The 144,179-nt window shown below is 27.5% G+C and overlaps 8 protein-coding genes across 10 annotated transcripts; 3 read left to right on the forward strand and 5 right to left on the reverse strand.

Moving 5' to 3' along the window:
* Positions 1-6,750: 6,750 nt before the first annotated feature.
* On the forward strand, positions 6,751-7,314 carry LOC123299821 (selenoprotein S-like). The gene has a single exon (XM_044882196.1). It carries the CDS (start codon positions 6,812-6,814, stop codon positions 7,253-7,255), a length of 444 nt encoding a protein of 147 aa, XP_044738131.1. The 5' UTR covers positions 6,751-6,811; the 3' UTR covers positions 7,256-7,314.
* Positions 7,315-8,523: 1,209 nt separating this feature from the next.
* LOC123299822 (selenoprotein S-like) lies at positions 8,524-9,605 on the forward strand. Its single transcript, XM_044882197.1, has 2 exons — positions 8,524-8,683; positions 9,242-9,605. The coding sequence occupies exons 1-2, from the start codon at positions 8,583-8,585 to the stop codon at positions 9,489-9,491; spliced, it is 351 nt and encodes a 116-aa protein (XP_044738132.1). The 5' UTR covers positions 8,524-8,582; the 3' UTR covers positions 9,492-9,605.
* A 5,122-nt stretch (positions 9,606-14,727) lies between these two features.
* On the reverse strand, positions 14,728-31,142 carry LOC123301042 (dnaJ homolog subfamily C member 13). The gene is made up of 20 exons (XM_044883769.1): positions 31,010-31,142; positions 28,238-28,315; positions 27,239-27,367; positions 26,692-27,109; positions 25,859-26,180; positions 24,975-25,485; positions 23,984-24,387; positions 23,249-23,743; positions 21,532-22,648; positions 20,775-21,242; positions 19,134-20,086; positions 18,951-19,024; positions 18,470-18,625; positions 17,852-18,370; positions 17,782-17,806; positions 17,431-17,706; positions 16,316-16,854; positions 15,613-15,813; positions 15,122-15,518; positions 14,728-14,879 (listed from the first exon to the last, which is right to left on the reverse strand). Exons 2-20 carry the CDS (start codon positions 28,303-28,305, stop codon positions 14,743-14,745), a joined length of 7,209 nt encoding a protein of 2,402 aa, XP_044739704.1. The 5' UTR covers positions 28,306-28,315; positions 31,010-31,142; the 3' UTR covers positions 14,728-14,742.
* Positions 31,143-32,047: 905 nt separating this feature from the next.
* LOC123301043 (trypsin-1-like) lies at positions 32,048-34,753 on the reverse strand. The gene is made up of 4 exons (XM_044883770.1): positions 34,619-34,753; positions 34,246-34,524; positions 33,716-33,832; positions 32,048-32,215 (listed from the first exon to the last, which is right to left on the reverse strand). Exons 1-4 carry the CDS (start codon positions 34,751-34,753, stop codon positions 32,048-32,050), a joined length of 699 nt encoding a protein of 232 aa, XP_044739705.1.
* Positions 34,754-35,388: 635 nt separating this feature from the next.
* Positions 35,389-41,700, reverse strand: LOC123301044 (protein inturned). Its single transcript, XM_044883771.1, has 9 exons — positions 41,644-41,700; positions 41,197-41,524; positions 39,211-39,997; positions 38,548-38,637; positions 37,608-37,950; positions 36,858-37,302; positions 36,327-36,756; positions 35,860-36,020; positions 35,389-35,500 (listed from the first exon to the last, which is right to left on the reverse strand). Exons 2-9 carry the CDS (start codon positions 41,508-41,510, stop codon positions 35,389-35,391), a joined length of 2,682 nt encoding a protein of 893 aa, XP_044739706.1. The 5' UTR covers positions 41,511-41,524; positions 41,644-41,700.
* Positions 41,701-45,832: 4,132 nt separating this feature from the next.
* On the reverse strand, positions 45,833-49,329 carry LOC123300015 (cell division cycle protein 20 homolog). 3 transcript variants are annotated; one of them, XM_044882468.1, is made up of 5 exons: positions 49,069-49,329; positions 48,972-49,032; positions 47,901-48,007; positions 47,499-47,799; positions 45,833-46,899 (listed from the first exon to the last, which is right to left on the reverse strand). In XM_044882468.1, exons 1-5 carry the CDS (start codon positions 49,285-49,287, stop codon positions 45,902-45,904), a joined length of 1,686 nt encoding a protein of 561 aa, XP_044738403.1. In that variant the 5' UTR covers positions 49,288-49,329; the 3' UTR covers positions 45,833-45,901. The 3 variants fall into 3 exon arrangements, with proteins under 3 accessions (XP_044738403.1, XP_044738404.1, XP_044738402.1); XM_044882469.1 differs by having other exon boundaries at positions 48,972-49,028; positions 49,161-49,328; XM_044882467.1 differs by having other exon boundaries at positions 48,972-49,327.
* A 4,407-nt stretch (positions 49,330-53,736) lies between these two features.
* On the reverse strand, positions 53,737-65,151 carry LOC123301045 (apoptotic protease-activating factor 1-like). The gene is made up of 14 exons (XM_044883773.1): positions 65,077-65,151; positions 64,649-64,804; positions 62,911-63,502; positions 61,907-61,960; positions 61,674-61,750; positions 59,801-60,586; positions 58,531-58,537; positions 57,874-58,074; positions 56,015-56,110; positions 55,620-55,723; positions 54,788-54,870; positions 54,183-54,250; positions 54,052-54,122; positions 53,737-53,796 (listed from the first exon to the last, which is right to left on the reverse strand). Exons 1-14 carry the CDS (start codon positions 65,149-65,151, stop codon positions 53,737-53,739), a joined length of 2,430 nt encoding a protein of 809 aa, XP_044739708.1.
* An 8,522-nt stretch (positions 65,152-73,673) lies between these two features.
* On the forward strand, positions 73,674-107,678 carry LOC123301047 (homeobox protein SIX6). The gene is made up of 4 exons (XM_044883774.1): positions 73,674-74,249; positions 106,641-107,264; positions 107,316-107,431; positions 107,620-107,678. Exons 1-4 carry the CDS (start codon positions 73,678-73,680, stop codon positions 107,676-107,678), a joined length of 1,371 nt encoding a protein of 456 aa, XP_044739709.1. The 5' UTR covers positions 73,674-73,677.
* Positions 107,679-144,179: the final 36,501 nt, after the last annotated feature.

Raw genomic sequence — 144,179 nt, forward strand, 5'->3', positions numbered from 1 at the left:
AACAATTTTCGATTTTTTTGAATTTTTCCAAAGGGGTCCCAATATTTCTCAAACCATGGGTCGTACGTTTAAATGAATACGATTTTCGTTAGTTTTGGGTCAAAATGACCTTAAAAGATAACTTTCACTCCTATTGGAAACAAACAAATTTTTTGATTTTTTCGAATTTTTCCAAAGGGGTACCCCTTAAAAAAATCGTAAAATTTCGAAATAAATTATTTGTCTCCTATTTATATAAAAATCTGTTTTTAAGCTAATCTGAACCCAGCGAAAACGATCCCGCCTTTAAAAATCGATTAAATTTATCGTTTTCAAGATAACAGCCCCACGGTTATAAAATTCAAAATTATAAGAATTGGAGGCCCAATATTTCTCAAACCGTTGATCGAAAGTGTAAATGAAGACGATTTTCGTTAATTTTGGGTCAAAATGACCTAAAAAAATAACTTTCACTCCTATTGGAAACCAAAACCCATTTTCGATTTTTTCGAATTTTACCAAAGGGGTACCCCTTAAAAAAATCGCAAAAATTCGAAATAAATTATTTGTCTCCTATTTATATAAAAATCTGTTTTTAAGCTAATCTGAACCCAGCGAAAACGATCCCGCCTTTAAAAATGCGATTTGATTTATCGTTTTCAAGATAATAGCCCCACGGTTATGAAATTCAAAATTATAAGAATTGGAGTCCCAATATTTCTCAAACCATGGGTCGTACGTTTAAATGAATACGATTTTCGTTAGTTTTGGGTCAAAATGACCTTAAAAGATAACTTTCACTCTTATTGGAAACAAACAAATTTTTTGATTTTTTCGAATTTTTCCAAAGGGGTACCCCTTAAAAAAATCGTAAAATTTCGAAATAAATTATTTGTCTCCTATTTATATAAAAATCTGTTTTTAAGCTAATCTGAACCCAGCGAAAACGATCCCGCCTTTAAAAATGCGATTTGATTTATCGTTTTCAAGATAATAGCCCCACGGTTATGCAATTCAAAATTATAAGAATTGGAAGCCCAATATTTCTCAAACCGTTGGTCGAACGTTTAAATGAATACGATTTTTGTTAATTTTGGGTCAAAATGACCTTAAAAGATAACTTTCACTCCTATTGGAAACAAACAAATTTTTTGATTTTTTCGAATTTTTCCAAAGGGGTAGTACCCCTTAAAAAAATCGTAAAAATTCGAAATAAATTATTTGTCTCTTATTGAGATAAAAATTTGTTTTTAAGCTAATCTGAACCCAGCGAAAACGATCCCGCCATTTAAAATGCGATTAGATTTATCGTTTTCAAGATAACAGCCCCACGGTTATGAAATTAAAAACTATAAGAATTGTAGGCCCAATATTTCTCAAACCGTTGGTCGAACGTGTAAATGAATACGATTTTCGTTAATTTTGGGTCAAAATGACAACAAAATAAAAATTAAAAATGATAACTTCATAGATATGAAGAAAGAAACATAAATTGAATATAAGAAGATTGGCTTCCATTCGTTTATAGTTAAAATACATAATACACACAGGTATATTGATGACATGTATCAATCATTTTCAGTTTTACCTACAGCATTCATCATGTCATGATCTTGACTGATACAATGTCATGTCATATCAGTCATGTCATTATATGTCCGTATTATCTTCTTTAAAATATCAACTAATTTTCATTTTAATTGAATATTAAATTGTATACGTAATTAATATACACAACTATTTTGTAATAATTATTATCATTTATTATAATTATATAAATTTTCAAAGGTTTTTAACTAATACGTCATGTATTCTTCTGCCGATTTCGATTTCGAAGTCTTTTGCATACTATTCCTACTATGACCTTCTTATAGACCTAAAACTACAAATTTCACAAAAAGTAAATACAAGAAATAACAGATTTGTTTTTGTAGTTCATAGAGATAATATCATAGAGCATTAAAGTCGCCGTCAAACGTTCAAGTAGAGAGAGTTACAGGTAAATTAGGTGCGTATAGCTGTAAAGAGACAGATAAAGTAGACGCGTATAGCTGTTTTCGTCTCTCTTATGCGCCTACAATTTCTGTATACAGCTCCATGAATTCTATATACAGTTCCTTGGTATTATCTCTATGGTGTAATTTGAGATCCTTAGAGTTGATATGCCCAGAGCCATAATTCGTAATTTTTACTACTTTCCAAGCCAGAGCAATCTCTTTAAGGATGTTTGGGACTTTGGAAAATATATCAAAATGCTACAAAACGAATGAAAATTTTTTTAGATGCTCATAAATACCAAAATTAGTATAAAAATATACAAATTTTAAAGCGATTCACTAAGCCATTTAAAAGTTATTAAAATTTAAAAAAAAAAAGAAAAAAAAAAAGAAAGTATTTTTGAATTTTTTCTAATGTTGATTTCTTCACTAAACGGATTAAATTCATTTCAATTACCATAAAAAAAGCTACGAACAGTTTCAAATTTTCAAATTACATAATTAACTCTTATTTAGTTCAACATTTCTTCCGTTTTTAATTTGAAATTTTATATCCATTTTTTTTATTTTTAAATTTATTTAATTAATTTGTACCATACTATAAAAATGCAGATATTCACGGAATGCTATTTTTCAGTACTTTTACCTCCGATTGTACGTCCCAAACATCCTTAATAAGAAATGAAATTAAAATTGATAAATCAAATATTATGAATAAAAATATTAAATATTTATACATGTTAGTTTTAGTTAAAGAATGTACTTATATATTAATAATAATTAATTAAATAATACTGTATGTAATAAGTAAAGTAATAAGTAAGCTTAACGTTCTTAAAGTTTAGTTTTAAAGATGATGATTTGTGTACTTAAAAAATAATAAAATAAATATCATATTTTAAATGATTTTAATGATCGTGTGAAATTATTATTTTTATATAAATATAAATACTTACATAAAAAATACCATACCTTATAAATATTAGATAAATAATATCTTTTTCTATCAATTTATCTAGGTATCATATGTATCTCTATGGTCTCTAGATATGTAAATATTTGGGTACCTACTTACAAAAAAAATACATATACTTACTTTTTATTTTAAGAGAAAATATATTTATTTAAACATTTACAATGATTTTTACATACTTTTTAGGACTACGTATCCGAAGGGTAACCAGCGGGACCCTATTTCTCCTCTGTCTGTCTGTCTGTCATCGAACTATATCTAATAAACTGCAAAAAAAAAATATTGTGAATTAATAATAGAAAACGGGATAAATATATAGATTGCCCTCTATGATTATCGGCAAAAACTATTTTTGGAATGTCATCTATTTTTATAAACTAAAAGCTACCCTTATATTTTGATTTTATATCATTTGCTGTTATAGCGGCGTTAGTACTTAGGTATATATATTTATATATGATGTACATAAATACTAAATTTAAGAAGGAAAAATAAATACTAAATTTAAGAAAACAAGTTTATTGAAAAAAAGGTGAATAAAAGGTATTTATATTACAATATTGATAAGTATAGTATGTCAAAGGTGGAGTAGTAGCTAGCTCAGTCGCCTCCGGTTGCAGAGTGCCTCGGTTCGTATCTAGCATTGTCCGGATTAATTTTTAATTAAATAAATTATTATGCCAAGATAATGTTAAATTTTTAGATAATTGTAATGAGAACCAAAGTGGCAAATGAGTAAGAAAGCGAGTTTTATTTTAATTTTTTTTGTATTCCCACCCCCTGACAGAAGAGTGATTTATGATATAAGTAAGAAAATGGGACTAACACAGTTAATTGTTTTTATGAAATAATATGTTATCCTATTACAAAATCTTATTAAATTTCATTTAACAAGAATAAATTTTAGCATATACACAAAAAAACAAGAAAAATAAGTATTTATTTAATAATAGGAGAATATGTTATAAAAAAGTGGGATAAAATACATAACATATTCTCCTATTACAAAATTTCAAATTTTAGTCTTTACGAGCGATTTTTTAATTTTATAAATACAAATTTTAATATTTTGTAATAGGAGAATATGAGTGAGATCAACTATATGACATGTTCTCCTATTAAAAAGTTTGAAATTTTATCATTTTTGTACATATTTGTAACAGAAGAACATGATTTTAAAGATGATATTGATTTATGATTATTTAAGTTCCCACCCCCTGACAGAATAGTGATTTATGACATATCTATAACTGACGTTATTTATAGCAAGAGGGCGGGTCATATAGATAATTTAAACTATAAAAAGAATGGAAAATTTTTAACATTAGGAAAAATGCATTTAATTTAAAACTAAAATGTTTACACACCAGGATGCGAACCAGCATACCTTGGTTTCACAGGCAAGTGCCATACCCACACAGCCACCGACTTTATTTATTATCATATCATTAACTTAATACTTACCTTTCCTAAATAATTAATTAATTGATAATTTTGTTCTGAAAGAAAAAATAGGATAGAAAATTTAAAAAATAAAACAAAATTTAAAATATATAATGATTTTTATTTATTTATAACAACAACAAAAATGTACATTTTCATAAAACAAAATTCTAGAGGTTCTTCTTTTCTTATTAAAGTTTTTATACAAAATAAGTAAAATTCTATCACTTTTATATAATATTAATACTAATATTAATAAAGAGTGTACCAAGATTAAGGTCTGATTCGAACTTCTTGCGTTAATTTTGGAACATTCCTTTATAAAACACAATATACCTATACTTCAATGGTACGGAGCCCTTTGAGTGAATAGTGCAAGTCTAACTCGCACTTAGCCAAATTATTGATATCTTATTTTTAATTTTGTACACAAATAAATTTACATGTAAAAGAGTTTGTCAATTTTTTTCTCTTCCCGTTAATTTTGATTAAATCTTTTATAGAAACTTACTTAACTTCCTGTTAGAAAGTTATTGTTTTCACTATGAAAAACAAAGATCATACTTTGAAATTTTCTAAAATTTTTTAAAGCATAAATCGAGTTTTTTTATCAGAAATTTCTGTAAAAAATTTAATTAGTTTTATTTTTCCAAAAAAATACATGTCACTTTCGGATTTTGTTTTCCTTAAATTTTTAGCCCATTCCATTAAAAACTTATTATTTATATTTAATTAAAAAAATATGGAAAGTCGAATAGTTTTGGTTCGGAATCATATAATTGAAATTTTCTAAGTGGATCATCTTTTGCTCTTTACGTCACATAGCATATAACCAGCGAACGATCAAGACGCTCGTAACGATATCTAATTTGTCAAAGTAACACCGTGGTAAAAAAGCCTTGTAATAATAAAAAATCGCAGTTTTATATTTTTAATTAAGACTTTTTACAATTATTGATAAATTATATTATTATTATTATTGAATTATTGATTAATTAAGCTGGAACTACTGCTGCATATAGTTTATTAGTTGTTACAATGTAAGTAAAGTTGACGCGTTTACTTTATCTGCAATATTATCATCTGTGAATAGACAACTTTACAGCTAATCATTACAAGCATATTCAAACCAGTTTTTAAAAAAATTTTATTTTCATTTTCAAAATGTTCATTATTTCCATTATACAAAGGTAGGTATGTGCCTATCAGATTCAAAGATCTTTAAAAACGGAATTTCATTCACAATTTGTATTAAAATCTTAATATTAAAAATCTGTTAAAATAATTTAATATAGCCTATATACAGGGCCTAAAAAATCATCAAGTGGTAGGGTATGCTGAAATATGTCGAAATTCGAGACAAGCTTTGTGAAGAGGCTCTTTGTAAAAAGTGGAATATTGATACAACAATACGTGTAAGAAGACGCCGTAAAATGCCTGGAGAATTGGCTAGAGATATTTAATAGGTATCTTTTTAGCTAATTCTAGATGATCATATACATTTAAAAGTCGAGTCTTGTATTCTCAACTCCATTTTTTGTCTCAAATTTAAAGCCTAGCTTGAGAATATGACTTCATTTATTTATTAATTTGCGAGTTAATTTTACATATAATATTATATGGTTTTCGTTTGGGGGAGAGAGGGGCTAAGAAGGTATTGTGCACCGGGCGCGAGTTAAGCTCGCTACGCCGCTGATCGAGTGAGAAATGGATTTACGGTTTTATCTCTATGACTAAGTCCCATTAAAATATATTAACTACACAATCTATTCATATATTCCAAATCACAATAACCTAATTCAATTTAAAAATGAGTTATAGGCCTTGAAAAACAATTGAGCCACTGTTGACCACTTGTCCCAAAATAATCATAATTCATTAATGGGCTTCTTTTATAGGCTTTTAAACATTTAAGTTACTTGTCGATTACAACCAATGATTTTTAAAACATAAATATTTCCAAGTTATCTAAGAGTAATTATACCTTAAGTTATTAAGTTTTCGACAATTTTCATATGGAGCTGTATAGCTCATATTTTAATTTATGATCTTTCTTTATTGTATGCATGCTGCCATCTATTTGGAAATAAAAAATTTTACCCATGTGAATACATTTTTGCCTTTTACTGCCATCTATGTGGTTTTCATTAAACTGTAAGTGTAGCAATCAAGAACGCGCGTGCTGCCATCTATATTTGGAAATAAAAAACTTTACCCGTGTGAATACTTGTTTACCTTTTACTGCCATCTATGTTGTTTTCATTAAACTGTAAGTGTAGCAATCAAGAACGCGCATGTTTTAATTTTGACGTATGAAATATCAAAATAAACATGACGTGTTATATTTTGATAAACTGTTAAAATAATAAATTGTTCTCATTACAATTAAATTTATTACTTAAATAAATTAATATATAAAATGGATTTTATATTTGATGTTGTCGATGGTGTCATCGATTTCATAGCGAATAATGGTTGGTACATATTTATATCATCTGTACTACTAATTTACATTTATGTAAATTATGTGAAAGATACACTTGATAAATATTTACAACAAAGGGCTGAAACGCAATACCTAAATGAAGTTAAAAAGAATCCAGACCTATTTCGTGAGAAAGCTTTGGCCATGGAAGAAGCACGATTAAAAATGCAAGATAAGTATTTACAAGCAGCTGAAAAGCATAAAGAGAAACAAGAATTACTTCAACAACAAAAACAAGCTGAAAAAATAGAACGTACAAGTCATGTAAATGTTGGACAAAAATTGGGTTTCAAACCTAATGAATATAATCCTTTAATGGGAGCTGGTACTTCTGGTGGATATCGAGCACCAAAAAGATCTTGTTGTGGTAAAAAATAATGATTGATGAAGATGATCTACGTACTAATCTGTGATTTGAATAAAGTTTACAATTTATAAAATAAAAAAGTTATAATTTAATTCAAATTTTTTAAATAAATATTATTAAAATTAACGTGTATTTTATTTTATTTTCAGCCCTTGTGTGTAAATTACCCAAAATGGCTGATTATTTATACATTAATATAACAGACTCCCAGCCTCCATTGGAAACAATAGACGTTATTGCTAAAAAACAGTTTTTTGAAGTAATTAGGCAGGCATCTAAGTATTATTAGCCCAGGTTCCCAAAAATTTCAAAAGTTTATTCCCAGCGAGTAATTGTTCGTGTCAGTTCACTTGGCTGGGTTTTCGTTTAATCGTTACGCGCAGTTGTTAGGTCGAGCACTTCACCGAGTGTAAAATACATGCAAATTGTATCATATTTACTTACTTATATCCAAGTACTATCTTGGAGTAAATAAAGCAGAAGTCAATGAACATATCCAAAATAATTAATTATTGGGCCTGTTTAGAACAAGGTAACCTTAATTCGCGATCGCAAGATACGGTGGCGCCGCGCAGCGAGGATTAGTGAAACTATTATAGAGGATTTTGAGTTTTGACAGCTACACAAAGTGCTGAATGTTTTTGTTGTTGAGATGGAAATTATCAAAAATGAAAAACGTTGTGGTGTTCCCCAGTGTGGGAAAACAAGATCTACAGGCGTCAGTTGTCGCACAATGTCGCAAAAACATGCTTGCACTTGCTTCCCGCGCCCGCTTTGCAAGAACAATAGCATTCGATTTTTTTGTTGTCATTGGCTACAAACACTTTGATTTAGATCTCATGAGGTTTCTCGGTGATGTTCGACGTTTGCAAACATGAAGATTTGATTAATAAACAATTATTTTGCTTCGATTGGATACCACAGAAAAACAAGTTTTTGGAACGAGAAAGCGCCTCTCGTTCCATCAACGGCCTTACTGATCCACCAAGTAGATAAAATATATCACCAATATTAATATCCAGGGCTTTCTCCATGTTAAAAAAACAAATAAACAACAAAAAAATGCAAAAATTTATTTTGACAACTTGAACGAAAATCCTCTATATCGGCCATATTGCATTCACACCAGAGCCATCTCTAGGTAATTTCGTTCGCCATCAGCTCATAGATAAAATCTTGATTTTTTTGTGTTTTGTCTATGGTGTCAAATATTTCAAAAAATGTGACGTGTTCTTTTTTGACAAATAGTTAATCCAACCTAACTATTTTATGGAAATAATTAATTACTTTTGATATACTTAAAACTGATTTAATTTATTAAATAATTTTACACAAAAAATGAACTTTATATTTTATATTTGCTATTTCATAGCAAGTAATGGTTGGTACATATTAATAACATCAGTACTTCTAATTTACGTTTATGTAAATTATTTAAGGTAGTACCTACACGAAAGTGATATTCCAAGAATTTCTCAAAACTCAGAATATAAAATATTTAATTCATAATACACTTGCTGTTAAAATTAGAAGATGATTTACCATGCCATACATGAGATATTAGCAATTAAAAGTGACGCAATTTGTACGTGTACATGGGAGAAGTGTATAAAAATACACAAATTTACAAATATTATATTTATTTACCAATGAATGACGTCCACCATCTCTATGAAAAACTAATATAATGTAGAATACTATATTTAGAAAATATATAAATAAAAATAAAAATTATTTACCATATAGTTTCGATAAAAAACTTAAATAAATAACTCGTTTTAGCGATGATTTTTGTGGAAAGCATATAAAAACTAATGTTAAAGATAGATATCAAAGTATGTGTGTGTATACGTATAGAATATATAATTGTGAGTAACTACAGTCTTTTGAAAACAATATATGGTATATGTATAATAGTCATAGCACAGATAATGCACTGAATGATAGTATTAGTCCAAAACTTTTTGACTGGACGGTCGCGGAGGAACTACCTTAAGAGATGCACTTGATAATTATTCACAACATCGAGCTGAAAACCAATACTTAAATAAAGTTAAAAATAATCCAGATCTATTTCGTGAGAAAGCGTTAGCTATGGAGGAAGCAAGATTAAAAATGCAAGATAAGTATGCACTTGAAGCAGAAAAGTATAAAGAAAAACAACAATTACTTGAACAACTAAAACAAGATAAAAAAAGGCGAACATACGTGTGTGAATGTGAGACAAAAATTGGATATTTAAACTAATGATTATAAATAATACTGTAATGGGAGCTGGTTCATCGAATGAATATCGACACCCAAAAAGATCTTTATAATTAATAAAATAATGAGTATTGATAGAGATGATTTGCTTACTAATCTGTGAATTGAATAAAATTAATTGAATTAATTACGATTTATAGAACAAATTTTTAAGCTATAATTCCATTTAAATTTGTATATAAATTTTTTAGATATATTTTCAAACTCCTTTTTTTATTTCAATCCATTTTTTAACATTATTATTTTTTCATTTAAGCTGCTGAGCATATTTTCATTTATATATAATGATTAATTCTCTTATTTCTCGATTGGTAGGTATTATTGTCTATGAGATAACAATAATATGAAAACAAAATTTAGATAGGTAATAGAAGGCAAGCAATACGAAGAAAGATATTGTTTTCTAATAAAGTGGAGATAGTATTTTTTAAGTGTTTTAAAGTAGAAAAATTGGCTAATTGTATTGAGCTTTGATTTATGCAAATCCATAATGATGAATAGTGAAACGCAATTTTATTATTCATCACGAAAATTTTGCTTTTACAATTCATTTATTTACAAATTATTATTTTCAAGAAAGAAGAAAATCATGTTTTGACTATGCATACTTTTAATCTGTGCTTCTTAGTGCGGTGCATGTGCACGATAGTGTCTCATAATAGAAAGCACTGATCTTATCTATGTTATTATACAAAGATAAAATAAAGTTTTTTTCTTATTTTATCTATGGTTTCCTTGATAAGACGTGTTCTTTTTTGTTTGACAAATAGCCGAACCCAACTCTGTTACTAAGCTAGCTCTGTTACTACGCAAATTGTTTAAATAATAATTGTTCGTAATATACTTAATTTACTTCATTAAACAAATTACTGGATTAAGTATGGAAAAAGCACGATTAAAAATGCTAGATAGATATTTAAATGACGCGGAAAAGTATAAAGAAAAACAAAAATTACTTGAACAAAAAAGACTTGCTGAAAAACTTAAACGTTATAGTCATGTTAGTGATGGAAAAAAATTAGGTTCCAAAGCTAATGAAAATAATAATTTAACGGGAGCTGCTGGTAGTTCTACTAGATTGGCAATGGAAGAAGCAAGATTAAAAATGCAAAATATGCATCTACTTCAAGTAGAAAAATATAAAGAGAAGCAAGAATTACTTGAACAACAAAACCAAGCTGCAAAATCATTATACTTAAAAGGTAATGAAAATAATTCTTTAACGGCAGTTAGCACTTCTGGTGAATTGTCAATGGAAGAGGCTCGATTGAAAATGCAAGAAAGATATTTACGTGAAACAAAAAGGTATAAAGAGAAGCAAGAATTAGTTGAACAAAAAAACCAAGCCGGAAAAATCGAACGTTCTAGTTATGTTAACGTTAGACAAAAATTGTAATTCTTTAATGAAAATTCTTAAATAATCCTATTGTTCTTGTTGAAGTAATAAAATAATAGTTTTTAAGAAATATCGAATATTTTGAAATAATATTATTTTAATATTTTTTATAAACATATCTAATATGCATGTTATAACATTTTATAATTATAAAATACTAATTACCTAAAGAAAATTAAAATCATTACAAAAAAAATAATCTTGTCTTTTATTTAGTATAAATAGGAAAATTGCAAAAATGTGTGTCTAAAATTCATCACCCTTTCCATTTTCCTCTATCTCTTATGAGTTGCGAACATTTAGCTCCGCTATTTTTTAGCCCCGTGGGTTATGATGAAACACGAATTCCGTGTTAGAAAGTTTCTATATTTTGAGTATTCATAAAGGGTAGATTGAATTCTACTTTTTAATTTTTTTGTTAAAATTCCCTGATCTATTTCGAAATTTCATCAATTTTGAAAGATTAATTTTTATAATTAATCCGACATTATTTTCTTCAGGTTCATCTAGTATGGCTAAAATAATACAGTAAGAAAAGATATTAAGATTTGAAATTCATTAGGGACTAGGAACTCATTGTTAGGATTCAATACCGATGAAGACACACTATTAAGTGTTGTGAACGGTATTTAGTGATATTTATAGAAATAAAACAATATATAATATTTTTGAATTATTTATAAATATTATATTATATATATATATATATTTTTTTTATATACAAAGTTGAATAAAAAATCAAATTTATATTCTTTATAGAATGCATTCACACATTTCATTAATTAAATCCATTCGATTCACAAGTTGGTACTGTTTTTAAATTCTTTCAATACATTTATTAGTTAACTCATACAAAATAACGGAATCATTTAATAAATAAAAACAAAAATACCACTTATACAGGGTGTATCTTTATTACTACATAAACAAATTTACGGAGTAATTCTATGCATAAAAATTTAAAAAAAAAGTTCTTTAAAAACTTTGAAGTTCTTGACTATGCGTTTATATGAACTTTCTTTATTTTCTACAAAGGATCTCGTCTTAATTTTTTTTTTTTTTTTTGCAATTTTAATGATACACCCTTTATAGCCAGATCAGTTTTAAACGATATTAAAATAGCATGATCGAACATTAACTTACATTTACCAAGTTGATGGATCTGCAAGGGCCTCAAACTAAATTTGCGAGTTGAGAATACAAATTACTCAAATAAAATTTATAGTAAAACAGAGCTATTTATTTCAATTAACCGTAAATATTTGACTATTAGAAAACCAGACTTATGCAGAATTTAATACCATGTCAACATTCAAAAAAGTAAACGCAGGTAGCAAAAATACTATTTAATACACGATCTTGCCACATAAATCGTTTATTTTTCGCTCTAATGAATGAAGTATTATTTATTTAACTTTTGATTTCATGATGATTTGCTTCCTTAATTACGAAATATCACAGATATAAAGCGATGCAAGAGTTAAAATATTTGTCTATGTAATAATTTTATGTCAGTTTTATCTACTGTTTCATCAACGAAGTGTGATGTTGAATTCACATCGCACGCGACGAACGACGCGCGATAAGCGAATTGTCCACTGAATTGTATGAAATTATGATTAAGATTGAAAAATTGGTTAAATAAAACGATCATTTCATAGTGTTCAATGGATAATCTGTCAATATTCGCTTGCCGTTCGTCTCGTGCGATGTGAATTCACCATTAGAGGTAATGACAATGGGCGGATAATAAAAACGTGTTTCTTATCTCACACAAAACGTGACTTGAACGAAAACGTTCGTTACTTTCTAAGATTAAAATTAAATTAACTGGCATTGCATTAATTGCATTATAGGCACGTCGTGTTTTGTTTTAGAATACTCTTTAGACGAATTATGGATCACCTTACTCCTTAAGAACGCAAAATAATCGTCATTTTATATTCTGTTTTACAAATTTGACTCGAATTTTCTCCTTGTTATTCGAAATAGCAATTCTTATAGATTTTGGGATGTTCAATCCGAAATTAACTTCAGAATGGCTTCATTAACCCAAATTTTCGAAGGGTATTATATGCAAAACAAAGAAAAATTCACTTTTTTTTTGTTTCGTGGTGGAATCTACATCCGAATGTATTATTATTTCCAACATAGAGGAAACGAGTGTGAAAACTAACGATAAAATTTTAATGATTCCTTTACCTAACGTGATTCCAACTGTCGCGTTATTTTGAAATAAAATCAGATCCCGAATTCCGCCTAACATATTATACTATTACTAATACTCTAATAGTATTTTGTACTTGAACGGATTATTTGACGTGTTTGCATACAGCAGGTGAAACAGTAGCCGAAAATGTAAATGAAAAAGAGATTTATTATATCGGGCGATTTTAACAGAAAAAATAGAATGATCGAATACAGTTTGCTCTTTAATACTGAAAAACGAGATCGTTATTAATGCAGAATGCGAAATTTTATGCGATTGTAGTTGTTATACAAAGCCCAGGCCTACGTAATAGCTCTTGTTCGTAACTGATAAGATTTTAAATTAGACTGCTGTTCTTTATAATAAAACAAACAACAGTTATCCTCTCTGTCTCTTCTTCCCTTTCATTTTTCTGTTAAAATATCCTGATCTATGTTGGATGGGAACGAATAACAGTATAGTATTTGAATTTATGAACGATAAAAATATGAAAGAAGCACATAGACATAGCCACGGCGTTTTAATGTATATATAATCCGTGGTTACGTCTCTGAAGAAGCATACCAACATGAAAAAAAAAGTTAAATTTAGATGTAGGTGCATCGGTTAATTTCACTATAATGTAAAAAATGTTTACTCTTAGCCTCTTTTACATCCTTTTTTAGAGGTATTAGATACGGGCAAACTTGCCAGACCTAAGCTTATAGTCAAGGTTAAAAACACAGATAGACTGTCATCTATAATGCACAAAGGTTGTTAAAACATAGATTGGTAGTAAACTTGCTGCTATCAGATTCGTTCTATTCTACTGTTAGTCAAATAAAAAATTAAATTCTTCATTTTATTTATAAATTTGAAGCTTTGGTGACTAAAGTCTCAAATTCATTATGGGCGGTTATATGAATTTTCATTTATTATGAAGAGTAGAGCTTACGGATCTTGTATGGGGGACAAATTGAAAAAGTGTCCAGCGGTAAGAAGAAAATTATAACTAAAAAAAAAATCAAAATAGCGCTAGCGTAGCAAAAAGTGTTTGATGTGAACTTCTCTATCCTTCCCTAGATCTTTATTTTACTCTTATTATTTTGTGTAGATGGTTCTCTTCTGCTCTACCCTCCATATCATCTATGTTGAAAATATATATAAATGAAATAAATGATTTCATGACTAAATAAAAATTTATACATCTAAACAAACAGAAATATTTTATACAAATTACCACATTTTTTAAATTTGATTTGACGCCAAATTGTAGTTTTGAGATTCACTATCAAAATATGTTGTCTTGAAAAAATTGATTCAAAGCATCGAATACGAAAACTAGTAAAACTCAGTGTCTCCGTGTATGAGATACCAATCTTGTTAAGGAGGTTACGAATTGTGCTTCTCTACGTCAGAAATTTTGAGTGCTATTTTCCTAATTTAGCTTTTTTTTTCATAAAAAATTGGATTATCAAATCCTAACAAATGATGCTACATACCTCTAATTGAGAATGTAAAATTAAAGCTAATTGTAAACAAAAAAAAAAAAAAAAAAAAAATAAGAAAGTGAAAATGAAAGAATACATTAAAAAAATATATTAAATAATTATTAAATTGAATGAATATTTTTAAAAGAATAAAGTAAATCAAATAAAATCATTTTTACTAGTATTTATAGGATCGTTATCATCGTCATCCTCTAATGGCGGTGGTACTGTAGATAATGATTGTGTTGTATCTGTACCTTGTGTTAAATAACCAGCATTTGATGGTGTTGTATTACCTAAAATCAAATTCAATATAATACAAATTTACTTTTTGACTTTTAAACTCTTGTCCAAAGTCGATTTCAAGTCGATAATGGTTTTTTTGTAAGCATGTACAAACCTATCCTGAGTACGGCGTTTACGGTGGATTGAAGCAACCGACAAATAATCCACATTTTTTAAGTACTTTTCAAACATAGTATAGTAAAATACCCTATTCCCTATTTTCGTTAAAAAAATTTATAAACAATGTACTTACCAGTTAAATAGTTATAAGTATTATTCGAACAATGATTCGATATAAATAAATCATGTCTCTGTTCTTTATATTGTGACCATGTTGTATTTGAATTTAAGAATGTTGTCTGTATCCTCTGACCATACATTGAATTCACTTCAATAATTTTAATAATTTTAACAATATATGCTTTGGTTGTATTATCAACTGTATTGATTGATAATAATTTTAATAGATATGTAATCATATCAATTGATAATAATTGTTTAATTAGTGCATGTTCATTCATTGTATTATTATTTGTAAATATTCTATTTAATGTTTCACATCCAACACCAATTAGATCACTATTTAATTGCATTACTTGTTTTATAATAAACATACAATTATCTATTTTACTTAATGTTGTTACACATAACTGAAAAATTTAATGCAAAAATAATTAGTTTTTATTTCGAGTTGCCTTTCGAAAGTTCTTTATATTCATTAAGGTAATACGAGCGAAGACTTACCTCATTTAATGATACTTGATGTAATATTAAAATAAATGACTTATAAATTAATAGTTTATGTTCAGTGGTATTTGTTTTAATTGTTGTAATTAATTGTAATAACCGTTGTAAATGTCCGAATGATGGTATATTATCACATAATGTTGGCTGTGCTAGTAATAATGCACATATGGATTGAGTTATTAAATTTATGTGGTCAATCTGTAAATCAAAATAAATCAATTACTCAATAACCACGTCAGAAATGATGAAGAAAAGAAAATTCACAGAATATTATTAATCAGATTAAATCTATAAAGACGGTTCTGAGCTCAAATTGTAGCAAACTGCTTAATCGTTTAGGGTTAAAATTGTCAAAAACTTATTATAGAAAGATACTATTAATTGTCTGTTTGTATGCTTGTATTGTGTTACTATTGTGCTACTACTGTTCATAAGCATGCAAAAGCAGACATTTAATAATATCTTTCTTATACATATTGCTTAAGTTATATGTAGAAATGATTTACAAAACACACAATATACCTATAGTAAATAAGAAACGTAGGTTACGTAGAACTCCAATGTCATGTGAAAATGGGTATAAATGGTTGGATAACCACTGGGTAACATGGAGTGCGAGTGAATGTATTTCGTATGAATGCAAGTGAGACACATGTAAGAGTAACGCATGAATCTTATGATTATAAGATGATATACTTACATTTAAAACATCCTTATTAATATTCTGTATATACGCATCCATTAACTCCGACAAAAACTCTTTAGGTTTACGTAACGTCCATGATGGATTCTTAATAAATATATTTAAATACACCCCACTAATAATTAATTGATCACTATTAAATTGTTCAATTGTTCCATCACCACCAGTCATACCACTCAAGTACAATGGTGTTTTATTATCAGGTTGTATCCACTGTTGTTGTATATTATTAATTTGTAATTGTTGAAATTCTTTACGTAATTTATTAATAATTGATTGTATATTAGTTTTAAATTTAAGATTCCATATTAATTCAGGATGTTCATGTTCTGAATCAAACATTGTTATTGATTCTTTAACATTATTATCTAATAGTGCATCAATAAATATTAATGGTATAAATTTATTAATCATTAATTTAATACGTGGTCCGATTAATTTATCGTTGATCATACGTGCTATTATGATACCACATTGTTCACGAATATCTAGTATTGTTGAATTACAATATAAATCTAATAAATATAATAAGATACCTAAAAAAAATAAAATTCAGAATCAATTATTTATTATAATATCTGCCATGAAAAGCAACGCTTGGATGAACTAAAATGACTCTTAAACAGACGGGTAGAGGATATTATGGATATTAGAAGTAAGGATCACAATCTCACATGGCTGTTTGACTCAAAAAGTGTCCACAAAATAGCATTAAATAAAGGGGCTAGAATAGCGCTCGTGTAGCGCAGGGTATGATTTGAACTAAACTGTATGTATATTAATGAGTGTATGTATGGTTCACTCAAGGATCTAGTAATTATAATAGAGATGTAGTTACAAACGAATCAAAAACACTTAAAGAAGGCTTTGAGCATACTTTCGGCATGCGCCTAGTTAACAGCCAATAGAAAGTAGGCACAATGATACCCTGCCTTTTCCCCCTGAGTGAGACTCATCCCCCGCGGTTAGATTCCATCCCTTTTAAACTATTCCTATATCCATGGGTCCACTGGTTCAACAACGCCATCTTAATTTAAAGCTATTCGGGGACCACTTATCGTTCACCGAGAGTCCACCTTAGAAAATTATCCTATAACTAAAAGTATATTTACCTTTATTTAAAAACTCTTGTATAGATCTTGTATTCGATATTAACAAATATACAATTTGTAATATATACAATTGTTGATCACATTGTTGATACAACAATAACAACAAATATGTATATATATGATCCTTATTCTGTGATATAATTTGTACACATTCTTGTGATCTTGTTATTATATTAATAATATCCAATGTTAATTTCTTAATCACATCATTATTTATATGATATAAAATATTAAATAATAATGTTACATTCGATTGATTATTACATACAATTAATTCTAATTTATTATCATTATTATTTAATAATACACTCTTTAAACTTAATAAACATTCAATAATATTATTAATTTTACCATCCATTGTTATCGATAACGTAATATTTGGTAATTGTTCAATAATATATTTATGTTCATCATGTATATATTTTAATAAATCCGTTACAAAATTTTGACTTTGTTGTATAATTGTTGTAGTTGATTGTTGATTATAAACACGTATATATATATTTGATATAACTAATTCATTAGAGAGCGTTTTATATTTAAAGTCAACCGATGATTTAATTAATTCATCTGTGATATTTAATTGTTCATTATTATTGGCTCTTGAATTTAATTTTTTATCTAAAATAAATTCATTTAATTCTGTTCGTGTTAAATGATTCCAAATAAAATATGGTGTCTCACAACTTGTATTTAATAATTTTAATATCGTATTTAACGATTCATTTTTATTAATTAATGATTGATTATCAATTATTAAATCATCTTTATTAATTAATTTAAATTGTTCACATATATATGTTGTTAATAACGATTGTAAGATTGTTTGTATAACATTATTATTCGGTGTATCGTCTGGTATAAATCCACCTAATTTTATTAAGGCTATTATTGAATATTTTGATAATAAATTATTTAATTGTTGTTCACTCATATCGTTCTTATTTTGTTGTTCTAATTCATTGATTTTATGTTCATCGTCATCTTTAGTATCTTTAGTATTATCATTATTTTTATCGTTATTATCATCATTATCGGCGGTAGTTGTTTCTGATTTTTTATCCAATGTATAATCGTAAATAAATATATATTGTAATAAATACCATAAAACACCCGATTTTAATAATTGCATTTGTAATATTGAATCGTAGGATAATGCACAAATACATTTTATTACATTTATACATAATTTATTTAAATGCTGCAAAAAAATTATGAAAAATTTAATTTAATATATTTATTAATTTTAAATTTCATGCATTTTAATAGAAAATTGTTGATTTTACTAAAACTTTCGAAAAAATAAATCGAAAATAGATTTAGAATTAAAAGTAGAAGGCTATATGGATTAAATCTGCAAAATAAAGCACAAGAGTTTGTTTTCAGAATGTAATTCAACGAAACGTGGGATTGGCATGACGATATGCAGTTAAAATTGAATACACTTGCAAGTGAAGGGAAGAAATTCAGATTCTACATTAATTTCAGCCAGAAATTTATTATAATAAAAGCAATGAAACATCACTAGAGAAGGAACAAATGCAATTGAAACGTTCAAAGAACTTTTGTTCACTTGAGTCCATCATTCCTGACACTGAAGATTGACAATATTGCCGGAATAACGATTCACTTATCGGATTGGATACCTGTTTATAATAAATAAAATATAACCAAATTACTTACTTTAAAATTCAACAAAAAACATATATCATAAATAAATTGTTGTTTCGTAATAAAATGATCCCGACACAATGTAAATTGCGACGCAATATAAAAACATTTACATGTATACTTTAAAATTAGTATATTTAAATCGGTCGGTTTCGATGATTTCGTTATAATTGATATTGATCGATTAAACGTTAACAATAAAATATCTAAACCATGTTGATTACGATGTAACTCTTCAATATTTAATTTTGAATATTTCACTGTTGAATAACATAATTCAATCGCATTGATCAACAATTGTTGCGATTGTTGTGAGTCTAAATTAAATAACTCATTATTATTCGTTTCATATTTAATTGTTTTGATTAATTGATCATAGCCAGCATATTTATATTCTTTTAAATCGTTATAATAACGTTTATATAAAATAATTTGTGTTTTTAAAATTAATATAATGTTATTTATATTAATATTACTGTTTTTATTTGATTGATTCTGTATATCATACCATACTTTACGTGAACATAGATATTCATACGCTTGTCGAATCTGTTCGAATTGTTCTCGTCCTTGTGGATTCTTATCTGGATGATATTTTTGTGCTAACTTATAATACGCTTTACGTACAATATCATCGGTAATTTGTGTCTTAATTTTATTGGTTTGTAGATCAATATAATCATCAAGTTGTAATATTTTATAAGCATCGATTACATTAATAGTTGATGGTTTTTTATCGACTTCTGATCGCCATAAATCTAATACATCGATTAATAGTTTGATTGGTTGTTTTATTGGCCAATTTAAATATTTGTTTGTATCACATAAATGTTTTAAATAATAAATGTTACAAAATAGTTCATTTTCAAGTTGTGGATAACGTATCGCTGGTATTGGGATGTATTGATAACGGATTTGAATGTTACAATGTAAACGTTCGGTAAATTCACTGATGTGTCCAGCTATTTTATTTATTAATAATCGTCTGTAAATATTAAAAATAATTTAAATTAATAGAATTTATGATTTCAAAGTAATCATAAGCTTATAAACAAATAAGATTTTCTAAGGAAACAATTTTTTAGTTTTTTGACTACTGTTAGAAAATCTTTGCATCTGAAATCAGGAGTTGGTAATATTACGGAGTAATCGATACTGATATATAAATACCAAAATGTGTTTGAATGTTTGTTTATCAACTTTTCTTGGTAAAATTGATTTATGATATGTAAAATAGAAATAGTTTGCATTCAGTAAAGAGGGATAAGCTAATTTTTACGACGAAAAACTATAGTATTCCAATGTCAACATTTTATACGGGAGCGAAATCGCGGGAACAATTTTTTATTAAATTCTAAGAATGTCCTTTAAACACCCGTTTGTGTACTTCATAATTTCCTGTAAAATTTCTATATTTAACTAAACTTGTAAGCTCTTTGTACCGCCCTGGAGTAAAACTTCTACTGAAGGCAAGAATATCATATAACATATAGGCCTGGGATTCTGTTCCTTTACAAATACATTAAGGGGTTATGTCCAGTTAGAATTTTCAAAGAATCGATTTTGAAAGAATTTATGTACGTAAATAAAAGTAATTAAATTAAATTATGAACCATTAATTAAAGTCACGGGGGATATCTTAAGTTAAAAATAAAATAATTAAAAATAAATACCTCATATCACTGTTCCATATTGATTCAGGTGTATCGTATTCACCTAAAAATATTTGTGAAAACTTATCAGGACCATGATTCTCTAAATAATTGATCATTGCCTCTGGTAATAATTGTCCTAAAATACTTCGCTGTACAATATCACTAATACTTGTTGCATTGCTCGAATCGGAATCCGTCGTTGTGGATGTATTAAACGCTTGCTTTAAATGTGTTAACTTTAAAAATGTTGCAATTGGTTTAATATTTGATCCAGTATACATTAATATAAAATAAAAGACACCAGTTAAATAGATTTTTGATATATCTGGATTATCGTACATAATTAAATACAATAGTGTTGATACTTTTTCAACTATCACAGGATCAAATGTTAATAATAATTGTACAATATGTGATAAACATTGTTGATCACTTAATATACGTTTGATTTTTGGTAATGGTCGAATTATTGCATTATCACTATCACTAAAAAAAAACAAAACAATTCAAATAAAATAAAAAGGATTGAGTTTAGTTCCATCAGTTCTGATTAAAGAAATTACTTTGTCTATTGATTAATTTCCAAACAAGGATAAACGCGTAAGGTTTAATTTTTTTAATTAAAATTACTTCAAATTAATAAACGGAATGAAACATATTAACTATTAATACTTCACATTTTCATGGAATGTCCCTGTGTCAAAATAATAGATTTAATCAGAGTTGATAGAAAAGCAAGCTTCAAAAAAATAGAATAAAAATTAAAAATACATACCGACTTGGATAATAATCACACATTTTAATGAATATATTTAATATTAATATCGTTAAATCAATATCATTCAACAAAGTGCTTGTACCAGTATTATTTGTAATATTATACATGATATACCATTTAAGTTGTGGTATCTGATAAAATAACTTCCATGAATCCATACCCTGTGCCCAACATTTTGTTCGTGTTGTAATCACATTCGTTTGAAACAATTGTTTTAACTTATTAAACGTACAAGGTCCATCACGTTCCTTATTATTTGTATTCGTATAATACCATTCTTTAATCTTATTCAATGGATTATTATCGTTTAATAACGCATCATTAGCTTCAATAGTTGTTGCAGATTGATTACCAAATTCATCATCATCTTTATTTAGCTTCATAAAATTATTATTCTTATTTAAATTAAAACTTAAATGTGATAATAATGATAAATCTAATAAAATTCGGCACATATTTGTCGTATGAATCAATGAATGAACATTTTTTTTATTTAATATTAATTTTTGGATAAACATAATCAATCGATCACGTTCCACATGATCTGTACATTTTTCTAACATTAAAATCATATATTTGATATCATTAAATGGTCCAATGTCCTCGTAATATTCATTATAAACAATTGTCATTGCATGTAAACAATAACACTTTAACTCTAATTTATTTGTTAATAAAAATCGATGATATAAATCATTAAAGAATTCATACGATTTACGAATATTTAATAAATTAATACGATTTGTATCACTTTGCTCTAATAATATCCGTAAATAATAATCACCAATTTTTATTTCATCAGATAAACATTGATAATGGACCTCGAATTCTTGATAGTTCCATGCAATTAAAATACCATTTGATAGATCTTTATCCAATTGATATGAACGGATTTCATATTCTAATGCCAGTTTTAATTCTTCACGTGTTTTATGATTCCATATTAAGTTTGGTAATTCAATGTTTTCGTTGAATTTTAAATAAAATAATCTCCAATTTGATTCACTTTTAATTTGTTGTCTACGTTTACGTAAAACAATTGGTTTATCTTTTAATTGTTGTAATTGTTGTTGTTTTAATTTGTTTATATTGATATTTGTTGGAGTACTGGTTCCTAAATTACAATAAAATTAAATTAAAAAATGTTCACTTGAGACTTTCTGTATACTACTAAACCATATCTGTGGACCGTGGATTTGTGGGAAGGTGTAGAGCTGAAGACTAACTAGAAATAGAAATAAGAAAGAATTCTACTTGCTTTTTAGCAATCGATCGGCTTCTCGGACTTCTAAGATTGAAAGAGTCCGGTTTAAGATTATCTGAGAATTTAAGAGTGCGTAGAAGATACATTGGTCTAGGTGCTTGGGCCTCGATAGCCACCACCTATGAATTTAAAAAGTATACAGAAAGTTAAGTGAAAAATACGCATCCAATAGGTGCACAAATTATTGTTTTTTTGCCTTCAAGAATAAAATTTTGTATGTGAAAATGAAATTATTGAATTACTTTTCAAAAATGAGACGGTACCATTTATGCATCTGACAGGGTGGTGATCAAATGCGGTCTCATATTGTTCGCTTCATCTTTTATATGAACAATTTTAAAATTATTTATAACAGAGAGTGCATTCCTATGAAGCCTCTTAGTAAAAAAAAGCAAAAACTAAACAATTTTGTAAGAACTCCAATTTTGTATGCATCAAAATATCGGTTACCTGATGTCGCCCGCAAATTACTCCAATGCTGTATCGCTAACTCCGTATAATGTTCCAAATGTTTTTCAACATTTTTAATTTGCCGTTCGATTGTTAACCATTGTTGTGATTTTTGTTTCAATTTAAAATCATCTTGTGCTAATTTTAAATTATCACGTACATTTAACAATTTATCATCTGCATTATCATTTGTCACTTGTTCATTTGAATCCAAATAGTGTAGCAGACCAATAGGTAGTATACGTTTTAATACACCCATGGCAATAGGATTACCAGTCACCCATAAACCAATTAAATGGCGGGATAATTGTCTATGCGTTAGTAATCTTGTAGTACAGTAAGTGGTATTATCAGTAGTTGTTGTGGGAGCACTTGTATATAGCGCAGTTAATAAATGTCTAGGTAATATACCTTCTGCTAATGCCAAATGTTGCATACGTAGGGCTATTTCATCGTCACCTTCTTCAATGATAGCACGCATTATTAACCCCGCACCTGTAATATCAAATTTAACTTGTTATTTTTTTACTAAATTCGCTAGCTTGAGCTCTAGCGACTTTTTGATGAAGACATTTCTAAACAGAGGTTTTTTTTTCCAATTTCGAGCCTTAAGAACTTAAGAAGATATTCTTCAGGAATTTGATAAAGAAAATATTCAAATTTCTGTAAATAAATAAGGCTAGCGGAAACAAATCGTAGAATTTTTTTATTTCTCTAGATTTGATACAAACATACCTTTAATAATAGCCATTGATGGATGCTGAAATAATTTAAATAAACTTCTTCCTCGTGCTGCAACCATTTCTAATAAATTATCAAAATGTTTTGAATCCGTTGTTTCACAATATGGTACACATAATGCATACGTTAAAAAATCCAACATAGCATTAATAATTAATGCTCCAGTATTATAATTAATATGATCAATCCACATGTTCAACAATTGGTCTAAGAACTTATTCGATTGTAGCAATGATGATTTATTTAATTGTTCTTGTCTTAAATCATGTTGCTCATCGATACTGTTTATTGATGAGTAATGCATTAATGAGCAAAGCATATCAATAGATGCATATGTTACACTTGGATCTTGTTTACGTAATGCAAATATTATTTTATTGCCAATTGATTCACGGAAACTAAAAATAATATGTAATTGTAATAAACTCAACGTATGAAGCTAACGATAATCGATTTTTTTGGATAAGTTATCCAAAAAATCTCACACAAATTACATTGGAAAACACCGATTGCAAAAGGGCACACGGTCTTCTATTCCTTTCGTAATCCTCTACAAGAGTCTATATAAATAAAATAGTGGTAGTTTTTTTTCAATGTAATTTATGCGTACTTATTTAAATCAAATTTTAGTGGAACCTTTTTTTAATGTACTTTGTGCGTCGTCCTTTGAACTGATATGTAGGGGAGATGGACTACAGTGAAACAAAAAAATGTTTTTGGACTTTTAAAAACAAAATATTTATTCCATTTAGGTCACCTCTATTAATAACGAATTTGAGCGAACTGTATATGATAGGCACACATTCAAACAATGATAAGAATTCATTTATACAACAGACAAGTAATGAACAAGAAGAAAACAACTCAAAAATGATTGTTGATTTGACTAAACTGTTTCCCGTCTTACTATCTTAAATGAAACAATAAACATCGCATAGTGGAAAACAAGAATTATAAATAAACTGTTTGATAACTTAGTACATACCCATTTAAATGTGTAAAAGATGTAAAACCAATTTTGGTCGCACATAAACGTCTTAACGCATGAAACTGTAACTCCAATTGTTGTATAGTCAATTGTTCATTATTATTATTATTCGCCAACAATAACAACACATTCGTTAACAATTTATCCTTATTCTCACTAAATAAACCTTCATTATGTATATACGTATACAACAATCCTGTATACGGTATATTTGTATTAAATCGTTCTAACATATCATAAAATGTATATGTTGTATTAATATTATTAAACTTGTTCGTATTATTTGTTTCATTATTTGTAAGACTTAAACCACTTTGTATTAAATATTTTATATGTAATAATTCAATATCATCATCCAATTGATACTTAAATGGTATGTAACGTTTACCACGTACAGTTAAATATGATTTTATATGGATGTTATAATTACCACTACTTCGTATTGAATCTAATAGTGTTGATAAGAGTGTATCACGATCAATTGAACATGTATATACACGTTTTATACCTATAACAAAATTTAACAAGTGAAGATAGAATCATATGAGTTAATTATTTAAATATCCTGCATATGTTTGTATGCTTGAAAATCAATGTTTGAACCCTTAATTAAAGAAAAATTTCTTTTCAGAAAATTGTGATTAGGAATCGGCGAAAGAAAGTATTTGGTATTTGTCATACGTGAGGTACTTTGAATCCATTGGATACACTCCCACGGTCAGACAGCGCCAAGCACCGCCCAACAACACCCACTTTCAATGGTACAGGTCACTGGGATACGCCCAGTTAGCGCGCCAAAATCGACGGAAGCAATAGTTTTCAAAACGAAACACAAGAAACTCAAATTAACCTAGATGATTTATGATCAAAGGTGCACATACCTGTTATATATTCAACATAAAATAATTGTGGATTATTAATATCACGTATCAATGCATAAATATATGTATATGGTTGTAGTGTACATATTGAGTATGTTTGTATATCACGTTCAATTAAACATGTTTCTGTTAAACATAAAATACGTTTAACAGGCTCTTTATGTCTCTCATTATTCACTTTATAAATGATGAATTCATTGATTGATTGTAAGTTTAATAATATTAAATCGTCAGAACCATTTGACGTCGGTGTTGAATATTTACCAAAACGTTGTATTTGACATTCATCTAATGTTATAGAATAATTTTTTAATATTTTTATTTGTAAACCTGCAAGCATAAAATATTTTTTATTAGAAATATTTATTTATCTATTTATAGTTTTAGTGACGCTGTATATTGAAAATAGTCGTTCACACTATTCGTCGTTTGGTATCAAATTTTGTTGAGCGCGGTTGGTTGAACCGCGTTTATTTAATGGTTGAAACTAAACCTAATTTTTTTAAACAATTTTGATAACCAACGAGACTTATTTCACACTCAAAGGCGGCGAATCCTCACAATAAATATGAAACGCCATTGCATGGCCAAAAAGTGACTGTTTAAGCCCAAACGAAGCAAAAAAAGGCTCAATTTGTTTTAAGTAATAGAAGCGGCAACTTTACTAATGTTTTATTCAAAAACTAGTCCAAATAAATTGTTAATAAGAACCAAATTGAATAAAAATACCGTAATACCGTTATATCTTGCATACTAGTAAAGTTTTTTAAAAACCAATTTCACTTTTCTGCACGTTCAGTGAGAATTCTTCACCTGAAGTGAAGATAGTTCACAGCTAGTTTCTGATGATACATACCTAAATGTTGTTGTGACTGTTCAATCATTTTATTAATAATCTCTTGTCTATTAGCTGATATAAACAAATGTAAACGTCCATAGCCTCCATACACAATCACAAAACCATTCTCCACATCTGATATAAATGCAATACCTTCTAAATCTTTATAATAATATGACGTTAACACTACATTAGTCGTTGGATCCAATTGATTCAACGAATACGATGTTATTTCAAACATACAAGGTAATTTTGTTTGTGACCAATGTAACTTATATCCATTATATTTATTCGTCTGTATTGATTTATTAATTAATAATGCTTTTAGTGTATCCGTTAATAATTCTGTACGATAATCACATGAGAAACGCATTGTATCAACTTTTTTATCTTTACGCATTGTTAATATAAATTCATTGTTAGCACTGTTATTTGTATTTGTTGTATTGATATTTGTTGTTATGTTATTGCCACTTGTACCAGTTGAACTTGTACCAGTACTACTGGTATTGGTATTGTTGCTTGTATTTGTAACATTACTGCCACTGGAGTTTGTTGTAATTGGTTCTATTTTAATAATATCATTGTAGATCCAACGATTTGTTACTTCTAAGTTTGTTGGATTATATGTTGTTATCCCTAAGGTACCAATTGAAAATATTCGTTTGTATCTAAAACAAATTAAAAACGATTTTAAGTTTATTATTTTGTAAATTTAGTACATGTATCACCAATTCAAAAAATGCGTCACTTTAAAATAAATTAGCATATATAAATATTGTTCCTTTTTTTAACGCCACATGCTTTTCACATAAAATGTGTAGATAGTGAAGACACGGCCGTAGCAAGGGGGGGTAATGCCCTTGAAATCACAATGCCCTCCCTTAAAAATATCAAAAACTAAGATAAATTATTATAATTAAATTGTTTGGTCATAGTTTGAGATAGCAAAAATTGTAACGATATTTATCTAAACTTTTCCGAACATTCCACAGTTTGTTCTGTTTGTTCACTTTAGCTTGAAATTGATTGTTTTAAATATTTTTATTATTATAATAAGTTTGCAGGAACAATACGATCTAAATGGTATTTTTGAACTAGCTATTTGCTCGTATCACCCCACCTAACAATTAATTATTACCTCACTCTCACTCATATGTTGATCTCTACATCTAAATTTGGAAGTTCAATCATCTTGATCTTCATCATTGAGGATTTAATAGTTCTTAGATTCATGCTTATGTTCTATCACAGAAATTATTTGTCTACGAATAGCTATTGAATAGAGATCAGTGATATAAATGGTGATTGATTTAAGAGCCCCTGCTTCGCAGGTCAATTATGGTAAATTTTTTAGTTCCGCCCTACCTGTAACCAATACTGCCCTATCTCAAATTCGAAACTAGCTACAGCTATGTGTGTAGAGCGATATATTAAAAAGAAAAAATAAAAGAGTAGATATTAGTAGTACGATTTGAATAAATTTTATGTCGTAATAAAATTTCATTTAGAAAATAGTTAAAATATTGAAGGCAACTTACTTTCCTTTCCATGAATGTTTAGTGACATAAAAACATGCCACATCTTCATTATCTTTGATTGGCATCATTTTTCATCACCTGGAATAGAGCAATAAAATATTAAAATACTGTAATATAGAACTTGTAAATTCTGTCTGTTGGCGGACAATTGCAGAAAAAACTTTTGTAATATATCACATTACAATTTGAAGAAAAAAAAAACAAGTGAAAATAAACAATTGATTGAGTTAATTGTTGAAATACCCTGTAAAGACAGTGTTGAATGTCAGTGCTTGCATTATATTTAAAAGTTTATAGCAGATTTTCGCCCTCAATTTGTCCTAGTTTCGAAAATTTCGATATTTTTTAAAGTATTTTCTAGAAAACTGTTTTTTTTTCGAAAATCTTTTACAAGACTCGCTCTGGTGGACCATTTTAATCTATACACCTAAATATCTCGTTTTGTAGTTACTCAATCAAAAAATGACTTAAACAAAAGTTGCAGCATTTGATGAGGGACATCATGTTCTGACATCAGATTGGACCTAGTTTTTCGGGTTTCTTTAATAGCTGTTTTATATCCTAAACGGTTAGAGACAGAATAAAGCTTTAAATTAGAAAGTTGATCCTCATAAAAAAATTAATATTTTTCATCTAAACAATTTTTTAACTACAAAACGAGATATTTAAAAGTATGAATTAAAATGACCCATCCTGCATATCAAGTAAAAGTCATTACAGTCAGAATTAAAAGTCATTACAGAACCTCTTTTCCGTTCTGTGGAAAACTTTTTAATCTTAGAGGTCCCCCTCACAGTAATGACGTTTTTAGTTATCATAATTTAACTTTAGATGAAAATATTTTCTTGTTTTCATCCTTTTTAGAGCGTCAAAACTGTTTTTTTCTTTGTCGTAAAAAATAAATATATCGATTGTGGTTTTCCTGGAAGTGAACCTAATTTGCTTGTACCGCAAATTAAAAAGAAATTAAATGAATCATTTTTGATATAGGTATCTGAATGTTATTTTTTTAAATAAATAAACAGTTCAGTCAATAAGATTATTTAATTAAATGATATTTTTATAACGTCATCATTTTTTAACTCTTTATTTATGATTGACCAATTTTAAATTAAAAAACGAATTGAAAGCTGCCATTGAAAACAAATGTGCACAAATACACAATTATAACGATTACAAAATCTTTTGATCAATGCCTGATTTCTATATATTATCTATGCTCATTATTTTAAATTTTTTTTCCGGATCATACTCAGGAATAAAAATAGTGTATACATTTTTTGGAGCACTCTGTACATTCAGTACAATGTAAACAATGTCTAGTGAATCTGTTATACCCAGTGTATATTTAATATTTTTTATACCATGCATATATGTAATATGCAAAGTATAGTAAGTTTAGTACCAAGTTTGTAAAGCTTAAAAATATTGATGCTACGAACAAAATTTTGGTATAGGTGTTCATAAAATCACCTAATTAGTCCATTTCCGGCTGTCTGTCCTCCATCCGTCCGTCTGTGGGCACGATAACTCAAAAACGAAAAAAGATATCAAGCTGAAATTCTTACAGCGTACTCAAGACGTAAAAAGTGAGGTCGAAACATAGGCCATTGGGTTTTGGGTCCTACGGACCCATTTTGTAAACCGTTAGAGATAAAACAAAAGTTTAAATGTAAAAAATGTTCCTTATCAAAAAATAAACAACTTTTGTTTGAAACATTTTTTTGTAAACATCACTGTTTACCCGTGAGGGCGCAAATTAGTCGTAAATTGTAAAGTATGTATTATATGGGAATATCAGTTATGTATGTGTGACATGTATGTATGTGTAATGTGATAGAGTAATAAACACTGTCTTTGCTTGGTATTTCAACAATTAACTCAGCCAATTGTTTGTTTTCACTTGTTGGTATTATTTTTAATCACTTTGTATTTACTAAAATAATAATAATAATAATAAGGGGGCGTTTTAAATAATTATTTTTCAGCGAACAGAAACAGGGCGTTCAAGCAACGCTATCTAGTCTTACATTTTCTCATGTAGGTTTCCTAAAAATTATCGGATTTCATGATTTTTCTATAGCGGTTGTTTCTGAATATTGTTTACTTTGAGTCGCACATGTATGGAAAAAAAATAAGAATCTGCTGTTAATTAAATATAAATTTCATTCAAAAATTTTCCATTGCTTGACTTTTCCTATATTCACATACTAATTCAACTAATATAAAGCCCAATTTATTTAATATATATTAAAATTCATTAAATTTATGGTATTTCTATATATCAGGAATTAAAAAATGGGGATTCCGGCTGTTGAGGAATTTCGCCCTTCAAATTTTTTAATATGTATAGTTAATTCGTATTTTTCTAAGTTGAATTTGAAAAACTCACGGGACCTTGAAGGTTTAAATCTAGGCCTATTGATGCGGAAAACAGCCGATAAAAATTCTCCAAATATTCACATGATAATTTTACATTGATATGAGATAATTGGTTAAAAACCATAGAATTATGGCAACAGCTAGCTGTTTGATGAGTATTATTTACAATTGATAATTATTATAAATCATTGACGAGATATTGATGATGAATTTAGTAAATAATTAAATAAATTACATGCATATACATACATACATATACGTACAATTACATTTAAACACGTTACACTGACACATATGTGTAATAACAATGTATATGTATTGAAGATTTTGTACAAATGTTTTTCTGTTGTTATTACAGTTTTTTAATTTGATTTAATTTGAAATACTTACTAATTATAATAAAATTTAAAATACTGTACGATGTAATGTATGATGTAATTCATTTATAAATGAATCCCTATCGTTGTATTTATTGATATGTTATTACTTGTATTGAATTGTTTTGAATTACATTTGATTCGGCACTCACAAATGTCACTTGCTTACATTTATTAATATATTTTAATATATCTGTCACTTCTCGCTACACTCATTTATTTCTATTATCTTATCCGTCATTAAGTACCAACTTATTTATTTATCAACTAACTTTTTTTTTAATAATATAAAGGCGTGCTAATTTATCTACATGTTCAAATTATTAAAGACGTACACCTCTCAATCTCGACTCAATATTGTATCTTTAAAATACGATCCATTAGCTGTTTTAATAAAAAAAATTCGATTTAGAATAGAAATTTTCAATTTTCTATTATGCGGCTGTGCGGCCAAAATTCGAAAAAAGTTACTAGATTAGTCTTTTTCATCATTAAGTTTGCTACAGGGATGTCTAAGCAAAAAAAAAAAAAACCGTTCACAAGTGAAATACATAAAAAATTTTATGAATATCAATATTGCAACAGAAAATTTGTAGAAATAGAAATATAAAGTCCTTTTTTTAACAAAATTAAAGTTGTTTCAGTTTTTAAAATGAAAAGGTCTATTGAAACAGTAATAACACGCTGTTGGATGCTGCCTTTAAACTTATTGGAGGATACTAGGAAAAGTATTAGCTATTGAATAAAACAAAATTCATCCGTTACTTGAATTTGATTTGTTACCCCAGGGAATGGTCGATAAGGGGTGAAGGAGATAAAAATCGGGACGCCTCAAATAGCTCATTTTTAAGAGCAATTGAATTCAGAGCTCTTAATGGACCCATAAATGCCAAATATGTTCCGGAACTAACCGCCACGGAACCAAATCTAACGCTAATAGGAACCAATGGTGGCCTTGAAAAATATAAACCAATTATTATTTATCAAAACTATTTATTTTCGTAGGTTACATACAATCAACAATAACAAATGTATATTAAAACAAAAGTGCTTAGAATGCATCATTATATAGGATCCAATTTCTATAAAAATATGCATCCGAATATAAATTTATTCCACCTGGAATACAAATTACAACTCCGTCCACATATAACATGGAAACAACTGATGCAATACCAGCTAATTTACCATTTACAGCAGCCGGACCACCTGAATCACCCTGTATTAGTAAAATATTATAAAATAATAATTAAAATACTAAATTTTTGATGATTTTACTAAGAAATTGATCCACCATTATATTATTCTATCGACCGGAAGACGGAGAAAAGTTTTAATAAACGGAGTCGTAGACGCTTATTTTTGTTTTTGAACACTCCAAAGAGTCTTTTCCACTAAACATATAGCCCATAGAATAATATAACCTGTAACATACATAGCCACAGTGATTTGATCAAAATACTTGTTTACTGAATATTTCAAAATCGAATACATACGGGACAAATTGGCATTTTTAGATTCTGTAAACACATTTTACCATTTGAATCTATTTCAAATTTTTTAAGCTTTTGTTTGCATATTCGTGGTGGTATTAATTGTAAATTTACAGAATGGAATTCATCTGATATATTTCTGAACTAGAACAGAATAAAAAAAATGTTATTATGGTCTACTACTCATACCTCTAATAATAACATTAGGCCTAATGTTATTATTAATTATTATTAGGGATGCCCTCGGGGGCATCCATTAATTACGTGAACTCAAAATGTTGAAGGTGGTGTACTATAAAATCTTCTGCCTACTATTAATTCCTTATAGCACACCTAAACTTTATATTAATTTTCCCGATTTATAAAAATAAATTTAGTCCTTAAACAACTTTGGGGGGTCCAACCAAATTTCACCAAAGAGGGAGGAATCTAAATTGAATAAAAAACAAGTGAAAAGAAACAATTGACTGAGTTAATTGTTGAAATACCATGCATAGTCAGTGTTGATTTCTTTATCACATAACACATACAAAAATGTATAGACAGTGTTGATGCGCAGTCGTTTGTTTTTTGACGTCACGTAAATAACAAAAGATATTCACTTTTAATTAGACACGCCCACAACTGATATTCCTATATTATAATACATACTATAAAATTTGCACCTAATTAACGCCCTCGTGGGTAAACAGTGATGTTTACAAAAAAAAGTTTCAAACAAAAGTTTTTTATTTTTTTATAAGGAACATTTTTTACATTTAAACTTTTGTTCTATCTCTAACGGTTTAAAAAATGGGTCCTACGGACCCAAGACCCAATTGACCCATGATGCTCATTTACGAACTTGACCTCACTTTTTACGTCCTGAGTACGCTGTAAAAATTTCAGCTCGATATCTTTTTTCGTTCTTGAGTTATCGTGTCCACAGACGGACGGACGGACGGACGGACGGACGGACGGACAACCGGAAATGGACTAATTGGGTGATTTTATGAACAGCTATGACAAAATTTTTTTCCTAGCATCATTATTTTCAAGCGTTACAAACTTGGGACTAAACTTAATATACTATGTATATTTCATATATGCATGGTATAACAACTCACGTAATTAATAAAGACCCCTTACCTTTGTTTAAAACCTAAAGATCTGCTTTTATACGATCATTATTATAGTTTTATTTCACCGCGTGGCTAATCAATCATTACAACTTTTTCTTTAATTACCTCTGTGTATCCCCAACCAGAAACATTAAATATAGTGTTTCCTCTAACTTCATGATCAATAATACCAATTGGCGTAATGGAAGTTGTAAACTCTCCTGCCCAGAATTTTCCTTGTATCTAAAAAACATTTAAATGTTTTTATTTATTAATAATCACTAAAGATAATTATATATGACCAGGAAAATGACCCTATTGTCGGTCATTTGTATGCCTTGGACTTTTCGACACATGACATTCCACCAACAAAGATATACCAATATGTTTTTAAAAGTATATTTTTTACTTACTTTACAATCTAACGATTCAATCTTTAACATATCGTATTTCGGCAAAAAAGTATTTACATATTTCGTTGCATCTAGCTTTTACTCATTGCAATTTGCACAACATATTTGCACTTTTTACAACATGACCAAACTGACTGAGAGACCAAAATCCCACGTATCGTGTGCTGTGTAGTGTCTTTTGCAAGTTTTCGAAATAGTCAACTTTTTCTATCAAGTCTTAAGGTATCGATAACTACAACTTACCTTTATTAAAGCAATATCATGTGTCAAAGAACTTTCATTCCAACCGTTATGGACTATAAATTTATCCACTAAAAATATAGATTTTCCAATTTCATGCTCAAAAGTGTTACTTTTAATTGAATTTATTTGTAGCGTCAAATTGAATTCACCTGCAAATACGTAATGGGTCCAATCGGCACCCAGATAACAATTAGCCGCTGTTACTACAAAACTATTATTTAAAATTGAGCCACCACAAAATTGATCTTTTTCCTTATCTGCAGTACTATATATGAATACCTGAAGAGCGCACAATTTTATTCATAATTTTCCTTATAAAATAAATTACCCAAGTTATTGTTCCGTCAAATTTTATTTCGTTTAGTAGATTTACCTGATATGGAAAATTGCTTTTAGAAACTAGTTCTCCATCTCTAACAAAAGTAGGTTTTATTGTTGTGCATAATTTTATATTTTTCGTAAATATCAAAAATAAAAGGAAATTGCAAACTTTAAAAAGCCAAACCATTTTACTTCGCAAAAAGTTTGATATTTTATGAATTGTAAATATGTACTTGTCAAAATATTAAAATAATATATCATTCAAAGAGTCAAGAGCTTAATAAAAGATCAAGTGCCAAATGATAAAATGAAAATTTATACAAAGAATCTGTATTCTGTATTTTTATACCATGTTTATATGAAATATACATAGTATATTAAGTTGAGTCCCAAGTTTGTAACGCCTAAAAACATTACTCCTGCTTACCCACGAGGGCGCTAATTAGGTGCAAATTTTATAGTATGTGTTAATATGGGAAAATCAGTTGTGTGTGTGACTATTTAAAAGTGGATATCTTTTCTTATTTACGTGACGTCAAAAAACACGCTTGCATCATCATCACTGTCTATACATGGTATTTCAACAATTAACTCAGTCAATTGTTTATTTTCACTTGTTTTGGTTAAAGCTTGTCACGAAGTTGTGACCATATTGGGATTGGGGTTTAACTCTAAAAAAAAAAGAGAGGAATATTGGGTATATTTACCTAGCCCATATCAGCAAACAGGGATATTTGAAATAAGTTTTTTTATTAAAATAAATAATTTTCTATAAAAAAAATAAATTTATATAATACATTTAAATGGATTTAATTGAATTGATTAACCAGCTTCTAAAATACCCAATTTAAATGCAATTTCAACAATATTCTGTGGAATCGATTCATCGTAACAAACATATAATTCTCTTGGATGTGGTTCACTAAATAGTCGTCTAAAAATTATAAAATAAATTTATTTTTTTAGGAAAAATTATTTTAGTTATCATTCAGAAATTATTTACTAACTCTCTTGCAAGAAGTAAGAAAAAAACATAAAAATAGACTACGTACAAGCATAAATTCGCCATGTTTAATCAAATTATTTGGTTAACAAAATACTAGAAGATGCTCTTGCTTTCGTGTAAATTCGCCATTATAAGATATCGAAAAGCGTGCATTTTTTGAATCCTAATTATCGATCGAATAGTATTTTTGAATTCTAACTATCGATCGATAGTTACTAAACATCAGTTAGTCTCACTTCTTACAATTTTACATGAAATCGATACTCATAAAAAGCAGTTTTACTTACCCAACCACCCAATATTTGATAATATTTTTACTGGTATTCTTTTTATTCATCGTCGTTGCATGCTTATTAAAATTTAATTCAAACAGAATTGCGTGTTCTTTAATTGCAACCAATGATTTATTTATAATTGGTTTATCGTTGCTGTTATGATTCAATAAATTCTGTAAAATTGAAATAATTGTTTTAAAAACTCGATGTTTCGTTCATAAACATCGATATTGAAATATCGGTTAACATTAATAAAATGAAATATTTATTATAAATTGTAGAAAATAAATTTTACGACAATTTTTGTTCTGATCATTTATTCTCTGCAAGTCTAACATTTAAAAAAATGCTAGCGACGTATAGTGAAAAAGTAAAATGCTTAATAGAAGGCAAGTTTAAAAACTTAAAATTTTAAAATCTCATTATTATCATCAGAGAGTGTCTACTAGAGCCAGTTTTGTACCAAAAGTAATACCTACTTTATATCGAACAGTCTTTTTAAATAATTGATGTATAATTTGGCATGATCGTCTAAATTGATTTAATAATCGATCATGATGTTGATCATTCGGTAAATTATGACTTGACGATGGTGGACATAACATGATTCCTTCAAATTCATCCAATTGCACATAATAATACAACGTATTTAAATCAACATCACTTGTTACCAATTTATATGGTTTCATTGTATCGATTTCATTCAATAATAAATTACTACTTGTACTATCCGCTGATGAAGCAGATGATGCACCATCATCACTTATATTATCATTAAATACATTATCATAATCATCATCATCTCCATCGATAATATATAGACCTCGTTGTCGTGCTTCACGACGTCCAATTATCTGTTTATCTGTTGTTGGTTCAGCTGTAGGTGTATTGTATTCAGTACTTTGATAACTGAAAGAATAAAAAATAATTTGTAAATATTATATTAGAGTTGAAAATACGATAATTAATTCGAATGTGTGTCCTCTATCCGGGGACACACTATATATTACCTTATTGTATCGGTATCATTATCATTATCATCATTATCACTGATCGTAATCACTTGTTGTTGTTGCTGTACATTATTATTACGTCTCTTTAATATTGATGTGATCTCATACGGTTTACGTATAAATGTCGCCGTCGTCGTATTCTGTTGTTGTTTCTCATCAATTAATGTTATATTACTTGTACTTGTACTCGTTGTAGCCACATTATCATTGATCACTACAGGCACTTGTTGTAACAATATTGTTTGTTGTTGTTGTAATTGTTGTAATTGTAATTTATTAAATAATGATGTGGTTGTATTCAGTAGATTGTTTGTTGTTTTAAAATTTATTTGTGGATATAAATTGGAATGAATCCATTTTGTTGCAATTTGAATAGAGCCCATTGATTGGATATCGTTTAACGTATATTGAACTTCTTCTACATAAAATGGATCTGGTGTACCTGGTAAAGTAAAATATAGAATTTTAATCCGTAGTTAATAGATCCAATTTAATTTCGATTGAATCTAAATAAATCAACTCTTATTCAACCTCGAGTTTACGGTACTCAAGCGTGACAACATGTCTATGATGACTAAGTATTTCGTTGCGTTCCGAAACATTACTTTATTTTATTAAAGCATTGGAAATAATATAATCAGCCTATCTACCTCAATAAATCATGAATGTTTGACGCCACAAATCTATTACGGTTGTGAGCACGCCTATCGTACCCACATCGATGAATCCGTGCTTGACGGTACTTACCTATCTGTTGCTGTTGATCTCCAATAGACTCTGCTTGCTGTATCGTTAAAGTACATCCACCAGATTCAAATAGAACACACAATATATCGTGTTGTGAACCAATAATTAATAAATAATATTGATCATTTGTATTTAATGATGATTTTGGATAAACTTGTTTCCATAATATAAACGTACGTAATGTTTCATTCATAAATAAATTAAATACATGATTGGTATGTAAATAAATATTGATGTTCATGAGATCCGTATGATTTAAATGTGATGATAATAAATATTTATTGGTGTATAAACAGCTACCAATTATTGTATATAAACGTTGACAATCTAATGGATCTTCATTCTATAAATAAAAAATAGAATTATTCATCGAGTGATGGACTAGAATCCTAAGTCCATTACTTCAGAACCTTTTCGAAGACGTTCAATGCTCCTTTCAACTGAGCCTGTCATTCCCATAGCAAGATGCTCCGTAATTTAGTCAAGGTCTTTGTGCAGCACATGGGACAGGCTAAACTGTGTATAGCCACAACTAGACTATTCAACTGTTTTATCTGCTTAAAATAGCTTCTATTACCAGGAGACGTCTTGCTTCGGGTGACAGGTTTTCCTCAAAGATGGCATAGAGAAGACTCCTTGGTCTAGGTGCTAGGGACCTATTATTACCATATTTTGTTTTATGCTAGATTCATATAAAAAATGAAAATGTGCAGTGGTTTTCAAGATTTTCATAAAAAACTGTTTTTTAAGGTAAAAACCTATTCCTCTACCTCTGCAAAGAAAGCCATCGAGGCAGCACTCTTAAAATAAATTTTAAATTATGTAAATTTAGCTCAAGAGATCTTTGCCCGTCAGGTTGCGTTTAAAGATTTGTACAATACCAACCGCTAGCTTCCCTGTCCAAATTACGCAATTAAAAATATTAAAATAAAAAGCTTACCCATTCTCTATAATCACATGATTCCATCTGATTCAAACAATCATCAATATCCAATTGTAAATCTCGCGGTAATAAAATTTGTTGTGCCATATTAACAAATATATCATCAAAATAATATTGATATTTATTATACTGAATATTATTAAATAAATTAATAAATTTATTAATATTTAAATGATAATCATCATCATTATCCGTATCTAATCCAGTTTTATTTAATAATATATTTAAAAAATATTGTGATAATAAATGATTTAACGTATTTAAATAATTCACATTATTAAATGTATCATATAATTGTTTAAATGTAAATTTTAACAAATTAATTAAATTACAATTTAATTGTAATGTCTCTTGTAAATTATAAATATGATCAGGTAATATAAATAATAATAAATTTAATTGATCGTATGTGTAAATTATATTATATTTAATTTTATTAAATTTTATTTGACTATATTGAACATTATTTATATTTGTATTATTATTATTATTAAAAAGATGTTGTAACGTTATGTAAATCCCATACGTTTTCGTTAAATCGTTATTATTAGGATAACAATAAATAATATCGTTATCATTATTTAAATTAATATAAATTAAACCACAATATAAATTTAATTTTATTAATAAATTTGTTATAAATTCATCATCATCCGTGTATTCATTTAAATTATTTATTAATTTTAAATATTTCGATTGTTTTGGTATAATATTTGGTGGTGGTTGTAACGTTACCTCTGTACCAGCTATTCGTTGTAATTTTAACTTAATTATTTGTGGTTTTTGTAAGTTATCTAATATTTGTTGAATATTATTAATATTTACTTGAATGTTATTGATTTGTTTTAACCAATCGCCGATTTTAATTGAGCGTCGATGTTTTAAAGCTACTTCACTATCTGGTATAATTCCCGCGATCATTATACGTTGATCATTTGGATCTGATTCGGATTCCGTTTTATTAAATGTACTTAGCGTTAAACCTAATATTGATTCACTGATTGTATATACATGTCGACCATATTTGATTTTATTTTTTGGATCGACATATAAATGTACGTCCCGTTGTTCACCCTCCTCACAATCGTTAAATGTTACTTTTACCTTGTTAGCACCTTTACTTTTATTTGTTGTATTATTATTAATTGTTGTATTATTATGTTTATTTGTATGTTTGATTAAACGTAATAATTTATTGTTACTTTTATCAGTACTGTCTGTTGTATTATTAATAGAATTGCTGTTAGTACCACGTCTAGAACTATTTCGAGTTTTACTGCCACGTTTAAATAATTTATTTGTTTTACTCGTACTTGTATTTGAATCTGAAGTACTTGTATTTGTTGTTTGTGGTTGATTTAATTTTTTTATGCATTTTGGATAACAATCAATGTATATTAATTCACCGTTTTTGTCTATGTAGCTTTCCCATTCAGGTGCTTCGGAACTGTAATTAAAATATTGTTAAAGTTTACATATTAATTATAACATTTATTTAACAAGGAGTGACCTTTAGCTAATTTGATCAGTTTTGAGTTCAAAATGAACAAATAACCCCCCCCCCCACCGTAGGCTCAGGCAGAGTTTAGTTTCACCCATTTGAATAAAGATGTGTCTAAAGAAAGCTCTTTGAGCAGCAAGCAATCAATTCATGCAAAATTAAATGAAAGTGTTTTTAGAGGCGATAAAGATAATGCGTTTTTGGTCTCATATGCAATTTGGCGCTTTTTGGTAATTTTTTATGGAGAAATGTACACTCTGTGTCACAAAAAACTTACGGATATACATAGAGTGCATGCAAATCAGTGCATTTTTTTGACACAGAGAAAAGAAAAACAAACGTCGGAGCTATTTACTAAATCATTTGAAAATATTCAATGATGTAGTTTTAAGGTGTATTTTTATGCTGACGCTTGATCCTGAGTTTGAGCCATAGAGATAATATCATAGAGTTGTAAAGACACAGGATTCGCAATAAGTGAATTCTTCACTGCAGTGAGAAAGGTAGAAAGAAGCAGAAAATGTTACTACTTTATCTGTCTCTCTCTACTGTGATGAACCGTTTGGCGGCGATTTTGCAGCTCTGTGGTCAAAGAGATTATATATATAGAGGGAGCATTCGAAGTAATTCATATTCCAAAATTAGGAAGAGATAAAAAGGAAGTTTCGGTAGAGTTATACGTCATACGTCTATAATCACCACCCAGTGGAACAAAGCTAGCTTTATGAGGCTGCCTCTTTCTTAAATTGGCACAACTTTTCAGCACAGAAAGTATATGCATCGCACCGTCTAGTACTACTATGCCCATGTCTGTGGTATTATCTCTATGGTTTGAGCGTCAAAATAACTCTAAGTGTAAAGTTATTTTCAAGCTTTTAATCCCCGACGAAAAAAGATGGGTGTTATAAGTTTGACCACTATGTGTGTGTGTCTTTCTGTGGCATCGTAGCTTCTAAATGGATGAACCGATTTTGATTTTTTTAAATAATTGATTCGAGAGTGCTCTTGGCTACGTTACAAGAAAATCTGTTCAGTTTGGGAAGAGTTACAAGGAAAAACTCCATGTGTCGGAGGTTTTTAAATTTTGTAAATTTCACAAAAAAAAACAAAAACTATTTTCATATTTTATAATATTTAAAATTTACCTCTGATCATTTGAATACTGTGACAATTGCTCATCATCGTGTTCATTTAAATATAATTCATGTTGATGTTGGCCATCATCCTCATCTTCACTTGTACTCGAATCATAATCTGAATAAATAATATCGTTTTGTTGTTGTTGACGATATGTTGAATACATTTTTAAATGATTTATATTTCTTGTTAAACTAATATCATCTGTAATAATATTATGTGTTTGAGTTTTACAATTAATAAAGTTTGTTGTTGTTGTTGTTATTGTGGGTATAGGTATTGCAATACGTCCTGATGCTATCTCTCTTTCAATTCTTTCCATTACTATCTGTAAACCTATAAATAAATAAATATAAAAAGAATAAATACCCGTTTTTTATTTAATATTTATTATAATATAATAAAATATTTAATAAATAAATATAACTAAGGTATATTATATATAACATGTTCACCTTGAACTGTTTAACCTACACACAAAATAAATATATTCAAAGATATTTATCTCTTTATTAATATATACTTTTTTAGAGAACTCTTTTGTGTTGGTGTTACCTATACCTGTTCATAATATGATACAACGTGTCCGTGTCTGTTTTTTAATGTCTACATTCTTTTAATTTGAGGATTTATTACAATATTACGCATACATACCTACATAAAAATAGTATGTATGTATGTAGTTAGGTAGGTAGTAGGTATGTCTTCTTTGATTCATATCATTCATTCACCTGTGTTCATCTGGTTTACCTGTTCAATGTTTTAGCTTGAACTTTAATTAACCATCAAACTGACCAAATAGTACAGTCAAAGATGTAACAAATTAAGGAAAATGAAATAAACCGTTCACTTTTTTGCTAAAAGCCGATGAAATGTGTTTCTTAGGTGTCAAATATAATTCGTAAACCATGAATAAGTTGCGAAAATGTTTCTATTTGTAAATAAACAATAAATTGTTAATTAAATGAAACGGTTCATGTACTAGTTGACTTAAAAATTAATGAATAGGCAACTTGTATTACATACATGTGAGTATGTTTGTCAAATCATCGAAAAACTATTATATATGTATATCATATTCGTAATAGAAGTTGGGAAATTATTAATGTTTTTTAAGTCAACTTTTACATTGACCGTTTCATTTTATTAACAATTTATTACTTATGAACAAATAGAAACATTTGAGCAACTAGCTCATGGTTATTACGAATGATATTTGACACCTTCATATGTTTACCTGTTCAATGTCTTAGCTTGAACTTTAATTAACCATCAAACTGACCAAATAGTACAGTCAAAGATGTAACAAATAAAGGAAAACGTGTTTTCCTTTTTTGCTAAAAGCCAATGAAAAGTGTTTCTAAGGTGTCAAATATAATTCGTAAACCATGAATAAGTTGCGAAAATGTTTCTATTTGTAAATAAACAATAAATTGTTAATTAAATGAAACGGTTAATGTACTAGTTGACTTAAAAATTAATGAATAGGCAACTTGTATTACATACATGTGAGTATGTTTGTCAAATCATCGAAAAACTATTATATATGTAGGTATAACATATTCGTAATGGAAGTTGGGAATTTATTAGTTTTTTAAGTAAACTTTTACATTGACCGTTTCATTTAATTAACAATTTATTGTTTATTAACAAATAGAAACATTTGCGCAACTAGCTCATGGTTTACGAATGATATTTGATACCTAATAAACACATTCCACCAGCTTTTAGTAAAAAGTGAGCATTTTTACTGGACTAAAATCAAAAGGGTAGAATTTAGTACCAGTTTCTGAATACTATACATTTCTGTTGATAATTTAAATATTAAACAACTAACGATTAAAACGCGCGATCCATGGTACACGATCATAATATACTATAGACCAAGTAATATAATATGGAATAAGCTAATAAGCAGTAGAATACATGGAATTTTATACAAAATGTCACTGAACGCCACTTGTCAGTTTAATTTAATATAACCTCTATTATTTGGTGCTCACTGCTTAAAAAATTAATGAAAGAAGAAAAATCGAAAGAAAATAATAAAATGGAACATGAACTAATTACAGCTACATATGAAAACGATGAATTAGATGTTAAAACTGCTTCACAATCTGCACAAATCAAACCATATTTATGTGATTATTGTGATAAAAGCTTCGACGTTCGAAGAGATTTAACTGTGCATCAACGGACTCACACTGGGGAAACACCATTTTCATGTGAAATTTGTGATAAAAAATTTTCTCAACGAAGTAGTTTAAACAGACATAAAATAATTCACACTGGTGAAAAACCATTAAAATGTGAAATTTGTGATAAAACATTTTCTCTACCACAAGGCTTAGTGCAACATAAAAGGACTCATACTGGTGAAAAACTATTTTCGTGTAAAATTTGTGATAAAAAATTTTCTCAAAAAAGTAGTTTAAACAGGCATAACAAAATAATTCATTTTCATTTAAAGGAAAACATCGATGAAACAAGTGCAAAAAGCATTCAGTTTAAAGAAGAATTAACGGAAAAAAATGAAAATTCTACAATCGAAAGTTTACAAACGAAAGAAGAAATAGGTTTGGAGCAAGTTTTAGTTAAAGAGGAAATATTAGAAGAAAATTATGCATTCCAAGAGGAATTTATTCCTCAAATACTTATGAACGAAGTATTTGAAGGAAATATCGGTTTGGTTAAAGAAGAACAACTCGAAACAACTGCAAAAAACATTAAATCTGAAGAAGAATTTTCGAAGAAAAATGAATCTACAATAGAAAATTTACAAAATAATGAAGAAATAGGTTTAGAGCAAGTATTTATCAAAGAGGAAATTTTAGAAGAAAATCATACAAGTATAGCTTCAAAACCACAAGAAAACAAACCATATTTTTCGGATAAAAGAGTTAATGAGCAAAGAAATTTAACTTTACAACAACGAATTCATACTAGAGAAAAACGTTTTTCGTGTGAAATTTGTAATAAAAAGTTCGCGCTAAAAACCGTTTTAAATAGACATAAAATAATCCACACTGGAGAAAAACCATTTTCATGTGAAATTTGTGATAAAAAATTCGCTCACAAATCGATTTTGAATATTCATAAAAGAATTCATACCGGTGAAAAACAATTTTCATGTGAAGATTGTGATAAAAAATTTACTGATCGAAGTAATTTAATTAAACATCAAATGTCCCACACTGGAGAAAAACGTTTTTCATGCGATGAATGTGATAAAACATTTTTTCATTCGTATCGATTAACAGAACATAAAAGAATTCATACTGGTGAAAAACCATTTTCATGTGAAATTTGTGATAAAAAATTTATTCTTAAAACTATTTTATTTAGACATAAAATAACTCATACAGGAGAAAAACCATTTTCATGTGATGATTGTGGTAAAAAATTTACATTACAAATTAACTTAAATACACATAAACAAATTCACACGGGAGAAAAACCATTTTCATGTGAAATTTGTGATAAAAGATTTTCACTACAAACTTATTTAAATAATCATAAAATAATTCATACTGGTGAAAAACCATTTTCATGTGATAGTTGTGATCAAAAATTTAATAAGAAAAGTAGTTTAAAACGACATAAAATGGTTCATTCTGGAGAAAAACCATTTTCTTGTGAGATTTGTGATCAAAAATTTTCACAGTTTCAAGGTTTAGTTCAACATAAAAGGATCCATACTGGTGAAAAACCATTTTCTTGCGAAGTTTGTGATAAAAAGTTTAATAATCGCGGTAGTTTAAGAAGACATAAAAATACTCACATCCAAAAGAATCGTATTGATGAAGTATTAGAAGGTGAAAAGGTCGATTCGATTAAAGAAGAACTTCTAGACATTGATGAAAAACCTATTTTATCTGACTAAGCTAATAAAATTGTTGCAATAGGGAATATTAATGTATTTTTTATTAATTTTTAATTCATTGTTTACACCGTTATAACAAAGTAAAAAATATAAATACTGTTTAAAAATGCTGTATTTAAGTGTAAAAAAATATTAAAAATACATATAATTTTGAGATATTTAAACGCAGTTTTTTTGGCGCTCTCTGTTAATGACGTATAAGTACGTGATCTGTCAATTGGTGACAGTTCAATGTATAATTTCTGTGACACCTACTGTATAAAATCAATATCTTCTCGAAATTTCAAACTTTTATCGTTAGAAATTTAGACTGGGCGTCGATATATTAATCGCGACATTTCTTCCCCCCCCCCCCTGAAATGTTTCTGATTTTAAATAATATACAAAAAGAATCATTTTGAAAAAAAAAATCATCAATATCGGAGCTGTTATTGAGAACTCCTCAAGAATGGCTATTTTATGTATTCCTTTATCCGATTATACAGCCACATTTGAATTTATTTATTTCTGAATAAAAATAAATTCTGGAATTTTCTATATTTCTTATTCAGATAAAAGCTCACAAAAAAGTAGTTATTTTCATCTGGGAAGTTGAACGTGTGGATCATTAGGATCGCACTCACAGGAACAGCTTTTTCATCAATGACGTACACTGACGGGCATTTAAATTATGCCAACCAATGTTAATTAAAATAAACTTTATTGAATACATTTTTTAAAATTACACACAAAATTATAAAAAATCTAAAAAAAAACGCTGTCAAAATAAAAAAATACGAAAAAATTATTTAAAAAAAAAAAAACATAAAAAATACAAAATGTCTATCTATCTAACGAATACTTTGTTTAAATAAACTAAGATGTTTATTTTTATTTGAATTAAATTCATGTATTGCCGATGCTTTTTTCGATTTATTTGGATCATTTTGAAAACATTTCCACAATCGTAGTGTTTCATCTGCACCAGCTGATAATACAGTTTGTCCATCTGGTGACATTGCTAAATGTAACACGCGTGCAGTATGTCCCGTTAATTCGGTGATCTTCGTCATTGATGGATATTTCCATATAATTAGTTGATTATTCGCAAAACCATGGCCGGATATTAATTCTTTGTAATTCGTCGAGAATAATATCGAACATACTTGAGATTTAGTATCAACACTATTTAATAACGCTCCTGTATTACAATTCCAAAATTTGATTGTACGATCTGCTGTACCACCACCAGAAGCTAAGACATTTGGTTGATACGGACACCAGGCTAAAGCTTTTACAGCGGCAGTATGTGAGTTATTGTAAGAATACAATGGTTCTCCATTAGTATACTTTAAATTAATTCCAGCTAAAGACCATATATTTAAAATATTATCGTTTCCACCGGATGCTAAATATTTTCCATCAGGTGACCATTTTAGACCACACACATCTTGAGTATGATGTCCACCATTTAATTCTTTAACAAGATGGTCACGTTGACGAACATCATTATGATTAATTTCACCAGTACGACATCCACTTGTTAAAACGTACGAGTTCCATGATAATGATGAGACCCGTGAACGGTGTCCAAACATTGTACGTAGTTTTTTATTTTGCACACAATCCCATAGTTCAACTGATCCATTTGTAAGACCCACAGCTAAATGATCACCATCTTGGATCCAATTTAATGAACACACGTGGTCGTTTAATGTGTAGTTTGTGGTTGATTGTTGCATGTCCATCAATTGTTGTATGTTACCAGTGTCGGCGTTCCATAGATAAACTTGTGCACCAAGCGCTACAGCTAAGATGTTGTTGCTACTCCAATCAATTAAATTTAAATCTATCAAAATAATAAATTAAATTAAATTAACATAATTGCTCGTTTGTCTAAGAAATGTTTTAAAAATATGATACAACCCTGGAAGAAAAAATATTTCAAGAAAGAATTATTCTTAAAAAGTCTTAGAAACTCTGAAAAAAGTCAAAGGATCTCTGAATTTCTAAACGTTTTTGGACTGTCTAATTCAGAGTTATTCAGTCTGAATTAGACAGTCCAAAAACGTTTAAAAATTCCAAAGACTTTTTCAGAGTTTCTAAAACATTTTAAGACTTATTCTTTCTTCAAATATTTTTTCCCCTAGGGAAGTTATATCAATCTAGTGCTCTTTGTCCTAAAGAAAAAATTTTACGAGATACAAAATACTAAAGCCATTATTATTAATGTCTCTACACTTTTTTCGTTGGTAATTTTCATGAAATATGGCAACCCCTTCCTCACGGGGGGCTGCATGCGCTGGAAGAGTGCATCATCATTCTACATGCGCACTTTATTCGCCTCCTAGCCATTACCCTGTGATAGCTCCTAGGAAACTTAAGCATTTTGCATCTCGCTTTCGAAAAATGACACTCATCAAGGCTTCTTTACTGAATTCAACTTACAATAATCATCAATTATATCTGGTGCATCCAAGATTCGATCAGGTTGCTGCGGTATATACCTAGTGTTCGATTTAACTGATGTAGAAGCTGGTGTTCTGGTTTGTGTATACACTACACGTAAATGATTCTGATAACCTTCAGGTGCCAGTGGTGCTTTATTCTTGTATTCTAATATACGCTGTTTTGATATATCGTTGCCATGTAAATTCTCACACATGATTCGTTGTTTTTCTTGTAATGTTGGACTGATTACGCCATTTACATTGCCACTGTTTTCATCATTTTGTTGTAATTGTGATATCTAAAAAATATACCAAATTTTTTAACGTTTCGTTTCTCCGCTTTTTGTATGTGCGTTTTGGTATTTTAAAAATGAGAACTCTTATTACATAAATATTTTACCTTATAATGTGCTAAATCAAAATTGGTTGTGCTACGTAATGGTATAAATCGATCACCGGTTGTGGGAGTTTTTGATTTATCACCAGTGTTTGGAGTCTTCGATCGACCTAAAATAAAGTAAATATTCAATTTAAACATACCTTTTCGCGGAAGCTAGAAACAAACCTTTTTTCGGAAGCTTAGAAAACTCTAAAAAAAGTCTTAGGAACTCCTCAACATTTTTGGAGAATTGTGCCTAATTCTAATTTGGAAAGTTATTCAGAGCACGTAAGACTTTTTCAGAGTTTTCTAAGACTTATTCTTTCTTCAAATATTTTTTCTAATTAATTATTTGAAAATTAGAAACCTTAATGACCCAGAGGGCGAGGTTTAGGAGGTTTCAAATAATTTTTATACCATGCATATATGTAATATGCAAGGTATACTAAGTGTAGTCCCAAGTTTGTAACGCTTAAAAATATTAATGCTATGAACAAAATTTTGGTATAGGTGTTTATAAAATCACCTAATTAGTCCATTTTCGGTTGTCTGCCCGTCTGTCTGCCAACACGATAACTCAAAAACGAAAAAAGATATCAAGCTGAAATTTTTATAGCGTACTCAGGACGTTAAAAGTGAGGTCAAGTTCGTAAATGAGCAACATAGATCAATTGAGTCTTTACTTATGGGTCCGTAGAACCCATCTTGTAAACCGTTAGAGATAGAACAAAAGTTTAAATGTAAAAAATCTTAAAAAATAAACAACTTTTGTTTGAAACATTTTTTCGTAAACATCACTATTTACGGTATACCCTATTTACCCGTGAGGAAGCAAATTAGGCATAAATTGTATAGTATGTACCTATTATATGGGAATATCAGTTATGTATGTGTGACATATGTATGTATGTGTAATGCGATAGAATAATCAACACTGTCTATGCATGGTATTTAAACAATTAACTCAGTTAATTGTTTGTTTTTATTAAACTTCCATAATGTTATTACAAAAAAAAAAATTATGAATACTGATTTAATTTATTCTAAAATTTGTGAATCAACTATATTTAATAAACAATCTTAAAATATTACCTGGTGATTTATTATTTTTAGAAGGTGTTTTTGAAGGAGTTTTTTTATTTTTCATTCCTGCCTCACCATTAATATTATTACTATTTGTTGTAATTGCATTCTTCTTAGGTGTTTTATTTAAATTGTTACTAGTTGAATTAAATGAACTTGATGATAATTTTAAATTAGTTGATGTATTCGATGTATTACTGGACGTATTCGAATCACTATTACTATTAGCTCCTTTACGTTGCCATCGAGCTACCGGTCCTTTACTTATTGGACCATCCATACTAATTACATTCGATAGTTCATTCATATATTTAAATTGAGCCATCTTTACTTAATTATATAACAAACATACACATGTATTCATTTACTTATTTATGTTATATAATAATCTTTAAAAAAAAATTATTAAAATATTAAAATAAATAAAAATATTTAATAAAGATGACATAAACTCACGGAATGTCAAATTAACTGAATAATAAAATATTTGTATAATATATTTTGAAACTTATTAATAATTATTAAACACTTTTTATTTCATAAAAGTATGTAGAATGTAAATAAATTAAAATAATAAAATGCCACGAACAAATAAATATATGTTAATGGTTCTTATGCCATTCAAATAATCATAAAATGACCGTTATTTTTAAGTTCTATTCAACTTTTTTATCCACCAATCATATGGTCAGGAATAATATCTATTTTGTGAATTTATACCTATGAATAATAAACACTACATATAACTAACGTATAGTTTCATTTCATAGACTCAAATTTACTAATACTTCAATGATTTAAGAGAAAAAGAGGCATAAGTACCTTTTAAAAATAATAAACGTTATACCGGGTGATCAGAATAAATGGTCAGTAGTCTGTAAAGTTGTTAAAGTAACCGCCGTTTCAGAACTACTGGTGTTAGAAGCTTTTCATAACGTATCGAATTTCTATCAAATTCTTTGAGCTTTCGAAAGGTTTCGAACAAAAGTAGTTAATATTTTTACGAAAAACATATCTTAGAAAAATTTTTTGTTCTATATCTTTAACATATTGTGGTAGATACACCAATACTAAAGAAATGCTGAGGAAACAGCAAAACTTACCTCCAGATGTAATAAATCCTTAAAGATGGAGGAAAACTAGATTAAATAGATTATAACCCTTTTAATCTAATGCACCCGGTATATATTTAGCTTAGTATTTCCGAAATTCCTACGTTACAAGAAAAAGAACTAAGTACCATCTCAATTAAAGCAGTTTTCCAATAAAAAGATCGTAGCAGACAGATAGACAACAAAACTGTCTTTTGTTAATTGGTAATATTTTGCTTTTTTCATATTTAATCATTCATAACTTTGAATCCATTGATTGAAAAACCTGTTGCTTGATTATTCAGTTTCGTTAAATTCATAGTATATTTCTGTCCTGCAAATCTGATTTGTCTGCAATAATTTGCACTTAATCTCTAGCCTTATTTCGGAGTGCAATATCAGTATGACGTAGGTTGATGACATAGCCGGTATAATGTTTTTATTCAAAAACTTCTGAAAGAAAGTTCTGTATGAACATTTGATAAATAAGTGTAGCCTCCTAGCTACACATCTTTGTTATAATAAATTAATATTTATTATCTGAGAAGTTGATGATGTGGAGGTACTAAATAAATAAAACTCTTAATAATTATAATAAAAAAAAAATTCTATTTAAAATAAATTTATAAAATTTGAGCAAAATACGAAGATCATCAGATATTATATAGATAAAATATAGAACATAATTATATACATATTATATTCAAACTATATTTTAATACTAAAATTCTTTGTAACGTCATGTAATTTTATACGCCTGATAAACCGACCGCAGCGCTGTTATCTTACCAATGACAAATTAAAATTATTGAAGAACAACAATTAATTTAATTTGCTGCATTATAAATTGTGAAAATAAGAAACGAAATTGCATAAATAATATTTTTTAAATGTAAAATATATATAAATCCATACACTTATATGTCCATCCATTCAATTATCTTAATAGTGTGTCGTTACTATGATAACTTCCTGAAAGAAAACTCATGCATGGAGCAATCAACTGGGACATATTGAAAATCCCGATAATTTGATTTCTTCAATCGTATATATGAAATTCTTAAATTTTTATGGCAGTATTGTTGTTTGGCCTTCGTCTCAAAATATCAGTCGCAGAATACTCTTAAATTAACGCCCTCAGGATATTAAAAATAGTTTGAACATAATACAGTAGATAGATTCATGGTAAAGTGTATTGAATATGGCAGTATATAGTAGGTATTTATAAAAAAAATTAAAAAATTGAAAACAATTATTGAGGTATTCATTAAAAAATTAAAAAACTATATCGATGTATGTGAATAAAATATGATCTATTGGCTGCGTTTGGCCGATAAGAGAGCACGACAGGGTAAAATGGTCTTGGCCGATAATTTACTAAACGCTCGTATCGGTAAAACACATCCATTGTATAAAATATTTAAAATATAAATATATGTTTGATTGAATGAATCATTAATTATGTATATATTTGACACATTTATTACTGATTGTACGTATTTATATAAAAAAAACAAGGCACAATTACAATTTATTTATCACAATTATAGAATCACGATCACTGATTTATCAGTCATCAGTTATTTTAGACCAGTATATACCTCGAAAAAATGTCTTGTGATCCCAATCTGAACGCTATTGTCATAATTCTTTCGAACAACAACTCCAGCCTAGTCCGATAATTTCTATTTAAATTACTTTGAAAAGACACGATAAATAATAAAAATTTGTTACATATTCACAGCAAATTTACTTGATCAAGCGCTTCCAAGTTTTGTATTAAAAATGACGATTAGATGAAAAAAAATCCAATTGTTATATCTCGCAGATAAAAGAGAATGAAAATTATCAGACTAGGATTATATCGGGGTTTTTTTTTTTTGAAAGATTCGCAACAATTGCATGAATAGCGTTTAGATCGGAATCATGATCCATTTTTCGGACTAGACACCGTTCTTTTTGTTTAAGTATTATTTTATTTTATTTTGAATATAATTAGGCTGTCCATTTTTGCATTTAAATTTTACGCTTATAAAAAGTTTTTAGTGTTTGAAATCAAATAATTTTTAAAATAACAAAAAAATAAAATTTAATATAAATATCGCCTTTAATAATAATGAAAAATAAGAGGGAGAACGCCAGAAAACTTCTTTCTTCATCAAATTTCTTATTTTAATATAAAAATATCGAAAAAAAATCATTTTTGTAAGTAAAAATAAAATTTTGTGGACGGACTTCATTAAATTCAAATTAAATAAAATACTAATTGCACCATTTATAAGACATTGCAAACAGGTTCCGAAGTTCTAACTTCTATATTCGTATTTCTTCTACGCATAGTTATTATGGATTAATATTATTATAATATTAAAAAAATTATATTTTTAATTTTATTAACATTTTTTAAAAAGTATTATTTTTTTATAGTTTGTAATTTGAATCTATTTATAATCGGAGGATCATATCGGAGGACTTTGATATAAATAAAAATGTGGTAAGTACTTCACAGACAATGTTTCTACATTCTTTGAAGTAAATTATTCACGCGCGAAGTATTAAACGATAAAAATACTAAGTTTGGTACTTTGAATTTGATATTGGTCTACAATGCATTATTTAGGGTGATCAAATTCGGTTTATGTATTTTTAATTTGAAATAAAATCAAACAGGATGAGATATCAATATGATTTCTTTTTAATTTTGTAAATATAAATGTTTGTGGTATGGATGTGTAAGTGGATGTTATATTTAAAAATGAAATTAACCTTGTTTTTACTTCGAAGAGGCGTTCATTTACATGAAATTATTTTTAAGTATAAATATAAAAAATATTGATATCTCATATCGTTTTGTTTTTAATACAATTTAAAAATGTATAACTCTTACGTGACCACCCTTTATTAATTATTTAAATAAATAATTTTTTAATAAATTTACAAGATGGTACAAAGTAATCATCTTATTGGCAGTTTCTCTGGTTATATTTCTAAGTGGTTATGTTTATCTATTTATTTATCTGTTAATGTGAGTCTGTTTTAAAATTAGCTTGAATAAAAATCTATAGAACCCTCAAAAAAGAATGAGATAATCGAGTCTTTATTTTTGAGAAATAGAGATCATGTGTGCAAAAGCTATGGCTTTGAACGGCTCACCTAGTAACGATAGACTCAGCCTGAGACGGTAACAGAATGAGATCGGTTCCAGACCATTTACTCGATTAAGTATATTAATGCTGTACATATCAAATAACGTTTACAACGATCGTTGATCCCGATTCGTTTTCAGCGATTCGAAAAAGATTATATATATCAAAATAAAAGAATCCGAATCAAAGAATATAAACTTATTTGTGGTCCGTTTTGTTTAAATTTTATTCCCCTGTGCAATAGGACGGAACTAATTTTCAGTTGAATGAAAGAAAGTGAAATAATTTTTAATTGAACTAATTATGAGCGACGAAGATCTTTTATATTAAGATGATTACTTTTACACCACCTTATATTTAAATACTATATGTAATACATAGATCTTTATACTTTAATATTAGATTGCTGAAATGCCAATAGAATATGCGTGATGTTAAGAAAATAACTATCTTTAAATTAAATAAAGTGTGTTGTGTTGTCATGTAACAAATTTAAATAAAAATGATAATTAATAACTTGTTTTTGTCATTAATCGCTTACACGAAGACATGATGTACATCTTGGAGATTTAATTCACGATCTTTGACGTTTTGAATCTGAACGTCAATTACAATATTGGTAGGACATTTCACTTAAATATCAAAGTAAGTGATATGGTAATACAACCTCGAAGACAACTTTACTATCAATAGTATTATAAATTAAAAACATAAAAAGTGTAAATATGACCACAAAACTGTTTTAAATTATGTAAAATCATGATGGCAATTACAATCTTGTGAACAATTTTACAATTAATAATTTTATAAATTAAAAACATCAAAAATATAAATATGACCACAATTATCAACCGTTGTAAATGATGTGAAATCATGATTTGGTACAATATTTGTTGCATAAGCACCATTTAATTTTATACAACCTAATAATTCTTTTTTATTTAACAATTTTAACCAATAATCAATATTTATTTTATTTGTACTTGTTGTCGTTGTATTCATGTTTGTAATACTTTGTAAAGATGTTGAAGTATTTAGAAGTTTTTGTGCGCTAAAAATAAAATGCAAATTTAAAATTATAGCTTAAATAACTTTACCATTCGTTTCTCATTTTTCGAAACACCTACGATTTATTTATTCAGTGAACTAGTACGGAATAGAAGCTAGCATCGGAAAACGATAGGCATAATGTATGTTAAAAGCGTTGAAATAAGGATATGATTTTCAAAAGAAATAGTTCAATTTTCTGAGTTTTAGAAGTATGCAAGTAGATACATAGGGATACGTTTCAGCCCTGCCCGAAGTAAAAGCAAGAAAATGAGTCACCTAAATCTGTCACTATTTTACAGTCATAATATCTAAAATAAATAAAACTTACTTTTGATTTAATTGTAATTTTTGTAATGCTGTTATTTTGTTTGAATTATAATGTTGCTGTTCTTGTTTACTTTTATGCTGTTTTAATATAAAATTAAGATCATAAAATGTAATATGATCGCTAACACTAACCATTATAAAGGATTCTTTATTATTTAATAATAAATTATTATTATTATTATTATTATTAATTGTTGATGTTTGTATTGACGGTGATAAATATATTTGATTGATTTGTGATTTAGATACTCCTTTTATTGTATGTATTTCACAACCAATTAAACTGTTCCATAACTGAAATTAATATTTAAAAATTATTAGTAGATTATTATTTAATTCTTGCTTATAAAATAATAGGGGCTAGGAACATTTAAATGAGGACAAAAGGTGGCTTGAAATTGTATTGGACTCATTTTCAGAATTTTTCTCAAAGTTTGTGTTCGTGAACTATGGCCTTGAAAACGTCCGAGTACCGATTTTGTATGCATTTCGTGACAAATTTTCAGAAAAGTCCTGGAGATGAGCTCTGTGAGCAATATTTTAGACATTTTTTATGTAATCAGCGACCTCAAAATCTCCCGGTTAACAATTTGGATGCATTTTATAACAATTTAGAGGTGATCCTGGGAATGAGGTATACAAGCAGGTTGTTCTGGTCTCCAAGTGTATGGAGGAATCTTTTTAACATCATATTCGTGATTAGTGACCCCAAAAACCCAGAGAAACAAAATTTGGTCAATTTCGTTAATTATTTGCCAATTGATAAAATTATTTTATAATAACTTTGGATTCATCAATCCTGGGATAAATCTCGACACAGAAGCTGTAGGTTTTCGGTGTAGCGTCTGATCTCGACAAAATCCTATAGCTTCATCTGCTTAAAATAGCTTCTCTTAGCCGGAGACGTCTCGTCTTCGGGTGACAGAATGTTCTCAAGGGGGTCACAAAGGACCCCTCGGTTTAGGTGATAGTGGCCCATTTACGGTATCCTCCTTATGTAAAATTATTATTACATAGAGATCATCAACTTTATTAATACTTACAATAATATGACCATCCGATTGTCCAATAATTAACAAATAATTATTCGGAACAAATGTACACGTTGTTAATTCCATATCAAATTTCTTACATTGCGGTGCATCCACTGTATTTATAAATATTTCATTCGCATCATTAATAATTAATTGATAAATAATTAATTCATTTGTTGTATACAATAATGCTAATTGTTTTGTAAACATCGATAAACTTGTTGTTATAATTTGTTTATTTATTAATAATTTATTTTGATTTGTTGATGTATTTAATAAAACATCTTCAAAATCAATTGAATTAAAATCAATTTTCCATAATTTAATAATACCATCATTTGTAATTGATATAAATTTATTTAAATTTTCGAAATAATAACTTTTTATTATAATTGATGGTATACGTGCTTTAAATTGTTGTTCAATTAATTTATAATTACAATTTAATTTACAATTACGTAACATTAATGAACCAGTTGTATTTGATACAATTAATAAATCTTGATTTAAATATTCAATATATTTAATTGTTTCATTTTTATCGGTTGATATTTTCAAAATTTTATAATATTTATTATCATATAAATTATATTCAATAATTAAACCATCTTTATAGCCAATTATTACATTATTATCATTCATTAATATATTAGTTATTATATTATTATTAATAATATTTAATTTATTTATTGTGTTATTATTGATATTATATAAATATATATTTATATAATCGATATCAACAATTAATAATTGATAATGTTGATTTTGTTGATAATAATTGTTACATACAAATAAATCACTTAATTTTATTGTTGTTGTTAATATATTGTTGTTATTGTTGATATTATTTATATTATTTGGGGTGTTTATATTTAAAATTGTTTGTTTTATGCAATTATCGTCGTATATTGATAGTAATGTGTATTGATTGGTATTTGTATCGTTGTTTAATGTTAAAAAACTATCAATGGATGTTATTTTACTAAAACAAAAAAACAAAAAATTTAATTTTAATCTTATCTTATCGAAAAAATTATTGGAATTTCGATGGTAGAAATGAATTGATGGCAGATTTATTTCCTATCTTATGAAAGCAGGCCCGTGCGCAGCAATCATCCAAGGTTTCAAACTTTTGTTCATAACGTTCGGTAATTATTAACTATTTTTACGAATAAGAAAACATTTTATCATGTCAAAATGTGATAATCAGTCACTATTCTGCGAGGTACAGAAAAACTTTTCGATCTCTCTTCCGTGATGTATATCAAGCTTGATATATATCAAGCGTGGCTAAACTGTTTAGCCGATCTTCAGAGTCGTTGAAAAGGACTATTCATTGATCACTGTTGTCACAGGTAAAACTGCGAAGAATTTGGTAGACATTTAGAAACAAAAAATATCTTCATTGTATATATAAAGTGCTTCGAGTGAATTTTTAAAGTCCTGCCAGGCAATGAGTTTTTGTCAAAGTTTAGCTTCGTTGACCCAGATGTCACGGAAATCACCGTGAGAAATTGAAGAGTGTGGCTCAAAACGTTGAGCGCTAGAGTCTTTAACAAAATTTTTCATTTTGTTGGGAATGATATTGTCAGTTCAAATTTATTTGTATTTGTAAATTTGGCCTAGAAGATCAAGTAATAATAGATAAAATCTTACCAATTATAACCATTAAACTGATCAATAATCTGTTGATTAACCAAATTCCATACTTGTATTTGATTATTCGAATCCAACGTAATAAAATATAAACAATCTAATGTTAATACACCATTTATATATTTACTATCATTACTATTTAATGATAATACATGTTCTTTAATTGAATTAATATCAATATAATCCATAATCATGTGATCATTCATGAATGCAGCACCATCCGTTGTACTAGTCGATGTTAAATGATTTAATTGTTGTTGTGATTGTTGTTTATTAATAAAACTCCACTCATGTATAGATATTTTCGATTCACTTAAAACAATTAAATTTATATGATTATTAACATTATGAACATTCTCAATAAAATCAATAAACATTATATTAGAATCATGATGATTTAAAGTCATTATATGATTGGTTGTTTTTAATTCACATATGAAAATCGATGTTACACATGTGTAAATTATTAAATTATTGTCCGTTGATATGCAACAACTATTGATTTTTAATTGTTTATCGTTTGTTGTTGTTGTAAGTGCATTTTCAATATATTTGTATTCGTAATTTGTTGTAGGTGTATATAAGATAACATGTCCGTTATCAGAACCCATTAATAGGTATTCGTTGTTATTTGATATTGATAAACATGTAATTATTATTTGATTATCACTGATTATATGATTGTTGTATGTTAATAAACATGTATTATCGGATAGTGATAATGATAGTGAAGAAGATGATGATGATAAATTATGTAGATCGTTCCAATTTGGTTGTCTTATACTTGGTGATGGTGATCTATCATTATCTGTAACAAAATTATTGAATATATAATCAAAGAGTCAAGGCCACGCTCAAGCCATTACATTACAAAACTACTAGATCAAAATTGGTAAATGCTGTTAGGAAGTGAATCTCTTAAGCATGGAGGCTACAAAAGGAGACCGAACTCATCTAAACAAATGGCTGTCACAAATAAGATGTTAGTAGTGTTTCTTTTGCACCGGAATAATGAAGCGAGTGCCCTTACGTTGATAAATTTTGTCAATTCTCTCGCTTGAGTTCGGTGTCTTTGTGTAGCTTCCACGCTCTCAAGGATCTGCTGCCGTTCAGACACAGTACCAAATATAAGAAAATAGTATTAGAGGAAGTCACATATAATGATGGATAAGAACCCGTCTCCGAATCTAAAACCAATATAAAATAGGAAATTTAGATTACTAAAAAGTTAGATCCGGTGCTGAAGAGGACTCAAGTCTTTTACTCTTATCCTGTTTAGTAGAAAAATTGTATGCACTTAAATTTCACTGAATATCTCTGGTCCAAATTTGATAAAATTAAGGAGTCTAAATCAATGATTTTTAGTGACCACCTCACATAGAATAAACAGTATGTTGAAAAAATATATTTTCATTTATCAGAGATAATTAATGATAAGAAGAGCCCTAGGTCATGTCTATATCAATTTTTTGTATTGTGCATACGTATTTCGACTACATCATAGTCGTAGATAATCGAAATTATTTTCCTGAGATATGCTAGTACGTAATATTCGTCCGAATACCGAATATTTTATATCTACTCTAGTATCAATATAATCAATGTTTTTACTTACCATCATTAAAATGATTTAATATATTTTCAAATGTCCATAATTTTAAAATTCCATTCTCACATAAAGATAAAAATTGAAAATAATTACACGGACACATATAAATTGATTTAATTGATGATTGATGAGCATTTTTCCATTTATAAATACATTTATTATTTTTATATAACTAAAAAAAAAAAAGATTAAATTGATAAAATACATGACGATAGGGACTGCGTCATATTTTATGTCGGTTAAAAATTGAATAACTTTGAAAAAAAACAACCGATTTCTGTATACGAGGTATTTTTATTCAATTTGGTTCTTTGCAATTTGAATACAACATCAATCAAGGGGCCGCTTCTATTGACCAAAACAAAATGTGCCCTTTTTGCTGCCTTTTAGCTTAAATGGTCACTTATTGGGAATATAATGACGTTTAACGGATTTCGTGTGGATTCTCTGTTACCCAAATGCGACAGAGAATGTGAAATGGGTCTCGCCGGTTACCAAAATTTGCTTCTAAAAATGAGGTTTAGTGAACCATTGATGAACGTTTAAAATTCCTAATTAAACAAAAAGGGGTAGATACTCACACTTGTGACATCATACGTGTCACATCATCATAAGACTTTTGTGGTTTTCTCATGGATGCCGTTGTCAGAACTGGACTAAAATGAAATGGGATCACACGGGAAGCACCAACTTTCAATTAGATAAAGAATCATCAAAATCGGTTCACCCAGTCGAAAGTTCTGAGGTAACAAACATAAAAACTAAAAAAATACAGCCGAATTGATAACCTCCTCCGTTTTTGTTTGAAGTCGGTTAAAAACATATCTAATCAATAAAATTGTTTGACAGATGTCAAAAGTTATTCAATTTTTGCATACCGACATAAAAAATAGCACATCCTGTATAAAACATATAAAACACTTACCGATATTTGACCATTTTGAAATCCAATCAAAATAAGATTTATATCATGCGTATAACATACAACACTAATTTTATCATTCATATTCATTGATATACTTGATTTATATTTTAATTGATTATTTTCAATCATATTATTATTATTATTATTAACTAATTTACTATTTAAATTCGTTTGTTTAATAATAAAATATAAATTAAAATCAGATTGAATAAGTTTGATAGCATCCATGTATAAAAATTCTGTTTGATACGTTAAATTTAAAATATATTGTATAATTGATACATATTTATATTTAAATATAAATTGTCCATATGTTTTAATAAATAATAAATATTCCTTATATTTATTAATATCTGTATTTTTAATTATATATTCATAATATTTTTTATAATCACATAATATATCAAATGAACCATTTGTATTATGGATTTTTGATTGAATAAATAATAAATTAAAATAAATTTTATTAAATTCATTAAATAATTCACTTTCATATAAATGATAACCGATATATGTGTAAATGTAATTATCGTTTGGTAATTCATAATATTGTAAGTTTTGTTTGTTATTATTATGATTTTGTAAATATTTGTTAATTAATGTTTTATGTAAATTAATTAATTCTGGTTTATCATAATTTAATTTTAAATATTTTAATAGAACATCATGGATACCGTAGATGTATTTATTTAATTCAACATTAAAATATATTATTATTAATGATTTGTTGTTTAATTTTAACATTATATCTTCGATATCAAAATCTGATTTTAGATCCCATAATAACTACAAAAGAAAGATTATATATCACTTAATTACAATTTATGCCTAATGAAAACCCTTTCTGATCATAATATGGCCAATACTGACTCGCCTGTTCTTATATCGCTTACTAAAAGGTGTCTAAAAATCAACGTAATATTTGAACTTTAAACCATTTGTGCGCTCTTGTATATTGGTAATGAAAAAATAAGACCGTGTGACAGTTAGCAGTTTATTGGAGGGAAAAACCACGTTTACACATTTACACTGAAAATTGAAGTTTAAAACATAGCCAAGGATTGGCATCTACAGCTCCCGTGAGTCCCTATCCGTTATAGGAGAAATTCCGATAGAAAATTTATAAACGTTATAGAGATACAGGGCCGTGCGCAGGAATCACACAAACGGAAAGGGGTTCAAACTTTTGTCCATCTTGTTAGGTCATAAAGTCAATAAAAACAACAAATTCTTTTTTCGAGTAAGAGAGCATTTTATTATGTCAAAATGTGATATTCAGTCACTATTTTTCAATAAAACTTTTTTAAAACTCTGTGCAATCTTCAGACATTGCCGATCTGAGGTATGTTTTGACACGACGCAAGGTTGAAAAGGAGCGTTCATTCGTGGCTGTTATTACAGGCAAAGATGCCATAACGCGAAGCATTTGTTAGATATTTAAAAACGCATCTTCATTGCAAATATTGAGTGCTTCGAGTGAATTTTTGTCGTCCTGTCCGTCATTGCGTTTTCGTCAAAATTGAAGAGTATGATTTAAAAAGTTGAGCGCAAGTTTTCATAGAAATTAGTGATTTTGTAGTGAAAGAGTCCAACAAAATTTGATAAAATATTGCGATAATTCAAAAATCAATCCTATATATGTGTCAGAAACAAATCGATGTACGGGGTGTAGAAAAAAAATCTTCAACTGAATCAGTCTGTACATTCGAGCGTTAAGTTTGTGTTCGCAGATTTCACTTACGGTTTTGAAAAATTTTCCTAACTCTTCTGTAGCTTGATCAACTAACTAGTCAGTGGAAATGCGTTTCATAGATGGTTGCATTTTACATCCCCTCTTCCGTAAGTTTTTAAAAGATCATAATGTAATACTTACTTTTAATGTATTTGGCATGATATTAACATCTTGGTCAAAGACAGCTAACTTCCGATACAACTGATGTAATCGTTGATCTAATGTATCAATACACATCCTGATTGATTCATTCATAATTGTGTTATATTCATCAAACAACGTTTTTGTAGTTATCGATGTTGTACTATTATTTTTATTATTATATTTTAATTTATTTAATAATTCATTCCACTTAACGTTATTTTTATTATAACTAAGTTTATAATGTTCCAAATGTGTCGATAAGAATTGTATTAATAATGGTGAACCTAGAAAAAATAAATTTTAAAACGAATTTATTAGACATTCGACAATTATTTTATAATCGGTAGGAGATCTATATTGCTGGTCTATGTTTAATATCAAGTCTCTTAATTTAGGGTAGAATCCACTAATTTTGGCCGATAAGTCAGCACTTGTATAGCAAAAAAGGAGTATATGCGAAAATTTATTAGTTAATAAGTAGACCGTTTTTCCCTGGTTACTGAAAATTATATTTAAAGGAAGCATTTCTGTCTCATAAGAGGAAAGGAAAGTTGTAGAAAAAAAAACTTGAACTCTATCAGAGTTTATAAATGGACCATGGAACGAATCTTAACAAGTTTTAAAATCAGTCATTAGGAAGAGCATATGATGCTATTTGAATGACAAGATCAAAATTAAAGTCAACAATCAATCATTCTCTTACTTCTGGACACCGTAAAACTCATAGTCATAAGTAGAGCAGCGCACGATACCGAGGCTGGTTTCGGTATAGTCTCATCTCGCATTTTAGAGACGAGACCGAAAATTTTACTTTTTTTTTGAGACCGAGGCGTTATTTCGGAAAATATCCTGTTCTTTCTTCTGCAAGCTATCACCAAATTAGCAATAAATAACACTATAAGAGATTACGATTAGCTAATTCATACTGATGATGACTACATGGTAGTCGAAATATTTATTTATATAATACAAAGATTGATCTAGGAAATTGGGGAAAAATTGAAATTTAACTTAATGTGGAAATTGAACGTTCATCCGAATACCAAGGACAAAACAGGACAAAAAAATACTGAGTATTATGATGGTAATAGTGAGAGAGACTTCAATCTGAAGGCGACTTGGTTATCGGAACACCCTTATCAGGAAGGTTTCAGTACGGTCAATTCTTGAACCATCTCGAATTTCTTAACTTTATCTTAACCATGCTTCAGTTTCTTAAAATTAATAAACTTACCTTTACACAACTCATGTATTTTATTTGCTTCGATCGGTAATTCTTTAATCTCTATCGATAACGATGTACTAAACAATTGTAACGTTTCATGTTCATTAAATCCAGTATTAATTTCAATAAACGTATTATTCTTAATCGTATTCATAAATGTTTTATCCCGTGTCGTAATCAATATTTTACATTCTAAATCAAATATTTCAATAATTTCATGTTTATAAACATTATCTAATACCAGTAGCGTCTCACGTAGATCATCTTTTAATAGTTCTAAACGTAAATGTTGCCGTATTTTTTTTATTGTTTCCGATATATTTATTGATTCACGTCTATTAAGATTCATATTAATATTTAATGAAGTCTGTTTGGTTATTGTTTGATATAATAGTAGTAATAGATTTATAATATCATAATCAGCCATTGAATCATTGAATGTTATCCAATAAATATGATTGTTGAAATATTGTTTTATAAATTGTTCATCGTCACGGAGTATACCTAGTGCTAAACATGTTTTACCAATACATGTCATACCATTTATAGTTATGTATTCTCCTTTTTTTGTTACTTTTAATTTATTTTTTATTTCATTTATCTAGAAATTAAAATTATAGTTTATACACTTCGCAAAAATAAAACCACTATTTTCAATTGTGTTCTTTTGGATTCTATCAGAACTCATTTTAAACAAGTGAACTTGAAGTTGCACTATTTCAATATACTGAAGAAAAAAAATCAATTTTTATTCTGACGCAAGGCAAGTGTCACACAAATTTTATGAAAACTGTTATGCTTTTTTTTTTTAAAGAGTTTTGTTTTCCCTCTCCAATTTAATATGTTTTTCATAGCCTGACTTTTCGTTTTCGAAAAGAAATATCTCAAAGTGTTCGATCTAAAATATGAGTGAGCCTTGCTTACTCCAATTTTTGGAAACCGGTCAACTGAGAAGACTCAAAAGTCGAGAACTTTAATGTAGAGAGACAAAAATGGGTCAAGTGTGTGCCATGCACGAATTAAACGTAAGGTTCTGTTGTACATGTTACAGTTAGAGCATAAAATTTGGTTAAAATATTTAGTAATTTACGATTTTCAAAAATAATCACTGTATAAATCTAATTCGAGTGTACTCAATTATCAGAAACAACCCAACTAAGTAAAACTGGACCCAAGGTAATTCGAATCGATATAACTTACGATCGAAATAATTTAGGTCGAGTTTAGATTGGGCTGAGCAACTTTTTATATACATTGATTACTTTTAAAAATTGAAATTTAGTACTTTAACCGCTTAACTGGTCATTGGTGGGGGGGGGGGGGGGTCAATAGAATTTGTTTATACGATTTTAATGGATAAAGACTGTTTTATAATGCCATACTATTTTCGGGCGTGTTCTTTTGAACACGGGCGTGTTAGTACTTTAACCGCTTAACTGGTCATTGGAGGTGTCAATAGAATTTGTTTTTACGATTTTAAACGATAAAGACTGTTTTACAATGCCATTAAATTTAGTTCAAAGAAAATTTGTTTCAAGAATGTTAGTTTTCAGGAACGGGGAGATATTCGCTCTGTATCTAGATCCAAAAATAGAGTTTCAAGAAAATTATATTTAAATCGATTAAGAATTGAGAGTGATAGCCAAAGAATCATGATTGATATTCTTAAGTAATAAGTACTAATATAAAGAATTGATTTTTAAACTGAATGACAATGAAATTAGAAAATAAAAGCTTTCATACTTACATATTGAACACGTTCTATATAATATTTAGGTTTTTTTGGTATGTTACCACGTATTAAGGCATCTTCATACGATTGTCTATTTACATTTGTTAATTCAATTTGTTGTTCTACATCATTTACATTGATTATTAGTTGACTTGCTAACCAATCATAATTCTCTTTTAATATATTACAAAATGTATCATATTTTTCATTATCATTTGTATTTTTTATTATTTCCAATAAATAATGGATTTGTTGTGGTTCTCCTTTCTAAAATTTAAATTCAATTAACACAGGACCAACAATTTGATTCGGGGAGGAAGCAGTGGGAAAAGGAAACAGTATGTTGTCGATTCACAACTTTCCAAGACAAACAATTTTTTCAAATTAAAAATAAGTTAAATACTTTTGCACCACCTTGTATAACTAACTATATTCTTACTTACTTGTAAACGTATATTACTTATATCTTGCCTAGTTATAACATTTTGTTCATATAAAGGATCCACTAATACTTCCATATGTAAATTATTTACTAGCTCATCATGATTTTTGTTTAATAAATATTTTCTAAAGCTATCCATTGTTCATACAGGTTTCGTTTTTAATTACTCTAAAACAATGGAATAAAATCAATAATATTCTAAAATAGTTCATGATGGTCAATAGATTCAGATTAGATAATATTATTAATAATGCACTTCAAAAATAATCTAAAAAAATATTTATTTCGAGCTCTTGGAAAGAGTATGATATCCGTGACGTTATAATTTAACCAACTGTCTATGCATTTTGTTAAAAATTATTTATTTCTGGACCCACAATAAAAATATTTAGGTAACAAATTTTTTTATAAATAATTAGCTAGACTGGTTTCCATTTCTTTGGCAATGAAGAATAAGCATGCTACATGAAAACCGGTCTAGCTTTTTATATATAATTTGTTTAGCTAAATATTTTTATTGTGCATAATACAGTCCATAGAAATGCTCACCTTAATTTGAATAGCTCTCTGTGATTGAGAAAATAAAATTTCGATGTACCCATCTTTAAAATATTAATTGAAAATGTTCATTTATTTTTTAAAAATCTTACGACCTATAAGCGGGGTGTTCCGTTAGGATTCTGACAATGCAATATACGGAATTTCGCTTAAAAACCTGATCATATATTTGTTAATTTTAAAACTGAAAAATACTAAACTCATATTCAATTTTCAAATAGATAAGAATTGTAGGGATTCATATGCCACCTATTTTGGATGTATATCGCTCTACGGTAAACTGCTCGTTATATATTTGCTTTCATAACTTAAAAAGGCCTATTTCAAATATTTTTGATGCGTAAAAGTTTTAATGCCCAAAACTTTTTTCTCTGTGTGTTATCCAAATCTGTCAAGTAGATATCCAAGGACCTGCACTAATCATTAAAACCGAAAAAACTTCCCTTGCTCACTCCAAGAAATAGGCGGAGAGAAAAAAACCTTCTGGGAAATCTGTTGATAACTTAGTATCGCCTGGTGGTAATTATTTCAGGAAAATAGAATCAGATAACTGTTACGTTTGTAAGCGCGGGAAATTTTCAAGTAGAAAAATGGACTTACTTACTCTTGATATTCACTTGTTAAGTGCCCTTCTTTGTCTACGTTTGTGTAGGAACTAAACACAAATAAAGAAGAATGCATTGTGCAGATAAATTTTGGAGGGAAAATTGAGGGAGGGGGGTTGATTGATTCATGAAAACCTTAGTAGATGGCGGGTAAGATCAACAATACAATATTGATTTGAGCATTACATTTTGGAGGGAAAATGTAGGGAGGTGGCTGATTGATTCATGAAAATGGTGGTGGGAGAAAGATTTATGATAAGTGACGACACAATCAAAGGTTAACAAAGGTCTTGCAGATGAAACTTCATAAAACTAATGAAATTGGAAGTTAAGGTAGTATGGCAGTATCGAAATCATAACACTCTAGTCAAATCAGCAATAATTATTTTTTCTTTCCAGTAATTATATAATTTTTCTCATAATGAATGTTTATAACTTATAAGTTAGACCAAATAGTTATTTTTAAGAAATAAAAAAAAATAGTAGTTAACTGTGACCTTCGATACTACCTTAATAAAAATTTAAGTATTTTTGTAAACATTTACAACTTGCATAAAATATTGCCTTATATAGTTATATAGTATATACCAACAATCATCGATCACGATAAAATGACGGTAAAACAATGACGATTTCCGAATACACTTTTAGCCTGAAAAGCCTCCTTTTCTAGATACAGGATGATTAAATTTTACAAAAAAGGATATTACTGTGAATATTACCAAAGCTGAGCTTAGAAAAATGATTAATTTGTCACACAATGCCCTAAGTATGGGGCATAGCATAATGTTATTGTATTTACAATAAAGTCAGGGGCGCTAGAGATTATTTTGCTCGAAACATCAATATCTCTACTGCTATTTTTCATAATTTATCATTATAAGCCTTAAATTATGAAAGATCCTTAGCGTATACTGTCAAATTTAATTTTAAGCAGGTGTTTTTGCAATATTCATAAAAATATACTTTTTCTTCCAAAATTTCTACACACTGTACCGGAAAGACGCTTTTCCGGCTATAAGTGTATTGAGAAATACTTTTTGATGAAGTCTTACTGTTATAGCTTGGACCACCATGTTTTATTTGAGTATTATAATTAGACTACACATTTCTTTGCCTCAAAAAAATATTAATTTAAGGTATTTCTATTTGGATATTATTTTTGGGGTTTCATAAAATAAAAATGCATTATTTAAAATTAACATTATTTCAAACACACGGGATCGCAAATAAATCTATTAATATTAATAATAAAAATTTTGAGCAAGAGAAATTTTTGAGTAAGAAACATGGAGGTACTTACTCGTGATGCGTTGCTCTCGGATTGTGTTGTAACTAAACACAAACACGATTAATGAAAAATAATCTCCGCAAGAATGCAATGTTGAGCAGATAAGTTTTGGAGGGAAAAAGTAGGGTGGTGGCTGATTGACGATTCATGAAAATCGTAGTAGATGGCAGGGCTCTGATAACGTGATAACACACAACAGTAGGCAAAGGTTAACAAAGATTTTGTAGATAAAACCAAAGAATAAGATCTGTATTCTTTGAAAAAATTAATAAAATTGGATACTTTAAAAATATGTATTTTTTACAAAAACGTTCGATATTTCGAAAAGAAAAAAAGATTGAGATTTTCAACATTTTTACTCGATATCTATAATTTTAAGTGGTTTTATATTTTTATTTTGAAGAGTTTTAGAAAGAAGTTTATCATATTTTCAATGATATTCTAATTATGATTCATTCCTCAACCCAAATCGGAATTAATCGGTAGGTATATCGAGTTCTAATAGTTATCCTTTGTACTTATTTTGAAGTTTCCTGTATTAATAATAATAAACTAAACTGTAGCGTCACGAATTCCAAAACTCTTGTCAAGAACTTTGTTTATAAACATTTTTATTGTTAGGATTAGTCATACATTTTTAAACAATAAATACATACATGCTTCATTATTTATATGGATTAGATACTATAAAAGTACATAAAAATAAGGTTGTATTTTATGAAAATTGAATATAAAATCATTATAGATATTAAATTTAATTAAAAATTCATCAAATCAGTCGTTTATCAACGTTTTTTATTACTGATTATCTAAAATGAATACAAATAAACATAACCTGATTTTTAAGTAGTAATAAATAAGAATTAAATGAAATTTATATAATAAAGTAATTATTTATTATACTTACACTTAATTCTAATTAATTATATACTAAAACTAATTGTTTTAACTTTTTATTTTATAAATAAACATTTAACTAAAACTAAACAGTCATACAAACAAGTCAAAACAAGTTACTAATCTCTAGTAGTGACATTACTCACTTTTTGTTGTTGTTTGATTTCTCTTTAAATTCGCAGTCTGACGTTTATTAATTTGGCTGTTCAATCATAGATGTCTGTACCCTTATCTTTTATTTTGCTTTTACTTTTTTGTAATTTTCTTATTATTATTGCCTTTTATGGATAGCATTCGTATCATCTTACCTTATTAGAGTTGTATTTATAGCTCTCCGATACTCACCCGTTTTGCTGTATCATTCCTACTTATACATAACATAATATTTCCTTTTGGGTTTTGATTCCCCATCCTTCCCTTTTAGCCCCTTTTGCCTGACCAGTGACCACCACTTAGGCCCCTTTTACCTAATCCTTTTTAAGTTTCCTTATATTAGCCTGAAACAAACAAAAAAACAATTATACGTATCCATCCATAAATAAGCAATTTCAGTTTCACAATATATATTATAACAGATGAAAATGATTACACATTAAATATCCTCTTTTCTTTATATTTCATTTTATCTATTTCTTTATCAAACTCCATGATTTACTCCTCTTTTTAAAGCTTATCGTGCTGGATAAGAGGAAAGAACAGGCTCGAAAAATAATATTAGGATTTAATTTTGTTCATATATGTAATTTGTATACCATATCTGTAATACAATTGCCTATAAATAAATAGAAAGTAAATTATCACAATAGAATAGCATTGTATTTGATTTACATTAGTCGGTTATTACACATTGATACAATGTTACGCTGTAAAAAATTACTACAAATACACAAGAAAATATGTTCTTACACTTTAAAAAAGTACTAGTTATAATGATTACTCATCTTAGTATAAGACAAATATATTTCTTAACGTGGTAGTAATTAAAAATTTCTTTTTCTAAGTATTTGAACTAGATACTTATTTACATTCTTATGTTACAAATTTAAAATATATCTGACAACTTATTTCACCATCCTTTCTATATCTACTTTATGCATAGTTTAGCTGAAAAAAATAGACAAATTAATTTAATTTTTGTTCTATTGAACAAAAATAATAATTTCTAACTCTAGGTTTTTTCGAAATGATTTTCGATGTGTTACATGTATTTAAGTACATGAAGTCTTGAACTTGGTTTAAGCATACTTCGACCAAGTAAATTAAATTATTCAAACTAATACTTTGTTTACTTGATTATAATAGCTAAATTCTTGTTTCAAAGAAAGGAAATTTGAGAAACATTTTGAAGCGCAGGCAAATAATTATTTTCTTGAGATCGTTGACTCAATGAAATATTTACTTGTTATAATAACATCAACAGTCAATATGATAACAATATAATCATGATGTCTTTATCTTGACATGTGAAGGGTACAGGAGAAAAACATGTTAAATCACATTTTCTGTGTTTTTCAACTGAAAATTTTATTTTATATTACAAAGGTAGTATATTGACGCTATACGACGAATATAAGGTCTTTTTTACAATTTAAAATTAAGATCTTACAATTAAATTATCTGTAATCACTCCCCAAAATTTTGTTAGAGGATGTTCAAAGATTATTCGCAAATTTTGGAAAAGTGAAAATTTCATAGTTTTAGCATTTTGTTCAACCTTCGAAACGGTGAGCTTTATGAAAAAATATCAAGAGGCCATTTTTGTCTAACAATACCTAAAACGCTTAATCGAATTTCAATCGGGTTAAAAACTCAAAAATTTATTCTAGGTGAATGCGAACTTATATGCTATTCTATGTTTTTATACCAAGGAATACTAATTTTAGTCCCAAGTTTGGTATGGGTGTTCATAAAAACACCTAATTAGTCAATTTCCGGTTGTTCATACGTTTGTCTGTCTATCAACAGAATAACTCAAAAACGAAAAGAGATATCAAGATGAAATTTGTATAAAGTGCTCAAGACGTAAAAAGTGAGGCTAAGTTCGTAAATGAGCAACATAGGTCAATTGGGTCTTGAGTCCGTAGGATCTATCTCATAAGCCATTAGAGATAGAACAAAACCTTAAACGCAAAAAATGTTTCTTATAAAAAAATAAACAACTTTTGTTTGAAACATTTTTTCGTAAACATCCCTGCTTACCCATTTTCTCCAAAACTATAAAATATAGGTAAATTTGCAGGTAGCTTCAACTAGAGGTCTTGTGAAAGTTTCTCAAAAAACGATCAAACATTCTAGAAAATACTTAAAGCAAAACATATGGCGGCCGAAAGGCTGTTAATTTGTGTTTTTAATCTTTTCAAATATATTAAAAAGAATACAAGCATTGAAATTCAACACTTCTTATACTCGGAATTTTAATAATTAACTCAGTCAATTGTTTGTTTTCACTTGTGTAACTTTCTTTTGTGGATTTACCATGTTTTTCCGGTGTAACTTCTGTATTTTTGTAATTTTCATCTAACTGGATAAATTTTCTTTTCAATTTTTTTTTTGTATTTCACAATATTCACAAATATATTTCAAAAGTAAGTTAATCGATTTTTCCTAGCACAAAAGTACATTTTCCGGAGTTTTCTGGAATCTTTATTTGCAAATATCCTCAATTCAATTTCTATGTAACTTAGCATGTTCTTCGCCTGTGCCCTTTATACATATATATATAATATATTATTAATATTATTATTTTATTCATTAAAATTAAAGATGATACCTTTTATATTACAAACCTACTTGTACCTATTATATCTAGGTATCTACATTTGATTATATATTTTTATATGCATTTATATCTACCTACATAGGTAGATATCTAATACATCCATATAAAACATACATCATATAAAAGTAATCAATAGAATAATGTATCAAATATATATTTGTAATATTATATGTAATATAAGTAATCTATAATTATATACATATATATATAAATGTTAGCGTTATTATATTGTATATGTAATATAATATATGGGTATGATGGTATTGTATTATATTCTGTTGTATATAATATAAAGTAAAATAAATATATAAAGTAAGTATATAATAATATATAATGTTAATATGTGTATTGTTGATGAGTATGGGTGTACATAATGTTTTTAATACGTTACTAATTATGTAAGTATACAGCCCTGGAATTACATTCTTTTAAAGGGGAGACTATGGTCTAAAAATCGATTTTTTTATTGTTTTTATTTATTTTTTTTGATACTACAACTTATAAAAAATATTATCGGAAAATTTGAAGTTTATAGGAGAAAAATTTTCCGAGTTATAGACAATTGAATCTCCGGTCAAACCTTTTATTATCTCTATTTTATTCATGTATTTTTTACATGTATTTCTTTCTCTATTTTATTCATATATCAAACTTTAATCGCGATTGCATTTGTTGAAAATACTGTTTTTGACCAATTATTTGAAAAGAATGACTCAAAATTAGTGGAATTAAATATTTGATTGATCCAAATTGGATAAAATTTGCGATTGGTAGATCAAAATCAAAATTTTTTGATGTTTATGACGTCATAAAGTACAAAAAATAAATTTTTTTGGATATTTTGATCAAATTTTCTCGTACTTGAATGAATTTTTTTTTGAAACTCACTAATTTTGGGTAATATTTTTGATTTTTGGTGGTAGTTATTCGTTTATATTAGCAATTATACTAAATGTGGAAACTATGATACTGCATTTTTGAAATTTATCGATCCTATGTTAAATTTGACCAAATATTTGAAAAGAATGACCCAAAATTAGTGGAATAAAATATTTGATTGATCCAAATTGGATATAATTTGCGATTGGTAGATCAAAATAAAAATTTTTTGATTTTTATGACGTCATAAAGTTCAAAAAATCAATTTTTTTGGATATTTTGATCAAATTTTATCGTATTTGAATGAATTTTTTTTGAAACTAACTAATTTTGGGTCATATTTTTCATTTTTGGTGGTAGTTATTCGTTTATATTAGCCCTTATGCTAAATGTGGAAACTATGATACTGCATTTTTGAAATTTATCGATTATACGTTAAATATTTGAAAAGAATGATTCAAAATTAGTTGAATTACATACTTGATTGATCCAAATTGGGAAAAAATTGCGAGTGGTAGAGCAAAATCAAATTTTTTGGTTATTTTGATAATCTTTAATTTTGGTTCATAATTTTCATTTTTTGTGGTTGTTATTCTATAAATGTGGAAACCACGATACCGAATTTTTGAAAATACTCGAAAATACGTTAAACTTGACTAAATATTTGCAAAGAATGATATAGTAAAATAAATCGAAAAAAAATTTAAGTGGTGGAGGTGCAAGGAAGATATATATTTCTTCAAATTCGTCTTACTGTTCAAATTTGTCCAACTTTAATTGTTTTTAGTGTTTCATTTCTTCGACTTTTGTACTCTTTTCAAAGATACACAATTCATCAGAAATAAAAATATCCCTGTAAACATAAAAATAGAAAGAGAACACCATCCATTATAATATATATGCTTGAACCGTACATAAGACATAATAATAACAACATATACAACATGATCCATAAAACCCCCCCCCAATACATAAAATACATAATACATAATATTTTAAACCACACCCATAATATGTTACAAATAGGAGGTACTTTACACTGTATATAACCATAGTAGGTAGTTACTGATACACCCTATATATATAATATATTATATAATGGTATATAGAAACATATCGAAGGTAGATATCATGATACTTGGTATATTTATTATTAGTATTGAATCTGTTTGTTAGTGATACTGATATCTACTATCATAATATATTACATATATATCTGTATATATATCAGTATATATAATACATATATCATACTAATATACTGATATATTATAGGTATATGTTATACCTATAATCATTTATATGTTATAATAGTTTAATATATCATTCATTACTTAAAAAAAAAAAATTAAGTAATTAATTAATAAAATATTATGTGAGAAAAAATAATTAACAACAAAGAAATACAAGTGTTAAGTGTGATTTTATTACAAATACAATAAAAGTTATGCTGCAATGGCTACATATGGTCTGGCTTCCGGTCAATATACCGGAGGTTCAAGACCATCGTCTTTTAAAATAATTCTAAGTGTAAAAATTAAAATTATATACATGAATAAAACTTCTAGTGTTGTACAAAAAAAAACTGCAATAATGTTTGCATTACCAACATTAAATTTTACGGTGTCTCAAGTGGCAACAGTTTGTGAAACATTAGAGGAAAGTGGTGATATTGAACGTTTAGCACGATTTTTATGGTCGTTACCGGTCGCACATCCAAATATACAAGAATTAAATAAAAGTGAAGCGGTTTTACGTGCACGTGCAATTGTTAATTATCATTCGGGTAATTATCGTGAAATGTATTCGATTTTAGAACATCATAAATTTACGAAAGATTCACATGGGAAGCTGCAAGCAATGTGGTTGGAAGCACATTATCAAGAAGCGGAAAAACTACGTGGACGTCCGTTAGGACCGGTTGATAAATATCGTGTACGGAAAAAATTCCCATTACCACGGACAATTTGGGATGGTGAACAAAAGACACATTGTTTTAAAGAGCGTACGCGATCGTTGTTACGTGAATGGTATTTACAGGATCCGTATCCGAATCCAACGAAGAAACGGGAATTGGCACAAGCAACTGGGTTAACACCTACACAAGTTGGGAATTGGTTTAAGAATCGGAGGCAACGGGATCGAGCTGCGGCTGCTAAAAATAGGTAAGTACCTACTGTGATCAATGAAATAATTTTTAAATAAGCACTAAAAGATTAGAAATAGGTATAAATAAATTTTGGATTAAGTTTTGAAAATGACCGTCGGGTCGAAGTTATAGCAAAGATCAAAATATACTTACTTGGCATTGATGATTGTTAATAGAGCAATCCGTAGATAAGCTGGAGTATGCAATACTTAAGGCGTTTCGGTAAGACAACGAAAGTGCTACCCAAAACTAATAAAACTTTGTGTGTCAATTAATGAGTATTTAATACGCCGTCTGTACGAATTTCAAGTTGGTTTACGACAAATTAATGATTAAAAACAGCCCTTTTTACATCACATGATGGTATATGAAGAAGTTGTAATAAATATTGGTTTTTTAGCCAAAAAGTGCCTTTAAAAATGTTTTACCATTTGCATAAAAACCTATATCAAAATTCCTCAAGTTTTAAACTTTAAAATCATACCAAAATTAAGAACTGTGCACAAAAATGAAAAACCTTTTTTTGGTAAAAACACTTTGATATATAATTTTTCCTAAACCGTACAGAGAATCGATATAATTTTTTCACAAAAGTCGTATAAAAGGATGATTAATTGATAAATAAAATTTCAAATTTTTGGTACTATTTGCATTTTTCCGGTATCGAAATACCTTAATGAAAATCAAAATATTTGCTAGAAGAATATTTTGCGAATCATAATCGAATCGATTTTTAAGCAATGGTGTTGACTCTTCGTTGTTTAAATTTAGCTGAGAAAAAATTTTTTTTTTAAAAAACTTAATCGATATTTTCAATTTAAGCGAATATATTGTAAAAAATTGTATAGATAATTCAAAATTATAAAATTTAAATATTTTTGAAAACTGATATTTCGAGATGGAATGTTTTCAGATAAAAAAATTAAAATTAAAAAAAAAAAAAATTGAAAATTAGAAATGTATTTTTACGATTTGAAAATGAAAATAGAAAATTTTTGTTTCTTTGTAATTTCAAATTTTATTACTTATATATATTAATTAATTAATTTTCTATCTGAACACCGTTTTTTTGAGAGCAAAAATCGCAAAAATCAATTACTTTAACAACATGGAAAAATTATTTGCTACATAGTATAATTATCTCAAAAAAAAAAGTTAAATATATTTTTTTACCGATTTGTAAGTTATATAAATATTGAAACAAGGGGGCCTCCAACAGAGTTAAATTATTTGTTCGCGTTTAGAAAATTACAAAAAAGTGTTGGAAAATATGCACGCTATTCAATTTGAAAACACCCTAATAGATCACTTTTTATCTGAATTTCTTTTCATGAAATGATAAAGGAAAATGTAAAAAGAAATACAATTTAAGTAAAGATAAAAGCACGAGAATTTGCAGTTGAAATTGAAGGTTTTTAAAATATGATAATTTGAAGAAAATGAATAGAAAATTGTGAAAAAAATTTTGTGGAGAATTTTATGAGTTTCAATTTTGTCTAAAAACAAATAAATTACTGATTTTTCATACATTTTTCCATTTTGAAGACCACACGGTTCTTGTAAAGTTTTTATGGACGATAGTCACTAGAGTCTCGCTCGAGAACTTCAATTATTCTATAATTTGCGAGTTCCATCAGTTCATCCCGGCAACCATTTCACATAGAAAATATACTAAAATTGTTTTTATTTGTGCAATTTAAATAGTTTAATGTTATGAATTTTATTAAATTAGCATGGTTTTCATAAAATTTTTGATATTATTATTATAACTTCATGATATTTTTGAAGAATTTCAAATCAATAAAGATATATGAATTTCTAATGAGTAAAAATTGATTTAATAGATTTTTTTAAAAACAGCGAAATCTTATCTGATTAAGAGGGATATATTTTTAATAAGTGGCGAGTTTTTTGTAAAATCTAACTAACTTGTATTATTATAGCTATAGAATTAATTTGCGATATTTATATACTCTTATCCGTTAATTAAATCGATATATTTGTTTCCAAATTTTGCCACAAAATTAAATAAAAAATTCACTGTTTTATAAAAACGCTCTGTCAACTTATTTGTAAATAAATCTATACAGAAATCAATTGCGATTTATATCTAAAATCATTAAATAAAATTTGATAAAAGCGTTGATAATTTAATTAATTATAAATTAAATTTAACTAAAAATATTAAGCTACAAATGATAAGCAATCGAAATCAATACAGTAAATAATAAAAACAAATTTCTTCATCTGCATCAAATGTTGATTTAAGTAATGTTTAAAATTTTGTATTAATGTAGGTATATATTACTAATTTTTCTTTAATTTAATTTTTTTAAATCTAAATTCGTTTAAAACCGTCCAAAACGAACTCAAACGAGAATTGGGAAAAAAAATTTCAAACTTCAATATAAATAATCAATGTATGTTATTTTGAGCTTTTTAGTATCATTGTAATTATGACGGCAGAATAAGTTTTGAAATTGAATTACAATTTTGGTGGAAGCGTCGTGAAGTTATTAAAATACAATATAAAGTTAAAGTTATTTTATTGCAAAAAAATTAAACAAAATTAAATAAATGTAGCTATATAATGTTTTATCGTTAGTTCTAAACTCCACAATTCTTCAAAATTCTTTAAAATTATTACAAAATTAATAAAACTACACTAATACACGAAATTTTAGTAATTATTGCATATTTCTTTCAATTAATTTGTTTAGCGTGAAGTGATTTAAATGTTGAAATCAAACTATTTTTTAACAAATTATTTATTTACTGTTTTAAGTGAATTATTTTATAATAAACACATGTTTTTTTTGTTTAGGACTAAATTAATAATAATAATAATGTTCATAATAAAAAATTAATATCTCAGAAACTAATATTTTATGCTATTAAGGATGTACGAGCGACAGGGCAACGTTGGATAAAAGGCTTGATTTTTTATATATGTAGTTGGACTAAATCTAAATCAATTCTGAAAATTTTATGGGGATTTTCCAATTATTTAAATGAATAAATGACTTCAAAAGTAGGCATATTTAACATTGGTTTTATATGGGAAAACGGTAGATGGATGATATGTTTTCATATAGATTTCTACAAATTTAATTAGTGAAAATTTTAAAAACACTATTTAAATTAAAGTTAAAACCTTCATAAATAATTTAAAATAAAAAAAAAACCCGACTAATTAAGGATGTATGAGCACGGAAGTGGGGACAAAAATAAGAAATATATATTTTTCAATTTTGTCGGTGGATTATGTTTTAACTTGACAATATAAGACGAAAACTAAGAATAAAATTTTTCGATATCTAGAGTAATTTTCAAAATATCGAAAATTGAAAATTTTGTTTAATTATTTAGCTTTTGATATTTCGAAAACCAAGACAGATATCGAAAAATTGTATTCTTACTTTTCGTCTACATTCATTAAGTTATAACAAAATTCATCATCAATTACTGCCTTAAAGAATACTATATATATATATTCAAAAATGATTAATTAATTAATCGTACTCTTAATTATCATAAAACTGTTCAGGTTATAATGTTAAAAGTAGCTACATTTTAATTAATTGTTTTGGAACGCTATAGGCACTTTAAATATCTCTATAAAAGGTACTTCATCAACGTTAACAACGATACTTGAGATATATTTTTATATAAAAGCTGCACAGTTGACTCGTCATGTTGAGATATATTTTATTTTATATATAGAAAACTGTTCACAATATTGAATGTCTGCAGTATTTAGGTTTAATCAACCAAATAAGAATTATATTTGACAATTGTTATAAAAATTATACATTTTTTTGTATTATTATTTATTATGGAGGCTGAACTTAAGCTACCCAAATCTCATTAAGATGGTATAAAGTGTCAAGAAACTAAATACAGCCGACGCCCATTAGTTGCAGTCTTTATATTATTATATACGTATATTTTTTTATAATATACCTATTACTTAAAATTAGGTGAAATTAAATGAAGTTTTGGAGGTAGCAGCAATGCCATTCGATTTTTATCCGTAAAATAAAATTTTCGTATGCACAGAAAAAAGAATGATTTCGGAAAAACCAACGATTATACATATCTTTGCACAATTTTTTACAAATTTACTCAAAAACTATGCATTTTAGAGAAAACATAAACCAGTCCAAAATTATCGGGTGTAAAATATCCGATCGATTTGTAGATATAAACGTTTTGTAAATCTTGTCAATGTACAATTATTCCGTGTTTTTGGTGATTTTTTTTTTTTACTAATTATTTTAAGGAAAAAAACACTCTAGCTTAAAGTTACAGTTTTTTCCGGCTAATTTTCACCCCTAAAGGGTGGAAAGCAATCATAAGTATGTATGCCTCTTTTTTGTATAACATATTATACAAAAATGCAAAAGATTGGAAAAAATCAAAATATAAAGATCGGTGGCAAATTTTATGCTTAAAAACTTTTATTAGAAGTATTTTTTCTCTAGAATGCACAGTTTTTAGAAGAATTTAAAAAAATTACCAAAAACAAGGTATTGATGTAAATTTTCCAGAAAATATGAAAGATAAAAAAGTTTATAGATACAAATCGATCGAAAATTACACCCGATAACTTTAGACTGGTTTATTTTTCCAAAAAACTGTGGAAAAACATGGAGAATTGTTGATTTTACCATAATCACTTTTAATAATTTTTTTACCAAAAGTTAGGCTTAAAGTTTTTCTGAAATTGTTTAACAATAGTGAGTTTTAGATAGCGTTTTGACGTCAGAAAGCCTGTTTTTCTGGTATTTCAAATAGTTACCGAGAAACGAACAAGTAACAGTACGAAAAAGTAAATTCAGTACGGCAAAAATTACTTTTCCATATTCTTTTTTGGATCATTGCCGGCAACCATTTAAAATACCAGATATTTTAAACAATTTCAGAAAAAATAGCTTGTGGACTTCTAGTAGGAAAAGTATACTCCCGGACTATTATAAATTCAATTGTCATCCGGGAATGCATTACAGTTCCTACTAAATACACGAACTACTATTTTCAATTAGAATGTTTCATCCAGTCAAATTTTATATTTTTCGAATACCAATAGATTGCTTATATTATGAAATGGTGGAAGCGCCAGGAAAATATGTTACATTTATATTTGTAGCCTTTAGCTGAATAGGACGATGCAATCGAGGGAGAATGATACATATAGAAAATATATAAATTTTTAATGAAACACAGTTTTTCGAAGAAACAGTGACGCCAAATAGTTGCCTCGAAACGTGGTAATTGGGCGTATCATTAATATGGCAAAAAAGGAAAAAGATTTTACATAAACAAGAAGAGGCGTATACGATACGAATGTATATTGAAAGATTTTTCATTTTGGAGAGACAGACAATTTATAAAAAGTTTTCTAACAAAAATATTAAAACTTTCTCATCGTGTAGATATCTCAAAATTGAAAAATCTCTAACCAGATGTTTGAATGAACATATTTATTTACCATTTTAACATTTGAATCTTAAAACGTGTACATCGAAAATGAAAATTTCTTCTTTTTTTTAGTAAAGATTTCTCTTTGAATTCCATGATTTGGAAGCAGTTATGTTGCAATGTATACTTTTTTTGATAACGTGTTTAGGTTAGGTTAGGTTATATTTTCTGTCCACGAAAGTCACACTTAGGCTATAGAGCCCATTGTGATACCATATATTGTGTTTTACCACCTTTCCGCTGATAATTTCATTTATCAGCTTCTCAATTTCAGAGGCTGAGTGCACCTCCTTCCTGCATATACCATGCACTAAACCAGCCCATCACAATTATTAATTAAATTAATTTTGTTGTGACGGCGGGAATCCAATCCGCTACCCTAAGCATACCGCGGACGGAATTGGTTACGCTTTAACCAACTGAGCTAATAGGGCGACTGATAACGTGTTTGGTGTGGGTAGAAAAATTTTAGAACGAAAATTTTTTATTGGATTTTCTCAAGGGGTGATTGTAGCGTAAACTTGCCACTTTGAAACTTAAAAATATAAGTTTTCTGATATTTCAGTGACTACTTAAGAAAATTCAATGAAAAAATGTCAATTCAATGAACAAATGTCGACATGAGTTTAGTAAAATATACAAATAAGCGTAATATTTTACGAAAATTTCAACCATTAATTCGTTCTAACATAAACATTTCACTTATTTTGTGTATAACAAATAAAACGTATAATTCATAGAATCAATAGAAAGAGAAACTCGAAAAAGTCAGAAGCTTGTAAGGATTTATGTATCAAACAAGCATTATATTATGTAGTTAGTATATGACAATGTATGCGCACTCAAAAATAACATCAATGTGTTTCGATATGTTGTTTCTTTCTATCTTACTTGGGGGCTGCTGCAATCATGTATTCACTGATTACGATTAAATATGTTAATTCGAGTTATATTCAAACTGTAGACAATCAGTTAAAAACATTTATTATTATTTCAGCTACTACTTTTAACTACTACTTGGGGGCATTTTGTTGTTTTAAAATTACAAAATTTATTTAACTAAGTATGCTGCTTGTAAAATATCGATTTAACTTTTTATTTGGAAATACACAAACTTTATAATTTGACTCCATTAAATTAAAAATTTTTTTTTGTCTTTTTAGATGTTCCTTTCAGGAAAACTCTACGTTTTTAAAACTATATAAATATTAAAAATTTATCGCCTACATATCCCAATAAGTATTGATTTGAAAGGAAAAATGTCCATAGTATTCTATTCAAAATTCCTTTTTTTTTTCTTTCTAACAATTTTTGCGTTAAATTCAAACCGTTTTTGATAAATTTGCCAATGAAAATTGCATCCCTAAATTGAAAAACTTTTGCTTAGGCACAAAATATTATTGTTTGATCGTTTTTATGCGAATAACTTATCTTACAGACACGAAATTTTTAGGTCAATTTTTGGTCTTGGTAGGAATATTTGTTAATTTATGGCAAAAATAATCAATTGCACTATTGCACATCTACTGCACATCTAAGCAATTTGAAGCTTATTAATTTTCATAAAACAATTATGATAGGGTTAACAATTATAATAAATGTTGGTGTTGGCGCAAGGAAGTAAAAATATTATTATAAGAACTATTTATGCCACTCTTTTTTCGTGATGTAAATAGTTTATTATCTCACGAATTACCACTCGGATTTTTAACCAAATTACCCAAAACTACTATCAAAATATAACTCATGACAAATTTGAAATGATAATTACCTTTTATTTCCACATTTTAGAGGTGTAGATAAAGTTTTGTACAATATACGTGTGATAACGCATTATTAACGTATTTCTACGATTTTCCAACTCGTGCTATGAACTCGTTCAGCAAATTTCGCATGCGTACGTTAATAATTTTCTTTTCCCACTTGTATTGTAAATAACTATTTTGATTGATTCTAAAAATACATATCGAAACAAAAAAACCTCTAGGTTCTAGGAATTAGCTTACGAATCAATAGAAATAAAATTGATTAAAATCGATAAAGAATTGTTGCGGAGCAGCGATGTGCTTTCTTAAACAAATATTATTGTTTTCAATCTTGAAAACTTATTATTGGGCCTTAGTACATAAGTAAAATACTCATAGCTACAATAACTTATAATAGCCGACGGGTAAATAAACCAACCACGGGTTAAATAGTACATAATCAATATTTTTACTAAAACAAGAATAATAACAACATATTTTATTCGGAAAGAATTTCTAAACAAGACAACTTGCATCTTATGACAAGGTTTCCCATTAACGGTGTCCGAACTTAAATAAGTATAATATATTAAATAAGAACACTATTTTTATTTGAAAAAGTATGCCATGGTATTTTATATATGATATATAAAGCCAACCACAAAGCAACCGCAGCTGCACTTTTGTGGAAAACGCAATTCTTTGCTGACTTGACCACAAAGCGACATCATCGTTGGTATTTTTTTTGCTTATTTTTAAAAGCCTTACGTTTCGATTATTTTCGCGTATTATTTGATTATATTTACTGAACCAGTTGATTTAAGATTTCTTACCAAACGTGAAACGATGAATAGTCATTTATTGACAGTGCCACGCGTGGGTATATTTTATAAGTTTTACATCTATTCATTATATTATTAATCTGACTTTCCACACAATTATTTCAGTATTCATGTAATAATATTGCCAATATTTTTAAATAATAATATTATTTATTAACAAATATAGGCAATATTATTACATAAATGATGAATGCATTATATGCAAACACAGATTTAATAATGTATAGAAAATATAAAGAATTTATAAATATTTCCGCTCGATGTGTTAAATTCTATTATAAAACGAATAATATTAATCAATAGATTCGATATTGAATGAAACTATATATTTTATTTGTTATTAAAAGATAATTACTCATATCATGTAAGTAATAATTGGTAATGAATATAACTGTACAATGTACACATAACTATAATTTCCAGAATATATAGTTATTAATTATTCCCATACTATTACTCTCAGAGTGAAAATTTCTCTGTAATCTTAAAGTATTTTATATATATTGTATAATATTATTGTCTACAAATGTTACAATTATTTATGTAAATGAAATCATAAATAGATTTACATATTATATTTATTTATAATAATAATAATAATATAAAATAAAAATATAGATGAATGGACAATATAATAATATATATATGATATATAATATAATATAATATAAAATCAAAATTCAAATTTAGTAAAATATAATATAATATGTAGAAGGTATAGTAACTATGTATAAATAGTATAACAGTATATAGACTAGGTGGAATAGGATGTTGTTATTGAATTTAAATTGAATTTTTTGATGACACCTAACATGTTTATATAGCTATAATAAACTTAATAAAAAGCTACATTTTGGCATGAAGCTTTCTTTTGATATTCCAATAAAATTGTAAAAATCTACATAAATCTATGGGCGACTAAAAGTTTTATGGGGGAGTAAAAGATCGTGAAATTTTGTGGTTTAACAAATTTTGTTCAAATACAAAAAAAGTATCTTTTGCTTACCACCCTCCCTCCAATCTTTTTTGGAGTAATTATGTCAAGAGAGCTATCTCTATTTGAAAAGGTTTACAGATTTAAAAAAAGGAAGGATATAAGGTCCATTTTAAAACTAATACAAACCTTTAGTTATTCACTGTTAAATATCGAATATCTTCATGATAGTACGCTGGTTGCAGTTGAATGTAAAATCCTTTGAAGTTTGTCTGCTTTTATCCAGTTTTTATATTTTGAAAAATTCAATATAAATTATAAATGAAAGTATAATCTTTAATCGCAAGAAAACTATGATAATAAGAATAATAATTCAATTAAATTAAACATTGGATATTTTTGATATGTTGTTTGCGATTTAAAGGCAATGTTAAATCCAAGTTTTCGACCTAGAAAAACGACCGTATCATGCCGAAAAATAAGAAAAACCTGGAAAATTTTAACCTTATTTCAGTTTTTGCCAGTTTTGAACTAGAAGGATTGGTTTTTTCATCAAAAACTGTTGTATTTATTTTTAAGAACCGATAGTTTCGGAGATACAGCTTTAGAGATAGAACAAAAGTTTAAATGTCAAAAATATTCCCTATACAATAATAAACAACTTTTGTTTGAAACATTTTTTCGTAAACATCACTGTTTACCCGCGAGGACGCAAATTATATAGTATGCATTATATGGGGATATCAGTTATGTGTGTGTGACATGTATGTATGTGTGACTATCTTTATTTGCTAAGATGGCGGAAAAAAAACCGATTACGTAATCAACACTGTCAACACATGATATTTCAACAATTAACTCAGTCAATTGTTTGTTTTCACTTGATTTATTATATTAATTAATATTTCCTACCATTTGTTGAAGAAAAATGAAATATTTTTGTAAATTTAGTGACCTAATACTGGGTCGTGATCATCAGTTTAAATGCCACAGTGTTCATACAGAAATGAAGGGAAATCAAGAAAACATTAATAAGTATAGTTATACTAAGGTTGAATTCGAATTCACGCACAGCATCCATATCACCCAACCTATAATAGTACAGCATCCATATAACATGCGTCTAAAAGCTAACCTAATAATAGTAATCAGATAACGTTTGGTTCATAAACGTTTCTCAAACAAACTTTACAATTCAATTCAATTCAACATTCAATATTCAATTTGTATATTTATGTATATGTATATACGGTATATACGTAGATACCTAGATAGGTATATAAGGGTGCATTTTGTATATAATATAGTTAAGTTACAATATATATAATAATAATAATAATAACACAGTTATATAGTCTGCTAGTCTTACTATAAAAAAAGAAATCAACTTGACTACAACACAAGCATAACACACACTGTAAATCTACAATAGATTACTATCTTCTAGTATATTTGTATCTTTGTCTTATTATCTATATCTATCTTTATCATTATTGTATCTTTATCTATATCTAGTAGTGATCTTTTTGTAGATATTTATTTTAATCATCTTTGTAGATATATAAAACGGTTCGATGATTGATTGAATTATAATGTACAGTCTAAATCGTTGAATATAGAAATTTACGACCAAAAGTTTTTCATTGTTTCTATGGCTCATGGTAGTATTTTACAAAGAATCTTCGAAGAAAAAGAGGTTGAATATTTGTGTGAAAAATTATAAATCTTGTTTGTATATTAACTTAAAATATGCTATAAATACTCGTTGCAAATACTTCCATAAATTAACTTAATTTTTTCGACACACTTCTATTAATTTGACCTGTATGTCGATTAAGTAGAGTGTCTATGTACTCGATGTACAAATTTCGCAGGCGTACGTTAATAATGCTCTTATTCCTCTAGTATCGTAAATAACTATTACAATCCCAGTAATCTCCTTGGTTTTTAATGAATCGAGACTCTACTATGAGATTCTAATGGAATTTTTCAATTCTGTTAAAACATGTGAAATTATGCAAACGTATTAAAAAAACGATGAAAATATAAAAAGCATATAGTTGATATCAAAACGATATTCGATATAGAAATTTGAATGGTGGAGGCTACGGGAAAAATATTATTCGTTAGAATATGCGGAGGTTTTTAGTCTTACCATTTGTTGAAGAAAAACGTAAAATTTTTGTAAATTTAGTGACCCAGATATCCGTCAACATGCTTTCTTACGCTTTATAACGCTTATTTTATCCCTTTCAGTTCACATGTGTGTTTTCTTAATTTTTCAAAGGTATTTTAAATAAATTGTACTAAGGTTTTGCAATTCAGCAGAAGCTTTGACCAAAATAATCACTACACAGTATAAAACAAAGAAGCTTCCCGCAGTATGTCTGTCTCTATGTATGCTTAGATCTTTAAAACTACGCAACGGATTTTGTTGCGATTTTTAAATAGATACAGTAATTCGAGTGGAAGGTTTATATGTATAATACATGCAAAATATAGTAGAAAAATATTGATAATTTTAGAGGTTTCTAATGTGATGTCGCGAAGACGGGTCGCTAGTTAAAAATAACAGTTTAAAATTTGATTTTGTAATCATTGGTTTTATTACACTGCACGTGCTATAAAAATTTGTAGCTTATTGGTGGAATGAAGTCATACAACCGTTTCATTAATATAAATGAAACTAAATGTTTTTTAGTTTAAAAATTATTATAAATTTTGAAGTTAGAAAATAGTAAGATTTGTTGCCTGAAATGGTGTACGATATCTATTACCTTTCAATACTTAACAATACCTTTCTCATTAAAATTTCCATAGAAAAGTTCCCAAATTCTCTCAAAAAATTAAAAACAGTTTCACCATCCCATTCAAAAGTTTACAGTTTTTGTTTAAAACAAAATTTAAAAAACTGATTTTTTTTAAGCAATAAATCCCATCCATAACTTTTAAATGGATAATGTTACTCTATTTTCTATAAAAGTTTTATTGAAAACTAATTTTTTGAATCAAATATCCTAAAATATTTTATGGTTTTGGAAAAAACTATTTCCGAAGGAACTATTTTTTATCTAAATCATTTCAATAATTATAGAGAGTAAAACTACCGACGGCAATCAGTATAAATTTTTTTAATCAAGTATAAATATATATATATATATTTTTTGTTTTGTTTATTTCTATTTTTAAATTTTTTCTTTTGCATAAGTATTTTTACGTAAATAAGTATAAATTTTTAATAATCCTCACCATAAGAGAAAGATACAAATCGGATTTGACAAAAACCATAAATCAAAAACCTATTTTCATGTGAGATCACAAAATACCTTACTGTAAAATGAAAATGAATTCAAGAATAATTATTGTTCTTTACTTTTCTTTCTTATACCTATATAGTCGATTAACAACTGGTGCGGTGTAAATTATTATCAGTAGCAACTACTAATTTACCTGTATATGTTGAGGGGATAAAATGTACATTATCTACATAAAATCAGAATGTAATGTAATATAATTATAAATCACCTATATATTCATATATGTATAACAGTTATATATTGTATGGTATATGGTATATGGTAAATGTTAAATGTGTTATATTTGATGCATTTCATCCCCTAATCACAAATGGTTTGTTATTTCACCTCATTAATTTGTTCTTTATTTATTTTCCCTTTTTGATAATACATACATATTACACATACATACATACATACATACACACACACATGTAGATTATAGTACATCGAATTACAATATACTGTTTAAGACAGACGTACAAGATATATAAAATTAAATACAATAATAATTATATTCAAATAAATAAATAATAGTTTAAAAATTTAAAAAAACACGCTTTTGTAACTAGCTGAACTAAAAAGTAGAAAATAATTTGAATAAGTTAAAAAAAAAGTGATTCAGAAAAAAATCATTCATCCAATTTATTTCGTGATCGGATGAATGGTTCCCGAGTTATAGACTATAGTTGGGTTGATTTTGGCTTTATATCAGAAACTATTCATCCAATCGTAAAATAAACCCGATTTTTAAAATTTTTGGGTCAAAATTACCTTAAATAACGAGTTTTATCAAAATCAGAAAGAAAATTTTTTGTTTGATTTTTTGCAAATTTTTTAAAGGGTACCCCTTTGAAAAAATCGAAAAAATCGGAAAAAATTTGCTATTTTGGAATTCGATCAAAATCAGTTTATAAGGTAAATATGACCCAAAAAATCCAAAAATACAGTTTATTTCGTGATCGGATGAATGGTTTCCGAGCTATAGACTATAGTTGGGTTGATTTTGGCTTTATATCAGAAACTACTCATCCAATCGTCAAATGAACCCGATTTTTAAAATTTTTGGGTCAAAATTACCTTAAATAACGAGTTTTATCAAAATCAGAAAGAAAATTTTTTGTTTGATTTTTTGCAAATTTTTTAAAGGGTACCCCTTTGAAAAAATCGAAAAAATCGGAAAAAATTTGCTATTTATAATTCGATCAAAATCAGTTTATAAGGTAAATTTGACCCAAAAAATCTAAAAATACAGTTTATTTGGTGATTAGATGAATGGTTTCCGAGCTATCGACTAAAATCGGGATGATTTTGGCTTTTAAGAGACGGTATAAGGTCGAACTTCACCCATCTGATTATTAGATATATATATATATTCACTCATCTGATAATTAGCCATATTTTTAATTAACATCAAAAATGTAATTGTAAATATGTTTGTAATTTAATAAATAAAGATTAACAAATAATGATGGGGTGGCCTCTGTGATTAGACATGCGTCACAAAAACGGAGGTTAAACCCCCATTATTATATATTTTTAATGGAATTTTATTGATTTTTAAACACTCCTATTATAGTTTTTCTATCGAAAAGGGTTCATGGGTATTTTTAATTAGATTCATTCAAATCAATATTTTCCCCGAAAGGTTCTTTGCAGGCAAGTCTATTTCATAATTATATTATCTTTCTTCTGATAGCAATTTCGATTGGTTAACTTAATACGGTGTAGTTAACTATATTAACTTAAGTTTTTGTATGATATGAAAAGATCAACATCAATCTGATAACCAATTGAAATTAGTATCAGAAAAAAAATTTAATTACGAAAATAATGGTATAGGCTTGTCTACAAAAAACCGTTCATGGAAAAAATTGATTAAAATTAATTTAATTAAAAATTGCCATGGACACCTTTCGATAGAGAAGATATCGTACGATTATTTAGAACATCGATGAGTTTACAACTACTGTGTAAATTTATCCATCCAAATGGAAGATAATTTAAATAATATACAAATTATAAATAAAAAAAATATGTGTGTATCAATGATAGGTACTGTAAAACAAGCCTTAGCATCAATTTATCTTTTTTTCATAAATATACATACCAAATATTCAATGTAGTTGTCCTATTATTTACGAAATATTCGATAGAAGCTTTTTTTAGCTACTTTAAACCAAACGAGTTCGAAATGATTCGCGGATTACAAGCGGTTTAAAAGATTTCATGCATATATTACATTCAAAGTGCATGTATACACATATGTTTCACCCTACACACATATTGTGCTCGAACTTTCTATCACACATTCCCATGTATATATTTGTTAGATTATATGGTATATGATTCATGTAATCTTTGTTATTATTATTTTTATTTTAAAATAAATCCAAACTACATTTTATATGAAATCCGATTTAAAATGTATATACAAATACATATATACATAGATTATATATGTATATAAAAACGTATGTATATACATGAAGTATATACGTATTTAACATTACTTATATAAATCTATTTATATAATATTATTATGTTATGTTTTGTTATAATTATTTGAATGAATAATCAAAAAGATACATAATATAATATCTATATAGAAGATATTAATCAATTTTATAAATAAATAAAACAAAAAACAAACCATATTAATATTCTATTATGTGATTGTTTTAAAAGTATACAAATAAAATAAAAACTATATTATTATTAAGGTAGTTTACTCGTTAACTTAATTTCAGTATGTTATACGAGTTGTTTTTAAGACTGTTTAATTTTAGAAGGTATTTCTTTTATGCTGAAAACTCTTTCAGTTCTTAAATACGTAATTATGCGTCAAATAAGCCCAGTCACATGTTGATGTCCGCCCGAACAAACATACGAACACACGCACATACGCACATACGCACACCCACACACATACACACAGACATAACATTGAAAAGATTTGATTCGGATATTAAGGCCGAGAAACTGCGTAAATATGTAAAACTGAGTTTTTCAAAATTGGCCCCATTACATTAACTTCCTCTGGAAATAAAAAAATAATAAAAGCTGTTGAGCTTGATGGGGGACATCATGTTTTGACATCATATTAGGCCTAGTTTTCCGGGTTGCTTTAATAGTCAATTTAGATCCTAAAAGGTAAAAGATAGAATAACACTTTAAATTTGAAAGTTGATCCTAATAAAATAACAAACATTTTTCATCTAAACTTTTTCTCAAAGATCGTTAGCTTTTAGTGGAAATGCGATTAATTATTATTGCATTTAATTGGAAGAAAACACGTTAACAACTGAAAAATGCTTTAGCCAAAAGTTGTCAAGGACAAAAAAACATAAAAATCTTATATAAGTTAAAGTGAAATTGTGGAAGCGCAAATAAATGTATAGTTCTACAGTAAAAATAGATATGCTGCAAAGTTAATTGCGTTTCCACCATTAATTTACAAAATCTTTTTTTTTACTCTTCGTATACCGGTTGACCAGTTTTTAACGCTCCAGCCTTTTTTTTGTACGAAACTTTGAAAAATAAAATTTAATGACTTTGAATGTATTAATTGAATTGTACATAAATTTAATTTAATTGATTATCCCATGCTGCAATTAAATGGTTTTGTGAAGACAAATATTAAATGTCAATCAAAATTATTGATTAATAACAATTAATGAAACTTGTTACATTAGAAATTGTGAAAATCAATGACCAAATTACATTAATAATATTATTTATACCCTGTATATATGAAATATACATTGCGATATAGATGTTCCCGAATTCACCTAATTAGTCCATTTCTGTTTGTCCGTCCGCCGTTGTAACTGGAAACAAGATAACTCAAAAACGAACCTGAAATTTTTTATACCATGCTCAAGTCAGGACGTAAAAAGTGAGTTTAAGTTCGTAAATGAGGAACATAGATCAATTGGGTCTTAGATCTGTAGGACCCATCTTGTAAACCGAAACAGATGGAAAAAAGATTAAAAATAAAAAATGTTCCTGTTAAAAAAATTGACAACTTTTGATTGAAACATTTTTTCGTAAAGATCAAAATTTAACCGTGGGGATGCTAATTATATCAGAATATAAATATGAGTATACATCTATCATGTATTTTTTAGAGCTGGATAATAATACACAAGCACTGATATTCAACATTGTCTATACGGGGTATTTCAACAATTAACTCAGTCAATTGTTTATTTTCACTTGTTAAATGTAGAAAAGAGTGTTAAATTTTCAATGTAAACCATTATACGAATAAAGTATTTTCCATGGAAACTCCAGAAATAAAACTCATGCACGATACGAATATCTTGATATCCGATTATTTTTCAGAACTACCTTAATATAAATACGATTGTTTTAAAAGTTAAGTAAGGTAGGTAGATAAAAGTAGATGGATATCCTATCTACCTATATATCTGATACTTAAGTTGAGTTGAGTTAGTTTAGTTTTTTGTTAAGTTTGAGAAACTCAAATAAAATAAGTAAATAAATAAAGTCATTCTTCTTGATTTAAAAATAAATATAATTGGTTTGGTATATATATATATAGGTATATAAAGTATAGTAGTATATATCTGTATCTATACCTATACTTAATGGATCTACCATTCGATTTGATCCATCTCCATTCATTCACAGTATATACAGTGCAACCTTAATATAACGAACCTCAATATAACGAATTCCTCGATTTAACAAATTTTTCGCAATCCCCTTGAATTGTCCATAAGAATCAATATAAAATATACCTCTACATTGCATATTTTTTGCGAACAGTCTCTTTATAACGAATTTTCAACTATAATAAAAATTTAAATACTTCTAAATAACGAAATTCGTCAATTCAAAACCTTTATATAACGTATAAAGTCCCACCAATATATGACAGTTACTATGCTCCATAGTATGTAATTCATGTCGCAAGAGGTTCCGACACTTTTTTCCTCTTTATAACGAATTTTAGACCAACTTAACCTCAATATTACAAACCTCAGTTTAATGAATTACTTGATATAACGAATATTTACTGGTTCCCTTCAGATTTGTTATATTGAGGTTGCACTGTATGTATAATGTATTTATTATAGGTAAATAACTATAACTTGTTATGGCTCCACTTCAAACTAAACAATTCAACGTCTCAAGTGTTTTTTATAAATATTTTACTTATAGATTGTGTGTATTGACGTGATGCTGTTTTATACATACACATTATAAAATAAATATCATTTATATATTTATATAGTTAGTATACCTACTAAATACAGTGACTGTTAGCAAAAAAAAAAACTATTTTGGTAGCTCGAAGTCATCATTCAAGTCAAAATGGCAATAATATGTCTAATTAAGTTTCAATTCACATTGTTTGATAAAACATTTTTACCTAAAGTTGCTTAAAACTATGTTTTATATGCAATTTAAGATTAGATTTAATAGGTACAAGTAATTTAAGGAAATGCTAGTCAAAAAAAGAAAATAATGGTCAGACATAATGTTTGATCAGTGTGCGAGAACATATTTTCTAAATCTAAATATTTTTTTTATAAGAACTGTTTTTAGCGAATTGCCGAAGGAAATGGAGCTACTGTTTTTGTATTGATAGTGAATTATGAAAAAATTTCTTCAAATGTTCTTCGATCCTACCGAATAAATGTCAAAAATGACCATCGTTCAAAATTATATATATATGTCGCAATTTAAGTCCAATTTGAATCTAATTGGTCAAGTTTGTTAATGAGAAAAATCGACAGATAAACAAGGGACGGGGAGGTGCGCAAAGTACAAAATTTTCTCATCAGTTTTAAGCAAAAAAAGTGTTCTGATGATTTTTTCTTTAGACGATTAGTTTTCGAAATAAAAATTCTGAACTAAAAATGCAATATTGAATTTTATGAAAAATGTGTTATTTTTTCAATCTCTGAGGGAATTGGCTTTGCTAACGCAGCTCCTGCTCTACGAATTTTTTCTAGTTATATTCGTTTACATAAAATATTTTGAGGAAAAAAGTATGAGTTGCATAGTTACTTTTTAGTCAATTGGAGTGCAAGCAAATGTTTCTGCTTTTCAGTAATCAATCGATCAAACCTTTTGCTGCATTTGTTAAGCGATTTTTTCGAAAATGCAAAAGATTGAAAACAAAAATATAGAGAGCCTTCGGAAAATTTATGCTTAATATCTTTTATTTATAGTATTTTTCCCTAAAATGAACATTTTTTATAAAAAATTAATAAAAAAAATCACCAAAAGCACAGACAACTGTAAACTCTGACACATGAGTACCTTTGATTTATATTTTTCGATCGAATATTTTACGCCCAATAACTTTGAACTCATTTATGTTTCCTCTAAAGTTCATAGTGCTCGAGTAATTTGTAAAAAATTGTGAAAGAGAGAAAATCGTTGATTTTTGCCGAAACCAACTTTTTTATTTTGTTGTGCATGTGAAAATTTTTATTCTACAAGTAAAAAATTTGCATTGGTAAACGCAAAACTTCAGTAAATTTCATCTAATTTGATGGGAGTATTCATTCATTTTTTCTAAAAACTAACTAGATGTTCAATACAGGCCAACTTCATTCGGCAAACGTATTTATCATCAAATATATTAATTTACAATATACTTTTGAACATTCTGTACATAAGTATACCTATATTATAATACCTACGTAGTGTCAAAAACACACATAGATCTATCTACCCTCATATACCCTCAATATTATAAAGTTACCTACTAACTAACGATAATAATTATTATAACAAAGTATATACTTACTTATACTTATTTAGTGTACAGGGGGATACATTAGTAAATACAATGTAAATATCGAAATAATATAGGATGTGCAAATTGGGTTGATATACTTTTGTAATTTGAAATAAAAGCAAAACAGTATGAGAGATATCAATATGATTTATTTTTAACCCCCGAACTAAAAAAACGGGGTGTTATAAGTTTTATCGCTATGTGTGTATGTCTGTCTGTCTGAGGCATCGTAGTGCCTAAATGGATGAACCGATTCAAATTTTTTTTTGGTTTCGTTTGAAAGGTAATTTAACGGAGAGTGTTCTTAGCTATATTTCAAGTGCGAGTTTAGGGTTTCGTACCCGAAAATAAGTGGCGACGATCTTCCAAATCGGCCCTGTTTTTAACCGGCTCAGTGGTCGAGCGGTCTAATGCGTTAGTCTTTAACCGTTAGGTTACTGACTGGGAGGTTGCAGTCCAGATAGCGGCAATGTGAACAAATTATAATTAATGGGGGCGGTAGAATTGATCACATTGTCGTCGCTTGGATAAGAACGAATAACCGATTCCTTCCCACATCATAAAATGTAATTGTAAATATACGGATGTAGTTAAGGATGTATGAGCATGGTAGTGGGGGCACAAATTTAAAAATAGATATTTTCAATTTTGACGATAAATTTATATTATTACTTGACGATATAAGACGAAAAGTAAGAATAAAATTTTTCGATATCTGGCTTAATTTTCAAAATATCGAAAATTGAAAATTTTGTTTAATTATTTAGCTTTCGATATTTCGAAAACCATACACACCATACACATATCGAAAAATTTTATTCTTATTTTTCGTCTACATTCATGAAGTTATAACAAAATTCATCATCAAAGTTGAAAATAAGATAAAAATAATTTACCCTGCTTATAATAATCTACCCTGCTCTTACATCCCTTATATGGACGGTGACACTTAGTTTTTTTTCTTTTCTAATTCATTGCTAATATGTTTACTTTCTATTAAAAAGTTTTTTTTTAAATTTGTTTTCATTCATTCCAAATGAAAATTATCAAAAACTTCCAAAATATGTCGTTTTTTGAGATTCCTCCATAAGAGCCAATGTATTTTATATCGGTTTTTATTGACTTTTTTCTTAAAAATTTGCACGGTTACCTAAGCTGAAATTTTAACCACATATTCTTTGAGTAAAAGACTACCTACAAACAAATTTTGAGCCTTTAAATCAAACATTGTTGTCATGCTCATACATCCTTAAATAAATAAATTTCTTCACTTTAAATGTTCACTTTAAACTTTTAAACTTTAAACTTTTCATGATTATCATAAGTTTATTATTCCGATACTTATGCATCTCACTGTATATATAATATATAAATATAAATATAAAGCTTTTATGTACTTATAACATCTAATGTATTATTTGTAAATACTAAAACAATAACAAAGGTAAGGATATTAAAGATAAAGATACAAAATACTGCACAGAGATATTATATTAGTGCAGTAGCTTATATAGCGCCTACTGTTAGTATAGTAGTAGTGCTAAGGCTCTATAGTCCTTTGGGAAATTAAAGTGTGTGTTATTCTCAAATTTAACAACACTTTATTCTATAAAACATTTTATATCTAACATATAAAGCTAAGGTATATAACAAAAACAAGTAGATAAGTATATTATATATATGTATAATATAAATCAATAATATTATTTGTATATTATATATAATATTATATTTTTATATATTACCTACCTATGTAGTATATAAAGTGGTTATTTTGCAAATAGATATCTCTTGTAATGCAAAAGTGGTTGTGCTTTATGAAATGTAGTGTTACCGTAGTAACACTATATTAAAAATTATTTGCGATTAATTATTTGTTGGAATGGAATGGAATGGAATAATAACACACTGAAGCTGGAGCTGAGGTTTGTTTCGCGAAGTAGCAGAAACTTTGGTCAGGAACGAGAATGTGGAAGTGTTACTTAGTAGTAGTATCATATTTGACCCAAGTCAAAGACAACTCGAGACACTCCCTATTGTAGGGCGAGCTTCATTCCTACAATATCGTAATTATCTGCGCAGTTCAGTAGCTATTGTGGCTTACATAAAATAATGCTATGTTATTGATAACGGTTTAATTTCTTAAAAAACCGTTTTTTAACAAACAAAATAATTGTAATAAGCATGAAGATAATTGTCCTATCTATACAGGGAGCTACGACAGCAGTTGTTTCCATTTCTATGTCAACCATAGAAATGAGATATGTGCGAAATAAGGCGAGAGTATGGTACAGTGTTCCAACCCAAAATCTGTATAGATGGTAGATATGATTTAAAAAGTTGATATTTTTTAGCAAATTCTGTTTAAAAGTTGGTAGATTTAGTCTTAGATCTTCTAGTTACTTTGACTTACTAAAAGTTGGTAATCTACCAACTTTCTATTCTAAAGATACTCAAAGTTGGTAGATCTACCTGGTAGTTGACAACGCTGGTATGGTAATAAGTGCTTCACTTTAGCTAACTTTGGTCGAGTATACTTGGAGAGCATACATCACGAGAGTGTGGATGAGGAGTTACAATACGAAGCAAGGGTGTCATTGAGAGAAGAGTCCTCTTTAATGTATGACCTGATAAGTTAGATTTAAAACAAATTCAAAAATCATTTTCTCCGATGCTCGACAAAACGGATAACTATAGTCTGACTCTCCAAAAATCATGTTAGAGTAATCAAAAACACAGTCAAAAGCATCTTTATTTATTCTTTTAACAACCATTTTAACGTAGGGGAAAATAAAGTATAAAAAAAAATTGCTGTAAATTATTCGTGAAAAGCGTAGACTGTTGAAATGTGTGAAAATTTATAACAATTTTTCTGTTTACATTATTTTGTCATATGTTAAATTTTTCATGTCAACTTCTATAGTGTCAAAAATATTTAGTATATTTTGGTGTGTGAATTGGCTTCGTAAGCAATATAATTTTGGTGGAAACGCCAATTACAGTAAATTTTGTTAAAAATGAAGAATATTTGTACTAAGAGAACACCAATTTGAAGAAATTCTATCAAAAACTAGGAAAAATATAATCTTAAAAATTCCGATTACATTACCTTCGGATAGATCTATCATATTATAGGCCAATCCATTAATAATAGGTCAACAAAGAAATTAATTGTGTCATTATTTGTCATTAATTATTTATAATTTGTAATGCGTACACTAATTAAAATTAAAATTTTTGTGGTAATGCCTCGTTTGAGGTTTATATACATTTACTTACTTATTACAATGTTAGCATAACTTTTTGAATTCAATATACAATAATTTTTACCTGTTGTGTATCCATGAGTACTTTAATTGTATAATAAAAGTTCCTACAATATAAAATAATATACAAAATATATTATTTATATATTTATTATTAAGGGTTCGATAATTATCAAAGAAACAGTCAAGTTCATAAAAGATTATACACACATTAGTATTAGTAATCCAAATTATATATACGTGTTCAAGTCTTTATAATGGTCTGTTCACTCTTACATGAACATTTAACACTCACATTTAACAAAAATGTATATATACTTACTACCGTTCAATGATTTTAAAGTGTTTTGTTTAAATTTATTTTTCAAATTTATTCGAATCTTGTATTGAATATATTTAATTCGAGCCATAACAACCAAATTTGTAAAAATACGCCCTTGATATGAAAATACGTCTATCTCTATACCTGCTTTTTGATTATACCTTGATGTGAAAATACGTCTATCTCTATACCTGCTTTTTGATTATGCCTTGATGTGAAAATACGTCTATCTCTATGCCGATTTATTTGATTCTATTTTCGCGGTTTTTATACGTGATCTAGTCTATATCTTTGATTTAGTCTTTATTAAGGTATTTCGGTACCGTAAAAATGAAAATGTTATCCAAAATTTAAACTTTTATTTATCAATTAATCACTCTTTTATACGTTTTTTGTGAAAAATTCATATCGATTCTCTTTACGGTTTATGAGAAATTAACTATCAAATCAGCGTGATGACCAAAAAAGAACAGATTTTTCATAAAACGTACAGAGAAGCGATATGCATTTTTCATAAAAGACGTATAAAAGGGCAATTAATAAACAAATAAAATTTTAAGTTTTTGCAATCATTTTCACCAGTTTCACAATATTATATGTGAAAAACGTGTAATGTTATAGCAATAACATATATATATATATATATATATATATATATATATATATATATATATATATATATATATATATATATAGTTATAATAATATATAAGGTGGATCATTTTAATCTATAATGGCTAATAGCTCGTTTTATAGTTAATAACAATTTTGGTTAAAAACATTTTTTCGAAAAACATTAGGGCTCGGAAGAAATGCGATTTAAAAATATGTCATTATTGCATTTAACCGAAAGAAAACACGCTTAAATTTTATGGATAGTTGTAGGTCAAAATCATGGACACAAGCGAATGTCCTCTATTGCCCTTGACAACTTTTGACTAAAACATTTTTCCGTAGTTAGCGTAATTTCTTTCGATTAAATGCAATAATGTCATATTTTTAATTCGCCTTTTATCCAGACGATTATCAAAAAAATGAAAAATGTTAGTTTTTTATGAGAATGAACTTTCTAATTTAAAGTGTTATTCTATCTCTAAAACGTCTAGAATCTAAATTGGGTATTAAAGAAACACGAAGAACTATGATGTCCCACATCAAACTCTACAATTAATGTTTAAGTTACTTTTTGATTGGTTAACTACTTCAAATTATGAAATAATGAGACTGAAAAAGTTCTTAATTTTGATTAAGAACGATTATAAAGCTCAATCGGATGATTATAAAGCTCAAAACTTGGGGAATATTGATAAAAGTTTTTAATGTAAATGTGGTAACATGGTAACCAATGGTAACGATAAAAACTTGACCCACGGGTAGTTTGTGATACCAGTGATTTTGCGGGAGATAGATTGACGACTAACGACTAAGTAGCACATGTTTCAAGCACTTAACGCTTTCACTCTTATTCAGTATACAGGTAAACTTTTCCATTCCCTTCACGAGAAATCTCATAAATAATAATAATTCGAATAAAGTTATTAAATATATATATCTGGTTTATGATGCTGACTGATATACAATGAATAACTTGAAATATAATGATATTAATTATATAAAATAGGTAGCCTATTTATAAGTACTTTATATATATATATATATATATATATATATATTTATATTTATCTAAATTAGAATTAAATATTTATATAAATAAAAATATAAATTGTATTATCATATTTATTTATTTATTTATTAAAAATTTTAATAAAAATATATACATATAAAAACTCTAAACTCTACTGAATATTATTATATTATTATTTTTTATTTTATTAGTGATAATTTAATTGAGTTCTTTTATATATTTTATTTTTATTTTTTTTTATATTTTATATTTGTTTATTTATTTAAAGTAAAATGAGTAAATACATAGGGTGGAATTGAATAAATGACATGAGAGTTGTTATGTTGGTTCTTAAAAAAACTAACATTATATAGGGGAGAGTTGTATAAGTCGTTGTTGGGCCACTGTCTAGGTGGGTCCATTGCAATTGTTTAGGTTTTCAAGTGAAATTTGTTAATTATTATTTCCAAAAACTATGAATAGTTTTATTTTCATAATTAGAGGCGTAAAAAATGAGGAAAAACTGTTTAAAATATTTTCAATTCGAGTAAATTTGAACTGCAAATGACACAAAGAATCATCATGGTAAGTTTTGTGAATGTATAAGAAGTTTCATGTTTTTCGTTCTGTATTCAATCTTTTATTGCCACGAGACGAGTCGAATCAAATATTAAAATTAATAAAGATTGATTCGAAAATCTATCGTATGCCTGTTTAATACTTCTGGACTTCCGGTCTTATATATGTTATTGCCATATATTGAATAATTACCGACAGCATGAACATTATCCGCGCGTCTCTGTTAAACTGTATTCTTGTATCGTCTCGTATCAATCAACGATGAATAATTAAATTTGAAAAATACTGCCTTGTATGTGGATTGAACAGTCTTGATGTAAGTTATGTATATAAGTTAAAAGTATGACCAACCTTGACAACTTTCCCATACAAACAAACATACAGACATACGACATACGTATTAAATGTATCTTTTATTCTTTTTTTTATAAAATAAATACTACTAAGTTAATATCATTCTAATAATATAATGTTTAATTTTTACTATAAACATTACATGTAAGTATGGTATTATTGTAACATACAGTACAGTATGCACTAAAATTAGTTTTTGTATACATATAGGGAACTTCATACAATTTTATTTTCTCTAATATTTGACAAAACGAAACGCTTTGACAGAAATATTTCAGAAAATCACAATAAGTATCCAACGTCGGAGATTTGTCTGATATCGGAGATTTGTGCGGATGTGACGACTATTGTCTAGGCTATAGTCGCGATAATGGTGGAAGACAGCTTTTGATTGTCTATTCATAATAGGAGAATTTAATAGCAATATCTGAGCACAAGTGGGTAATATATTTTTATAATGAAAATGATGAAATTTAAATATAAATACAATAGTTTCCCAAATACAACATTTATATACTAATAAAGTAATATTTTATGTTCAACTTTTTCCAATCGGGCGAAATCTCTGTGGTGAAAAGCTCATCTAAGTAAATAGGTTTCTTATGAAAATCTCCAAATGGTTGAGAATGTTTTAGATAATAATCACTAACTAAGAAGTAACGAAAAATATAGCCGAAAGTTCTTAAAAGTTCTGAAACATTCAAGTCAAAAATCAAAAAATATAATAGGACCTATATTTAAATAATGCAATTTTAATTTCCCAGGCAGGTTTCAATACTTTATTTATCTCTACTCAAATTCGATAAAGAAAGAAATATCCTAAATTCAGCCGTCTCAAAATGTTCTCTTGAAAAACTTAGCAGTTCTGGAACCAAAATTATAGTTTATTAATAGTCACTTCGAAAAATACTCTCCCAGAAATTTTGAAAAATTTGAAACTTATTGTTTGACTAAGGGAACTATTTAGATTTAGATCATTTTGTTAGTTTTATATTAGAACGGAATGTAATATTTGTGCGGTAGTTAGACAAGAAACAGTTGATAATAAGGGGTAGAGCCTATATAAAGCGAAGTACCTATAGATATTCAATTTATCGATAAAACGTTGCAACTAGGTATATACATTCGTTGATTCTTTAAAAAGGGATAAAGAATAAATATGTATATAATATATTCAAATGCATAAAAGTTATATAATACATTTTATTAATTTAAAATAAAAATAAAACTATATCATGTGAATATAATTTTATTAATTATAAGTACTTACAATATACACTTACCTACCTATACCTACTTAAGTAATAATAAAAATCAATTAATTCATTTAATAAATACCTATATAATTATAACTTAAGTCAAGTACTACTTTTAAATATACTAAATAAAATATATATACATTACTTAAATTATATTGATATGAATTTAAATAACTATAATTCAATTATTATTTGTAAGTATTTTTATTATTGAAATAAGGAGAACGAAAATTTAACTAAAGTAACTCTGAGAACGTGAGAAATTATTATTTTTTATTAATAAATAATAACAAATTGAATATCATGTGAAAATTATTATTTTTATATTATTAACAATATTAGTTATTTAGTCTTATTTGTTATTGAAATGAGTAATATGAAAGTACAATGCATTTTTAACATGGGAATTAAGCTACGAACCTCTTCAAATTTGAGAAAATATAATCACTTTCTCTATATTATAAGAAACAAATTTATTGTAATGTAATTAAATCAGTAACGAATAATAATCAAAAGTAGCTTTGAACTGATAAAGTACCTACCATTGAATTCTGAATATCCTGAAGCTCAAATCTTAAAAAACGAGATGATTTTTACTATGATCGGAATCAAAAAAATATTTTGGATTTTTTAGGGTTCCTTAAAAAAACCATATCTAAGAAAAACATTATTTTAAGCTAATTTTAGTATGGCGAAAACGATGCTGCTGATAAAAATGTAATTTAAATAACAGTTCCCAAGATATGGGCCTCAAAGTAATAAAAATCAAAATCTAAAAAATTTGGAATCTGAATAGTTTACGAGCTACGTGCGATTAAAGTTACAAGTACATTAAATTTGTAGTACCTATATGACTTGGCTTTCTGTGAAAATTTTTCAAACCTCTCCAAAATGTTCTTCGGATTGTTCCGGTTATATAGCTGTCATGTATATGTGTCTTTGATCGCTCGTAGATCGAAAACTACTCGTTAAAAGTTTTTCTGGCCATGAGAGCTTTCAATCAGAATGATTCAAAAAACATTTTAGGGTAAGTAAGAAAAAGTTTCACAAAAAACCATTTTCCTATATAATTTTGCGGGGTCTTTTGATATAGGAACCACAGTTAAAGTCTCAAATTCACTAAACTTAACTTGATCAATCCTTAAAAGGCAAATATAAATCCTCAAAGAAATTTCATTTAATTATGGGCTCATCATCTCTTTAAACATCGATTTGGATAGAATATATATACGTTTCAAATCAACCACTAATAATAAAGAAATTAATACTTATTATAAATATATATTCGTTTACGCTTCAGTATAAAAAATAAAAATACTGTTTAAGTTTACAAAACCGATCAATATTTGCAAATTTAAGTTAGTATTTTTTTTAAAGGTTTTTAAAACCAAATTCAATGAAGTGAACACAGTTTTTGGTTGGTAAAGGTAATAAATACTCTTAGTATAGAATCAGTTAAAAGATATCAAATGTTTTTGTTTAAAAAATCGGTACAATACAGTGGTTATATGATGATGTAGGTATCATGAATAAATGAATATCAAGTATTATGTAGTTAATGAAGTATAAAAATAAAAATTTGATGTGATGTTTAAATAATATAAATTTAATAGTTAGTTAATTTTTATGTTATATAATATCATATTATAGTATTATATATCATATATACATCATACAATTTATAGAACATACTTATCATATAACATACATATATGTATACCATTATATATTATTTGTGTATTATATGATCATATATCAATATAACTAACTACTATAGAGGTATCTTATACCTACAGCATTATTATCGATCATTAGGTAACTAATTTAGAAAAATTATATAAAAAGTTTAATGATTTAATTCAATTATTAATTATTACATCGATAACCGTGGCTTTTTTGTAAGCGATAAGGTAAAAAATAAAGGCATTAGATTTTTTTTCATTTTAAATAATAGAAAAATAGATTTTTAATAAATTTTGTGTTCAATCATTTATTGATTACTAGCGACCCGCCCCGGCTTCGCACGGGTGCAATGCTGATACTAAATACACTACAGAAAAACTGTGATCGTTGTATATAAAAACATAGCGGCCCGCTCTGGCTTCGCACGGGTATAAAATATATAGCCTATGTGATTAAAATCGATCCAGTAGTTTTGATTCATTCATTACTGCCCGTGGCCCGCACGCGTTAAATTTGGAGTAAAACAATCCCCCTTTCCCTATACCATGAAGATTTCCTGCTATCTTTGGAATATCTAAATTCATACACTACATTTTTACTTATTTACTTTTTACATTTTTAACTATTTATTTTATTTTTACAACATTATTTGATTTTACATTAGAAACCTCAAAAATAGCAGTACTTCTCCACTATTTAATGGATGTTATTATACATATAAACCTTCCTCTTAAATCACTCTATCTATTAAAAAAAACCACATCAAAATCCGTTGCGTAGTTTCAAAGATTTAAGCATACAAAGGGACATAGGGACAGAGAAAGCGACTTTGTTTTATACTATGTAGTGATTTTCATTGTTATCTGTGTCGCATTTTTACCAAAGAAGTAGAATAATTACTCTGGTCAACATATATTTTATACTCAAAACAAAGTATACTTTTTGATTGCTTTTTGGCGTGCTTAATACGAATTTGAGCGCAAAATAGTCAAACTAAAATTTTCCAAATTCTGTCTGTTCATCATTTGTTCTTAATAAACAATATTTCTAGCTTACTCCAACAACTTTCGTTCACATTTACTTTGAAATACAGTGATTAGACTTTAACTGACTGGCGTCAAGAAATCCGACCTATTTTTTGAGCTAAGCACCGGTCTAATATATAACAAATAAACGTACCTACATAGGTAGTTTCGATATAGTACCTACATTAGATGAACTGAGATAAGTAGGTATTTAGTTTATAATAATAATAATAATAATGATTTTAATGTTAAATAGGAATGAATGTAATTGATATGATATCTTTATAATTATATGAACATACCAGCTATCAAATTACCTTTAACTAATAGAGTGAACATATAATCAGGTACAGTACTGAACACTATTATAACTAACTAACTACAGGGGAATATCACCAAGGTGACCATACTTTTGAACAATAATCCTAACTTAACGTCTAAGAAAGAATTATGGAAAATCCAAGAGGTACGACACCCCATAAAAAATTTCAAAAAATCGATAAAAATTAATTTTTTTGCTATTTTGATAAAAACTTTATTTAAGACTAATTTTTGTTCAGCAAAAAAAATGATGAAGCCAATGAAAAATCGATACGACTTCTTGAAATCCGCTGCATTGATGGGCATATATTTTGAAGTACGTTTTTCGTACGATCAAATGAACAAAATTTTCATAATTTTTGTATCAAAATTACCTTTAAAAAATGATTTTTATTAAGATTGGACACAAAAATATATTTCCGTATTTTTTGTAGGCCCTTAAATATTGCAAAAAAACAGATAAAAATTAATTTTCTCCTATTTTGATAAAAACTTCATTTAGGAGTAATATTAATCCGGCTTAACAATGCAATCAACCAAAAATCAGTGCCACAAAGCTTCAATTTGAAAACCGCTGAATTCATGGTCATATATCTTGAACTAAGTGACCCCTAAAAATTAAACGCAAACAAATTTTTTGAATTTTTTCATCGAATCTCCTTAAAAAATCTAGAAAATAAATTTTCTTGATTTCTTGCAATACCCTAGAAGTAATTGACCCTTTACTTAACCAAAAAAGTGCGCAGGACCTACATGGCAAAACGGCCACCCAGGACAACTTTCCCTTGCTTACTACACATTACATTACATTACAGTACATTACATATTGTTTTGTTCAATAGTGAGTGTGTGTAATGGGTATCTTTTTTTATACTTTTATTTCACAATTCATTTGATTCATGTAATCGATACTTTATAAAAATTCAAGCATACAAACTGAACTATAAACTAAAAGCAAAGTATGTTTTATTTTTAAATAAATATGATATCATATTTATATTTATTTATTAAGAAGACAAGATTCACTAAAATATACGAACGAATTTGTAAGTAAAATATAAAAAACTAAAAAACTTTAATGTGAACATTAAACATCATATAACCTCTATGTATAGATTACAATTTATACATGGAAGTTTGGTGAGTTTAAAATTGTTTCACAGTCAAAAATCTTAAATACATTCAATCTTCTTTTTGGTCTTTATCTTGCATGCAAAACTAAAATTTGTTCACGTCAAATTTTGCTGTTCCCGAATACTCCAAATAGTTCAAGAAAAAGGGGATGAACCTTCTTCAAGTACCACAATGGGTTAAAAACTTAAATGTGTCCTATCATAATCGGTATAGGAGTTCGAACGGTATACTCTGTAACCTCTAATCGATTGGAAGATACTTAATAATTCTTTTATGATTTTCTGGCTGATATTTCCTCTAAGAAATAGTTCTGCTATAATGTCAGGATAGTATGTTGAAGCAGAAAGCAGGGTAGCAGGTTGGTAGTTGTAAGAATTGATTGAAGAACGTGAATATCCAATATCCATTAGAGAGATCTTGTGGAGACCCCACTAATTTTTGTGATTGAATACATAGCCCCAATATTATTTTCTACCACAAAACAGCATGTAAGAGAGAAGTAAAAACAACAAATTATTGAATATTAAAAAAAAATAATATAAAATAGAAATGTTACATATGGTGGAAGTATAGATATAGACTTGTACATCTTTCTATGTATAAATATGTTCAAAATGTCATTTAAAACTAACAAAAATATTATTATTATAAACGTTAAATGTAAAAACTACAAACAACATATTAAAGTATCAAATATACCTCAAATATGTTAGGCGCCATCTACATTAGTGAATCTACCTAGCAGCACCAAGTGCAGGGCATTTTTAACAAAAATATTATTAATAGTTATTTATTTAAAAAAATATATATTAATTTTGTTTATTAATAATTAATTACTTTATTGTATTTTTGAATTATAGAAAGATTGCAGTAAAATACTCAATGTAGTTTGTCATTTGAATATACAAAATAAAGATACAGTGGAACTTCGATAACACGAATCTCGTTAAGTCGTAATCCTCAGTAAGTCGAAATCAAATGCCATTCACTTCTGGTAATTCCTAAATTCGCGATATCACGAATTATTTAGACTTTGTAACTCGAAAAAATTGTTATTTCTTTACGAGGTATTCATAGTACGTACATATTTATACTCTGTAACTCGAATTTCAAAATATAAGTCGTGATTTGAGCAATTTTTAGTTAAATATAAGTCGTGATTTGAGCAATTACATTCTCTGTATTTCAAACCACTTGTTATGCCGAAAAGTCGAAATTTTTTGTAATTCCCTTGAGGTTCGACCTATCGAGGTTCCACTGTAGTTTCAAATGTAGAATACGAAACTGTCTGCTGTCATAGGTGTGGTAAATTCATATTACCACAATTTATAACTGAACAATAGTATTTTGTACGAATTATTTTTCTGTAAACTTAATAAATTCGGCGGAAAAATGTAGTTTGTTACATCATAAAACATGACATTGTATAATATTAAATTTTTCTGTACCTGTTACCAGCTACAAACATGTTTTTTAGTACCCTGCATTATGGAACACCCAAGACTGAACAAAACTTCGCATTCTATGTTAAAAACTATCTCTACCATTCATCTTTCTGATAATATTTTGCCATTTCATTCATTTTCTATAATTGTGATTTCATAAAACTATTATTTTATTTGATCAAATACCTACTTGTTCTTTCAAAGAAGAAAATAATTGATGTTTACTTATTAATATATAACTTCGGCAAACACATATAAAGTTAAAAAACACATATTAAATGTTTTTAATTATTAATAATTATTTTATTGTTTACAGAATGCAACAACAACAATTAGCAGCCCAATTAGCATCGCATCATGGTGGCAATTCATCATCAAACGCAACAAATCTACGTCATCATCATCAACAACATCAAATAACAACGACAACCACTGATGATTCAGATAGTGACATATCATTAGGTGGCGTGGACGATGATGATGATGATATTGGTATTGATTCACCACAATCAACACCACCACCATCAGCATTATCACAACATGCACCACCACCACCACCATCAACATCATCATCATTATCATCGCTACCATTATCATTACCATTATTACCATCAGCATCAACACTAACCACAACCGCTTCACTAATAACCACAACATCAACACCGTTATTAACAGGTTTATCACCATTAAATACAATACCAATATTGATAACACCACATTCTCATCCGAATTATCATCCTCACCATCATCACTTGAATAATTATCATCCTCATCCACAACTCGCTTCAACTGTGAAACCAATCACAACAGCTGTAACAGCATTATCACCACCAACCGTTACAACAGTCACAACACCACCAAGAGTTGGTGGTGGTGGTGCATTTAATAGTGGTGGAGGACTATTACGTACAAACACCATTTTATTCAGTGGTGATAATAAGTATAATAATCAACAATATTATAATAACGATAATAATTATAATAATAATAGTGATTTAATATGTGATCGTGATCGTGATCGTGATCGTGAACTTAAACATAGTGATAATCATCATGATAATAAACATATAAAACATAATAATGATAATCATGATCATGATGAAAATAGTATTAGTGATAATAATAATAATGATAATAATAGTGATAATGATGATAATAATGATAGTGATAATGATAATGATAATGATAATAAAATAAAAAATAATACAACAACATTATCATTATCATCAATATTAACAAATAATTTAACAACACATTATCAAAATTTATATAATTTAAATACAACAATTCATCAGCATCATCAGCAACATCATCAGCAACAACATCCTCAAGCAACATCGTTGATAACAAATGATAAATTAATATTATCATCAGTCTATAATAATAATAATAATATTCAACATCATCATATACAAAATAGAATAATTATAAATAATGATAATAATGATAATACTAGTGATAATGATAATAAAACAACAACAATACCATCATTACATAGACCATTTACACCATCATCATCATCAGAACAAACGTGATATTATTTATATAATTATGATCAACAGAATGAACATGATAATGAACATGAAAATGATAATAATAAACATGATAATTTTAATAATACTCATCATCATTTTGATATAAAATCATTATTATCATTAAATAATTAACATTTTATTTATTTATTTATTTTATAATATTTAACATTAATGGGAAAATTGTCAAGATCGGTTTCACTTCGCTTTTCAAACTTTTGCTTTTTAAACATATTGCTGCAAAAAGCTACGAATAAGAATATTTTGCAATATATCTTAAATTAAGAACTTCCTTTACAATATTTGCCAGGCTGATCCCATATTTTTTACTTACACGGGGTGTTCTACATTTGACTGCAGAGCTTTCGCTTCCTAAATAAGCTGGGAGAAAAAAGGAGAAAATGCTCTTTACCAAATTTGGATTTGAAGCCTTATTTACGAGGTAATTAACCTACCATTATATTAATCACTTAAACAGAGAATGTGTTTTATTTTTATTATAGTGTGAAGGAGTGGCCTAAATGTAAAATTACAACAGAAAAAACGCTATTTAGCTACTTATATTGTTATAAAAATGACTCATAAAATCTAAGTTTTATTATATTCCCTTTCTTTGTAAATTAAGTTTAGTACGCAACCTATCGTGCGCAAATCACATATCTTAGCATGTGTTCATCAAAACGGACCGTGTTCTCACAGACAAACCGCACTATGTATATAAAACTTTGTTTTAGAGTTTTATTTTGTAGTAATTTGGCATTTAGGTAACCCTGATAAGACACATCCCCTGTCTAAGTAATGTTTTATTGGATTAATTTTATTTTAATGAATAATTTCGTAAATTAGACCTCAGATCAAAATTTAGTAAGGAAAAATTTTCTTATTTTTTTTCTCAGTTTATTTAGAACACTCTGTATACACAAATTAAAAAAAATAATGAAAATTTCCCAATAGCTAGTAAAAAAATCAAAAACTGCAGTGTACCGGCCAAGATAACTTTTCCCTACATATTTATTTATTTATTTATTATAGAAATTATTGAGTATCTATTGATAGATTAAATTTATAGATTGAATTGATTATCCATTTGAAATGTGATTGCTTTCTTCTCAAATATATGTATTTTTAAGTGAAAAATAGGGAAAGGGGATTTCATTTAAAAATAAACTATACTTTCTTATAGATATCTTCATGGAGAAATAAACAGATACAGTGAGTTTATTTTGAATTGATCTTGGAATATTCCATTATTTACAATCTAAAAATCTTCTGGAAAGTTAAAAAACTTTTAAACCTCTTGAAAGTGCAAAACCTGGCAATCAAAATATTCGTAAAAGAAAAGTGGTTAGAACCAAACAGAAATTATGTTTTCTTCCTTTATTTATGTTTTTGGCGCTCTTCGATAAGTATCAGCCTCGTTAAGTATCGTTTGAATTTTAAGAATTTCTCTACACCAATAATTGGGTCACTTACGTATAACTGAAGTGACGAACTGGGTACGCCCAAGACTGGATATCTTAAGAATCTCGTATTTGATTTTCGACTTCTGTGTAATTTTTTGGTTACTTTCTTTTATTGTAAATCTCGTTTTCATGTGGTATTATGAGTTAATACGGAAAAAGCTACGAAAATTAGCATGTACCTATGATCTATAATATATAAATAAATAAATAAATAAACCAATATACTAATAATAAATGAATATAATAATAAATAATCAGTATTAAATGAATAAATAATAGAATTAAATACAATTAAAAAAGCAATAAGTATATAAAAAAATACCTACATAGGTAATGTAAGTACCTTTACCCTATCTATTTTATAAAAAAAAAAAAAAATTAGAATTTTTAGTATTAGATATGTTTTATATACATTACAATTAATTAACCATTATATTATATTATTATAATTAAAATTAAATTATAAATAAAAACAAAAATAAATAAATCTAATATTTAACAAAAAAAAAGCAACATATTTAATTAATAAATATTATTACTTATAAATTATAATTGTTAATGCAATATTATTATTATTAATTATAATTTATAAATAAATTAATAAAATGATTTGATTTGTGTTATTGTATTTAATGGTATGTATTTAGTTATTATATATAAATATGTGTATATAAATAAAATAAAAAAATTATAATAATAATTTTAATTATTATTAATAATAATTGTAATATAATAAATAAAATATCTATCAAATATCAATTATTTAGTTTTATTTAATATTGTAAATATGTATACATAAGGAGCAAATCAGGTAAAATTCATTTAAATTCAATTATTACAAATTACAAATTTAAGGTAAGTACAATTAATCTAATAAATAATCTAAACTTTCTCTCAGCCCTTGTCGCGTAAACATTTTTGGCATTACGCGAATATTTTGCTAGATATGATAAATCCCCGAAATTTCATAAAAACAACCTTAATCATCATCTACATGCAAGGACAGCCTCGGGCTGGTGTGAGATGGTGCTCACTCCTTTCCCCATCGGCACGCCTATGAATTTGGTTCTCCCATGTTAAATTGTGTTTGTTTAAAAATTGTTTAAAAATATTTTCCACGCACAGTCCACAGTATTATGAGTACTTTTGTTGTAGTCTAAGAGACGGTATAAGGTCAAACTTCACCCATCTGATAACCAGATGAGACATAATTTTTATGAAGTTTTATGGATTTATTAACACGAATATCATATTTTTCCTGTCGAAAAATGATCATGGCTATTTTTAATTAAAATAATTTCAATCAATTTTTCTATGAACGGTTTTGTGCAGGCAAATTAATGGTATTGTTTGCCTGCAAAAAACCGTTCATAGAAAAAATTGCTTAAAGTTAATTTATTTAAAAATAGTCATGAACATTTTTCGATAGGGAAACTATGATTGGCGTGTTAATAAATGAATAAAATCTCATAAAAATATGTCTCATCTGGCCATGCTTTCAGATGGGTGAAAATCGACCTTATACCATCTCTCTCATTATTGGATAAATTTTTAAAAATGAAAGAAACAAGTCAAATAGTTTTTCTCCCTGATGCATTTAAGAAGTTTTAGAAACTTCTAAAAATTGCATTGAAATTATTAGAATTATGATTTTACCATTTGTGCAACGGAAGTTTAATTTCTAGGGAAACCAGAATCTAATAAAATGAATGCCATTCAATATCTATGACGCCAATCGACGCCATCTTATCTCAAACGCTTTTCCGTGTCTTTTTCCAAAAATCCTTAACAATATGAACAAAATATTAAAACGTAAATCCTTTAACAGTAAATTTGATGGAATCAAAGGCTTTTTATATCATCTCTCAGCCGATATCCAAAAATAGAATTAAAACCATAATTTTGCTTGAAGGTAAATAAAATAATAGATGTGACCTTGTATTACATGTGGTCAACTATATTAAAATCGTAGAACGTAGATGAATTCAACTCTAGCAGTCAGTATATATATGTATTTGTGTAGGGGTCGTCATAATTCGGCATTCATAGTATATACTTTAGTCTGTATATTTGTTATATAGTTTGTTAATCTCTCCTCTATTTAGGTTGTTTGCTGTGGTTAAATTATTATACAGTTGGGTTCAATTTGTTCAAGTTGCGGGAATCATTGGAATTTATGGGTAATGTATTAATTTTATTGTGACAGTTTAATATTGTGGCAAAATAGTGTTTAACGCTATTAAAATAGGATTAGATAAATGAAGTAAATGTAAAATATATAGCTAAACGAAGCTGCCTTTTTTGTTTTCCACTTTCTATTAATATTTTAGAAGCGCTGTATAACTAAATTTCTTTATTCTTCTCACCACTTATACCATATTTTGAAATAAGTATACTTACTATATAGGATGCTTAGGTGCTTAGATGCTTTATAGATGCCTGTTCTCCAACTCAAAATGATCAAAAAATGTTCAAAAAGAATCTACAACTGAGATATTGGAACAAAGTTCAATAAAGAAAGCATTGAACACGACTAATTCAAGCTGCTTTGGAACTGTCTTGATAGTTAAAATTTTTTACGGTATCTTCACTCCATATATGTATAAAAAATGGTGCGAAGTTTTCCGAATCTTACAGCTGCAGAAAGCAGAAGTCAGATAAAAAAAAGAAATATAAGAACTAATGAATTATGTGCTTGATGAACTATTTATGAATTAGTTAAAATTTGATTTAAAAATAAAAACATACTGAAAATGCTAAAAATCAAAGCTCTCCTGTAGAGATATTGTAATTTTTAGACGTAAATAACAAAAACTCTAGGAATTCCATATGTCGTGTACCAAAATACAGTACTTTTATTGTAAAAGTCGATGAAACATCATACTTTGTATGTCAGAACAAATGATCAATAACATAGCTAGAGCATAATACTTTACTCAGAAGAGATAAAAAACAGAGTGATTTTGTTGGTGTTTCCGTTTTCCTCTGTTTAGTAGTTTTTCCGTTTGTCTTTTTTTTATTCTTTATACGATAAGATATGAACCTGTATCATTAAATGAAATGAGAGTCTGAATGACAATCTATTTGAGAATCCTCGAAATATCTTCTTGATGTTAGTGATTTAGTGGGGGGTTAGAATGTTATAATATGTCTGCGCAGACAAAACCAGAAGACAAGATAACATTTAATAAACAAGTGAAAATAAAAAATTGACTGAGTTAATTGCTCAAATACACTGAATAGCCATAGTGTTGAATTTCAGTGTTTTCGAAAGTATTTTCTAGAAGCTTTCATTTTAGTTGAACCTACCTACAAATTTTCAACTATCGATCTGTTTTAGTTTTGCAGAAAATGGATAAGTTTTGAATTATTTTGCACCCTCACGGGAAAATAACAATGTTTACGAAAAAATGTTTCAAACAAAAGTTGACTACTTTTTTATAAGAAAAAATTTCGCTTTTAAACTTTTTTTCTATCTGTAACGGTTTACAAGACGGATCCTACGGACTTGAGACCCAATTGACCTATATTGCTCATTAACCCAAAATCAAACTCACTTTTTACGTCCTGGTGATTATATTTTGAACATCTATATCAAAATTTTGTTTGTATTTAACATCAATATTTCTAAGCGTTGAACTAAAATTAATATACCTTGATATATATTTCATATAAACAGGATATAAAAATACACTTCTTATATATTTTATTCTTTTTTAATAAAATAGATATTTCTTTTGCATAAATCAGTTTTTAGTTTCAATTTCAGTTGTAGCATTAATTCATCATATAAATTTTAACAAAAACACATCTTACTTATAATAATAATGTATTTTATTAATTATTTTAAGTACCTACTACACCCAGTAAAAATATATACAGATTATATATAGATTTCATACAAATATCCATATAACATATATATATATAATATATAATACCATTGTAGATTACGTATATAAAATATTGATAAAATGAGTGAATAAACATATAATCATTTTATATTATATCAAATAAAGATAGATATAGTAGTTAAATAGAAGTATATATATAGTATATACTATGTATTATATATAGTAGATATCAATGTTATATAAGTATATAAAACAATGTTTAATGATTGGTGTAGATAATATGTATATAAATAAAGTACTTGATATTATATAATGTTAATCTATTGTTTATATATGAACCACGCCTTATATACAAGTACTATATATGTCATATAATATGTATTATATACTTGTATATATATAGAGTAGGTAGTTTGATATGTATTTATATACTTACTAGTGGATATATATAACTATAACTAATTGATTGAATTTATTTAAATATTAGTTATATAAATAAATAAAATTATTAAAAATAATATAATAGTTAAGCTTGCTTATATGTATTGTGTATTGTATGTACATTCAATTGTATACATCCTATTTTAATTTTATAATTAAATTTAATTTTATTAACTAAATAAATAATAAACATTTATTATCTAATTTTAATATTTTAAAATACTAATACATATACATGTTGATACAGGGGCGTAGCTATATGATATAAGGTTTTTGCTAGAGGTCCCGGTTTATGCTGTATCGACGGTCAACGGTTGAAAGGTATGATTATGTTATAAAGCCGTTTTATGACCCCCAGAACAAAATTTTTGTGGTTTTAAAGATATCTGATACACAGGGCTATATTAAACTATGCATATCTCGCTTGAGAAACCACATAAAAGATCTCATCCAAAATTGTAGAGTTGGATGAAGGACACTGTGTTCTGATATCAGATTGGACCTACTTCTTCGGGTTGCTTTAATAACCCCAAAAAATAGGTTGCTATAATAGTAAGAGATAGAATATCACTTTGAATGAAAAAGTTGATCCTCATAAAAAAACTAACATTTTTCATCTAAAACATTTTTTCGAAAAACGTTAGCTTTCGGAGGAAATGCGACTTATTTACCATTATTGAAATAATTGAAAAAAAATACGCTTTGGTTTATCGATAATTGTAGGTCAAAGTTAGGACACAGACGAAGGTCATTTTCCTGTAGTTAGCGTGTTTTCTTTCGACAAAGTGCAATAAAGACATAATTTTTATATATCTTTTCATCCGAAAGCTAACGATTTTCGATAAAATGGATTATTTAGATAAAAAATATTATAATGTTTGCCTTTTGTCAAAAACATGAAATATCTTCAAACAAAAACTGAGAAGTTGCTACAATAGGTACATCTTTGAAATTAAGTCAACAAACGTAGTCAAAATGCCGATTTTTAATCTTCTAGATAAATTTAGATGGGCTGTGAAGGTGTACCAAGATTTAAAATTCGTGGAAAGAACATCGTTTTGTGGTATCAAAAAGAGGATGGAAGTTTTGGGAAGCAATTACAAAAATTACACCCTTGAGATTAACCCAACCTACTTACCGATATTCAAGCCTTTAGCTCAATTTGGAGAGATTTTACAGATATGCGCAGCCATGAGTCCTCGATTTTATAACATCGATTTGTCTAGTAAAATTTCAGCTCTTTAACTTCTTTTTTTCCATAAAATTATGTTATAAAGCGTTTTTGTTTGAAGAAATTTGTCGATTTTGACAACAAACAAAAATTAATGTTTCTTACTTATGACTTGGAAAAGATTAAACCCCTATATTGATTGGTTTTAATCGTTCTGGTTATAGCATATGAATTGATACCAGACCCATTTAAGTCTAGATACTATTATGTTATTAATTTACTATTATTACTAAATTACTGTGGAATAAATATGCAGCCTGATGACAAATGATCATTCCATTGACTTTATATATCAACAAATTTCATTATATTTGCATGAACAATTAATCTTTCTATTTCAATGATTTTACAACCTCAGTCAATGTGGATTTAAACGTGAGTTTTACGGACACTTAACTGACGTTTGCGAATATTACTTTATATTAATTTGATCTATATCGCTCGTTAATCTTATTTACTAAAGTCATTACTATAAACAATGCACGTTTTAATCATTTTATAAATATTAAATAAATAGCTATTTTATTAATATTACTAATGAAATTTATGGGAATTGTCATTCAATGAAAAAGTGTAAATCAATAATTGATTTATTTTATAATTTTTTTAAATAATAATGTAGGTCAAATGAAATTTTTAAATAATTTTGGTGGAAGCGATGAATAATAAAAATTTATTAAGTAGATAGATATGTTTAATACACTTACATGCGCTTCCACCAAAAAGACAGTTAAAATGATTCGAAAAAATCATATTTAACTCTAATTTATCAAACCAATTTATATAAAAAAAGACACAGGCGTTTTAGTGAAACAAATCCTTAATCCTAATATATACTCAATCAGTTTTTATAAAAAATAAAACGCTTTTAGATGCTTTGTCTTTATATATTTTTTTTTTATTTCCAAGTCTTCGGGAATCTGTTAACTATAGTTTTGTAATTACTTCAATTACGTTTGAGTTGAAAGACCTCAAAAATATACTTATAGATTAAAGTTATACTCTGTATATATGAAATATTTATCAACGTATACTAATATTAGTCCCAAGTTTTTAATACTGACTAAACGAACAAATTTTTGGTATACACCTATACACGTCTGTCTATCAGCGCGATAACTCTAAAACAAAAAGAAATATCAAGCTGAAATTTTTTAAGCGTGCTCAATTCGTAAAAAGTGAGTTTGAGTTCGTAAATGAGCAACATAGCCCAATTGAGTCTTGAGTCTGTAGGATCTGTTTTGTAAACTGTTCGAGGTAGAACAAAAGCTTAAATATAAAAATTCTATATTCCTTTTTGTCATAAACAACATTGTATATCCGTGAGGGAGCAAATTTTGATAAAAATTTTGGTGTCCTAGGTCTCCAGAACTATAAAGGATGCAGAGTTGAAAATTTGCATTAACTAGTGGTCTTGTGAAGGATTCGAAAAATGAAAAAAATTCAAGAAAATAGTTCTGAAAAACTTTGAAAACCAAAATAGCGGTTTAAAGATAGCCATAATTGTATTGGTTCTTTAAACTTTTCTAATTTATAAGAAATAATGAAAGCACTGACATTCAACACTTTCTGTAAAGGGTATTTCAACAATTAACTCAGTCAATTGTTTGTTTTGACTTGTTAAATAATGAATTTTACTTAAAATTTTCTTAGAATTTTCATCATACTTTATACCACAGATCAATAACAGATATTTTAAAAATATCATATCCAAGTTATTTATAATTTTAATTATTATGAAATAAAAAACCTTATATATACGAGATACGGATATAAGTTTTAAAGTATATATACCCATGGTATATACCCATGTATCCATATGTATATATACTAGGTATATTAATATTATGGTATGATATGTTTGAGTAAGTTGACGCCGACGCGACGCTTCTAGTATTATATTATTAATAATATACAAGATATAATATTATTGACGTCAATACAAGTAAGTATATAATAATAATACGCCGACGCGACGCTATGCGATGATAACACTTATATACGAACCGAGTATATAATAAAATACACATTTATATGTATAAATATTATAAAGTATATAATGATAAATATAATACTACTATAACATTGATATATTAAAATGAATAGAATAGATACGTATATATAAAGTATATCTCTGTATTATATAAATAATAATATAATCAATCATATTAAATGAATTGTGATGATGTATGTACATATTACGTGTGTATTCTATCAAATTAAACTATACAATATATATGTAGGTATATGTGGCTGGTAGGTATCTAAAGGTCGGTAGTTTATAATAATGTATTTCTAAGTTTGAGTGATAGGAAATTTTATTGAATTCAACCTGAAAATGAAAAAAAAATTTGTCAACGTTTTTACGATTTGAGATTATGAAATATTGTAGCTTGCTCTTTAAATCCATCGCTTACAACATCCATGATAAACAAGGATGATTGTTAACTCTAATTCAATAATATGTAACTCAAGCCTATGGATTAAACCTCAAAAGACAAAACGAATTCATTTCAGTATAAGAGATAATGCGCTATTTGTCTTAGAGTTTATATATTGTTCTACAGATGCGAAACGATAAGATAGTAATATCTTATCACATAGTGGTCACATGGTGATTCAAAGAGGTAGGTATATAAAAACCAAACATAAGTTTTTCACAATAAAGAAAGTTAATCTATACTGTACTTCGAGTTCTCTCAGTCCATGATCGTGTACTGAAACATAGTTAACTTGGCCTAAGATGATGTTTGCATTTTGCATTCTTCGTCTAATTACTTTCCTTTAATTAACCCTGCTTTAATCTATGTAGATGTTTCAAGGATATTTCAGAAATTTTCAAGTATATTTATATCAAACTAAGGTAAGTTTTGAAAATTCAATCAAGGAAATAAAAATCTTGATGAAATGAAATAATAAGTTTTTCTTTTTTCTTCTATGTTGAAAATATTAGTGAATATATAGAAGTAGTATTTCAGATTTCATCACAATTTAGATTTTCTACTCAAAAACTTTTTATACAACGCATATAAATGTATATATATAAGCATATATTTCTTTCTGTATAAACTTCGTGTTTCCTTGAAATGAATTTTCATTTGTATTTATTGGTTGTTTGTTTTGGGCCGATTTGAAAAAAACCGGTCTTTCACCAATATAAAGCTACCACTAATTAAAAAGCTATTATTTATTAAAATTTATGAAATTGATAACAAAAGAGGGATAAAGAAGTAGTTTTTGTTTTTAAAGTTGAAATTGACCTGCGAAGTAGCAGGGTAACTACTAGTCAATAAATATAATAATTAATTTATTGATCTTCACTCTCTGAAAGTTCTACTCTCCACAACTTTGTATATAAGTGTAAGCTTTATGATAGATATAATTTATAAAAACAAAATATATATAAATAATTGTAGATAATATACTGTTTTTGTGTCTTATAGTTTCCTACAAATAATATAATAATATGAACTAAAACACTTGTTTATAATCCATATATACACCAAACGTATTCATTCTATTGTTATAAATAATATAAGATAATGATTGATCATTTAATTTATTGTATTATCATTATTATTATTATTATCATTCATTATTGTTTTGTTAATTAAGTCAGCATGATCTATATCGATACAAATATACAATTCGAATGTACTAATATATACGTATAACTAAATACATTTAAAAAGTATATTATACAAAGTATTTTAAAATCAACGTGTTACTAACTAGCAAGATAAAACTGTGGCTGCTTCATGCTTAATGAATAGGAAAAAATTATGGATTAAGAATTTATAAGTATGACAACAATATTTGATTTAAAGGCTCAAAATTTCTTATAGGTTCATTTTTAGTCAAGGAATATGTGGTTAAAATATAAAATGAGGTATTCTATGTTTATTTTTAGGAAAAAAATCATTGAAGATCGATATAAAATATATTTCTCTTATGGAGACATATAAAAATGACATATTTTGAAAGTTTCTGATAAAGTTGGAACGAATGAAAACAAATTTAAAAAAAACTTTTGAATAAAAAGTCAACATGTCAAATTTTCTTTAATTATTCAGCTTCCAATATTTCGAAAACCATGGCAGATATCGAAAAATTAAATTCTTATTTTTCATCAAACATGAAAGTTATAATAAAATTCAGCATCAAAGTTGAAAATAAGATAAAAATAATTTCAACTCTAAATTCACCCTGCTTGTACATTCCTTATATTGATGACATGGTTTTTTTCTTTACTATGTCATATTCAAAGTCAACATGTTAGCAATGACATAGAAAAGAAAAAAATCTTTAAAGTGTTTTTATCCATATAAGGAATGTACAAGCAAGGTGGATTTAGAGATGAAATTTTTTTTAATTTTTATCTTATTTTCAACTTTGATGATGAATGTTATTATAGTAATCATGATAAAAAAAATAATAAAATTTTTCGATATCTGCCTTGGTGAAATATCGAAAGCCGAATAGTCAAAAAAAATTTTCAGTTTTCAATATTTAGAAAATTACGCCAGGTATCGAAAAATTGTATTCTTACTTTTCTTCTTATATCGAAAAAGAGCAGAATTCTCAAAGTGACTATATTATCGGCTGCTTGATAAAGAATAAAAAAATTCCATAGAAACAAAATAACAAACAATCTTCAAATGATCATATTATTAGTAGCATATTTTAGGACCCTGCAAAAAGACCCTCTAGATTTGTTCATTAAAAAAAGAGTGTGCACTTCTTAAAAATGAGATTCTTAAGACAAAGAAGTATTTTTGAAGTCATAACCTGTATATTTTCAAGGTGAAAAATGACTTCATTTTCATGTTGTCAAAACTTTTTTTACCTATAATATGCATTTTATAGTAAGAATAATTAATTTAAAAATTTAAGTTTTGTATCACATTGTAGAGAAGAAATATTAATAGGTATCTTTGATTATTATTTAAATTACATCTTATGATCTATCTATAGATGCATATAACATATTCATTGATTGATCTGATTGATTGATTGATTGATTGACTGATTGATTCATTCTTAAATATTACAATAATAATTAGATATTTATAATACACTGGTATATTTGAAATATTACTTATACTTATCTTATGCATATATATATGAAGACAAAAATCCGATGTCCGCCGAACCAATATATCTCAAAAACTATAAGATTTGATCATGAGTAAATCATTACGACCTTGCAATCTGATCTGGTGATCTTTTAAAGAAAATTTTGCAATTTTTCTTTCAATATTCTAATGAGAAGGTATTTTTACTTTCTTTTCTGTCCACTGTACCTGCGTGTGAAAAATGAAAATTGGAAAATTTAAAAGAATTTTCGAAATATAAAACTACCCAGGGCAGATAGAATATGAATACCAATAACATATACAAATTTCAAATCGATAGAGTAAAGAGTATAATCGCAGTGCTTGAAATTCAATTGAAACTTTAACCATTTTTGTCTTGAAAATCGCTTTTCTTTATAAAGTTTTTTCCGCCGTTGAATATTTAAGAAGTTTCTTAACAAAATTTTAAAGTTTCTCACATTTTTAAAACCGTACCCTGGTCTACCCCAAAACTGTATATCATCACATTCAAGTATACCGTTGATTTTTTTACGGGTTTCATTTAGTATGATATATGTATTATATTTATAACAATAGTTTTATAATTTTTCTATATCTATTATGGTTATAGATATGATTTAATATTATAATAAATTGATTGATTGATTGATTGATTAGTGAAACAATACAATAATAAATATAGATCATCATCATCATCATCATCATATAAGTATTATATTACTTATATTATTATATAAAATTAAAACATATAAAGGTTAATTAAGGTTAATAAATGTATAAATTAAATATCCTCATTTATTTATATTTCTATATTTAAATCATTCATTATTTTATTGTAATATTAATGTAATTAAGACCAATCGTTTAATATTTTTTTGGTGAATAAAGAATTTGAACTTATTTTTTTATACCCTACATTTATCTAATAGCTAGGGTAAATGGTTGAGCAATCTAAATCGATTTTAAAACGTTCAGCTACTGACTGTGGGATCTAACTTTTTTTGAAAATGGAATTTTGTCTCCTGATTTTCGCTGACATTGTATTTTTCTATAGGCCCAATCATTAAATTAATGTGATTTTTATACTTTTTGGATCAAAATTACCCCATTTACTGAGTTTCATCAAATTCCAACACGAAAATTATTTGTGCGATTTTCTCGATTTTTTCAAAGGGACCCCTTAAAAAAATTGCAAAAAATCGAGAAATTTTTTTAATCTCCAATTTAGATAAAACTCAGTATATAAGGTAATTTTAACCCAAAAAGTACAAAAATCGGGGACATTTAATGACTGCTCTATAGTTTTTGAGTTACGGACTAAGATCGCTCCAAATATTGCCATGTCTCAGAAATTCTGTAACCAATCATTAAATTAACCCGGGTTTTGAAGCTCAATAAAAAGCTCATTCTACTCCATAACTGGTAATAGACAGATCAAAACTTTAAATTAGAAAGTTGTTATTGATTAAAGTAATGTAATGATTCAGAGTAAGATTTTAATTAAACCTGAAAACTTCTGTTTAAAGCCATATATCAACATAAAAAAGACTTCTATTAGAGTAAATTGGACATACAGTTCAAGAAAGTTCGATAGTTTATTAAATTGTAAGACGCTATTTTCAATTTTCACCATATAGACCAATGAGACTGCCTAGTCTGTGTGTCATGATGTACCTAAATGTGACTATATTTTTAAAAATATTGATATTTGATAAAACAAAAACGTTGAAGGTAAAAAATAAGTACCTACTTATTAAATATGTGAATGTTGACTAGTCAGAGAGAGGTATAGATGGAAGAATGGTATAGGTGGTATGGTATATACTATATAGGTAGGTTTGTACGAACGAGGTTGGTTGTGGCGCCAGTTATTTAAGTGAAGTGGATGACATAGCACTTTAATATATATATATATAAAATAAAAGTACCTTAAAAGTAATATTAAAAAAGTTGTTATAAATATGATGAACACATCTCATTCAATATCAATATTATTAAAATGTAAAAGATCCTATCTAATGTTAATGTTAATGTTTTAAATCAAACATTTCACACAATCATTTCATATAATATTATAGACTAGATGGTATAGGCTAAGGAATGATGAGTTGTATTTGAAAGGAATAAGTTTAGAAGATACTATAAAACTATCAAGAAAATCATTGTAAATCTAGTACAATAAATAAACTGAGAAATAATACCAAAAATTAAAAAAATTAGGTTTATTGAAAGTCAGAAAGAATTGAAAGCTTTAAATTTACATAGCACAAGGGCATCAGGCAAGTTAATGAAGCCAGGATACGAGTAGAAAGAATGAAGTATGAGTTTCAAGTTGTAAAACATCGTAAAATAAAACAACAAACTAGGTGTAGAGATAAAGGCAATGAAATTAAATCGATAAGCACTATAAAGTTTCGTGTATCAATGGCAGAAGGTTTCTGTGGGAATAAATACCTGACTGAGTTGCTGCAAGTTATTGAAAATTAATTAAAAATTAAAAACGGTACAGTAAAGAAAAGTCCCAAATAGTAAAAAAATCTTAAAAACGAGAAAAATTAAGAGGCAGACCTGGAGATGACCCTCTTCTCACTGATTTAAAATTTGAAGAAATCAAATTACAAACACTAGGTGTATTGGCGAACTACATGGAAATTAACAGCCTTAAATATTATTTATAACAGGGCATCAAAAGTGTGAAAACTTATGAAAAAACTAGGTTTAAAAATAGTAAAATTAAGTAGCCGGTTTTTGGGGAAATAAGTATTTAACAGACTAGTTGCTCGTTAAAATTAATGAAGAATTCAATTATGAATAAATAAAAAGTTCATAAATAAGGGCTGACTGACCAGCCCTGTTCTAACGTTTAACTGACTGACTGTCATAGCTGTTATCTACAGGCAATATACAAACTATATAACAATTTTCAGCTTTAATAAATTCATTTAAATACCACGGAAATCATATATGAATCTTATTAATTGTTAATAAATAAGGGCTAACTGACAAGCCCTGCTCTAACACCTAACTGAGTGACAATCATAACTGTTATTTATATGCCATATACAATCTGTATGACAATTTTCAGCTTTAGGAAATTCATTTTACTATCACTTAAAACTTAACGATTTCATATTTATAGCATATATCTGACCCCTGTTCTATCGTTCGCTTGACTGACCGCAGTATGTGTGTGTACACAACTACTATAACCAAACCTTAGACGATCAGCTTTAGTAAATTCAACGTATTTTTTTTGGGTCTGGCTCTTAATCCAATATCAGCGACTGTACAACCTTGTTTAATGCATATTTTATACTTTCAAGTTTGTTCGTTCGTTCTTATATTATATTTAATATGTCAATCAATCAATATTATTAAAATTATTAGATAAATCAGTTTAAAAAACAAATATAAAATGTGATACCTATTTGTTTTTTATAATACTCATTCACTTCATATTTTTTTTATATATTATTTAATAAATATATTATAATATTATTATTTATAAATATTTATTTATTTATTTATCTATTTGTTATAATTATTTACAATAAGTAAAAATAATTATCATTGGAAATACATAGATAGTGAGTGAATGTTAAATCTCTAGTTTTTAATAATCAACGGAACATTGCTTTTTCATATACATACCCACTATACATTCTGTGTTAAATACCATGTGAAATACGAATTCAACGTTGTGTTAATGCTTACAAGAACCGTTTATATGTGTGTGCTAAACGTTGAATTCATATTGGGCATGATAATTAACACAGGCTGTATAATAGACACATGAGAATGGTGGTATATAAAAACAGTTTCCCGTGAAGACTCCAGTGGTTATGCAGACAAGATCCCCTTTGTTTGTTCAGCAGTCCCTTTGTCTTTCTGATATAGATTTTCGGCCAAAATTTTGAGAAATGACACAATCATTTCGATTCTACCATATCTCTCCTTACTTTCTTGTTGTAATCTCTTCGATGGTATTGCTTAGCGATTTTATCGGTGGGAGCGGTGGTGAATCAAAAATCTACACACGGTCTTTTTAGCTAAGTATTTCAAGTCTGTCTGTTTCTATGTTTCCCGCCATATATCTGTGGTCAGAAACCCAACGTAAACAAACTTGGCCGTCCGTATCCAAGATAGTTCTTCTAGACATCTTGATCTTGATATCTTTGAAGTAGTGTATTTAATGGCAGCCTAGCTATCTGAATAGATTTTATTAGATTTCTACCTGAAGCATATTGCAACCATTCTCCATTATGCATTACTTTTCATTGTCGAGTTCTGTGTGGATGACATAAATCATGATTTCTTTTATGTTTTAACGAAAAAAATATCTAAAATGTGTTAGATTTTTTATTTTAAATTTAACTTGGCTTATTTTACAGAAATTTAGGAAAAGACCTTCTGGTCTCGACATCTTAAAGATTTAACACAAAATTATGTAAAATTAAAAGTATATTTTGCTATCGAAATTCTTAAATTTAATCATTGACCAAATTTTGTTTTCATGGCGGGCTTTAGGTATTTGAATTTTGTTTATCTTTCTTGAGTAGAAATTAACTTATAGGGAACAACAAAATTAACAAATAGACATATGTACTTTCAAATTTATAATATTAGTATTGATATATAAGCAAACGAAATTGCATCATAAAAATATTCTCAAGAACCATATCTTACATTTTTTCGAAGAAAGAACACAAAACTTAAATACTTTGATACCCTCTGAGAACCAAGTACAGTAGACCCCATGTGGATATGAGATCTCCTCAATAAAATCATCTCCGTAATATACTGACCAATACTATTGAAGTATTGGTACTTACTTTGCTTCGAAAATATCTACCCCGTTCAAGTAAAGATAATTATTATTCATAGTATTAGTTATTAATAAATAAGTGTGAAATTGTATAGATATTTAAATAAAGTAAGAGTTGTAATTCAAGTTTATTTAACAAAATATTTATGTTAAATAGATGTTGTATAGATACCAGTTTTATTAAATAAATAAATAAATAAATAGTTAACAATAATAAAAAATAACGTACTATTTTTAATTGTTATTTACTAAAATAATATGTATTGTCATCACAAATACACTGCAGACTCTCTTTTGAAACTTATGCCAGTCACAAGAGAAAAACTCAACAATAAATCTGGTTAATTATGCATCAATAAAAAAAATATTCCATACTCAATAGGACACTCTTAGTGTTACATGACTGTTGTCCACTCGACTTGACTGAGATTGATCCAGTTTCGTTCGAAGTATGTTAAGAACATACGACAACCTAAGCATGGATAATGGTAGCTAAGAAGTTCCTTTATCAGACAAAAAACTTTTGTTAATTCAAAGCTTTTGCAGGTTTTACGTAGAGTGTAAGTAAATGTAAGTGAGTGTAAGTGTATTCTCCCACTCCAATTTTGAGAAATTCAATCCTTCATAAGGACCCCTTAACCTACCTTCCCTTGAAAAAATGGCAAAGTACACTACATCCAATATTTCTTCAAAAAATTCTTATATATCTGTAGTAATAATATACGAGTATACGAATCTATTTTTCTTTATATTTTCATTGACATCTATTTTGTAAACATTTTCTTCCATCTAACAATACAAATACTTTATAGTATATAGTAACAATATTCTAAATAAAACAAGTGAAAATAAACAATTGACAGAGTTAATTGTTGAAATACCCTGTATAGAAAGACATATTTATGGCGTTAATTCTAGTTTATTAAAATTTCGAAAAATGATTGAAATCTATCCTAAAATATCTCTTACGGTTTACAAGAAGGGTGCTATGACATATGCTGCTCATTTACGATCTCAAACTCACTATTTTCGATATTGAGTTATCGTGCTCACAGAAGGACGACCGGAAATGAACTAGTAAGGTGATTTTATGAACACCTAAATCAAAAATTTGTTTTGTATCATCAATATTTCTAAACGTTTGGCACTAAAATTAATATACCTTGATATATATTACATATTTACAGGGTATAATATAAATATATAGTATAAACTGTACATATATATAATTGTATAATAAAATAAAACCACTGTTACTACATTAAACAATATAATATTTATTTGATTATACAAATGTGAATGGTAGGTAGTTAGTATATACGTATATACCTATATATATATATATATATAGTATGTAGTATTTATTTAGTTGTTAGTGTATCTACGTAGATATGTATATACCGTACGTACGTACGGTACGTACACAACCCTTTGTATTTATTATGTATTATTATTTTACATATATAATTTAATTTATGTGTATATATTAACAAAACGACCAAACATTATATGGAAAACATGTTGAGAGAAAAAACCTTGAGAGTCATGAAAATATGAGAAAAAGTATCTAGTTTTCAAATATGAACGACGATGATGAAGTAAAAGATATCAAAGTTTCAAAGCATTAACCTGTTAGTGTCAAGTGGAATTTACAAAATTTAAAAAATCCCTCAAAAAAAATTTCTAGTACGGAACCCTAAACTCACACTTGTAACGTATCTAAGAACGCTCACCATTAAATTACCTTTTTCCTTGAAGCCTTCTCCAGACTAAACCCAGTTTGAAGATCAGCGCCTATTTTTAGTTGTTCCGGGTACTGAACCCTAAACTCACACTTGAAACATAGCTAAGAACACTTCCCATTAAATTCACTTTCAAACGAAACAAAAAAAATTCAAATCGGTTCATCACACAGAAAGATGCAACAGACACACATAGGGATCAAACTTATAACACCCCTTTACTTGATTCGGGGGATAAAAGTAGCTTCATTGATCGACCATTTTCAGCCCAAACAAATCATCAGAAACGTCAACTTTAAAAATACATTCAATCATTTTTTATATTGGGTCAAAAAGTCACCCAAAAAGCCCAAATTCATTGAAATTCAACATCGATAAAATTTTTTGATGCTTCATATTGTGGAAGCCAAAATTCGACTTTATCGACCGTTTTTTTTATTTTGTTTGGTCAAATTACAAAGATTGATTCAATTTTGAATAAAAAATCGTTCTTGGATTTTCGCCTATAGTAAAATCAGCCTTATAAACTGTAAGAAATAGATAACCATATAGTGTTGCAGCATTTTTTACTCAAAGCAAAACTGATTACATAAAGAAAAAATTGCCTCAAAGTCTAAAAACACTACATACTTCTTAAAAAGGGAATAATTTTCTACTAGCTAATACATTCACAAAATAATACATTGCTTTACTTCAAGCATTTTTTGAGTATATAAATTTTCTTTAAAATAATTCAAACTTTCCAAGTTTTATGAGATCTGCATGTTGGACATTATATATTCAAGATAATTATAATATACGATGAATCATTTTAATAAAATTTAAATTTGAGATAATACTTATATATATTTTATACTTCGGGTCGTAGATCTTAAAAGTTATATTATAAGTATTACAAATTAAAACTTTTGATATCTGAGATTATTGATTGAAAGTAATTTTTTGAACAAAAAATGTACCCGCAAATTTTGAGTCTTTTTTCCTTATATAATTGAAAAATTTTTAAAAATTTAATGAATGTAAGAATACAAGTCATTTGTGTTGTATATTATACATATTATATGTAATACTATCGAACGCTTAATGTCCCAATATTATTTCTTCATTAAATTTCCCGTTCCCTCCACCATTAAGGTGTTCTAATACGTAAGGTGTTTGAATACTTATAACGCTTTTAAATTTTGATGCTACGAACAAAATTTTGGTATAGGTGTTCATAAAATCACTTAATCAGTCCATTTTCGGTTGTCTGCCTGTCTGCCTTTTCTAGTGATAACTCAAAAAAGGAAAGTAATATCAAGCTGAAATATTTATAGAGTGTTCAGGACGTAAAAAGTGTTTGTAAATGAGCAACATAGGTCAATCTTGTAAACCGATAGAGGTAGAACAAAAGTTCAAATGTAAAAAATGTTCTTTATAACCAACTTTTGTTTGAAACATTTTTTCGTAAGCATCACTGTTTACTCGTGAAGATTTTTTATATTTTTTGAACGTTACATATATTATGTATGTTTTTGCTAATAGCATATCTTTTGCTTATAGCTTACTATATCCACTGAGAGGATAGATACTCTTATAACTTTGTGTTTAAGAATGACTATCTTTCTTTAATTATATGAAGTGAAAAACAAACGAATGCATATTCAACACTGTCTATACGTATTTCAATAATTAACTCAGTCAATTGTTTGTTTTCCCTTGTTTCCACGGAAGGTTTTAAGTAAATGTAACATAAAGCAGAGAATACTTTCTTAAATAGCAAAAGATCTATAATTCGACACCCCGTTGAAGATATGTATCTTTCTTTTTTTGTTTTTTGTTCCAATACCCACCATATATTAATTTATATCCGTTGTATGTTTGCATTGTATATAAAAACTAAAAGATAACTGATAGATAGATGTAATAAATAGATAAAAATAGATATAAATTTGATTGATTTGGTGTAAGTAAGTGTGTATAGTTGTTGTAGTATATTTGTATTAGTACACAAAATGAACATACAACACAAATAAATAAATAAATAAACAACATCAAACAAAACTACACAAGAAGACTATATAAGTACTACATCATAATATAATATAGTACCTTATAGTTTTATACATAGACGATAGATAGACATCATATCAGACCATCCATATGATTGCATCCACATTCACCATAGTAAAGATACATCTCAAACTCTAACATATCAAATAAACAATTTAAATAAAATAATTTGCTGACAGTTAGGAGATGAATGAGTATGTGAGTGAAATAAAATATAACAACATAACATGAACATGAGGGTTTTATATTCTATCTAAGATTATTAATACATGTGATTGAGGTGTATCAAGTTCATGCACAAGAAAAAGTGTTTACGCTGTATTTGTTGATTTCCACACCAGAAAACTGTGGCGTAAACTTTTCGAAATTGAAATAAGAACCAAAATTATTCGTATTTTAACAGACCTTAACAAAAAAATCCATTATCACCTATAGAATAGATAAAAATACCAGTGTCTAAAGGACTGCTACAGGAAGATTTTTTTATTTCCCTTTTTTCATACCATTTATTAATGACGTATTCACTTTACTTAAAAATAAATAACTCGGGGACTAGTTTGAATAAGTTCAAAAATCTGTTAGGATTTCTTTATGCAGATGACTTGGTGCTTTTGTCAAATAATCCTGAGCACAGAAGCAGATCGTTGCCTTTTCTGATTACCGCAACGAAAAAAAATCTAGTCATAAATAACGAAAAAACAAAAATTTCAATTGTCCACAATAGTAAAAAACGGGATTGTATAACTACCTTATTATTTTTATTTTCTTCTTCAGGACTCGCTTAAAGCAATTTCAATTTGGGCACATTTCTACCATAAATCTGATCAACATTCTAATTAGAACAGGATGTTGAAATGAGATTTCTCTGCAGGACAAACTTTTTTGAGCACGATATCTACTGTTTTTTTTATACTGTTCGAAAATATGTGCAATTCGATACCCAAACCATTTTTAAAAAGTACAATGCCAATTTCTTAACAGCTTATATTAGTTTCCAAATAAAACCCTAAGCTACATAATCAGATCAGCATTACATTTATTGACAGACATCGGAAATTTTTCAGGTAAGAGCAGCTCCTATAACAAGAGTAACAATTTACTGCAAAAATTTTCTTTATATTTACATTCAAAAGTTTTAACAGTTCCACAAACTAGGTTGTAGGCTCAAAGCTATCATTGGTTTGGCTCATTTTTATCACAAATAAGAAAAATTCCATATGTTTTCGAGAGTTTAAAGAAAAAAAAATACATCTATCAAGAGCATACGGCAGTCAAATTCTTCATTCAAATCGCAAAGCGCGATATAAAGCTGCTTTTTGATGTTATTTCCTTAGGGGAGTGCCAAGCACGTTTTGCTTGCAAATCGTAGTTTCACCATTTGTACAATTTTTCTAAAAGTATTTTTTAGAAAACTTTTCGTTTCATTTTAATCAATAATTGTTCATAAAGCTCAATAGTTGAAGTTACAAATTTTCATCTCTCTAACTTTTATAGATTTGGAGAAAATGGACACCAAAGTTTTGCTTTAAGTTGTCCCCTCACGAGAAAACAATGAAAAGTTCACGAAAAATTGTTTCAAACAAAAGTTGTTTATTTTTTATGAGGAACATTTTTTAATTTCTAACGGTTTAACATAAATAAAACTCAAAATTTTAACATTTTTGAAAACCATGTAAATTTTTCAAGCATCATATCTCAAAAACTATTAGACATAAAGTGCTGTGAGTTGGCTTCAATTGTATCAATATACTTTCAAAAAGATAGTAGCAACAAATCAAATGCTCATAGTTTTTGAATTGAACTGCAAAAACTGAAAAAGTACGATAATTTTTCATAGATTAAGCAGATAGCACAACTTTTTTGCTTGCAAAACGTAGCTTCACACTCCCGTAACGATTCCAAATAACATAACCAGCTTTACATCGCGTTTTTTTTTTTTTTTTTTTTTTTGAGTCATTTTTAACTACAACAGCTTGTGGCCACTATCAAATTACCTCTCTTACCATCAATTTGATAAATGACCGAACGAAATCGTTTTGTAACATTTTTGATAAAATAAAAAATGAATTTAACTTGATCCCCCTATTATTTTTGATTTGATTGAACATTTAAATAGACTTTTTTTAGAGGTACAGTATTGATGTTGTTGTGTAGTAAATAAAGATGTAATATGTAACATCACAATACTGATGTACCTCTGTGTACTGATGTATATATGCATCATGTATGTATGATGATGAATACAATAGTTGAATGGATTAGAATACATTTATATTATACAAGAACATAACTAAATAAAAACAAAACAAAGAACTCCTGCTGTTACTTATTTTAACAGTTATAATGTTTTACTTTATATTTTATTATATATATCTATATTTGTATTTATAATAATAATATTATTATTATTTTATAAATTTATATATATTTTAAATATTAAAACGTATATAGGTATAATAATTATAATAATAATTATTATATAGATCCTAGGCAATAACGAATAAATCACTGTGTATGCCAGTGTATGGAAGCGGTAACAGAAAATATTGCCACTGGAAGGAATAATTTTTTCAAAGAATTTAGGATAAACTTTCTAAGGCATCATTCTAATAAGCATATTCAAATGGGATCCTATATTTTACATACATTTGGTAATTCATAAGTCTCTTTGAATGAAGTTATGAAGATGAAATAATTTGATCATCAAAAAGAGCAGGAACATCCATAGAATGGTTAGAAAAACTTTGACTTGAATCACTTTTCAATCCCTTTGGCAGTTGACTTTTAATTCTACATATAATGCATATAATGATGTACATATAATGATGTCAGTGTTTAACTTTTAATATAAACAGAAGAGACAAAACATAGTGGGCATACAAAAATTTCCATAAATTTCAATAAATTCGACACACGATCCACGATTAAAACTTAATATTAAGAACTCTCCTACACCCCGAAATTGTACACTCTAGCTCCTTTAAGCCCATTCTTTGTTTAAAATAAGTTTCGCGAAAGTTATTTTTACATCCAAACCATAAAAGATACTCTTATACAAAATTTTAGTTTCCTAGATATTATTACTGAGTCATGTAAATAAAGAAAGATAGTCACTCTTAGATGGACACAGGCATCTATACATTTAACATGACTGTGGTGTCACACACACACATAACTGATATTCCCATATAATATGTACCTACTATATTATGTTATAACCTATTTTTCACATTCTCGGTTAAACAGTGTTATTTACGAAAAAATTTTTTAAACAAAAGTTGTTTATTTTTATTTAAGTAAGTTATATTTTTTACATTTGAATTTTTGTTCTATCACTAACGGTTTAAGAGATTGGTCTTACAGACCCAAGACCCAATTGACCTACGTAGCTCATTTACGAACTCATCCTCACTATTTACGTCCTGAACACGCTATAAAAATTTCAGCTTGATATTTATTTACGTTATTGAGTTAACGTGTCAACAGATCTACACCAAAGTTTTATTCGCTGCATCAATACTTTACAAACTTGGGACTAAACTTAGTATACCTTGATATGTTTCACATATATATGGTATAATAAAGATAGTACTTATCTCGCATGAGTTAAAAAAGTACGAAATTACTCGCTCTTTGTCTTTTGTCTTTTATCTTTCATGTTGTCTCTCTCTGGTCATTGGAGGGTCAACTTACGAAAAATAGGTAAATATTTATCGCACTTTTAAAACTTCTAAGCTTCGTTGCGTTTTTGTTAATCAAATACACAAGTAAAATTAATATACATAGTAATTATATAATTATATAAAATATTTTTATATATTATAATTTTTAATATTCGTATAATTATTATAATATTCTTAAAGTAAGAAGGTAGGTATGTATTATAAGGAAGGATACTTATTAGATACTTACATACTTATAACTAAGTTATAATAATATTGAATGATGAATCAAACAATATAATATGATAAATTTAAAGATATTTAAATGATTAATGATAATGTTATACATATATATATGTATATCTACAACTTACTACAATGATAATGATAATGATAATGATAATGATAATGATTATTTGATCTATATTTTATATTATATGTTGTAGGTACGTATGTATATATATATATATATATATGTTATAAAGGTGTTATAATGTATGTTGTTATAACACATAATATATCTAAATGATTAATGTCTTTTATATTTTAATATATATCATATAAATAATATAAATACCAACCAACACTATTTATATATAGTGTGTTTTTTTTTATATTTATTAGTTAGTATTCAACTACTTGATTCAATTAGAAAGTGAGGGAGTATGGCTAGTCTTTTTATGGTAATAAGGATTCATTTATCCCTATTGATATTTGAATTACTTCATGTAGGCGGCATAGTAGGAAATGTTGTATTTTTAATATCTTAAAAGATATGCAAAATATATTAACTCGTAAAATTTCCACTGAATATAACTAACTTTTATAATTTTTTGATTGATTTTAGCGACGAAAAATCTACTTTTATGTTTTGTCGTTAATACAATCTTTCGATGTTGGAGGGATCATTTTTTCGTTAGAAAAATTGTTTTTTGTTAATATTTTTCGAACGGAGAGTGGGCTAACAATTTTTGTGAATATTCCTACCTGATACTACGAATAGTAGATATGGATCTTTGTTTCTTTGTTTCGTCACTTCGAAAATCATGAATCCTAAAAAATTAGTTCACGAATCGTGATGGAAGGAAGCTGGTGGTAGGCATGCTTTGATTATTAAGCGTTTTTTAAATGAATAAGTATGAAATATTTGATCATTTTCATTATGAAAATCTACAATGTTATTTTATGGCGGAGGCTGTGAGAAATTATTTCAATCGTGAATATTTATCGAACGGTGGGAAATCAAATCAAATGAAAATTGTGATTGGTCAAAAGTGATCCTACGATTTTTAATCGATAGAGCTCACAATTAAATTAAATTTCGTTCATGGGGGTGTTACCATGTTATTTTTCCTATGATGGTCATGGTGGAGGCTACGAGAAATAAAATTTTGAATCGTGAACATTTTCCAAAAGGAGGGTGGTTAAACGATAATTAAGGCTGGTCCAAAGTGGTCCTACGATGGTCCAACGATTAAACTCACAAAGAACGTAAAATTCGTTCCTGAGAGTGCCATATTCACAAACCTAGCTTTATAACCTATTTTCTATAATTCTGCCCGTCGCTTCCACCAAATTTCTATTTAGTAGTTTATTTTGATACTCGATTACGATATTCGAGAGATGATATCATAATATAATGTTGTAAGTCTAAATTAACAGGAACTAAAGGGCAGAACTTAATAATAAATAATCACCCCTTATATATTATAAATAGTTAATTATTACTTAAAAAACAACAAACCTATACAATGAATGGGTGTAGTTTTTGTAGTTTTTTTGATAAATATTACATAAAAATAAAATAATTGTATTTTGAATGCGTTTAATATAAAATTAATGTGCTTAGTATTCAGTCATTCAGTATACACTACTCAGTCGATGTGATGTTTTTGATGATGAATGTGTAGATATTTAATAATCATGTTCTGTTTAATGTTGACATTAATGACTAATTAACGACTTTTTATTATTATTATTTTTTTATATTATTATATGATCTATCTCATTCTAATACATTTAGATTCATATTTATATTTATACATGTTTATTTATTGTCATTAGGTAGCAGTTTATAACTGTATAAACTTTTAATATTAAAATAATATTATTTATAAAATATATATAAAGTTGAGTTACTAAACTGATGACTGACTTGTCTTGAATGACTTGAGTTCACTTCACTGCTGTTTCATTCTATACCATAGTTATTATTATTCAGTTTTATTTTATAATCATATAAAAATTAAATTATTAAGGATATTCGATTGGAGTGAATACCTAATGAACATAGCGTAAATCAACATAGGTTCACAACATAAGTCATATATCTATATATATATATAAATGAAAGCTGACTGATCGATCAACGCAGAGCTGAAATCGCTAGGTTTAGAAGTCTGAAATTTTGTACCCACGTTTCTTAAGTAACGTAAATGAGTACTACGAAGGGATTTTCGGAATATAATAAGTTACAATATAGAGTTTCTGAAATATTGCAATGTTTGATTTTAGTCCGTATCTCAAAAACTATTCGACCAGTCATCAAATGCACCCAATTTTTGTACTTTTTGGGTGAAAATTACCTTATGTACTTAGTTTTATCGAAATTGGAGATAAAATAATTTTCTCGATTTCTTTTGGAATTTGATAAAACTTGGTGAATGGGGTAATTTTGATCCAAAAAGTATAAAAATCAGATTAGTTTAATGATTGGATGCAGAGTTTCTGAGATATCACAATATTTGGATCGATTTTAGTCCGTATATCAAAAACTATTCGACCGGTCATCAAATGCACCCGATTTTTGTACTTTTTGGGTCAAAGTTATCTTATATACTGAGTTTTATCGAAATTGGAGAAAAAAAAAATTTCTTGATTTTTTGCAATTTTTTAAGGGGTTTGAAACCCCTTTAACAAAATACGAGAAAAACGAAAAAAAAAAATTTTATTTTGGAATTTGATGAAACTCGGTGGATGGGGTAATTTTGATCCAAAAAGTATAAAAATCAGGTTAATTTATTGATTGTATGCAGAGCTTCTGAGATATCGCTATATTTGGATCGATTTTAGTCCGTATCCGCTAGTGTTACATATAATACGGCCGCTCACATATAATACCGCAGGCAATCAATCGAAAATGAACTATTTAAGTGATTTTCTGAATACCAAAACTTTGCTCGTATCATCAATATTACTAAGCATTACAAACTTAAGACTAATTTTAGTCTACCTTGATACTTCATATATACAGAATATGAAAAGACTTGATTATGTCGGGAAACATATTCTAGTCCCTATATTTCCTTTCATTCGCAAAACATCCAGTGGTTTGGTGATGTTAGAAGATAGTGTTCGAAGCTAGATACCCAACAAATTATGTTGATTTTTTTCAAACTGAGTATTCGATGAGAAATGAACATTCGAATAAAACTATCATATCGATATGATCGAATATCCTTAACATGATATTAAATTGTTGTATATAGTTTTATAATAAAAATTAAATGATTAAAGTACTTTTATGTTGTTACTATACAATATAATACTAACATTATAAACATTAACAAAAATAGTTTGTTATAACAAAGATATAAACTAAACTAAATAACTACTGTTACTGGTTTCGTTTTATAAGTTTGAATTTTTAGTTAGATACTTAATGATAATGACTTAACACTTCTTTTATTTTATACTTATAATATTAATATTAACTTGTTGTGTTGTTGGTAAGCTTAAGGTAGAAATATCTACATGAACAATAAAAGTATAAAAATATCACTATTATAATATGTCATTTTATTTATTTATTTTTATTTTTATATATATACCTAGGTATATTATATACAATGAATATCAATATTTTTTATTTATTTATTTATTTATTTATTAACTAACTGGCTGGACTTGACTGTAACTGCTAACCAACCAAGTCTATTGCTAACCAACCTGCATCATTTTAATTGAAATGTCAAAAAATTTTATTTTATTTATATTTATATTTGTATAATATTTATGTAAGTTTATCTACCGTATGTCCTAAAAGTCCTTTGCCATCCTTTTAATAAGGTCTTTGTTCCAAGTAAAGTCAGTTAGGAATCTCAGGCTCTGGATTGAGCTTTGACCTCGAAGGTCACTTAGATGCAGAAGAAAGCTTTAATTTAGAGAGCTTTTCTTTATAAAAAAAACTAATCTTTTGGTTTGAAATTTTTTTTTTGTAATATAAATATATTTGGGAAAGATTGAACGTAAATTTTTTTGTAGATGAAAATTCGTTGGAATTTTTAACTATGTTTTGTCATGAGCAAGAGTTTTAAGGGTGGTCTTTTTAATGCTAAAGTAGGTTGTTTTGAAAAATTCGAGAATGGAACCAAAATTTATTTTTTTTAGTAGCTTTTTACATTTCTATAGAACCAATTCATAATTCGAAATAATGTTTCAAACAAAAAATGGTTGTGTTTTAACAAGGAAAAACTCTTTAATTTAGAGTTTTTTTTAGTCTCTTACCAGTAATGAAATCGAGCATACTATTAAGGGACCTTCCAAGTCAAGAGTCAATTTGAGATACCCTTTGATATGACCACTTTTGATGGCTACGGACTTATGAAACATATTGTATAATACCTTTATATCATTCAGTATTATAATCTATTTGCATATATTTATTTGTATTAAATGTTATATATTTCCTTTTTGTGTAATTTAACTGGATTCTTATAATATAAAAATTATTATGGGAAACATTTATTTGAAAAAACTTATTATATGACAAAGTATTTTAAGACGGAAATTTAATTTGAAAGATTTGAAGAATGTACTTTGAAATTTGAATATCTTATTTCGAGAATAAAAAGATGAAAAAGACATCTATCAATTATTGAGGACTCTCAAACTGCCAGGATCCTTCACTGGCATCGAATCCTACTATAGACTTTGAAAGTCGATGATTCAATGACGTACATTAGCCCCTAAGAAAGAAGATGACGTACATTGCAACACTATTTACATTCAAAGGCCGATTATGAAATTTTGCGTCCGTAAACAGTTTTAAAAATTAGAGTCCGTAATAAAAATCTATCAATTAAGACCATTCTTTTAGTTATTTAGTTTCAACTTCTTTATTTCTTAGAACCTGAAAAATAGCGCTGGTATTTTGAGGCAGCTCTCCGGCTCGAGCTATCGTTGTTAAACAAAAGCGTAGATAAATACATTCGGCAAAAAAGGACTTTTCTAAATCCTCAGAATACATCGTTACATATTTGAATTATTTTGAACTTCAAGTGTTTAAATTGATCAAATTGCTTAAAAACGAAAATTTACTGCAAAAATTCTTGTACAATTCTCGCCTCTTTTGAAATTCAACCACAAGTCTGTCTATAATTACTAGATATTCTATCACTCTGAATGTTTTCTGATAAGATAATGAAGAAATAATATCTTCGGCAGAATCATCTGCTGTCAGCTTTCTTTTCCGTATCCTATTTGCGTCCTTTTCATCTTTTTTGACTACTAAAAGGTCCAAGAATTGCTGTTCATTTTTATTAAAATTTCGCTGCCTGTTGAAATAACATGAATTAGATTATCACACATTTGAATTACTGAACAAATTTTAATATCAATAGACTGTAATTTAGAAGAAAGCACAAAAAAATATTAAACGCCTTTCCACAATTCTTTAAGAACAACGGTTTTGATTATTAGCCTGTAAATAAAATTTACATGCATGACCTCTATAACTAAATTTTCAAGAACAAAAATATCATTTTGTTTCTTTCAGACTTAAAAACAATATTAAGATATAAAATGAGATAAATATTTCTTTTTTAAATAAAAATTAAAGTGTATAAAATCAATAAATCATATATTACAAATATATATAACTATAATTAAATAATATAAAATAATATATTTAACATATAATTATAGGTATTCATATATTCATTATTATTTAAAATATATTTATGTAAATTAATGAATAATAATTAATACATATATATCTATAAATATAATATAATACAATTTTATTTATTGTATTTTATTATGCCTGTAACTATAATATAACACCTAAAAATGTGTATTGTATTGTATTTAGTACATTTGTTTACAATATGTAACAAATGTAACGAATTAAATATAACACACAAACAGATCAAAAAGGTTCGAAAAATGTTGATTTGAATTACGAACAAATAAGAACTATCGTAAGGAATAAAAATACTAGTTCAAAATAATTCCCTTATATTAAAAAATATAGGCAATATTGTTAGAATAATAGTTAAAAAAAGACTAAAAAACACGCTTTTGTAAAGAGCTGAACTAAATGGTAGAAAATAATTTCTTTAAATCATTCAAAAAAAAGCATTTTATCGTAAAAAAGCGTGGGGTGCTAAATTTCAATTATTGTAAATATTTTATAGACACACAGATATGGGTAAAAGTAAAGTCTTTATAAAATGTCTTAAAAAGCAACCCACGTTTTTTTACAATAAAATTTGAATTAAAAAAATTATTTTCTAACTTTGAGTTCAGTTCTTTACAAAAGCGCGTTTTTTAGTTTTTTAAACTATTATTTTTTTTTTTGTTTTTTAGTTTTTTAGACTATTTATTTCTATCAACAATTCAGTATAAATATGGTGGGAGCGCAAGTAAATGTTTACATTTTCAGATATGGAATACTGAAAATCCTGATCAAGATAATCAAATAAACTTATTAAATTATTGTATTGTCATCGGTTCTTGATAAGTATGCCAAATTTTGAGTTAATACAACGTTTTGAAGGGGGTCAAAATCATGTTCAAAATTTGCCGTTATATACTAACATACTAATCATAAGAGTACTGTCCCGCAAACCAGAAGGTAATACAGTTGTTTTTTTAGTTTGTCCCTATAATCTTAAAACATTAACATTTTCCAACTTTGCACACGCTGTATGTCATAATCATTGTATCAGTAGTACCCATTAGAATATAAATGAGAGCTGATGGCGATTCATTTAAATAAGAGTATCAAAAAATTTGATAACAAAATATTTGAAATCGTTTGCTAAGAAGAATAAATAAAAAACAGAAAAAAATTATACTTTATTTAAATTTTTGTGTTATTTCTTTTTTTTTTTTTTTTTTGTTTTTTTTTTTACTTCAATTCCATTAAATTTAACAAATGTATGTGAAGTACCATTTGTAAAAAAAGATAAACAGAATAAAAAGAGATATTCGTAAAAAAAAACGATATTTCATCTTCATTCCAACCCTCTTAATTTTGCACCCACAATAATATTATATATTAATGCAAGTTTTATTATATATTTTGAAACGTATTAAAAAGAAATGTGTTTCCGATCAAAAATATTCTAAAAACCTTGTTTTTGTTGTAATTAGTTCCACCTTTTAATGTTCAACGATTTTATTTCAACAGGAATTATAATGACTAACGGAGTGAATTGTTTAAGTACCGTATTATTGAAGTTTTTGTTAATGTATTTTTAAGCTAATACTGCGACAAAGATTGATTTATTGATTTTATGAAAAATTCGAATAGTAAAAGTAAAATTTTGAAAACAAAAAATAATGCTAAGAAAATCTCGGATACTGCACCTTCTAAATTCTAAACTTAATTTCCCTTCGAAAGGACGCTTGCAAGTCATGCTTGATTAAAGCGACCATTACGAAGTGTTTAGTCTCCCTGTTGAAGTTTTGGAACTTCTTGAGTACAAGCTTACAAACTCTTGACTGAAAATCAATTTTTTTTTTTAATTGGAAAACAAAAGTGACATTCAAGTAGCGTTTTTACGCCAAAAAGCCTGTTTTTCTGGTATTTTAAATGGTTACTGAGCAATACACCCGAAAATTCCCGAATTTCAGAAAAATACCCTGTGCATTATGTAGAAAAGCACATTTTCGGATTCCAATGGTTGCTGAAATTCCATAGTCATCCGGGAATGTATTGCTTTTCCTACGAAATACACAAACTAATAATTTTTAAATGATGGAAGCGTCGGGGAGTAAAGTAATTCCATAATGCATTTACTTTTTCCTTTGGAGCATAAAGTAATGCTTCGTTTTTGGCTTCATTCAAGGTGAAATTCTGTGTTTGGAAAGGAATACGTGGTGAAAATCAGATTTTTAATCATTGGTTTATTATTGCCCCCTAAATCCTTTAGAAAATCCCCAGAATATACTGGCAAAAATGGAACAGTAACAGAAATTTTTCATAAGCTGAATTTTTACGATCCAATCAAAGGCTCAAAGTGATTATTCAGACAATTAAATTAAGTCACTTTAACCACAATAAAATTTATTTTTAACAAATTCCGAGTACTTTCATAAAATATCAAAAAATTGTTTTCAATTAAAATGAAATGCTGGAATAAAAATATAAAAATTAATCAACTGTCATGAATATAAAAGCGCAAGGACATAAATGATAGAAGAAAAAAACCATAAAAAGCACTAGAAACTCTACACTGCTTTAAATTAAAAGTGTAAGGTGAGTAAGTATTGATTGACAAGTCTTGTATTGTACTTGTTAAAATTAATTGTAAAGTATCATTTGTATCAGTATAAAATTATACACCTATAAAGTATATACAATACTTATATACATGTATCTACGTATATACCAGTCATTCAGTAGGTATATATATACATATATAAGTACCTATCTATGGCCACAGAGCTATATTTATACAAATAACATATAGAAATCACTTAATAAATGTATATTCAACTATTATATTATTGATTTTTAGATATCTATATATACAGATATTTATATATCTACCTATCTACCATATAATATATACTTTGTAAATATAGATACCGTATTATATATCTACTTGTATATAGATACGTGTATATACACATGTTTTTATATATACGGTGAAAAGTGTTGTACCTTAAAAATACAAAGGAAATATCGATGCTTTTTTTTTCGCATTTTTCAACAAAATATGAGAAAACCGTAAAAGAGATGACAAAATGAAGAGATTAAAATTAAAATCGGTCAAGAAATACGGATCAAATAAGCTGGTTCGATTTCCGGTCAAGACAAGAAAAATTAATTTAATTTGTAGTTGTCATGGGCTGGTATAGTGCATGCATAGTATATGCATGAAGGAAGTGTACTAAGACACTCAAAATAATTGAGGAGCTGAAATTGTCAGGGGAAAGATGGTATCACAATGAAGGATATAATCTAACCTATTGGTGTCTATGAAACTGCCACTTTTTTAAGACGTTCCATAAAGGGTAAACAACCGAGAGAATGGTTATACATATGGTTTTGTTTTCAAGTAAAATAGAAATAAATCAAGCTGTCCATGTGAATGGACACTAAAACACTGCATTATTGCAATATTAATTATTTATTTTATTAGTACATTGATGTGTAGGTTATAGGATAAACAGATAATCTCTATACAAGAAATACAAGAGTTCAAAATCCAGCTTTTGAAAAAAATTTTAATATTATACAAATTACTAAAATCAATTATCGTAAATATTTCTATTAATTAATGCTGCAAACGATATTCTATAATTTTTGTTAAACTAAAAACAAAAATTTTATCGAGGGTAGTTTTGGGGCGTGTGGTGATCGGCATCCGTCAAATCAGCTAATTAAAAGAATGAATATAAAGAACACCCCACGCCATGAACTATACATTACAATTTAAATTTTTAGTGCAATAAAGCAGTTTTTTTCTACTGTTTTTTTAGTACACTCTGTTGAAGATTGTGTACTCTTAACGGAATTTTTTTTGACCTAATGACCTTCTGCATAAGGATCAAGCACCATAGCCACTTCACCATCTATACTGCAATACAAAATTATTAAAGTAATAAAGAGATAAGATTATCGATAATTTATCCTGATGTATTCTGATCAGGGAACTAAGATAATGTTATTAAAGTAATGTATTGCCATTGAACAATAATACATACAAAGTGGGTTAAGGATGTATGAGCATGGTAGTGGGGGCACAAATTTAAAAATAGATATTTTCAATTTTGATGATCAATTTATATTATAACTTGACGATATAAGACGAAAAATAAGAATAAAATTTTTCGATATCTGTCTTAATTTTCAAAATATCGAAAATTGAAAATTTTGTTTAATTATTTAGCTTTCGATATTTCGAAAACCAAGACACATATCGAAAAATTTTATTCTTATTTTTCGTTTACATTCATGAAGTTATAACAAAATTCATCATCAAAGTTGAAAATAAGATAAAAATAATTTCAACCCTTAATCTACCCTGCTCTTACATCCCTTATATGGACGGTGACACTTAGTTTTTTTCTTTTCTAATTCATTGCTAATATGTTTACTTTCTATTAAAAAGTTTTTTTTTTTTTAATTTGTTTTCATTATTTCCAAATGAAAATTATCAAAAACTTCCAAAATATGTCGTTTTTTGAGATTCCTCCATAAGAGCCAATGTATTTTATATCGATTTTTAATGACTTTTTTCTTAAAAATTTGCACAGATACCTAAGCTGAAATTTTAACCAGATATTCTTTGAGTAAAAGACTACCTACAAACAAATTTTGAGCCTTTAAATCAAACATTGTTGTCATGCTCATACATCCTTAAAATTTTATTACATTATTTGTTAGTAAGTTACGAGTAAAGCAACTATAATTTTTGATTCAAGGTACATACTGTCCCATATATATAAATACCGTATTATATATCTACTTGTATATAGATACCTATATATAAATTGTTTATATATACCATTGATAGCTTTATTATGGTAGGTATTATATACTTGTATATAGTATACAACAACATAGAGGTACCTATCTAAATGATGGATAAGTATATAAAGTTAAAGAATCAATAAAATCATTATTTGTTATTGAACATATATATATAACATGTATATATTGATAGACAGTTATATACATATAAAGGTAACTATATAGGAATGTACGTTGAATTGTAGTTCAAACAAAGGAAGAAAATACTAATTACCGATAAAAACATATTTCTAAAAGAGGGCTTAGAGGATTTCGTTTGGGGTCGGAGGGTGGTTTAGTAAATAGACACGTTACTTAAAATACCTTAAATACTAGATCCAATATACTTACGTGTAAAATTAAAAACGATACCAAAAATTGAAAATTTTATTTATCTTTTAATCACTCGTTTATACATCTTTTGTAGAAATGGGTTAATTAAGGTAGTTCTATCACATCATTGGAAAACATATTGACTTATTACCCATGGCTCCCACTCAAGAAAAGCTTCCGAGGATGCCATACCAAGAAGGTCTTAACAGATTAGGAGATAATCTGAAAAACCAACAATTAAAGGTATGGACCAGCCACGAGGGAGGGCGAATCGCCAAAAGCCTGTTGGGTGAAGGAAACTCGCTCGGTAACAGAGCCGAGAAGATCTTGAAACTAAACAGAGCTGATATTAGAGTCATCGTAGAGTTACTCACAGGGCATGATAACCTGAACAAGTTCCAACATCAGATTGGAAAAAGACAATCTCCCGCGTGTGACAGATGCGGAGAAAATTCAGAAGAAACATCGATCCATTTTTTCTGTTACTGCCCGGCGCTCATACAGCAGCGAAGGAAATGGTTTGGTCCGGCCATAGTCGAACCAGAAGAAATTAGGAAACTCAGCGCTTCGCAGATCCTGGGTTTCAGTACATCAGTTGGTTATAATAGCCACTGAAAAGCGTAGCGGGGATAGAGTACAAGGGTCTATTTGGCTAGGTGCTCTGAACCATTGCTTGGAGGCACGATGCTCGACCATGGCCCTCTAACCTCCATACCATACCATACCATACCATTTAAAGTCGTTAGCTTTCGTAGGAAATGCGACTTAGCCAAAAATTGTCAAAGCCAATAGAGAACATTCGCCTGTGTCCATGACTTTGCCCGCTAACCTCCATACCCATACCCATACCCATACCCATGCTATACGTATTTTTACT

The sequence above is a fragment of the Chrysoperla carnea genome, chromosome 5 (genome assembly GCF_905475395.1).
Source record: "Chrysoperla carnea chromosome 5, inChrCarn1.1, whole genome shotgun sequence".
In the NCBI taxonomy this organism is placed as follows: Eukaryota; Metazoa; Arthropoda; class Insecta; order Neuroptera; family Chrysopidae; genus Chrysoperla; species Chrysoperla carnea.

Bases quoted from the DNA above. Each gene is read 5' to 3' on its own strand.
- LOC123300015 (XM_044882467.1), bottom strand. From the start codon at position 49,287: ATGGCTCAATTTAAATATATGAATGAACTATCGAATGTAATTAGTATG. The intron at 47,800-47,900 runs GTAAAATATTTA...TATATTTTTTAG, and splicing joins TTGATTTAGCACATTATAAG to ATATCACAATTACAACAAAA. The intron at 46,900-47,498 runs GTAAGTTGAATT...TTATTTTGATAG, and splicing joins AGATATAATTGATGATTATT to ATTTAAATTTAATTGATTGG.
- LOC123301047 (XM_044883774.1), top strand. From the start codon at position 73,678: ATGTTTGCATTACCAACATTAAATTTTACGGTGTCTCAAGTGGCAACA. The intron at 74,250-106,640 runs GTAAGTACCTAC...TATTGTTTACAG, and splicing joins GCTGCGGCTGCTAAAAATAG to AATGCAACAACAACAATTAG. The intron at 107,432-107,619 runs GTATTAGTGATA...ACAATTCATCAG, and splicing joins TCATGATCATGATGAAAATA to CATCATCAGCAACATCATCA.
- LOC123299821 (XM_044882196.1), top strand. From the start codon at position 6,812: ATGGATTTTATATTTGATGTTGTCGATGGTGTCATCGATTTCATAGCG.
- LOC123301045 (XM_044883773.1), bottom strand. From the start codon at position 65,151: ATGGAAGTATTAGTGGATCCTTTATATGAACAAAATGTTATAACTAGG. The intron at 61,751-61,906 runs GTTATAATAAAA...TTGATACATTAG, and splicing joins TTTGGAACATTATAAACTTA to ATCAACGATTACATCAGTTG. The intron at 56,111-57,873 runs GTTCTGATAACG...ATTTAAATCAAG, and splicing joins CAACGAATACCTATTAATGG to ATTTATTAATTGTATCAAAT.
- LOC123301044 (XM_044883771.1), bottom strand. From the start codon at position 41,510: ATGGAAAGAATTGAAAGAGAGATAGCATCAGGACGTATTGCAATACCT. The intron at 39,998-41,196 runs GTAAATTTTAAA...TTTTAATTACAG, and splicing joins CAGTATTCAAATGATCAGAG to TTCCGAAGCACCTGAATGGG. The intron at 35,501-35,859 runs GTAAGTAAAACT...TATAATTTTTAG, and splicing joins ATCAAATATTGGGTGGTTGG to ACGACTATTTAGTGAACCAC.
- LOC123301042 (XM_044883769.1), bottom strand. From the start codon at position 28,305: ATGATGCCAATCAAAGATAATGAAGATGTGGCATGTTTTTATGTCACT. The intron at 27,110-27,238 runs CAGTAATGTTAC...TGCTAACAATGA, and splicing joins ATTACAACAAACTCCAGTGG to ATTTATATTAACAATGCGTA. The intron at 24,388-24,974 runs GTATGTACTAAG...TATTATTTTTAG, and splicing joins TCTTTTACACATTTAAATGG to TTTCCGTGAATCAATTGGCA.
- LOC123301043 (XM_044883770.1), bottom strand. From the start codon at position 34,753: ATGGTTTGGCTTTTTAAAGTTTGCAATTTCCTTTTATTTTTGATATTT. The intron at 34,525-34,618 runs GTAAATCTACTA...TGCGCTCTTCAG, and splicing joins AAAGCAATTTTCCATATCAG to GTATTCATATATAGTACTGC. The intron at 33,833-34,245 runs GTAAGTTGTAGT...AATGTTTTTTAG, and splicing joins ATGATATTGCTTTAATAAAG to ATACAAGGAAAATTCTGGGC.
- LOC123299822 (XM_044882197.1), top strand. From the start codon at position 8,583: ATGAACTTTATATTTTATATTTGCTATTTCATAGCAAGTAATGGTTGG. The intron at 8,684-9,241 runs GTAGTACCTACA...AACTACCTTAAG, and splicing joins GTTTATGTAAATTATTTAAG to AGATGCACTTGATAATTATT.